Genomic DNA, 144,179 nt, shown 5'->3' with positions numbered 1-144,179 from the left:
GTAGGATTCAGCTGAAATAGATTACCTCTAGATCTAGTGCTAGTTCTAATTAGCTTACCATGTATCCAATAAGTTATGCTTCAATCCATTAACAAAATAAACATCATCAGTGTTAGTTTTACCATCAAGAGTAATAGATCCAATTCCTATTATATGACAGGCCACATTGTTACCAACTCTAAAGAATACCTCCATCTTGATTCTTGAACTTTACAAAATTATTCATATCACTAGTCATGTGATGTGAATAACCACTATCAATTATCCAATCAGATTTCTTTTTCACTTGGGAAATTAGAGCTCTTTCTTCCCTAATTTATCTATCAAGATCATCTTCCTTGGTAACCACAAATTCTAATTCATCATCACTTTCACTTTGAGATTTCTTATCAGATTCTTCATCTTCATTTGTATATAAACAATTTCTATCTCTATCTCTTCTAGGCTTAAAATTTCCCTTATACCTTTTCTCTCTTTTAGGATATTTAGATGCATAATGACCAAATTCATCACAAGTCCACCATTTAAAGATTTTCTTACCATCTTTTTAACTTCTCTCAAGAAGTGCTATTCCTTCCTAAATCTTCTTGTCTTCATTAGATCTTCTCCTAACAACAAAATATTCTCATGTGCTTGCACTCCTTATTAGATTAGGTCAAATTTTAAGGGCACTAAAATTTGTTTTCACTCTAGCTAGATCTCTAGACTATCATAGATCTACTTCTGCAGATTCTAATCTTCCAAGAAAAGTTTCCTTTGTGAAATCCTTAGTGTAGGGCATTACTAGTTGAATCATTAGAGCTACTTGTTTAAATGATGGTATAAAAATTTTCAAGATCTTTTGTAGTACTTCATCTTCTTCCTTGGTTCCACCATGAGAAAAAATTCCTACAACAATTTTTGATATTATACCAATATAACTTCTTATAGATTCATTTTCCATCATTTTAGCATCCTGAAATGCACATATCCAATTCTACAATCTCATTCTCTTTGCATGTGTATCACCTTAAAAAGTAGTTTCTAATGCTTTCCAAATTTAATAAGATGTTTCAAGTGACTTTACCTAATTGTATTCAATGTCTAGCAAAGCTGATAGTAGAGCTTCTCTTTCTCTCATGTTACACATGAATAAATCTCTCTCATCTTCACTGCATCCTTTAAGCTTTTCTTGCTCAACAATTTTCTTTTTACTCTTTGTCAAGATCCAATATCCTAGACCCATGCACAATAGATGATTCTTCATCTTCTCCTTCCAACTATCATAGTTGGCCCCATCAAATCTAGGACTATCCTTCCTGAAAAGATTCGCCATTAATCTCCGAAAGTTGTTAAGCTTATCCTTTAAGGACTTCATGCTTTGATACCAATTGTTTGAATATATAGTCTACTAATATAACTATGTGTGTGTGTGTCTGTGTGTGTGGGGGGGGGTGGGGGGGGTGGGGTGAATCATTTATCCAACTATTATCATGATTATCAACCTTAAACAAACTTAATGATATGAGAAATACAAACTAAAACGACAACAAGATACTCATACATAATAACACCATATATGTTAACTAGGGAAACTATTAATCAGAGGGAAAAACTTACTGGGGATGGTACCCAAAAGATTATGAACTAATATAAATCTTCCCTTTTAGAGGATGGACACTATTAGGAGACTATGAATACATTTAGTACATATGAGTCCATGTTAGGAGATTTTGAATACCTATTATGAGATTCCAACCCTGTTAGGAGTTGTGGAAGATAGCTAGACCCACTAACCAAATAGCTTCAAGGGCAAGAACAATAAACCCACTATCCAAATGATCTTTGAAAAATAATAGGATTGTACTATATTGATCCTTCTGCTTTCTCTATCCTATGAACTAGACTTCTACTCAATTTGATCTTGTAACTAGTTCACAAATCTTGCATCCAATAATCCCTTGGATCATTTACATGCATTCCTTGAGAGCTCTACTAATTTTTTCACTTTTTACTTCATATAATGATCAACATACATTATAAACAAGGAAAAAATCTTTCTTTTATACCATATCTTTATAGTAATTGCTTGAGTCGGCCTTGAGGCTTTCTAATGGGGAGCTTCCTTCACTTTAGAGATTTCTTGCTTTACCAAGGCTACTCCTAGCCTACTTAGGGTTACTATTCCAAACCCCAACCTAGAGGGCTCCTTCCCAATCCCCTTTTAGCAAGAAACTCTCCCAACAATTCAAGTTTCCATCCTTTGCCTTCAGTTCGCCAACAATTCACTTTTTGACCAAGTGTCCCAAAACTCCACCAAATGTACCTAAAGGGAAAAAATAATGTTTAGACTATCTTTACATGGTTCTTAACACATTTCATGACATTCTAAATATTTTTGGTAAGTCTACCATACCCACAACTCCAAATTGCCATATTTTCCCTTGTAGCCCTAAGAGCCCCTATTAGTCCTCCTAAAAATAAGGAACTAGCTATAACTCCAAAAAACCTTTAACAAGGCAACTTGGTGTTTTTAATAATTTTATTTGTAATGATCCAAGATTGAATATTTTTTAGGTCTTAGGTTCCCATGGTGTTTGTACTCTATAATTCTGATTTGCCCCTACTTTTAGGGTTTAATGGGCAATGACAACAAAAATCTTCACAAATGATCTAATTCTTACTACGGACCTTATCCCCTAGCCCAAGGAAACCTAAAACTCTACCTTATCACTACCCATTCAAGATTGGCATGTTCCAATTCACTATTCCATTTAGAACTCACTTACAAGCCTTGATTGCACCTTCCCAAGCCTTTCTTGCTTACCTAGGGCTCACTTGTAAAAGTAGCTTCTTGATTGCTACACACTCCAAAATCATTATTTATATAGTATACAGGGGAAATTTCTTAATTTTCAAAGGTTTTAGTGTTTTGACCATGGAAGTTCAAGCAATAACCATTCTAGTATTGGTTATTCAAAACTAGACAATGGGAACACAAAACTCAACTAATTTTCAAAACCTTATAAAATGAATGCTTGAGACCGAAAAAAGTAAGAAAAAAATCAATACATGGAAACAAGAAACAATTCTGTTAAAAATAGTAATCTTTTAAATTAGTTTTCATTTTTGAATCCTTCAAAAGTTTGTTTCCTGTTCACAATAACCTCCTCACACTGGTGTTGTCCATCCATATGTCAGACCAACCTTTGAAAATGAGTCTCAAAGTTTCTCCTAACCACCTATTCCCTAGGTTTAAACCATAACTACCCATGTTACCTCTTTTCCAAAACTCTACAAAAAGTTGCTATGCAATTTTGCAAAAACTACAAAGTTGTCAATGAGTAACTTTTTGACAACTTTTACAATTTTGCAAGTTGAGCCTTCAAAATTGACCAGTTTATTAAAAAACTTTATAAAATGAATCTAAAACACCTAAGGAACATTTTTGAACACATCTTCCCCCTTTTTAGGCCTCTTTCCATATTTTCCCCTATTGAGAAATTTCTAAGAAAATTTTGCCTATTAAGACCCAATTGACAATATTTGACTCACACTCTAAATCCTACCTATGCATGCCTCCTAAAATTATATTGGAACTTTATTTCTAGTCCTTATTTCCTCAATGGTTTATTAGACTGCACTTCTTGAAATCACTCTCAATAATCCAAGTTTCCTCATCTTTAGCTGTATCTAAACATTTCACTAGATGTTCCTTATAAACCTTGTTCCTTATACTCTTCTTTACCCTAGAATTCGATATCATCTCCACTTGTGGTTGTTTCTTTTTAGGTACCTTTAGGTATGAGATATCTTTTCTTAGCTCTTCCTGATACTCTACTTCATCTACCCTTGGACCTTTTTAAGGTATTAGGTCTTTGACATTAAAGATGGGAGAGATAGCCATGTCCTTGGGTAAGTCTACTTTGTAGGAATTAGGTCCATACTTCTCAAGTATCTTGCATGGCCCAATGCTCTTCATCTAAAACTTACTAGGGATGCCCTTCTATAACCCAACTTTATTTAGGTAGACCATATTGACATTCCAATCATGTTTGTTATTAGTGATATACACTTATTCATATCATAAGGTCATACTAAGAATATTGTATAGTTAATAGTATTAACCAAGCATTTCAGTTGTTACTAAGTTCTACAATTGCTACTAAGTCCTTTGGATAGATTTTAGTATGTCAAGTAGTTACTACTATGTTAATGAATAGTAGTATAAACTAAGCATCTCACTGTATGTTGAGTTTACTAGTGTAAACTAAGTTGTGCAGTGCTTACCAAGGTTACAGTTGATGTGATGCAAGTCTAGTGTTAACCAAGCTACTCAGTGTTAAACAAGTTACTCAATTTATACCAAGCTCAAAGTGATAGCATTTACTAAGCTATGCAATGTGAATCAAGTGATTCAATTTATATGTTGAGTTTCACAGTATTTTCCAAGTCACTAGTGCAGACTGAGTTCACAAATACCTAGAAGTGATCAGTATGGACCAAGCTTCTAAATCTACGAAGTGCATGATGATGTTGAGCATTGATAGTGGACGCCAAGTATCAGAATCTCACCAAATCAGTCTTCAAAACTTGAGTTTCTACACTTTGGCTAACTTTGTAATATTTGTGTAAACTTGTATTGTAGCTAACTTTATAATTTTGTGATTGGATTGGTATATATGTAATTTATTTTATCACATCCAAATTATCAAAGAAATGTAATGTAATCATCATAAAAGAGCAAAAGAGTGAATTATAAAGGCTACAATAGTATAGGGAACAACAAAGATTTATCTATCATAGCAAGGTGATCTATACACTTAGAGGAATCTCATTCAACAAACCAAGTTGCAAATCAAAGATCAGCTACTACTTCATCCTAATAGGTGGATCAATCAAATCCTTGAACAAGGTAGACCTAATAGTCTTATATAAATCTCTTTATCAAGTGCATACTTCATTGCATGTTTGTAAATCCTTTTACAAGATGGACCTAGCAGTCCTTATTGCTCCTATTAGGGTAGATCATCAAAAGCGATAATTGTAAGCCTTAATAGGCCAACTTTATACTACAATACTAAAGCTTGTGGGTATCATCCCCTCTCCAGTTTTACTTTCTATTTTGAAGGTTTCTTGGTCACCAAATTGTGTTTCATAAGTGTTATGTATGCTTTAATGTTTTCAGTTTCTCATGCATGCAATTAGATCAGAATATACATGAAGGATTAATTGCTAATTAAGAATAAAATTTGATAAGTTACTAATTCACCCCTCTCCTATCAATAACTTAGCCTATCATAATATTTACAACAATTGGTATCAGAGCTTTATGGTTCCCAAAGAAAAGTTTAATAGCTTGAGCAAAGATCAAAGGTAATGGAGGTATTCAAAATTGACAAGGCTATTGACAATGAGAAGCTAGATTTTAAATTGGCTATTGGAAAACTCAAGAAAGCAAATGAGAAACTCTCTCAATCCCTAAAAAGAAAAAAATATCTTGCAATCTAGATGAATGATCCACTCTACATTAAAGAAAGAATTGAAGACATCCATTCAAGAAATTTAGATGAAGTTGATGAAGCAATCAAAGAACTATTAGAAAAGAATAGTACTCTTCAAGAAGAAGTAAGAAAACTAATAAGAGAGCAAGAAATTTAGTTAGTAAGATTATCTAAAGTCATAGAAGAGAAAATCAAGATAAGAGAAGAGATAGAAGGAAAGAACAATGAAATTCAACACCTATCCCTTTAGCAAGTAGACTTCATTGATCAACTCACTAATGCAAATGAAGAAATCATGAATATAAGATCAAAGAATGAAAGATTATAGAATGATCTAAACATTGAAAGGCAAACCAATGAAAGGATGATGAAATCTAAAGTAGACATGAATTAGTTGAATGAGAAAAGTCATTACATATAAAAAGGAAAGTAAGAATTGGATATACAAAAGAATGTGAATCATTAAAGCAAGGAGCTCAAAAGAATAAACCTACTTGCAATCATTATGGTAAGATAGGTCATACATCAAATAAATGTTGGAGAAATGGGAAAGGAAAATTCAATGGAAAATGCTACAATTGTAATTAGCATGGTCATAGTGAAAATGAATACAAAGAAATGCCTAAATTTGAAAAAAAATTACACAAATGTAAGAAGCATGAACACAAGTAATTAGAATGCAAAACTAAGATGTTGAATCTCGCAGAATAGATTATAAAAGCTATATTTGTTTGGGACTACAACACTTGGTGTAGATGTCATTAATGTGGAAAATTTGGACACATTGGAATAAATTATGATAAACATCACTTAAGTAAAAGAGATACTACCAAAATATGTTTCATTTGTACATAACTTGGTAATCTTGCCAAGAACTATATGAATACTGGGAGAATTGAAGATGAAAAGAAGGAAAAAGTTGATAACATTAGAAAGTAGATGAGAGAACAATGGGTTCCAAAATCTAATAAGAATGTAAGTTTGAGCAATGATGAATAAGTCACTCAAGAATTGGGTGACTCCACCATTTCCCTTTGATTTCTCAAAGGAGAACTAGAACTAGGCTACTAAAGAAGACATGTAATATTAGTTCCAATTGATAGATCAAAAGATCCATATCAACATTCAAGATGTAAAGGGATCACCAAGTAAAAGATAGCAGTTACTACTGAGTTACTATTCTTACTAAGTGAGGTTGGGTTATAGACTCCACCAAGTAAGGTTGGGAGTAACTAAATTTTATGTGGTTATCAAATCATGGAAGAATCTATTGAGTATTCAATGCAAGTGAAGTGGATGAAAGTCTTTCAATTTGATCTAACATTCATGTAAGGCATTTATGGAAAAAGTTGATCAAAAGGGTGAAATCAAAGTCATTTCTCACCATGAATTTTTAGGAGCTATTTGTGCAAAGCAATCTTCAAGAGAATTCAAGTGATTTGAGAAAAATTTTAATTAAAGTTTTCATAATCTCTCAAACCCTACCAAGAAAAGATGACATCCTCCAACAACAAATAAAAAAGAGATTTAAACATGTTGGTTTGTGGTGTGGAATGGAAGGCACCAAATTTCAAGTTGACTCCTATAGTTGCAGAAACCCTAGATCTAAGTGAAGCAGAGTCTCAAATCCCTCCCAAGGTATTGTTAGTTAATGATATTTGTCCACATTTCAAATGTGCAATTCAAGAAATTGGTACACTAGAGATGGATGACTGTTTGAAGGAGTTATGTGTTGATTGTGTGTTGAAACCTAAGCATCAACACCTCGAGGCAAAATGCTTAACTCACATTCCTCACATGCCACAAGATTTCCAAGTGAAATGGATAAAATTTATCTTCAATCATGTGCATAATAGTAAGCTATGGTTGGAACAACTATTTTTGGTAACTAAGAATATAATCCAAAGGATCACTAGTCTCCCAATGTTAGAAAAAGCTAAAATGACTAAAACCCTAGGTCAGGTTGAACTAGAGAAGAAAACCCTAGCCAAGTGGGATGGAAGGGGAATGAAGATAAGTGGTGTCACTAACATGGAATTAAAGTTTGGTATTCATGTCATTACCTGAAAAATCTATAGTTTGAGTAGATTGAACAATGTATCTTGTGAAGTAGTTGATTTGACATATAAGGTAGTCAAGAATAATCTTTCTCTTGACCTTGCCAAGTTATTGTTAAACTAGTTCAACAAAAACATGGAGAGCATCAAGACTTCCAAAAATAATACATGTAAGTTTTTTTCACTCTTGACATGTTTATTTTTCTATGTTAAAAAATTCTTTCCATCAAAAGGTATTATTGTTTGGAGAAAAGATGTGCCAATCCTTTATCAAATTAATGAGTATATTGCTGAAATGGGAGAGAACTATGCAAGTATTGTGGACAGCTATTTTGATGCATTTAAGGATAAAATGAATAAAAAATTCTAGATTCAAAGTAAATTAGTTGAGGATTATAAAGATGATGTTTGTTTCATGGTAGATAGTGACAAGGTGTATATTCAGGTAGTTAGGCCAAGAATTGCATGGGTAAAACCTCTATGATATGGGGTGAATATTGATGAAACTAAAGACATAATTGAGGCATTAATAAATGAGCCAATTGATTCCAAGGCTTCTTACTTTGGCACTTGTGATGAGGCAAAGGCTAGAATTGAGCTAGAAATTAAGCTTCCATGGGCATTTAACAAGGGCAAGAAGAGGATTGCCAAACTGAAAACTAGTTTGACTCTTTTGTTATCTGAAGGAAAAGCTGAGGATGAAGAAGCAAATGATGAAGAAGTTAGAAGAAGAAGAGCCACTAAAGAAGAAGGGTAAGGTAATCATTACCAAGCCTACCAAGACATCCATTGCTGTGTTCACAAGGAGATCATCCCAGAAGAAAATAGATAAAAAAGGAGACATAATTTTCAAGAGGTCTCCACACACATTTGAGGAAAGAATGAAAGAATTGGAATCAAATTCTAGAATTAAAAATTTCAAGGCACTAAGCTGATATGAGACTAGGAATACTAATGAGCATAAGCAGATAGAAGATATATTGATATCCAAAATGGGTAAGTGAAAATACTCACCTAACCAACTTACTCATCAGATTCCTAATTCTTTAATGGACAAAATTAAACCAAGATGGGAGCATGTAATGAAAACTAAAATAGATATATATGAGCATACCTTAAGGAAACTCATGCCAAATTTGGATGACAAGGAGGTGAAAGAATATTTGAAGAAAAATGAAGAAACGTTAACTTTAAGATTCAATACTTGTCTTGTACTATTGAAAGATATAGAGCATGTTGTGAAGAATGCTACAAACACATGGAATAATGTTTATCTTCTTCACAAACCAAGTGATTTTGTCATCAGTGTAAGTGATAAGGATGATGATGATGATTAGGAAGAGAAAGATGAAGAAAAAGTAACTCATTTTGACAATGTAGATGATGAAGAGGAATAAGGGTAGGAAGCTATCGAGGAAGATACATAAGACGTTGAAGAGACCAACCCAATTAAGATTTTTACAGTAGTCATATCCTCACTTCCTCATTCTCAAAGAAAAAAATTGATAACACCAAGCGTAGAGATAGCCTTAGTAGGATTGATTATGACCAACATTGCAAGCACAAGCACTCAGTCAATCTTTGCACTAGTCCAACTCAATATTTCACTGATAATAGTGCCTAGCACTTCATCAACTAAGCTACAAGCTCTTCCCTCTACATCAACTCTATCTACATTAGGTATTCCTACTACTAGTATTTTAATGAGTGCAATATCCATTTTTTTAGTGATTCCTACCATTTCCACAATTGTTTCTATTCCTAATATTCAAGCAATAAGTGCAAGGATAGTAGAGACCAAGCTTCATATGAGCACAAGATTTTTTGGTAAAGGAAAATAAAAGTAGGAGGATATAGATATTGATGAGGAGATTATCATTCCAAAATGGGGCATCTCAAATCTAAATCTTGATTAGATGCAAAGTTTTGGTGAACTACTTCAAAAGAAAGCCAAGCAACAAAGGCTTAGAGAGGAAAGAAACAAGGAGTTCAAAGTCATTAAGGATGCTAAGAATATTTTAGCAGAGGCTCTAGGCATAGAGGCTAATACTTCTCAACCAATTTTGTATCGGTTGATAGAGGTAGTCTATAAATATAATGAAGATTTGGATGGATAGGACAAATTATTGCAGCAAGCTAAGAAAAAGTTTGATAATAAAGTTTTAGAACTTATTACTCAACAAATTTCCATTCATCAAGTAGAGCTACTACTATTTTAGGCTCTTTAGAGACTTCTTGTATTAATGTATCTTTACTTTTTGATAAGCTATGTGATACATCAATTTTCAAAAAAGAAATAAGAGATAAATTGTCTAAAATTAATGATGATATTAAGGAAATTGCACAACAATTTTATCTTTACCTAGCTGTAAGCTCTGCCCACTTCAATAAGATAAGATTTCTAACAGATATGCAGGTAGAATTGCTTAGAGAAGAGGAAAGGATTAGATCTATATTGCCAAATATTCAAAATATGATTCTCCCGAATATGGATGCACTATAGAAGCACATTGTATATTCAAAAGTGCTCATCCATTGCAATAATTTCTCCATTGTAGACCACCTGATTGAATTCTTAGTAGAAATGCAGGTTGCATTACACACATGCAAGTTCTTGCAAGAGAATTGGGACAAGACTTTGGTGCTTATTTTGAAGTTACATTTAGATTTCTTTTCACATTTTGGTATTACTATATAAATAAATATATAGCATAAATCTTTGGCATTGATGTCAAAAAGGGGGAGAAGCTATAAGAAGAAATAATGGGGGGAAAGATGTGAGAAGGTGCAAGGAGAAAGGGGGAGAAAATTGAATGAAAATTGTAGATTGCAAAAAAAATATATATTGTATGTATAGTATGTTATAAATCATGTATGGGGGAGAATTACCATGTACAAAAATATATCTCTTACAAAACCAGTTTTGAAAAATCTCAAAAATAGTATACTCTATCAAGTTGAAGACATAAGGTGATGGATAAAGATATTCTTGAATTCAGTTTTGACTGATAAGTATTTTTGTCACTAATGCAAAAGTGGGAGATTGTTGACATTCCATTCATTTTTTTTATTAGTGACATACACTTATTTAGATTGTAAGCTCATACCGAGCATATTATATAGTTAATAGTGTTAACCAAGCATTTTAGTTGTTACTGTATTCTACAATTGCTATCGAGTCCTTTGGATAGATTTCAATTTATGTTGAGTAGTTACTACTATGTTAATGATCAACAGTATAAATTGAGCATCTCAATTTATGCCAAGTTTACTAGTGCAAACTAAGTTGTGTAGTGCTTACTGAGTTCACAGTTGATTTGATACAAGTCTAGTTTTAACCAAGCTACTCAGTGTCAAACAAGTCACTCAATTTATAGTGAGCTCAAAGTGATAGCATTGACTGAGCTATGTAGTGTGAATCAAGTGATTTAGTTTATATATTGAGTTTCATAGTATTTGTCAAGTCACTAGTATAGAGAAAGTTCAAGAATAGTTGGAAATGATTAGTATGGACCAAAATTGTATGTCTACCAAGTTCATGATGATGCCAAGCATTGACAGTGGATGCTTAGTATTAGAACCTCACTAAGTCAATTTTCAAAACCTAAGTTTCTACACTTTGGCCAACTTTGTAATATTTAGGTAACCTTGTATTGTAGCCAACTTTGTAATTTTGTAATTAGATTGGTATATATGTAATGTATTGTATCACATCCAAATCATCAAAGAAATGTAATGTAATCATTAGAAAAGAGTAGAAGAGAAAATTAAAAAGGCTACAATAGTATAAGGAGTACCAAAGATTTAACTATCACAACAAGGTTATTTATACATTTAGAGGAATCTCATTCAGCAATCCAAGTTATAGATTAGAGATAACTACTGCTTCATCCTAACAAGTGGATCAGTCAAATCCTTTAACAAGGTAGACCTAATAGTCTTGTGTAAATCTATTTACCGAGTACATACTTCATTGTATGTTTGTAAATCCTTTTGCAAGGTGGACCTAGTAGTCCTTATTACTCCTAACAAGGAAAATCATCAGAAGTGATTATTGTAAGCCTCAATAGGCCAACTTTGTACTGTAGTACTAAAGCTTGTGGGTATCATCCCCACCCTAGTTTTACTTTCTATTTGGAAGGTTTCTGGGTCACCAAATTGTGTGTCATAAGTGTTATGTATGCTTTAATGTTTTTAGTTTCTCAGGCATACAATTAGATCAAAATATACATGAAGGATTAATTGCTAATCTAGGATAAAATTTGATAAGTTACTGATTCACCCCTCCCCTCTCAGTAACTTAGCTTGTCATAATATTTCCAATAGATGATCACCTAATCTCCCACTAGATGTTTTAATTCTCTTCTCCCCTCATCCTTCTTCTCTTTCAATTTCCAATTTGCCTCCATCAAGGTCTTCTTAACCTGATCATGCACTTCTTTCATGGACTGAACAAAGTCATCAAAATACCTAGTGATGTCGTCATGTTCTAGTAGGTCACTTAACTCCATTATGCCCCTTGGATGAATGATATACACAACTTAAAAATGGCTTAACTCTATTATTCTATTCTTACTATCACTATATGAAAATTCTGCCCAAGGGATGACTTGCTCCCAAATTTTCCCATACTCCTTGGTGAGACACCTTAAGAGGTTTCCTAGGACCCTATTGATGACCTTAGTCTACCCATATATTTGGGGATGGTAGGTAGAATTATGAGCTAGGTTTTTTCCCAACCTCTTCCATAAGGGCTTCCAAAAGTTCCCAATAAATTTGACATCTTTGTCAGCAACTATTCTCCTTGGTAAACCATGTATTCTAATCACCTCCTTGAAGAATAGATTTGCTATATTGCTTGCATCATGTATTTTCTTACATGGGATGAAATGGTTCATCTTGTTGAACCTATCTACTACCACAAAACACACTCTCTAACCCTATCATAGTCCTTGGTAAAATTCCCAAGGCCTATTAGGAATAGGTAGAGGTTTGTAGATTCATGCATTTGATGAAGTGTCATTTTCCTTCTAACATATTCCACATTGTTACACATACCTCCTTACATCACTTTGCATCTTGGTCTAGTAATAGAACCTTTCCACAAGGTCTAAGGTTTTGGTAAGGCCAAAATTCCCACTCGTGCTCCTATTGTGCTTCTCTTGTAGATCCCCTTGGGATGCACAACTATTGACCGTTGAACAATAATCCATTTTGCAAGGTATATTTAGAAAATTCACTATGGAAATGATTCTCAAAGTTTGTACATACCATATAGGCCTATGAAAAATTAGTTTCCTCCTCATATAGATCCTTGAATCCACCTAATCCTATGCTCTACAACTTAACCTCTTATACTGTTAGCAACCTCCTACTCAAAGCATTTTACACATTGTTGTTTGTGCCCTTCTTGCACTTAATGGTGAAAGTGTAGGACTACAAGAATTCCATTCATTTGATGTGCTTCAAACTTAGTTTCTCTTGTGATTTGATAAAGATTAATGCTTAGTTGTTTGTGAAAACAAAAAACTCCTTAGGTAATAGGTAATGCCTCCACACCTTGAGAACTTGGATAAGTGCATAGAGATTCAAGTCATATGTTGAGTACCTTTTCTTAGCTTCATTAAGTCTTTCACTAAAAAATGCTATAGGTCTACCCTCTTGGCTTAAAAATGCCCCAAATTTTAATGTTACTAGCATTATAGTCCACCACAAAGGGCTTCTCAAAACTAGGCAATATCAATATTGGTTGAGTTGCCACTTCCTTCTTTAACCTCTCAAAACTTGTATCTTCTACCTTGCTCCATGCGAACTTGGTCTTCATGCCTCCTTTGATGGTGTCATTCATGGGTGCACAAATTTCACTAAACCTCCTCACAAACTTCCTATATAACTATGCTAGGTCATGACAACTTTTTACATTAATAATAGATCTAGGAGTAGGCCAACTCAGGATTTCCTCCACCTTGTCCTTGTCCATTTTTAGGTTCCCTCAAAATACTACAAAACCCAAATACACTAGCTCCTCCTTCATGAAATCACTTTTCTCAAGGTTCACTATCAAATTATCTTCTTGAAGTTTCTTCAACACCATTTATAGGTGCTCCATATGCTCCTCCTTTGTCTTGTTGAAGATGAGAATGTCATATAGGTACACAAACAAAAACACTCCTATGTAGTCCTTCAAAACCTCATTCATGACTCTCATGAAGGTACTTGGTGCATTGGTAAGACCAAATGGAATTACCAATCGCTCATAGAGACCCTCAATAGTCTTAAATGTAGACTTCCATTCATCACCCTCTTTCATCCTAATCTAATAATAACCAATCTCAAGATCAATTTTGGAAAAGTACCTAGCCCCACCTAGATAGCCCATTAGATCCTCTATCATAGGAATAGGAAATCTATATCTAATTTTGATTCTATTAATTTCTCTAGAATTAGTGCACATTCTCCAGTTACCTTCCTTTTTAGATTCTAGGATAATTAATACTACACATCAACTGATGCTCTTCCTAATCAACCCCTGATCAAGAAAATCTTGGATTTGTCTTGCAATTTCCTTGTTGTTCTCTATAGTCATCTTGTATGCAACTTTTTTTGGCAATGATGCTGTTGTTATGAAGTCAATTTGATAATTCATGGCTCTCTTTGGAGGTAACACTGATACATTTGGTACCAAACTGCAACGACATTGCCATTGTAGTTTTTTCGTCACAACCTTGTTGTCATCGCAATTATGATGGTAGACTATCGCAATTGTGATGACAACAAGGTTGTGACGGAAAAATTGCAACGACACTGCCATTGCAATTTTTTACCAAATGTATTAGTGTAATGTTGGTGGTGCTCAATCATAAATTATATCTTTGAACTAATCCAATATAATTTATAACTCTATAGGTATAGGTGTTTGTAAAGAAGGCTTCTCTTTTTTGGGTTTCACCATAATGGCATACCCTACTCTTTCACCTTCCTTCAAGTCCTTGAGGAACTCTTTCCCATTCATCAACAATGTCTTGGTAGTAGCCTTCTCCACCTTATCTTCTTCCACTATGGACTGTATCCTATAGGTGACCCCATCCTTCTTGAAAGAATATTTTTTTTCCTTCCCATGATGTACTACCTCCATGTCATACTACCAAGGCCTTCCTAATAGAAGATGGAAAGAATCCATGGGAAACACATCACATAGAATCTTGTCTTGATACTTACCGATAGTGATGTCTACCATACTTGTTCATTCACTAGAACACTTTTACCCTTGTTCAACTAATTCATCTTATAAGGATACACATGGAGAACCTTTGTCAAACCAAGCTTTTGTATTGCTTCCTCTGACAAGATATTGTTAGTAGACCCTGATTCTATGATCACTTTTCATACTTACCTAATATCTTACAAGTACTTTTGAGTAGTGCTCTCCTCTATTTGGGTTCCTCCTATATTGGCTTCTTAACAAATACTCTCCTCAGCATGAGATTTTCACCCTTCTCTATGTTAGGGTCCACTTCTCCTACTTTGTAATTATCTTCCTCTTGGATAAAGGTGATCTTATTCTCTCTATAGGATGATGATGCCTTCTCTGGACATATATAGGTAGGGGTGCCCAACTTGCTACATTTGTAACACTTCATATTGCTGAAGTGTGAGCCTCTACTATTGTTCCCATATCTACCTCTACCACCATTTTTGGATCCTCTTCCTTTACTAAAGCCTCTCCTTTGGCTAGTCTCACTAGCCTGCTCATTCCATTTTGAATCTCTATACTTCCTTTGTTCATTGTTCCTCCAACTAGAATCTCCTCTTGATCCACCTCTAAAGTCTTTACCACTGCTTCTATTTTTGGAACTTGTGTCCCCCTTCTTCCTCAGCTTATCTTCCACTTTCTAGCCATTTGAAAACAACTTTGCAATGTGGTGAGACTAAAAAATCTCAACTCGTCCTAAATTTACCACTTAAGGCCATTTAAGGATGTTTCTACCTTGATTATCTTTGCCTCTTTCACCCTTGACCTTAGAGCCAATTTTGAAACTCCTCAGTATAGGTAGCCATATCAAGATCCTTTTGCTTGAGATACTACCTCTACTTATGAGATTTAATCTCATACTCTTCTAGAAAATAGGTCTCCTTTATCTTTGCTACCATATCCTTCCAATTGGCTATTGGTTTCTTCCCTTCACTCTATATTTCATCTTGCACAAACTTCTACCATGTCAATGATTGACCTTTCAATATGGATTTTGAAAATCTCATCTTTTGGGCCTATTTTGTCCCTTCACACTCAAAGTAACTTTCAATACTTTTAATCCATTCTAGGACCACCTTTTCATGCATCTTGCTATAAAATAGTGAGACATATTCTAGGCTCTTACCTCCAAAGGCCTTTAGCTCTTTGAGGAATGGTTCTTTTTCACCCAGTGGTGGATCTGGTTCAGGTATTTCATCCTCTAAACTCACCTTCACATTAACTTTGCTAAAGTTTTCATATTCCTTAGCTTGGGCTACATCTTCCATCTTCTTTAACTTATCTTTCATCTCCTCTATGGCTCATCAAGAAGCTTGTTCTTCTCTTCCATGAGCTTCTTTTTCTCATCTACCTCCTTTTTTAACTCTACATTGGTAACCATCTTTGAAGATCCACTTGACTCAATGGAATACATCATACCCCTATAAGCCACAATCTTATGAATTTGATATCACTTTGATGAGAAGCTTCTTTCACTTTAGAGATTTCTTGGTCTACAAAGGCTACTCCTAGCCTACTTAGGATTACTATTCCAAACCCCAACCTAGAGGATTCCTTGCCAATCCCTTTTCACCAAGAAACACTCCCAACAATTAAATTTTCCATTGTCTACCTTCAATTCACAAAAAATGTACTTTTTTACCAAGCATGCCAAAACTCCACCAAATGTACCTAAAGGTCCAAAATGAAGTTTAGACCATATTTCCATGGTTCTTACCATATTTCATGACATTCTGCATTATTTTGGTAAGTCTATGATACCCACAACTTCAAATTGCCTTGTTTTCCCTTGTAGCCCGAAGAGCCCCTATTAGCCCTCCTAAAAACAAGGAACTAACTATAACTCCAAAAAAACCTTAACAAGGCCACTTGATGTCTTCATCACTTTGATTCCTAATTTCCTAATCTTGATTTTTTTTAGGTCTTACACTCTCGTGGTGTCTGTACTGTTGATTCCAATTTGCCCCTATTTTTGGGGTTCTATGGGAAATGACAAGAAAAGTTTTCAAAAATGCTCTAATGCTTACTCCAAACCTTCTCCCCTAGCCAAGGACATGTAATACTCTACTTTACCATTTCCATTTAGAATTCACTTAGAAGCCTCCATTGCACCTTGCTAAGCCTTTCTTGCTTGCCTAGGGCTCACTTATAAAAATAGATTCTTGACTAGCACACACCCCAAAATAATTATTTACATAGTATACAAGGGATATTTCTTGATATCCAAAGTCCGTAGTGTTTTGAACATGGAAGTTCAAGCTATAGCCATTCTAGTACTAATTATTCAAAACTGGACGAAAGGAACACAAAACTCAACTAATTTTCAAAACCCTATAAAATGAATTATTGAAAAAGAAAAAGTATGCACATAATCTATATGTGGAAACAAGACACTATTCCATTAAAAATACTAATCTTTTCAATCAATTTTCCTTGCTCAATCAATAAAAAGTACATTTTTTGTTCACAAAAACCTGCACACATAGGTGTTGTTTGTACATATGTTAGACCAACCCCTAAAAATGAGATATAAGGTATTCTTATAGTTCTCATTACCAATTGGTCCCAAGGTTCAAACCATAACTTTCCATGTTACCTCTTTTCCAAAACTGTACAAAATGTTACTATGCAATTTTTCAAAATTTGCAAAGTTGTCAATGAGCAAGTTTTTGACAACTTTGCAAATTTTGCACATTGAGCCTTCAAACTTGACCAATTTGCTAAAAAACCTTATTAAATATACCTAAAATACCTAAGGACCAATTTTGAATACATCTTGCCCCTTTTTAGGATTCTTTCCATATTTTTCCTTATTGAGCAATTTTTAAGCAATTTTTTCCTATCAGGATAGACAAAATTTGACTCACACTCCAAATCCTACTTATCCGTACCTCCTAAACTTATCTTGGGACTTTATTTAGTAATTATTTCTTCAATGGTTTGTTAAACCATTTGCAAACCCAAAAATTATTTAGGGCCTCACCTTTACCCCTAGGTGCTCTTGCACCACTTCCCCAATTAATTATAATAATATAATTAATTACTTACAATTACAATAGCATTGTTAGCTCACAATATATAAAAAACTTCACACATTTAATACTAGGGCTTGCATGCTCATTAAATTCATCACCTAATTATCCTCTACCATTTTCTAACTATGCATCTTCTTATTGCATCTCAAATGTAAGATAGCGAATAAAAAATTAGGAACTGCTTTCCCAATACTCTATCACTGAAATGCTCTCTATAAATTAGATATAAGTTCTATACATCTTTGACTTAGACTCTACATACTCAACCATGTCATCAGGATAATATTCCTAAGATGTCCCTAATTGCACATCACTAGATAATCAAACCATTGTCCATAACATTAAAATCTTTGTCTGCTACTCAGCTAGTCTTTATAGAAACCATGCTATGTTTACATAAATGAAAAACATGGTCATGAATGAAAGATGTCAATACTCTCTAATTCTTAGGATACTCCCCTAAATCAATATCATCAACATTCATACTAATACCCCTTTGGTTCCAACCTATGACATTTGTGCAACCTAGTTCAAGTGACCCATTGACAAAATCTAATGAACACAAAGAATCACTGAAGTCTCCACCCACCTTATTATATTTTTAGTCACCTCCTTATCCAAGTTTTCCTATTCATTGTATATTCAAGACATAATCTACAAGAGCTTTGGAGTTTAGAGGTCCTCTCTCTGCTCTTTCAGGTGATATTGGATGAACATTCTAGTCAAATGATAATTGCTAATCTACTGGCAATGCATAAAGTAAAGTTCTATTAATAGATAAATGATGCTAGAAGGAGGTCCCATTTGAGCCTTTTTAAAATTCTCTTGTGTTTCATTATTGAGTTTTGGAATCAGTTGACCTTTTGTGGTGTAAAAAAACTTTCATAGGGAACTTTGAGTTTTTTGTGTCCATCCAATTTTAGTTTTGGGTCTGAGAACCTTGATTAGTTTCCACCTGAATGACAATTCAATGAGTATCATAGCCCCTAAAAAATGTGTCAACTTGGCTCTTTTTCTACAACTCACCTTCAATATTTGTAATCATCTTTTGTCCTTGTAGAGTTTGTAGAACTCAAACCCATAGTCTGAAATAAGAAAACAAGAAGAAGAACAAGAAGGGTAAGGCTTCCAATCCCCAATCTACTACCACTACTCAAAGTGTAACTACATCCCAATTACCACTAGGGACAATGGCTACTCCAAAAAAACTATCAATATATTGAGGGACAATTGTCACCTTTTGTAGCTTTCCCTATAACACATAATTTACCATTAGATCAAAAGAAAACTTGTCCAAATTACAAAAATTTGGGTCCTCAGATGGTGGAAGAACATGTCCAAGCATTTAAGGATGCTCTAGTCCAAAAGAATGTAGAACACCAAGATGTTTCTTGCCACATATTCCCAATGACCCTTGGCCCCAGCAAACTGAACTAGTACCTTAATCATCTTGCTAATTATATCAAAGAATGGATCAATAAGGAGAAAACCTCCCTCTTGATGTTTAGTTTAAGAGCGACCCTTATTTATGCCATCATTAGCTTATTAGAATCTGAAAAGAACAAAATGAACCTCTACCAATATTTACTAACTGATTACAAAACACTCTTAAATGGTGTTCATATGTTTTTTCTCCCAAACTAGAACTAGCCCTAAAGATGTATTTAGATATTACCCTTCAAGTTGTTTTAACCTTCACCATACATACTATACCCTAAGGAGACCAAGAAATGTTGTAAAGTTTACACCTTGGCCTTGGAAGTCTCTACCTAACTTATAGATTGTCCATTTGATGCTCTTCAAAATATGCCATGTCAAACTTAGTCTAGAGTAGCCCTTAAAATGGGTAGTTACAACATGATTCCTATTGTAGGATTACTAACCTATCCCACTTCTCATTATATTTATGTACCATAAGGCACTTCTACCCTAGCTCCTAGTATTCCTAGTGGACTCATAATATGGTATTGTAGGTACTTGGGACTTCATTCCTTGCTTTGGCCCCATAGCCCATATCATTATAGGAAGTCCCTTCTTGTTTATTGGTTAGCCTAAGTGGGAAAACCCCTATTCTCCCCATCACTTTGATGAGCATACAGGTGTAGTCTTCAAACTTGCATGATAAACTTGTGTATCTCATGGATGACATAGAATACTTTCAAAGAATCATCACCAGTATGGCTAATGATATGAGCTAGTTGCAGATACATAAGACTATGACAAAAAAATAGTTTTCTCCCTCAAAGAAGGGGAATATTTTTGTGACAAAAAGGTTCCTACAACTCTAGTCTCTATGGAAAAATAATGGCAATTACAACCAATGGCTAGGTGACCAGTGATGGGATAGTACTCCAAATAATAAGGGATTTCCCCCAAGTCAGCCAAACAACTAGGCAGTGCAAGACCTAGTTAGTTGCCCTCATTGAAGAATTTTATCCTTTGACTAACTAATGCTAGTTACATGATACTAGACACATTCAGAGGCCACTTGTAGCACTTGGAGAAATTGATCAATATTTTCCGCTTGGACCTATTTTTGTGGTCTAACCAGACATCTCCACATACTTTGATAGAACCTTCCAGCTCTACTTTGTTTGCAAAACTATCTCTTATGGGAAAGATGAGAAAGAAGATGAGAAGCTCATTCTTTGAGGATTCTTTGAAGACCCTATCCTTACCTATGATTCCAATGGTTTTACTAACTCATGACTTCCTTACAAAATAAGGAGCCAATTTAATAAGGCCTCCTTCACAACATCAATTATACCTCCATGCACCCTTACCCTCATGCTAATGTGAACCATCCTCCTCCAAAAGGACTAGCTCAACAACCCCGCAACTCTACAATGAGGGGCCCAAGCCCCTCTAAGGTAAAGTTTGAGATCAAATGGGTGATGAAGAGTACCAACACCACTATTTCCTTAATGGACATCTTATTGAGTTTTCTTGAGTAGTGGAAGACCCTCCTAAAACAACTCAACCTACGCAAAGCGTGATCGGTCATTACCAAAAATGTGACCTTCAATGACTTTAATGTGGCCATTTTTGGGTAAATATCAATGAACCTCCCTTCTTACTAAGTTTGAGGATCTACAATAAGAATATTCACAACTTCCTGGTGGACTCTAGAGATTTTAGTAATGTCATACCCCTTTCTAGATGTAAGAATCTTATATAGGTCCCCACCCCATTCAAAGGTGTTATCATGAAAATTGACAAGAGCACTGTGAATATGGTGGGATAGATAAAATACATTTAGATTTATCTTTTTCAAGAACCTCAAGTGTCCAGCATCAATGACATCTAAGTGTTGGAGATCCTCAAAACCTATGGGATGTTGCTAAGTTGTAATTGGTCAAAGGCCCTAAATGAGTATATATCTATAGATTTTTCCCACCTATGGATTCCTTGAGGAGGAAGAAAATCAAATAAAGGTCAATAGAAAACCATGAATGAGGCAAGCTCTCACTAACTATGTTTAGGCAAGCAGGGTTTCCTATGCCCAACTAGAGCCTAACTTGTATTGAGCTATGTAGATTTTAGCCCTTGACTTTGTTCTATGAGGAAGACTTTTTAATGAGGACCTTTTTATAGCACAAAATTCATGACTCTAGTGCTCAATTGAAACATGATGTCTCTCTTCAAGGGGACCATGCATCTATGACCACTCTCTTATCTAACTCATAGTAGAAGGTCCATTGTGAAGGACATTTTGAGTTGGAATGTGAGCCTTGTATAAATGTATGCATTGTTTTCCTTTTGGATGTTCTCTAGGAAGAATAATAAGAAGCAAATTCATACCTTAAACAACCCTCTAGAAATCATATATGAAGGATTAACCATTGAGGGACCATTGTTGGTGCTACCTCCAAAGGCAACTCCCACTCCTATGTCCCCCACCTTAGAGGATAGGTAAGAGTCCCCTCTACCATAAATATTTCCCTCTATCCAACCATATCAGCCTCTATCTGCTAAACCTAGTCTTTGGACCTTGAAATTTGATAGATCTTAGGCTAAGGATGGATTAAGTATGGGGGTAGAGTTTATTGACCCAAAATAAATTTCTTTCCTTGCCTCTTATTGGATACAATTAGAATACAAAAACAACATGGCCAAGTATGAATCTTTGGTCTTGGATCTTTTTTTTTTGCACTATAAAAAAGAGTCACATGTCTTTAGGCACTAGGGGACTTCAAGATTATTGTAAAATAGGTTTGGAGACAATACGCATACCATGAAAAATTACTAATGGATTACCACAATTGGGCATGGGACTTACTTGAATACTTTGATGCTATTGGTATTAAAGTCATCTTGTGAAAAATAAACTATGTCCCTAATGCCCTTGTTGTCTTTGCTAGCACTCTCAAGCCCATGGTTGGTCCTCATCTCCAACAATTTTCTATAGAAATGGTATCAATCCCATATGTCCTTCGTAATGTTAAGCATTTTTAGGTCTTTGAATATGATCAACATATTATAGATTTCTTTTCCAATAATAGCATATTTGAAGACCAAAATAGGGATGAAGAAACCTTCAACAACACTAGACAGGAAAATGATGCTAGAGATATCCCTAATCTCCCTAGTAGCACCATCCCAAAGGGGATGATAGTGCTTGAGTGCATCTTTTATTCAGATCCTTGGGTCAATGATAGACATTCTCCCTCCTCTAAGGGAGGAAATTATGAGAAGGTAAACCTTAGGACAAACTATAAGGAGTGGAACATATTAATTGGTTCCTCGTCTTTCCTAAAGGAGAATGGAAAGACTCTCATGATTCTTTGAGAATACATTGATGCCATTGCATTAAGCACAAAGATCTAAAAACATATGTCACATCTGTGATAACACACACTATACCACTCAAACCAAGTGCCAAGCCATTTAGGAAATAAAAATGACCTATGAACCACCTAATCAACTCCTTGATTTACTAAGAGGTTCATAAGCTACTATCCAAAATAAAATAAAAATCATATTTGACACACCACAAGAGTAGCTAATTTGGTTCCAACCCAAAAGAAAATTGGACAGATTAGATTATGCATGGATTTTGGGAACCTGAATAGAGCATCAATGAAATATAACTATTCCTAACCTTCACTAGATAAAGTCCTATAGATAATAAATGGAGAATAGATTATATCTTTCTTAGATGGATACTCCAATTACAATTAGATCATGGTTAATCACAAAGATCAACTAAAGACAACATTTACCACTAATCCTATAGATGCATGCCCTTTGGGCTAGTCAATGATGGGACCACATTCCAAAAGGTGATGAATACAACTTTTGACGGATTAGTAAAAAAATGCATAATCATCTACATGGATCATTTGACAATCTTTTCTTTGGATAGGAATGATCACCCTACCCACCTTGCTAAGATTTGTGAGAGGCATCTTCAATTCAGTATCTCCCTAAACCCTAAGAAAGGCATATTTAGGGTCACTAAAGGAAAGTTACTAGGACATATTATCTTTGAGAAGGGTATTAACATTGAACCTAGGAGAATGGAGGTTCTATTAAGTTTACAAATTCTTCAAAGCAAGAAAGAAATGAGACCTTTCATTAGGGAGATAAACCCCAACTCATATGCTAGAAACTGATATATATTAATGGCTACAAACTATTCCATCCAGTGGTCTGAGGCTATCCCTTGCAAAATAAATACAATGGATGTAGTAACCTAGTTTTTTGAGGAAAAAATTGCTACAAGATTTGGAATTCCTTTCACACTTGTATGTGATATTGACATGGTGTTCACCTCCACCCAACTTTTAAAGTGGGCCTATGATAGGAACATCACCTTGAAGTATTCATGGAATTACTATCTACCAAGTAACAAAGTAGCATAATCAACCAATAAGAACCTATTGAAGGCTACCAAACATCTGCTAGAGATAATTCCTTGGGATTGGCACAACCAACTCCTATCCACTCCTTGGGTAGATCACATTCAAAATAAAGACACCTTGGGAACTTCTTCACTCTACCTAGTTTATGTCCAAATCTTGTGTTTCTCATGAATCTATAGATTCTAGTCTTGCAATTCATGAGGGAATATTATGAGAAGGATAATATTGTGTAGATTTTCCTCCTTAAATTTATCCACTTTTAATAATAGAGGGACATAACCCATGAGCATTTTACCAAATGCCAAGTAGTTGTCAAAAGATGGTTTGACAAAAGATCCCAATTTAAGACATTTCAAATTTTAGATCTAGTCCTCCTATAAGATAAGGTCCATGAGATGAAAGGAAAGAAAATAATGACCTAAATACTCTAGCTTGGGCCTTATTATATCACAAATATCTATGGGGCTAATACCTATCCTCTCAGCACAATAACTAGAGAACCAATTTTATTACCCAAGAATGGATAGTTTCTCAAACACTACTTTGAGTAAGGAGATGGTATAAGGGTGTCCATTTCCCCCTTTTTTGCAACATATGTGAAGTTTCTTGTAAATACCTTTTAGGTGTGTCTTTGGGTACACCCTATAAATTCTTGTTTGTCCCTTTTTGGATGGGATGGTTTTGGGTCTTACTTTATTGGCCCTTGTAAATAGGTGGGTTGGGTCTTGGTTTCTTGGTTTCCATTTTTGGGTCTTTTGGGTCTTCTATTGTTTTTGGGGGACCATATTTTTTGTTCCTCCTAGTAGGCATGTATGCTTTTCATAATGATGCATTAATTGGTTAAACCTATCCATGGTATTCGAGTATTCCTTTACCCATCTGGTAGGATCTTTGTGTGATTTGTTGTTTCTAGTTGAAGGCTACAAGTATGAACTCATGATATGACCAACCTTCATCAAGCAAAGAATTTTTTTCCCTTGTCTACAACTAAAATGATCAACTAAGTTGGCAAGAAAATGAAAGAGAAGAATAATTATAGGAACAATGCAAATAGATTAGCCTTGCTCAACATTGATTAAATTTAAAGCTAAGTGATATCATGAGGAATGGGTATATGTTTCCTTCTCAAAATAAAAAATAATGTATGAGGATGGGATGGTGAAATAAGTACCCTTAAAATGAACAAATTAAAATTTTTATTTGGGGAAAGGAGTGCAACCTCCCATACATTTAAAACATTAAAGAAAAAGGAAGGAAGGAATGAGACCTTCGATTTCAAAACAATGCATGATATCTAATAAAAGTAAAACAAACAAATTCTTGGATTAGATTAGTTTCTCTATTTTCTTTAGAAATTGAAATGATATACCCCCTTTCAAATCACACACTTCACTACTAGACATCAATAACATTTAAGAGTTATGGTGAGTTAAGATATTTATGTTTGGAGTTCATGCTTTAAAAAACTTTCTTTGTAGCAATAAGGCACTAGTGACTCCAAAGGCTAAGTTATGGAGTTCTCAAATCCAAGGAATTTTCCTAGTTAATTCTATATTTTTTATTCCCTGTATACATGTCCCTACATTTTGTGAGAAAAAAGTTGGGTCCCCTCTATTCACTTTTGACTTACCTTTTTGGGGTAAGTTCCTTTGTCTAGTTTTAGTTTTTTTTCTTTTGGTTTTTGTAACCCTATCTGGCAAATGGGACCCTTGCATGTAGAGATAAGAAGTGAGGATTTCCATACTCAAGGCACAAGGTCCTTAGTCTTCATAAGAGCTATTTTTGAATCAGGGGAGAACCTTCTCTCATATGTCTTTGGTGACAACGGATAATTTCTATGGTCCTAAAGCTAGACATGTTGTAATGTTCATTAATGGAAGGTAAGTATAATTAATGCACCTTTTAGCTATCATGATCAAAATGCCATGTAATAAGCCTAAAGGGGTCAATTGTCTCTTTGATAATCACAATTGTGCTTTGCAAGAAAAGTTATCACTTGGGTCATCACCCTTATTGTAAGTGTTCATTTTACAAGTTGTTAAGAGTATTTTTCTTAGGGTTGGACTAGTTTTGGTTCACACATGGACAAGGACTTGTTTTGACATTGTGATACTCCCTTGCCATAGTACTCTAGGTTTGTTATTTTGTTTTGTGTTTGTTGCATTTGTTTTTGTTCGCAGGTGGTATCTTGTAGTTTTTTTGGGATCCATTTCCTTGTTTCTTTTTTCTCTTGTCTTTGGTGTTCCATTTTTTCCCACCAACTCAACATGGTTTTGGTGGTCACATGGATCTTCCTTCGATCAATTTTGTGTGTGTGTGTGTGTGTGTGTGTGTGTGTGTGTGTGTGTGTGTGTGTGTGTGTGTTTCATATTTTTGTCATTTGTCATTAAGCAGAGCTACTTCAACTCAACTATTTGTGTGTCAAGATGGCCTTGTGTTCCTTTAACAAGCTAGGTTAGGTAGTCTAGATTTTGGATTCTTCTAAAGGGTTCTTGAAATTCATAGTGCAAAATGAATCTTGTTAAAATAAGGCATGGTTGGTTTCTTATTTGTTGTTTGGTTAGGTGGTGTAAGATTCACTTCTTCTTTTTTGGGCATTTGCCCTAGTGAAAAGTGCTTTTCACCATCAAGATACTCTTTGGCACCTTTTTTTGATGCTAGTTTTTGGTGTGAGGTAGGATATCACTAGGAGAGCTTTGTTTTGACAACCAAGGAAGTTAAAGGTATGCCTCCATGTGGTCTTTAGCTCTAAAAGATGAAAAGTAAGGGTACATTTTCAGTATTACATATTTACATATGACATTAGCTATGGTAGGATGAGTGGTGTATTGTTTACAGTTACAACAATAGCTCCATGGCATTTTTGGTGGTGATGAGTGGTGGTTTTTCACTTTCTTTGTCAACCTAGATGCAACATCCTCCCTCAGGATGATTTCCTTATGTCTTTCACAACATGTTTGTTGTATTCTAAATTTAAATGACTATGACATTAAAGGTAGATAGGATTTATTGATCCCATGTGTCACATGAGTGCATGTAGAATAGCAGTCTTGTCAATTGCATAAGGACAACTCAACATCATAGGCCACATTCTTGAAAGTTTTGTCGAGCTGAAGCTTTTTTGAGTTTTCACTATAGAGAAAACAATGTAATTTTTGAGCTTGAAACTATCTATGATTGCACTCATGAAGTTTGAAGCTACAAGTTCTTTAGATTTAGAAATTCTTCACCCCTTTACTGGTGAGAGATAGTTTTCATGCTCTTAAGGAATGGCTTTTGGTTAACATTCTTTTGTCTTTTATCAATCATTATATTTGTTTAGAATTTCAAGTCTTGGATTTTTCCCCATGTGACACATCTATCCTTTGTAAGGATTGGAAGGCATGGAACCCTAAAATCTCAAAAATCTTAGATTTAATAGGAAAATCAGTTTTGAAAAGAGGATCATGGTAATAATGAATGTCTAGTTTTCATAGGTATTGAAGGGTATTGGCTTTGGAGGACTAAAAAATTATTTGGGTATCACTGGACAAAGACCGTTGTGAATTTTAGAAGATAAAGGTCAAAAGAAGGAATGCCCCACCAAGGAACCCAAAAAGAATTAACCTATGATGTCACTAAGTTTGCTAAACATTTTTTTATAGATTTAAACAATCAAGAGGTAACATAGTGGAAGAAATAAATCATATGCATACATAAGCAATACAATAACAATTACATCTCTCAATGGTTCCACAACACTTAATTACACACATAAGTTTCATTAAGATTGCATCTAATAAGTAAAAAAAGTCTATGTCATAGAATAACCATATGTACAGAATCACATAAAAGTATATACTAGTACATAAGATGCTAAGTGGCATAACTAGAATGCTTAATCATCCTCTACACAAGTTATAGGGTATGCAATGCTAAAATAATATACATCATGATAAGATACAAAATCCTATACGATCTTAAATAACCAAAGTACAAATTACCAAAATATGACCATAGAACACAATCACAAGATAAGAAGAATAGAACAACTGCACAAGGTACACCTAGCATGGGTATCTAACTATCAGATCTCAATGGTATAAGAAACACTACTACCCAACCTTGTTGAGCCTAAATGGCACACTCCCACCATGTTGAGGAGACAATTTCAAGTCCCAAATGGATAACAATCTAGAAGTTATAACAAAAATTTAGGTCAAGGAATCTTGCTAGGAATCTATCTCAAAATACCCAATACATAAGTAACATCAAATCCTAGAGGCAATAAAGACACATAAGAAACCTAATATGCATGTGAGAAATTTTCATCACATAAGTCAACTCTAAGGTTACCTTTGAAGTCTCTCTAAACTCCAACCCCCTAGTGATTGTATATGGCATAAGTATCCTTTCTTATAGACAAGGCATACTAGCAAGGCAAGGTCATGACCAAGAATCCTCTCTACTCCCATACTAGCTTGTACTAGCAATTGAGGCATGGATGAGTTAATATACTAAATCATGTTAATTTATTTTAGCCCTATTAATGAAAATATTATCATTTATTAATACAACTTACAATGGGTTAGCTAGGAAGCCTCTTAGATCTCCAACCTCCATGGCAAGCCACTTCCTAACATACACATAGATAACCTACCCTAAGCTCATAAAATTACATCTCATAAAATTGCAATAATCACATAAGTCTTATACAAGAAACTAGAAAGTACCAATAGATAACTAATCAACCTCAAAGGTTATATCAAAAAAATCACAACACATGAGCTTACATAACCAAACTAGTTCACACCACAGAAACACATGAATACATCACAATGGTTGGGGATGAAATGATCATAGCAATATAGTATCACATAGCAACATCATAAAACCAATCACTTCCCCAGCCTCTAGTAAACATTCCTATTTGGCCAAAATTACTAGTTTCCCCAAACCTAATCCAAGATAAACATAATGCAATGCAAGAAAAACATTCCTATTTGGCTAGAATACTAGTTGTCAACATAGGACATGAAGCTTCCCAGGAATGGTAGCCCTAGAAGAAACAAGTTAGAAAATGGAAGGGCACTTGCATGATTAGCACTTCACGTAAGCAAGTCTGAAACATTTATCTTCTAAGGTCAATGAGTCTTCCCCTTCCACTTTTGACCATTTAGGTGTTGTGATGTGGGAGAGTGCAAAATCAAGAAACCCCTACAAGAAATACTTTTTCATGTAGGGATCCTTTTGGCCAACTTCAATACTTGCTTAGTGGGAGTTTTACTTGCTTTTAGAGACACAACAAATCTACAAGATCAAAATCTAGGTCTAGGGATTCCTTTTCCTCGTAACTTGGTTAGGAAAGCTTACATTACATGGTAGTTGTAACTTAATGTTACATACTCAAAGGTTTTGGAACTTTAGTCCTTATGACACATGGATATATGTGCTTAGATTCCTTCTAAATATAGCCTTCCACTATCAATGTGGCTGACAAACTCATTAATGATGCAATAGATAGTTAATGTGGTAGATAAAAGAATTTCTTTTTTGTCAAACTATACATTTCTCTGTGTATGTACTTGATGCATTTAAGGTTATAAGAGAAGTGGATTTCTCTTATAAATCTATGGCCACTTCAAGGAGATAATTGAAAGAGATGTGATAGAAAAAGTGTCTAAAGATTTACATTTATGGATCAAATTTTCTTTGGTGAATATGTTCCCTCCTTAACCACTCCTTTCTATTGGAAATATAAGAGGATTAATTGAGATTGGAGGGGTGAATAAGTTACCACAAAAATAAATCCTAGATCCCTTAGATGTTAGTACAAAATAAACTCTGAAAACTAAACTTTGTTGATGCTCGACAAACACATAGAAAAATGTTGTAACTTGGTAAACACTAAAAATGCTCTGCAAATAATTAACATCAAAATATTAAGATATCATTTTTTATTATTATTACTTTAGGTTAGTGAAAAACACATAATATAAACAACATGAACACATTTGACACCAAGATTTCATGTGGAAACCCAATTTGGGAAAAACCACCTATTACAACTAGTTATTGATTTGTGCTCTTTTGAAGTGAGCCTTGTTAGGAGCCAACCCTGTTAAAGGTTACAAAACATATTATTAGGTGTGACCTTGTTAGAGGATTTAATCACCCTATTAGGAGTGGCCTTGTTAAAGGTCTTTGGATAATTCAATAGAAATGCCACCTTGTTAGAGGATTTACAAATAGCTATTAAGTCAACTCTGTTAAGAGATTTAGATCACTGCTACAATGGTTAGAGATTAACAATGAGATGACTTGATTCTTGATGCAATTGAATTGCTGATTTCTTCACAAGGATATTATCCTTATCCTTTTGATCCACTTCCTCTTAGCATCATTTTAAATCTTCAATTATCTTCCATGAATTCATCTTTATAATTCTCAACTTGACCTTATATTTATATCTTTCATATTGTCAAGTTGGCTAGAATATAACTTAGAATAATTAATTCTTATCAAAATTCCTTTTAAATTTGCTAAGGCAATTGATAAAATTCAAAGAAACTTCTTATGGTGTGGCTCAGAGGATAAAAGGAGAATGCCTTTAATTTCTTGGGACCAAGTTTGTAAACCTTACAATGAAGGGGGATTAGGAATTTGGAAAACCAGTAGTTTGAATAAAGCCCTTCTAGCCAAATAGGGGTGGAGAGTGTACCATGACAATAAAGAGTGGAGTTCCATTTGGAAACATAAGTATCTCTTCAATGATTACTCCCTTCCTGATTTCGTCGAATCTCCTGATGTTATTCACTCTTCCTGCATATGGGGAGTTGTTCAGGGGACCAAGAAAACTTTAAAAAAAGGATGTTCCTAGAAAGTGTGTAATGGACTTAAAGTGAAATTTTGGGAAGATATCTGGCTTATGGATCACCCTTTGACTGAAGACTTTAATGATAAGGCCTTAATTGATTGATGCAAGCAAAGATTTGGCCTTTTTTTTTTTCATTACTGGTAGAATGATTCATGGGTGAATTTAACTGATGTAAGTCATGGCTTTAGTAATACCCAATTATCCCTTAATGTTGTTTCTCTTTACCCTTATATGGAGGATGAGATTATCTGGCATGCTGACCCTAGTGGGAAATTTAAATTCTCTTCAATCTTTTCTCCTAAGGATAAGAATAACCAACCCCTCTGGTCTCAAGCTTGGATAAAGGGACTCATTCCCAAAATTAACATTTTCTTTTGGACTCTTCTCCAAAACAAAATTTTGACTCTTGATAACTTGCAAAAAAGAGGTATAAATTTGGTTAATAGGTGTTCTTTATGCAGAAAGGGACTTGAAGATAGAGATCATATGTTTTTGAGTTGCTCTTATACCCAGGAAGTCTGGACTGAGATTTTGAATTTTTGGGGCATGACATGGGTACTTCAAAACAATGTGGATCTTGCTTTCAAGAGTTGGAGATGCCCTCAAAGGATCCTAATGCCCAATTTCTTTGGAAACTTACCCTCCCCCACCTTTGGTGGGGCATATGGAAAGAAATAAATAATAGGATATTTAGAAATAAAGATCTTCTATGATGGGTGCTTGGTCAGAATATCATCAAAGCCTTCAAGGAGAATTTTATGTCCCAGAGGGAGCCTTCTTAGACCTTCCAACTTGATCACCCTTTAAGATCTCAAGGATCTAAGTTGAAAATTGATAATCCCAGATCATTTATAAAATGGTTAGTTCCTCCTAGTGGATGGATCATAAGAAATTTTGATGGAGCAGCTAAGGGTAACTCGGGAAGAGTAGGATGTGGAGGTCTTCTTAGAGATCATATGGGAAATGTTATTGATGTTGTTTTTGTCCCTATTGGTCACTCAAATAGTCATATTGCTAAAGCTACTGCTGCCCTTTATACCAATATTTTAGCTGTTGATCTGGGATACTCCAAATTATGGTTGGAAGGGGATTCTCTGAACATTATAAATATTTTTAATAATAAAAACTCTATCTCTTGGCCTATAGAGGCAGAGGTTATGAAAATCAAAACCTTATTTCAAAATTTGGAAAAGGTGGTCATTTCCCATACTTATAGAGAAGCCAATGGGGTTGCTGATTTGATAGCTAATCACGCAATTCAAATGGGGCAAAAGATGAGGTGGCTCGATGACTTAAAAAAACATGTGGATCTTAATGCAATTATTAATTATGATGTTATTCATTCCAGAGTGGGAAAGATTTTCTTGGATTAGAAATTTAATGATTTGCGGGAGTGGTTTTACAACTATTAGATTTCCATTCCCAAGGAGGTACATTCATGTGAAGGCTATGTGCTCTCTGCATGTATCCTCAAAAAGGTATCCTCGATGTCATGTTACAAATAACTATCTCACTTCTACCTCTCTGCTATCGATATCTGGGTGTCTCTAGTTTTTTGTTTGCTCTGCAATATGGGAGGTGAACTGAGGAAGCAGGAACCCAAAAAATGTGATGATTGGAAGGCTAGGTAGGATGTTTGGAAGATTATCCAAAAAGGGAAGGTGGTAAGCTACTTGGAGTGGTTGCATGGATTCAAACCCCATGTCACCACTACCTTCTTCAAAAATTGGGTGGACGACAAAGTTACCTTACATGGAGTGTCATTGAAGCTTACGGAGGATTTCATTGCCGAGGTCACTGGCCTCCCCATGAAAGGTATCAAGTTTTCGAAGCAGACCAGCATTTCCAATGTGGCCTACAAAAAATTCTCGAAGACAAAATAAGAGGAATTTCTATTGGAAAATAATGGTGACTTCTATGATGTGCAACAGATAAAAGGTATATGGCGTGATGTGCCTCGTTGTATTCACGAGTACTTCATCCTTGATGGAAGAAATAAAAGGGTGCACAAATTCCACTTTGTCTTCCTTAACCATTTTAGGTACAAGGATAGAATTTCCTTCCCTTTTTATTTGTAGTTTTCTTTGCTCCAAAGTTTGAATGCCCATAAAAAGAATCAGTCTCGACCTATATTACATGAAGGTCTAATTTTACTTATTGAGGGTTTTTGTAAAAATAAGTCCGTTGCTTTTTCTCCATCCACTGGTAAACATAAGAGTCCTAATCTCGTAAAATGTAAAATGGATGAGTGGTAAAGAGAAAATTAAGGCTAAAACTAAAACCGTCTGGCTCTTGAAGACAAATTGAGGAAGAGGATATAGAGGTGGAGAGCACTGAAGGTTCAGATAATGATGCCCCTGAGGAAGAGGAGGGGATGAATGCCAAGGGGTTTAGCTCTAACCTGGATGGTTACCCAAATTTGAAAGACAAAAATGAGGATGGGAGAGAGTAGGATACTACTAAGGTGAATTTGAAATAGAGCAAGTCAGATAATGAGGACACTCATATTATATTTGGGGGAGGTGATAAAGAGAAAGAAAATTTAAATGATGATCTAGCCATCTTGAGTGAGGAGGAAAACATGGGGAAAGCTTCCACTCCTATTAAGGAGACTAAGGGACATGATAAGGAGGGCCAAAGCCACCATATTCAAGCTATGTTTGGTGAGGAGGAGCCATTGGATGGAGGGATTCATATTGATAAAGTTGGCCCCTCACCATACACCACTACTGCTAACGAGGGTCACTACTACATTTAACCTCAATTTTCAACCAAAATTTTTGACCATCAACTAAATAAGTTTAGGTTAGTCAGAATGTTAAGGCAAAAATTTATAATTTTTACATGTTAGCCCCATGTTGGTCAAAATTTTGACCAACATGGAAGCGGGGGTTGAAATTTTGAAATTTTTTTTTAAAAAAAACCAAAAACATTTCTCAGTTCATCTTTCACGCGTGGGTTCATTTGGGTTTTTGTTTAATGTCAAATACAATCACAACCTCCCATGATCTTTTTATTTTGGAAAAGGATGAATAGAAAGATGAAGACATGCAGGAGTGTTTCACGCCTAAGTCATGCCGGCTCCTCTTGCAACTCCATATGCATCGGCTTTTTTAGTAATCTTCACTTTCAGGTCAAATAATCATGAGAAGCAACATCAATAATTTTTTTTGCAAAGGGTAGGGTTGTTGTTTAATGTCAAATACAATCACAAGCTCACATGATCCTTTTATTTTGGAAAAGGACGAATAGAAAGATGAAGACATGCAGGAGTGTTTCACGCCTAAGTCACGCCGACTCCTCCTGCAACTCCATATGCATCGGCTTTTTTAGTAATCTTCACTTTCAAGTCAAATAATCATGAGAAGCAGCACCAATAAAGACTTATCATAAGCAAGTCTTTTCTTTTCCTATTATTCAACGTCAGATAGCCTTGCTCATCAGCACAAACATTCTTTTGGTGAAGATGAGGTAATTATAATTTATATTCAAGCCTTGCAAATTTTAGATGCTTCAACCGATTTGACAAGTTTTTGAAAGATCTGTGTGTGTATTTTTATAGATTAGTTTTTTGAAGCAAACAATTTACAAACTTAAATCTCAATTGGTGTAGCTAGTCAAATCTCAAGCTTAAATTTGTTCATCTGATCAATAATGAATGACATGGATACATTTAAGTATGGCAACTTAATTAGAGTGCTCACAAGTTGTAACCAACTTGATAGAATGTTCGGAACATATGTTGCAATAAGTAGTCTACCTTTACCAAAAGATCTATATCTACTTGTCATACCTAAATGGGAAAACTGGCATTTTAGATGCTACTTGATTATGTTTTGAAGCATATCCCTCATATAATGTAGGTTTGAGGCTTTATCACATGTCACATAAGGATTCATCTTTTGGGAAAAAGATAATTGCTATAAGAATGCATCATGATTTAAAATCACTTAATTGGAGAGCCCCTCAAAGACATTGCAACCATATACCAATGCATACAAACTATTCTCTCATAGAAGGATTTAAGGACCAGATAACCTATAAAAATGCATTAAGACAACAATTTTATGCCACGGTTCTCTTTATTCATGCTTGAAACCTACTTAAAAGGTTATCTATGCACAATTTTTTAGTATGCATGCTTGGTTCTTGTTTGTTACACTAACGTAATTAAGATCACATCTAGATAAATTAAGAACCATTCCAAAAGCATCTTGATTTACACGCTCTTCAAGTTTAGACCTATTGATAAAAGTTTGTATGATAATGTTGCCCAGGCCTTTGCCATTCTGATGCAGAGGTGTATTTTAATTCTAATAGGTATACTAGATATCTTAAGTTCTTGATTCTTCCATCATTTTTGTAAGATAAAAATATATTTGAGCCATTCCAAAGGCCTTATTCATTGCATGTTCTTCAAGTTTGTGCCTATTGGCAAAGGCTTGCATGATGATGTTGCCCAGGACTTTGCCTCCAAGATGCAGAAGTGTCTTTTAATTCTGACAGATATAACAGGTACTAAAAGTGCATTGTCTGTATTGTAGAATGGAAGGACCAACTTATTCCAGATTGAATTGATACTTATCTTATCCATAGCTATCCTTTACCCATAGGCATTCCTAGACATGGGTCACTCCTATCCTTGAAGAAATTTTTAGTGTACTAGCACTTATTTCCAACATTGAACCATTTTGTTACATTCACTTAAAAATCCAAGAAGCATCACATATCCATTTGGACATGGCTCTTAATTATTAACTATGGTGCTAAGTAGTATCTTAGTCAAGTTCCATGGAGTGATTGAACACAAAGGCATAATGTGGCTGAATGACAAAGCTGGGAAGTGCCTATCTACTGCCATATTATTCTATTACAAGATGTGTATAGCATTTAGACCAATATTTGTAATCCATTTCAAGAAAATTTTATGCAATTGAATAAAAAATTAAAAAATACTCCAATTTAAAACCAAAATTTGCCAATCAATTCATTTTTTTGCACTTGAGTTGATTTATTTGTTATCCAGCTTACTTGAGTTATATTCTTGTGTAATGTATAGGCTGAATAGTTATGGAACATATGAAGCTACGTGGAATTGCAATATATTTTGACATTCCACTAGAAACAAATTATTGTGCATTCCACAGGGGAATGAGGATCATTTTCTTTTCTCCTATTAGTTAATACTTTTTTTTGTGCACATCTCCCATATCAGTTGTTAATGTAGTATCTATGTTCTATAAGTTTGTAGAAATGGCCTCTAATGGAGTGTACTTATGGGATTGAATTTGGTTCTATTGCATGTGAATGAGATATGTAATATATGTGTTGAGAATGATGAATTTGGTTTTAAAGCAATCCACTCATCTCTTGATGTCTGAGAATCTTTTACTCACAAGTTTTGTATGCTATTTAAAGACAGTAATTTTGCTAAGTTGTAAGAAGAAATCTGAGTAGCAATGTTAATTTTTAATTTTTTTGTACTATATATAGATGAGTCCACAATGATATCAAGGTCATCAAATTAAGAGACTAGATCAGCTGATATATCTCACAAAAAAATCCAAAATATGTTAGTACATATTACATCATGATCAATACATAAATAAAATCTCTGACTTTCTATAACAGCAAATCAACAAAATAAAATATCACTAACTATTTGAAACTATCCATCAAAGCTTAGTTACTACCTTCATTGTAATCTTCCCAACTCCAATGTCCATGAGGATGGGAAACAATTGACAACTTCTCATATCAAAATACCTTTTTCTATTGAAGAAGATCTTGTTTCCATGTTTCTTCTTATATCCTTCTTAGATTTTTCCTCTGTTTCCTTTAACTTTTCATTGGATTGGTTCTAGCATTCCATTGTTTGATTATGGAAGGTGGGATTCATTTTTTTTTTGTATGATCATGTACGGCCATATCTCATCTCCTACTTGTGTGACCCTTACAATCCCGTCTCCAAGCAACTTCAGGAACTTAACGTGATTTCCATTGTCATAGTTACCTATGAAGCAACATTGTTTGAAGACCTTGGACCCAATAGGGTAAAAAACTACCTATATGTAAGGAGATCACTAAAAGACAAGTCTTTTTAAGTTTATAGTGTTTTTAACCCTTAGAAACAGCAAGAGCAATGTTGTTTCTCATCAGCACTTTACAAGGTTCACTGCCACAGACAGTAGGATGATAAATTCTTTTGATGAACTTGAATAAGAGAGAGACACCGCCTGTTCCAGCCTTCCAATTTTTTTCTCCACATTATTATTAACCCATAGCCACATATTCTTTTAGTTTTGGTTAACTGCAAAAGAAATTTCAAAGCATATCATCTATTTATGAGGCCTGCCCATTAAAAATCACACTTTTTGCACTAGCTTGAGGGGACCTTCTTGTCAACCTAACATATTAGATTATTTCTTAGATATTCTAGCACCAGAGGATATAGTTGTAGTTACTTCATATGTAGTTGTATTATTTAGTTAATTGTTTAAGCACTTTTGTTGTTAGATATCAGTTGTTTATAATGTTGCATCAGGTGAGAAATTTGTCATCATTATTGTGTTCTATCTTAATTAATTTTTTTAATTTATAAATTGTAGCAAAATAAACTATTCAATTTTTGGGGAATAGTAGCAGCAATATTATGATGGATCTACATAAAATGGTGCTATAGAAGGTCACCTTAGAATTACAAACCTTAGGCACTAAAAGAAATACCTTTGAGCAACAATCAAGTGTTGTAAGAGTCACCCAAACCATAAATCTATTAAGCTCAATTCCAATACCTATGTGGAATTGCTCATGACTAGTTCAAGGAGTTTCATCCACTAAGCAGCTATAGAAATTAGGGGGTTTCCATATTCCAACCCATAGTAATAGACAAATAGTGCCTCCAATCTATTCAAGTAAAATAATAGGTACCTGAGTAGAAACTAAGTTGGTAGCTGATAAAAAGGCAAATGAAGCCCAACCAAAGGACTGTACAGATCATACATATAGATATTCTTTAATAATCGACACATATCTAAGCATGGTATCAACACAAAATATTGTTCTACTACAACTTATTAGCCCCTGCCTTAGGTAATGTTTTCAGTTATCTATTTTGGCATTCTTATTGAAATTTATTCTTTGCTAAAATATGATAGTTGAAGCTTAATGTTTCTAAATTAATAAAATTGCAAAAAGACAAAAGAAAAAATCATTATGAACTATATATCTTAAGTTTCTAGTGGAAAAATAGTTTTGGAGACTGTATATTCATTATGAACTGTATATCATAAATGTATATATGATAAACTTTTTTGGAGACTAGTGGCAAAATAGTTGACACTACAATATTTAAATGAGCTTAAAGGTGCCTTTGGAATGAGATGGGAGATTTTGGTGGGTAGATGACATTCTGTATGGTAGTTCATGTACAACCACATTTTGCATGTATGCCCAACATCACAGTTGCAGAGGTTTTTTAGATCTACTTTCTGTTCATTGTGAATAGATTGAAGCAAGAGCCGCAGAGAGATTTGCTTTAGTTTATCTGAAAAAAGAATTTTTCTTTTGCCCATATCCTCTCATTGCATGTTCATTCCATTTTAAATAATAAAATTAGTTCTGGTTTTGTCTATTCTCTCATTGGCATTGTTTAACTACATACACAAGTTGTGCCAAATTTTGATGTAAATCACTTGCCATCTTTAATTGACTTTAAAAATAAAAAAAATGTAAACAGACTAATCATTTTAGGATGTATTTAATTCTTTTATTTCATTTGAAATCAACTATGTTGTTATCTGCTAGATTAAGGCCCCAATTTTCCCCCAATTTGACCCCAATTTTTGACCAAAATTTTGACCATCTATTAAAATGTTTTAGATTGGTCAAAATATGCAAGGAAAAATATCTTTTTAAAAAAATCCATGCCCGTGTTGGTCGAATTTTCGACCAACATAGGCTTCATATGTTAAATTTTTTAAAAAAGTGTGAAAAACTCATTGTTGCTAAGGACAAAAATGGAGGAAGGGTTTCACAGGCTGGAGGAGGCAAAGGTGAAGGATTTTGAGAAAGGGGCATCTATGTATAGGGGGTGCATGGAGACGGGTGTGGCAGCGGCGGTGTTAATGAAATCCTTGCAATCAATGTTGTCGTCTGCTAATGAGGAGGCCAAGTTAGGGCTAAAGATGAGAGTGACAGCATTGGTTAATGAGGATGGGGTTTTTTGATAATGCAGGATCTATTAATTGCTAGTTTCAACATCACTAGTGCAACAATAGAATGGGCAATGGTAAAACTCATTCATAATCTAGATAAAATGGAAAAAGTCCAAGGGGAGTTAGAGGAGGTTGTAGGTCATAGTAGAAGAGTGGAGGAATCTGATATTGATCATCTACCTTACCTTCATGCAATGGTGAAAGAAGTGCTTTGACTGTATCCTCTTGCTCCTCTTTTGATCCCTCATAAAGCATCAAGATCTTGTGAAATAGGGGGTTTACGATTGCGAGGGATCCTATTGTGTTGGAAGGAGCCTTCCATATTTATGCGAGAGAGGTTTTTGGAGGGAGAGGGAGCTACTGTGGACTTTAAGGGACAAGCTTTTGAGCTTATACCATTTGGAGTAGGGAGAAGAATATGCCTAGGGCTTCCTTTGGCTGATAAGATGCTTCATTTAATTTTGGCTTCGCTGGTTCACTCCTTCGACTGGAGTCTTCCTAATGGAATGAACACAAAGGAACTAGACATGGACTATATATTTAGAGTGGTATTGTGGAAGAGTCAGAATTTGGAAGCAATCCCACTACACCTGCAACATCACTTGTATTAATTCTTCAATATTAAGGTAATTTCTTCAATACATTGGATCACAAAGTCTAATATGATAATGCCGTTTAGAATGGAGGTGTCATAATAGATATAGTAAGTTGACTGACTTTCCCTACAATAATTTTATTAGTGTCTAAGACTCTAAAGTATCAAGAAAAGTGACATCTGTGTACACAACATAGTGAACGAGGGCTACCATTTCTTTCTCGGGTGTCACACCTCTGTATCAAGAGAGACATACCCATACAACGTAGACCCTTCCTGCACTCTACATGGCACTACTTCTATGCATATCAATGAATTTGAATGCAATATTATAAATAATTTCTGCATGCAACTTCTTACCATTATATACTTATTTTTGTTTAAATTAATATGATCATAAATGAGTTTGAAATTTTTATTAGAAAGACTTTGAGATTTTTATATGGTTTTTGTAATGTAATATGGGTCTTATTCAATGTTATACCACTTCTCTGAGTGTGTTTCATATTGTTTCAAGGAAATTCAAGGAAATTTGGATTTATTTGTAGCTACGGGTTCTTGTGCTTTGTCTTGATAATAAAACATGTAATTGGCACCGGATGGACATTCTAGATTATCTACTTTGAAACGTGAATTTGTTGACATATGGGGTGAAAACCTCTAATGTATCCTTGCCATGCACTGATAATAAATGGCATATTGTTATCCTGATGTCCAAGCCCACAAGTTATGTGGAGTAACAATGGTTGAATATCGAAGTCTCTGAGAGAACCTTGGAGACATTACGACTCATTTATTGGATCTTTATTACTAACTCCTACTTAAGATCCATGTGGAAGGGTTTGGGTTTATCACTAGTCCATAAATATTGTCATGCATAAATGTTAAAATGCCAGTATCATTACTATTAACGAAATATATTTCCATCGAGTTTATAAAACTCTGTATAGAGTCATTTACCAAAAGCTCTCTATTAATAGGCTCTGAAAATACTCTATTAATAGACTTTAAAAATACTACATTTTCAATAATAAGCATTTATAACTGATATAGTACAAGGCTAAAAAATCCATTTATTTAGATTCTTTTTTTTTTTAACGTTGCTAACTCTTCAAAGCCCTTTATTCATCTAGCTCAATTGCAAATGTTCTGCTCTGGAACACAAACATTTATGTGCTTTAATTCAATGGAGAGTGTTGTATGGGAGCGTTTCTAAATTTATTCAGGTCAATTGCAAATCAACAGTTCTGTGTCGATCTCTAGCTACAGCATCTACAGGAATGATGGCTTTGATTTCATTCATGTCATCTCTCATGACAATAAGTTGGAGTAGTATTGCACTTAGTGACCTTCTGGAAAGGCTTAATGCTTCACCTTATGAGCATCATCTAAATGTAATGAGTACTACGTGTTCCATTCATTCTTATGAAAAATGAGTTCTTGTGAACCACTATTAAAATAACTTGTGTCAATGCATTTCACTAGAAAACCACATAGTTGAATCCTTGAGGTAAAATCACAATTTGACTTGCTGTAGAAAATATTTCATACTTATCAATCTCAAGAATTGATATGTAAAATATATTTCTCACATCAAATCAAATTCAAGATTCAACTATGTAGTTTTTGGAGAAAAAACATTGCCCAAAATTTTATAAATAAGATTACAATAAAAAACCTGTCATAGTAGTACAAATTTTGAATCTTAAAACTTACAGCGCCATGACAAAATAGTATTTTGGTGCAAGGTTAAGGGTTTGGAATCCAAAGACTTATAGTAGCTTCTATGGGTACAGTAATATCCACCTTGTGCTGGTAATAAAGATCAATGTAGTCTATATCAAGCCTCTTGAGGCTTGCTTCACAGGCAGCCCTGACATATGCAGGATCTCCCTTCACACCAAATTCTCCATTACTCCAAGTCAATCCAAACTTAGTTACAATATGCACCTTCTCTCTGATACCTTTCAGAGCCTATTTAGGAAGGAACAATAAAAGCATTATGCACAGTGTTAGAACAATCAAGCTTAGAGAATTAATAGATTAAGAAATGGAAACAGTACGAGCTGGAAACAAGATATGCATCTTTTGATCAATCAATGGTTTTAACAAATGCATCTTTTGAGTAATATTGATCACTTTTCAGTGATGGGTTATATAGTTTTTAGCTATGTAAGGATTTGGTACAGTTGATGCTTCCGCAGCTCATAATTATGTTATAATGTTGAGTTACTTTTCAGAAGAGTCTTCTAGTGCAGGCTAGAAAAGAAACGTTAGAACTTAAGTATAAACACACAAGAGAGCTTGTTAGGTTTGTTTACATGAATGATCCAATGTTTTCCAAGATGACACAAAATAAAATAGCATGTATGGTAGAACCATTTTTTAAATTGTAAAGTGAAGCTTCTTGACACCTAACATATAGAAACTATTATCCAAATTTGCTCATCTACATCACCACTTATCAGTTACAATAGTAATCTTAAACTATATCATAGCAGTAAGTGGGAGCCAGGCATGCTCAGATCAACATGTATGGTAGTCACAATCAAACATGGATTTCAATAATTTTTAAGGAAATGAAGGCATTTCATTTTATTCATGCTGCCTATCCAAGAACCTTGAATGGCACAAAGAAATCTTACTCCTTTTGTCATATGTTCTATCTTGGCTATATTTAAAAGATGTGTCTGTATAATCTTTTGTCTAACATGAGAAGTCATACAAAATATTTGGAAATACCTTCATCTCTGAGTTACAAGGCATAGAATCATGCTAAATTGCTTTAATCCACCTTAGGTTCAGATTTCTTGATTATGCTTTGCAAATATTGATACACTATTATCCTCTTTTGTAAATCCAATTTGACATTATTTGATTGGTAGTTGCTCTGTATTATGCATTAATGGTAGTCCATGTTCGGAGAATGTAATCCCATTTTTTTTATATGAATAGAGTTTGCATAAGAGATGTTGGTATGGTTTTTATAAACCAGGTTAACAGCTCTGTCTTCTATGTTCTTTCTTATAAATGGACATTTGGATATGGTGATAGTAATGAAGGGTCTATATTGGTCAATATGATTGTGTTGGAATAGACAAGCAAAGGAAGTAATCAAAACAATTAAGAAACACATTGCCAATAAGAATCCTAAGATCCAAATTCTTTCTCTGACGGTTAGTATTGAATAATATTATAAATTTCTATATACATTTTGATTTATTTTAAGTTATCATTACTGAGATATTTGGTTGAATTCTGAGTGCAAAAAATTTACTATAGTAAGAATTCATTTATGATTGACTTTGATGGATAACTTTGATTTAATATTTGCCTGGTTATTTTTGCAGCTATTAGAGACACTTACAAAAAATTGTGGTGATACTATTCACTTGCAAGTTGCCGAGAGAGATGTGCTACATGAAATGGTCAAGATAGTAAAGAAAAAGGTCTATAAAAAAAGCTTTTGTGTAACTTGCACATGTTTTTCTGGGTTTTAGCTTAAACAATTTTCGGTTTGTGCTCTTAGTGTATATTTTCAGCAGTCCTTTATGTGGGTTTTATTTGTATTTTATTTTGTAGCCTGATTTAAATGTTAGAGAAAAGATCTTGGTCCTGCTAGATACATGGCAGGAAGCTTTTGGGGGGTCAAATGGAAGATATCCACAATATTATTCTGCATACCACGAGTTACAGGTAAGGAAAAAAATAAAATGAATCTTAAGGATGTTCAACAAATCTCATGTTTTTCAAGGGCAGGTTGAATATATTTGACTGACTATGCCAAATGGCAAGGTAAAACATTGACCTTGAGATTGACCCTCATTTTTGTTACCTAGATTTGCTTTCTAGCTCGCATACTTTAAATGCCATTTGGAAGTAGTGTATATTGTTAAACTATTCCAGGATGCAGTGCAGCAGTGATGTTGGCATAATGACATTAGTTAGTAATTAATTTCATGCTGCATGTTCTTAGTTTGAAGTTGTATTTGTCATTTTAGAGCCCAGTGGCTCTAGGGCCTTGAGTATGGTAACCTGAGAGAGTGCATGAATTGTTTGTTATTGCATGAATTGTTTGTTATTGCATATTAAAATGTGATTGCCTACCTCAGTTTGCTACATTTGTAGATGCTTTAAGGCTTTCCAGAAAACAACAATAATTGTGTTACGGTTGCTCAAGTATCTTCTGTAGTCACTCCTCAAAGATCTATTTTAAGTTTTTATCTTAACCAATGGAAGGCATCAACTCCTTATGGAAATTGCCTTTTAGGTGCCTACCAAAAATGGCATGATTCTTCAGAATGATGGGGCTCCTGCACAAGCAACATAATGATCTCTTTATGGGATATATTGGATTTTGCCCAAAAATAACAAGTCCCACAACACAAGTTATTTATAAATAGTATTCTACATATAAAATACGTAATTGCAATTCAATTTAGAGAAAATTGTATCAAGGATTTATGATCATTATACAAATGATATTGAAAATAGAACACCCTAAATTCACTTGTATCCATTTCACCGCATACCTCTAATAGCTTACCATATTAGGAATTTGGTGGAAAAACTTGATAGGATGCTAGGAGAGTTGAGACTATCCTCCTCAATTAAACTCAAGGGCACATAATGAGTGTCCAAGTCATATGGCCCCTTGGGCCATGAGAATGGCAAGACATCTATCATCTTGTAGTTGTTGTAGATGGCATGGTTACTCTCGTTGATGTTATTTCTTTGTTGATAAATATATCTATTGCATTTTCCTTGGTTTTTTAAATGGGAAGTAATCTAAGGGTAGAACACTTTGTTATGTTTCCAAGTAAGTGTTTTTATAAATATAAAATGATAGCATTATTTAGACTTGCACAATACACCAAATTTTTCTTTGCTTCAAGCGACTTGGAGGGGTGACTTGGTGAGCTAACTCGACGAGCCGACATGGCGAGTGGACTTGGTGAGCGAACTTACAGAGTTAAGCCATCTCACAAATTTCAAAAGAAAATGTTGACAATTAATCCAACAATAAGATGTTGCTCTAACTAAGTGCAAAGAAAAGAAGGTTATTCACGATATTCAAAGAATGAGTTTGATGAGAAAAACAAGTGCAAATATACGAATCTGAAGAACATAGAGTAAATCATACAGGCCTCTAGAAATTCAAGAAATAATATAGCTCACAATTAATATTTAATATCTTCTATACATGCTAGGCTGGAATGCTTTTTCCTTTATGGAATTGTTTTTGGGCTTCTACATGCTTTTTGGTCTATGAAACCTTGCTTTGTCAAGCCTGCCCAGGATGTACGATGTTTTACCTCAATTGGAAGAGATATTTCTTGGTAGTGGGCCAAAAAGACAAGGATAATAAAATGTGTATCATCTAATATCTCACTGAGAAACTGACTTCAACAGATTGCTGGTATTCTGATTAAGAAGAAGCTAAACAAGGAAACATTAAACTGACAGAAGAAGCAATCCTTGAACTCCGCAAATGTTTTGAAGATTAAACCATGTATATTCAGTGTGATGAGAATCAGATATGATATTATTGGTGTCAACACATATTTCTTATAGGAAATGGTTCTTCTATCAAAACTAATGGTCTTACTATTAGACAAAGGCCATCAAGGAGATGGGTTGCAGAGATAGAAGACAACATTCAAAAGATCAGTTTGTTGGGCACCTTTGACACTACAAAGGATGAAGCAGCCTACCTTTTGAGGGGCAAAGAGACTACCAAGATGCTCCTCCTCAGGTTCAAGGATAACTTAGTTCAAGATATATATCTTGTAAATCTCTGCCTATGTACATGCCATGTATCTTAGTTCAAGATAACTACCTTGTAAATGTTTTAGTTAATTTGATAAATTTCTTAATGGACTAGGTACCTTGACTATGGTCTATGCAACTTCATTAATATTATAATATATCTTAGCCGAAGTGATAAACAGAAACTGTGGAGATGATATGCAAAACCTTAGTTTGAATGTGAGATGGACAAACAGATTCCCCTTTAGTCTGCCCTATGGAACTATTGTCAATTATCAACCATACAAATCTTTTTATCTCTTAGTTGCTACCTTTTAGAAGGAATTCAACTTAGGTAATGAAGGTCACTGAGTTTGAATGTGAGATGAGACACATACTCATGTACTATTAGGAATATCCATTCATATGGAGCTCAAATGACTTTTCAACAATGTGCCAATTTATTTCTCATAGTTGCTTTACAATAAAATTGTAGTAGCTCTACGCTTTACAGTCTACATTCTTAAAACAAACTTATGTAATGTGGTAAAAAACATTTGTGCTGGTTTTCTATTAATTATTTAATGAAAATGCTAGGAATGGTTTTTTCCTTCTGTAAGGTTGATTGATCATGATGCGTCTTAATTTATCTAACAAGACACAAATTAAATACTGAGGCAAAGCTAATGTTCAGTTTATTCATGTTCTTTGTAATTAGGATACAATGGCGAGGTGACTAGTTGGTCCAGAGGAGGAGTTGAGGTTGATGTCTCAGGAAGTATGTGGTTATGTGGAAGCTGTTCTGAATAGTCTTGCTGCAAATGTACCCAAAGTAAGAACCTTAGAACATCCTTGCATTAAAGCACTACAGAAATAGGCATTCTTCTGTATGGTTCTCATGAGTATTAACTTTTCCTTTAATGATTGATAGGTTGTGGTGCTCTGCCAAGTTGAGAAAGCCAAAGAGGAAATGCTAACTCAACTTTATAGCTCTGTCAGGTGAAGGTTAATTACATGTGGCTAATATGGCCATGGTACTAGTTATATTTGTTTTTTATTTTCCTCATACATTATTTTTCAATTCTACTTCAAACAGCTCTCAGAGTATAGCAAAAATTGAAGAACTTCTCCAAGAAGATCAGAATGCAAAAAGGAAACGTGAGAGATTCAAAAAATAGGCATCTTTATTGTCAAGACTTACTCATCAATTAAGTATCCATGATGTTCGAGCAACAAGTGATAATTTTTCTTCAAATGGAGGTACTTGATATATTAGTTTTTGTTAAGTGAAATGTTTGTTTTCATAGTAATTGAATAATATATTTAATTTCTTATAATGTTTATATCTATATACAGCTTCATATAAAGGGAGAATTGTTACAGTAGATCTGTAACCTCCATTATATTTAGAAGCTTCATATCTACTTAATGTTCTTTATAATAGTATTTTATTGTGAAGATATATGCTGTTCATTTTTGTTGTCAAACATAATTGCACTTGTATTTTAATATATGTTTTTAATGAATATTCAATCACAATAACTCAAAACCAAAAAGATAAGAAAAATTATAGCAGATATTGAGAGGGATCATCACATTTGAGGAACCATCCATGGAGAGAAAAATATATTGAGATTATTTTGTTTGTTAGTGATGTCATTTTTCTCTACTCCTAGCTACATTCTGCAACTAAAAATTGTTGAAGCAAAGGAATATTCTGTAGAGATATGATCTAAGAAAACCAACATATACTTTCTAAGCCTACAATAGTATCATTGGCTCAAAATTTTTAAATAACCATTTCTTTGCAAGGGCTGGCACAAGCTATATGCCTAATGTGCATCAAATTGTTTGAATAGAGTTTGTCTCAAAGATAATACCTCAAACATTTACTTGCACCTTTTGAAAGACTTCTCTGACACTTAGCATAAAGAATAGGAGTCCCCATCTAGACAGAACTTTTTAGGTAGATAATTAGACCAAATTCTTGTCTCTTAGCCCAAACATTCCTAGAATCATGAAGACCTCATAGGAGGTTCAATTAATTGCACCAATCCACAGAGGGTAGTCAAGCATACATGTAATCAGGAGTAACTTGAAAGAGTTTCTTACCACCAACCCATTTAATATTCTTCTACAAGACAAAATTGCAATGTATTCTTGTATAACAATATTTGATTAGTTAACACAATTGCATACATGCCTAGATAAGTCCCCAACCTTATTTTTGCAAAGAGTTTGAGTTTGTTGGAAAGTTTGTGATTTGTTGGGTACTTGAGCAAGTATTCTCACAATTTGATGGTCCAATTGATATGGGTTCCCCTATTACGATTTCATGGTCAAGCCTTCATAAGAAATATCAAAATGAGTTTTGTCTCTTTCTTATCAAATTTTATATTTGATATCAGTGTTCCTTCCTACAGAATTACCACTTGTGTTGGGGATGTTGCTACGTTGCTTGCTATATGGCACATGCCATACATATTGATAGCAAACTTTTTGAAATCTAGTTTACTTTTCATGGGGTACTCAGATATGTTATTTTGCATATTCTACCTAATATTTCAGTTCTTCTCAATTTGTATACTGGCTATTTTCCTGCCCATGAATCTTGTCTCAGGGCAATTAAGCTTTTAGAGTATATGGTGACTAGATGCATTTGGAATCTTGACAAATTGATTCATGACCACTACCATTTGATACCTATCTTGTTGGTGTTTTTTTTGTGAAAGAAATATATAGTGCTGTAATAGTCATTATTTTTACTCCAAAATCAAGTTATGGATATCATATTAGGTTTTGTTGGAGGAAGGCTTGGGGTTGGACTTAGTTAACTACCTTGCCATAATTATTGGTCCTTTTTAAATTTAATTTGAACATCACTGCTTATGGCCATTGATGTTACCTTGATGTGGGAAACAATGAAAATCAAAGCTATGTCTATGTTTAAGGAGTCAAAATTGAGAATGTAAAAAGTTTGTGAAGGGAAAAATGTATAGTTATTGAGGGCAAAGTCAGGTTCTCATCAAATAATATAATTCCCCCAATTTTGATTTGTAAAGGATCTTGATAGCATTTCCTGAAGTCTCAGAAAAGAAAATTGTTAGTTGGGGAAAATCTATTCAATCATCCATCTTATCTTTCTGGACCAAGTCTCTCAGTAATAAATTGTAGTGCCATTTAAAGATTTACAAGTTTATCATAGAGGATTCAAAGTAGTTTCAATTAAATATGCAATTTTTCTTTAGTGTTGATTGAATCCAATAAATTATAATTTTATGTTCTTGTTGCATATGGTGTAGAGCTTTTTGACATCTTATATTGGGTGTAGAAGACAATGGTCCCACTGCAAAATATGCTAAATGTATAAGTTTTGACTCAAACCCTCCTCGCAGTTGAATCCTGATAAATTAACATAATTTGATACACTGGAAACAATACTCATATGTGAATTAAAGTTACAATATCCATAAAGATAGAGGTTTCACACATCACATATCCTTTTGTTATTCATTGATTACACGATCAATAAAGTTAACTAAAATCTCTACATTTCATGTTATATCCATTTGCAACATGTGCCTCATGGCTATGTTTTTGTGATGGGCGATAACCAGAACAAAAACTGTGACTCTCATGTTTGGTAAGTAGAGTGGAAGCTTAATTTTCTAATAGACTATGTGCCACCTATATTTGTATATCTGACTTTTAAATGGACTAACTCTGATTTGTCTTATTTTAAAATAGGGGATCTCTTCCTGTCAAGAACATTCTAGGAAGATATGTAATGTGTTATTTGTGACTATCACAATTGGGATCCGACATATATAGACATCATTAGAAATTTAGAGGCACGAGATTTGCCAGGATGTTACTTGACAATAGCTTTTATGACAACATGAATTTCTTTTTGTGGAGAAAATCCTAGTAGTAGTCATGCATCATATGCAACCTTCAAATATTGGCAGGGACCCTGGTGGACAGAAAACTAGTGGTTGTGAGTATGTGTCATTGGAGTATCAATTCCTGACTAGGGTAAAGCTTCTTAGGAAAATGCTGTCTATAGTAAAATGGGAAACTGCAGACTCTGCAGACTCACTTCTCAGTCACATTATTTGGTGGTTGTAATTTCCTTATGTTTCTGATTATGAGATACTACTTGAATTCTTCACAATTCAATGAATATAGAAATAGTTTCCTGTATTAAAGTAATATTTGACTGATTCTTAATTCCAAATGCATATATAGTATGGTTCAGATCAAAATAATTATGATTGCATAACAATCAAGATGATATATATTTTCTATTTCTGATATACAGGAAATTACATGCAATGACTGAGGAAATTCTCAGTACCTTGTACTGTTCGTTGTGTCTGATATACAAGTAAGAATTTGCAAATATGCAGGTCGTCTCTGATATAACTTTATATTTATGCTCTAAATAATGTGATAAGTTGTCTGATATGACAATATAAATATACTCAAAGATGATGTCGTTTCTGATGGTAGACTTTATATGCCTGCACTGAATGGGTGCCAAAGGCAATATGCTCTCTTACAGAGTGATCATTGTGAGATACAAAATATAATAAGTTCTTCCAATCATCCTAAGTTGAATGATAGAACTACCTTTTTACAGCTTTCATTAGAAATGATTAGTCATGTCATAAATGACGTGAGTTATCTCTCTTTTCAGTCGCACCCTTTCATAATAATCTATAATCACTTCTCTTATGATCCAAATTGGTTTGTTCACAATAAGCACTGGGTGGGGGTGACTTGGTGAGCTGACCTAGGGGGTGGACTTGGTGAGTGAACATAAAGCATCCAGTTGGTGAGCATACTTGAATTATCGGCTTGGTGAGCTGACTAGGGGAGTCGGCCTGGCAAGCTGACATGGCGAGTCGACTTAAAGTGGCAATTTGGTGGGGCAAGTGGGGGTGACTTAGTGAGCTGACCTGGAGAGTTGGCCTAGGGGGCAGACTTGGTGAGTGAACTTAGAGAGTCGACTTGGTGAGCATACTTCAATTGTCAGCTTGGCGAGTTGACTTGGGGAGCCGGCTTGGCGATCTAACATGGTGAGTGGGCTTAAAGTGGCAACTTGGTGGGGCAAGTTGGTGAGCCGACTTAGTGAGGCCACTTAGAGACGTGACATAGCGAGCTGACTTGGTGAGCAAGCTCGATGAGCGGACCTAAAGACTGACCTTGATGAGGCACTTTGGTGGGGTGACTTGATGACCGAACTCAAAGAGTCAACTTGGCGAGCATACTTGAACAATCGACTTGGTGGGGCAAGTTGGCGAGCTGACTTAGTGAGTCCACTTGGTGAGGCAAGAGGTGAGTCAACTTGGTGCGGTGACTTGGCAAGCTGACTTGGTGAGTAGACTTAAAGACTGACCTTGATGAGGTGCTTTGGTGGGGTGACTTGATGAGTGAACTTAAAGAGTCAACTTTGTGAGCGTACTCGAACAATCGACTTGGTGACATGACTTGGTGGGCTAGCTTGGCAAGCTGACCTAGCATGCGTACTTGAACAGTAGACTTGGTGAGCTAACTAAAAGAGTCAACTCATTGAGGTGACTGGGTGGGAGTGACTTGGCGAGCTGACCTGGAGAGTTGACCTAGGGGATGGGCTTGGTGAGAAAACTTAGAGTCGACTTGGTGAGTGCACTTGAATTGTCGGCTTGGCGAGCAGACTTGAGGACTTGGTGGGACATGTGGGCAAGCCGACTTGGTGAGGTGACTTGGTGACATGAATTGGTGGGCTAGCTTGGTGAGACAACCTTAAAGAGTCAACTTTGTGAGTGTACTCAAACAATTGACTTGGTGACATGACTTGGTGGGCTTGGCGAGCTGACCTGGCATGTGTATTTGAACAGTAGACTTGGTGAGCTGACTTAAAGAGTCAACTCGTTGAGGTGAATCGATGGGGGTGACTTGGTGGGCTGACCTAGAGAGTTGACCTAGGGGGCAGACTTGGTGAGCGAACTTAAAGAGTTGACTTGGTGAGCATACTTGAATTGTCAGCTTGGCGAGCTGGCTATGGGAGTCAACCTGGCAAGCTGATATGGCGAGTCGACTTAAAGTGGAAACTTGGTGGTGCAAGTTGGTGAGCTAACTTATCGAGGCCACTTGGTGAGGTGACTTTGTGAAGCAACTTGGTGAGCTGACCTACTAAGTGTACTTAAAGATTGACCTTGATGAGGCGCTTTGGTTGGGTGACTTGATGAGAAAACTTAAAGTGTCAACTTGGCGTGCCGACCAAGTGATTTTACATGGTAAGCAAGCTTAGAGAAGCAACTCTATGGGGCAACTTCATAAGCACACTAAGTGAGCCCACTTGTTGGGGCAAGGTGGTAAAACCACTAGGTGAGTCAACTTCATGAGTTGACTTAATGAGTCAACTTGTTGAGGTGACTGGGTGGGGGTGACTTGGTGAGCTGACATAGAGAGTTGGCCTAGGGGGCAGACTTGGCGAGCAAACTTAGAGAGTCAATTTGGTGAGCATACTTCAATTGTCAGCTTGGTGAGCTGACTTGGGGAGTCAGCCTGGCGATCTAACATGGTGAGTGGGCTTAAAGTGGCAACTTGGTAGGGCAAGTTGGCGAGCCGACTTAGCGAGGCCACTTAGAGATGTGACATGGCGAGCTGACTTGGTGAGCAAGCTCGATGAGCGGACCTAAAGACTGACCTTGATGAGGCACTTTGGTGGGGTGATTTGATGATCGAACTCAAAGAGTCAACTTGGCGAGCATACTTGTACTAGTGCATTTGGGTTAATTTTTTGACCTTCATTGATCAAATTTTTGACCAAATTTGACCAACCCATTGGTCAAAAATTTTTTGGTCAAAATTTTGACCAACTCACTAGTACATGATTTGTCTCAATCATATAACTAATTATATATTTTTCATATTAGTTACTGTTAGTGTTTTTCAGGCATTCTATAAAATAGTTCACATGCCTTACGTATGATATGACATTTTGCATGCATCCTGCACTCTCTCTCATCTAGCTAATGATGGATTACGTAGAGTGATCTGAAACCATGATGCTAAAAAACACACAATCAAATCCAAAATGAACTTGCACTACAAATGGATTGTGGAAATCTGATATTGGTAAAATTACATGCATGTCTACCAGGACAATCACAACTTAAACATATATTTGTCCTGGTAGACATGCATGCAAAATTAACAATATCAGATTTCCACAATCCATTTGTAATGCAAGTTTGTTTTGGATTTGATTGTGTGTTTTTTAGCATCATGGTTTTAGATCACTCTCTGTAATCCATCATCAACCGGATGAGAGTGCAAGATGCATGCAAAATGTCATATCATATGCAAGGCATGTGACTGTTTTACAGAATGCCTAAAATAAAATTTACACCTACCTGTTGGTAGAAATTTCTACCTTCATTGGTCAAAATTTTTGACCTTCATTGGTCAAAATTTCTACCTTCATTGGTCAAAATTTTTGACCTTCATTGGTCGAAATTTCTACCTTCATTGGTCAAAATTTTTGACCTTCATTGGTCGAAATTTCTACCTTTATTGGTCAAAATTTTGGACTTTCATTGGTAAAAATTTCTACCTTTATTGGTCAAAATTTTTTTCCTTCATTGGTCAAAATTTCTACCTTTATTGGTCAAAATTTTCTACCTTCATTGGTCAAAATTTTGACCAATTCCTGACAGAACTTGCACCATGGCTATGGAGGTTTTTCGACCAACGTATTGGTCGAAATTTTGACCAACCAGAAGGTTGGTCGAAATTTTGACCAACCAGAAGGTTGGTCAAAATTTTGACCGAAAAAATTCCGACCGATGGGTTGGTCGAATTTGGTCAAAATTTGGTCAAAAATTGGGTCAAAATTTCGACCAATAATGGTCAAAAAATGGTCTCAAATGTACTAGTGGGTGACTCCCTGGTGAGGGAAACCAAACTCTCCTCCCTTCACTTTGCTAAACAAAAAGCTGACTCTTTCCTTCAAGTCAATTCCTGGTTATATAATGAAATTATGGGGCTGAAGAAGAAAGCGGATACCTTGCAAAAAAACTAGGAGGCTGACTAGGCTATTATTCAACACATGGAGGTGCAAATGGGAGATATCCCAAAAAAACTAAAGGATTATGAGAAAAATCTTAGAGCTCTCATCAGGGAAAGTGGAACAAAAATGGAGCAAGTGACCTCAAGCATCTGTGCATCTGCGATGACATTAGGCAAAAGAGTTAATGAAGGAACCATATCTTCAGAGGGCCCAAGCAAGAGGACAAGACAGAGTTTGAGGAAGAAAGATTTGATTGCTCCTACTTCCTTGGTTGCTAACTCCATCCAAGACATGGCTAAGATTGGTAAGGAGGCTGTGAAGATGATAACAAAACTACAATAGTTTCATGGGTCTTTTTTTCAGGTCGGGTTCCTCTTCTGGTCCTGTTTGCTGGCTGGCACTTCTAGTTCCTGTGTTTGGTCCTTTTTTCTAGCTTTTAGTTTTTATCTTGTACTATAGGTTCCAGGTCCTTGTAAAACCTAGGTACTTTATATGAACTTTTTTAGTGGTTTCAGGTCCTTGTAAAACCTAATTTTGGTTCTACTTTGTAGTAGGTTTATGGGCTCTTTCTTGTTGGATGGCTTGTTTTTTCCTTTTTGAGGATGTGAAAGGGTTTTGGGGTCCCTTCAAAACCTATTTTTACCATAATCTAAAACTTAGAATAATTAATTTATTCATCTCCTTAGTCAAATAGAACCAACAGACAATTCAATTGAACTCAATATGCCAAAACAAGAAAATCCTTTCTTAGCTAGCCCTGCTAGGTAGAAATGAACTCAGAAATGATTTTCCTATGTTAACCAAGTGAACTTAGTTAACACTACATATTCACAAAGTTCTTTTGGTAATCGAGTGAGCTTGGTTAACTAGTTCCATCCAACATTTCCTTCATTAACTAAGTGAGCTCAATTAGCACTTAACTTCCACAAATTTTCCTTTGGTGCCCAAGTGAACTCGGTAGATACTGTCTTCTAAACTAGGAAAACTTTAGAATGGTCAGTAGATATAGAAAATTTTCTTCAATGCCTAAGTGAGCTCAGCATACACTAACTGGTAATGATATGAAATTTTTTGTAACATCAAAGTAAATACATAATTAATCAATTGTTCCAATAATCTCCCTCTTTAGCATTGATGACAACACAATATGTCATAATGCAATGAAATTTTTAGATTAAGGAACTATCCTTAGATTCATTCTGATTCTCATCCATGAGAACTCCCTCGATTAGTGTGAAGTCTTTTTTCCTTTAGTTTCTTCCTTTGTTAGAAAAATTTTGTCTGCTACAATTTTTTCTGATAGCAAACTCTACCTTATATATCAAACCATGTTCACTCTCCTTTTGTGCATCTCTTCAAAAAAATTCTATGAGATATGACATCAAACTTCTCCCTGTTTGACATGTCATGTCAAAGACAATAATCAGTGAATACAATATACCTCAGGTACTAATTCATTTGCAATATGCCTTTGTCAATACTACACCAACTGATTGATCTTCAACGTGCTCTAGTTGATGCATCAGTAAATTTTATTTAGTGAGCTTTAGATAGGGGAATGACCCCTAGCATACCTCTTAGATATATAAATGCATCCTTAGGTAATGGCTATGTCTATAATTTGTTCTTTAGTATTTACATATTCCAATATGACCTCTTTTTCTTGTACCAATTCTCTCAAAAAGTGATATTTTATAGAAATGTGTTTTGTTTGGTATGCATCATTAGATTCTTTGATATATTAACTGCACTGGTGTTATCATAGTATGTAACTATTGGATCCTTGATCTCTATCTTCATGCTTGCCAACAATTGTTTGAACCAAATAATATTAGAATAATTGATTGCTACTGCCACATATTCTACGTTTACTATGGACTAAAAGATACAATTTTCTTTCTTTCTTGTCCAAGACAATAGTCTTTTTCCAAGAAAGAATGCTCCACCACTAGTGTTTTTTCTATCATCAATACTTCTTGCCCAATCAACATCTGTGAATACTTTTAAATCTAAATTGCCTCCTTTTTGTACAATAAACCATAGTCTTTAGTACCTTTTAGATATCTCATGATTCTTTTGATTTCCATCATGTGATTTTCTTTGGGATTTGCTAAGAATCTTGTGACCATACCAACTGCTAATGCAATATCAAGCCTTGTATGCACTACATATTGCAATTTTCCAATCATTGATTTGTATGTGGTTTGATTAACCTCTTTGGAATCATCATTTTTGAAAATCTTATGTATAGTAGGCATAGGGGTTCCAACTAGTCTTGAGTCTTCCATTCTAAATTTATGATGCAGTACAAGGTAGGAGTATCCCCAAAGGAGATATCCTAGCCCCCAACTATATAACCACATAGAAAAAATACAACAATAGAAAGAAGTAACAATGCAAGATCTGATACCAAATTACAATAATGTATTCATAGATATAACTAATTACATGCAATGTGTCAAGCTATAATGCCTTCCCACTTATTACCAAATACAAACAAAAATTACAAAATTAGTTCTACAAAATCCCTCAAGATCCAGTCCAAAATAGTAGCTAGTCCAGATACACAACTAGATAAGAACACTAAGAAGAATCTACACTTGTACCCTCAAGTCCACCAAGAGATCCTCTAGTTCTTAAGCTATAGCTCTAGCTCTTTAAATTTTCATCTATCCTTGGTTCTATCCCCACTGAATCACAATCTTGCTCTAAACTACCTCACATTTGACACTTTGTCCATAGACTTAGGAAAAACTTGCTTTTTTGTTGCTCCCTAGACTAAACTTAATGAATCAAACCATCCTCCATGACTAAAAGACTCCAAAAAATCCCTAATTATACTAATCTAAGCCACAAGTCAACCTAGAATTCTAAAAACTAAAGTTAAATACTTGAAGAGCCACAAGTCGGCCTTCAACAATAATTAAATGTCTACAAATTGATATTTGAGAAAAATCACAATATCTCCTAGCTCTGATAGAATTAAAACTACTGCTTCAAAATAAAGGTAGAAATTTAGGTCCTCTATAACCCTTGAATTTTGAAAATATTGATTCACCAAGGATGAGTGTGCATCCATCCCAAAAGTCAAGCATACAAAACTATCACACAAAACTACCAAAAAATTATACTCTAGGAGAATTTCCATATCTTTAGACTTGTAAGGAATTATAACTTACTCCTTTAACCATAGATATTACACTAGGCGCTCATTGGTCCTTGAAAATATCATCTTTTTATTCATTGCACAAGATTAGTTACACATCTCCCAATAGGCACCCAAAAACTAGAAAACACAGTTCCAGTAGCAAGGGTAAAAATAGGTCAAACTTCAACTCAATCCATCCAATCTCTATAAAATCATGAGGAAAGGTTCTCCAATGTGTCTCCAACACATCCATAACCATGAAAAGCTTAACTCCACCAAAATCTTAGCTCAATGCTCTTGCATCAATTTCTTCAGTATCTCATTGATATATTTAGATTGAGTAATTTAGATACCATCTTTCTTCTACTAGATTTGCAATCCAACAAAGAATTTTATCTCTCCAAACATAAAAATTTCAAATTCTTTACTCATTTCTTCTAAAAATTTCTTTCATGAGTCATTATTTCCTATTAATAAAGTGTCATCCATGAATATTTCTACCAACACAATCTTCTTGTCTTGTCCTACTTTGATATACAAACTACTGTTATCATTTGTTCTTTGAAAACCAATCTATTTCAAGTAGTTATGAAGTCTTTCATACCAAGGTCTAGGAGCTTGCTTAAGACCATATAATTCTTTGTGTAATTTTCAATAGGATCTAAAAAACCTTCAGGTTGTTCTATGTAGACTTCCTCATCAAATATTCCATTCAAGAATGCAGATTTTACATCCATTTGATAAACTCTAAATCCTCTATGTGTTGCATATGCTATTAAAGTTCTAATACCTTCTAATCTTGCAACAAGAGAAAATTTTTCACCATAATCAATACCTTCTTCTTGAGAATAACCTTTACATACTAACCTTGCTTTGTTTCTAGAAACTTTTCCATCTTTATTTAGCTTGTTTTTGAATACCCACTTTGTGCCAATTACATTTTTATCCTTGGGTCTAAGAATAAGAGTCCAAGTTTTTTTCTTCTCTATCTATTATATTTCTTCATTCATTACTTCAATCCACTTTCATTATCCAAAGCATCTTTAACATTTCTAGGTTTAAATTCAGCAAGTTAACATGTACCTTTCAATTTGTTTCTTGTCATTCTTCCATCTAATTTGCCTCCAATGATCTAGTCAGGTGCATGATACCTTCTAACATATCTTGCTAATATAGGTTCTTTGGATTTGGAGTTTTTTTAACTAATCTCATCATGAACTATTTTATTAATCTTAGGTCCCACTATTTGTGTCTCAGGTCCATCAGACTTGGTTTGCTTTGGTAATAGCTTAGTAGCTTCTAACTACAACTCAGGTCCTTCAAATTGTGACATTGGGGACTTAAGAGGTGAAGCCTCCTTTCTTCCAAATAGATTTGGTAGTGTATTAGGTTTGTAGTAAAAAAAATCTTTTGTAATCCTCAAGCTCTTTCTTGCTCTCTTCTTCACTCTTTTTATGCAAACTCATCAATTATCAGATGTGCACTTTCTATTATTTTAATGAGTAGACAAATTCAAACTATTATATGCTTTACTTCTACAATATTATCTTAGGAATATGCCTTCACCACCTTGACATTAAATTTACCTTTCCTAGATTCTTTCAAGATATAACATTTGCTACCAAATACTTTCAAGTGACTTACATTAGGTTTGCAACCATACCATAGTTCATAAGGAGTTCTATTTGAATCTTTCTTCAACTACACTCTATTTAAGGCGTGTAGTGTAGTTCTAATTGCTTCCTTCCAATATTTGATTGCAACATTCTTTTATATCATCAATGTTCTTACACAATCCATGATGGATCTATTCCTTCTTTTAGCTATGCCATTTTGTTGAGGTGTACCGAGGGTTGATACTGGTCTTTTAATTCCATTTCCAATGCAGAGTTTATTGAATTTATTTGAGATAAACTCACTACCTCTATCTAATCTTAAATATTTAAGCTTCTTTCTAATTTCCTTTTCTTCTCTTGCTAGATACCACTAAATTTTTTTAGTCATCATTCTAGAATAGTCATCAACAAAAAGAATGAAAAACTTATCTCCACTATAACTCTCTATTCCAATAGGTCCACATAAGTCTATATGCACAAGCTCTAAGACTTCTTTAGAATGATAGTTCTTGCTTTTGAAACTAGTCTTTCCCATTTTAGCAATTTGACATTTTTTGCATAGACCCATTTCAAGTTTCCTTAAGCTAGGAATACCCCTTAATCTTTTATTTTTGCTTATTTTAACTTGATTATCAAAGTTCACATGACATGATCTTTTGTGTCATAACTAGATTTCTTCTATTTGAGAAATAATGTTGGAATTCACAAGTGGGAAGGATACTTCTGAGAAGTGTCCGAGGGGGGGTGGTGAATCAGAAGTACCAAACTTTATCCTCTAAAACTATTTAGCTAAAATCAATTTCATGCATCTAATACATCTAATTAACATGAAAGTAAAGACATGCATGAAAATAGATAAAAAAATATTTGATCACTCCAAAACCCTCCAAAATGAGAAGGTAAAACTGGGGTGGGGATGATACCCACAACTTATCACCGTAGCAATATGTAACTAGTTAAGGTTACAAAATTTGACCATCATCAATGGTCTGCCTTGTCAAAGGCCTACCCTGTTAAAGGCTCTACACCCTGTTAAAAGTGACCTATCTAAAAGATTTACAAAAATTCACTTGGAATACCACCTTGTTAAAGGATTTAACACCTTGTTAAAGGTTCTACAAAATGGCTATTAAACCAACCTATCATCATAGGATTTTCATTCTCCTAATACAATGGCTAGAAAGTATAGTAGAATGTGTTGACTTGTTGACTTACAATCTTCAATTGCTAATTCTAGATCCTTGTTCTATCCAATCTAATCTGATCCTTCTTGATATGATATAACTCTGTTCATAGTGCTGATACTCTATTCTGATCAACTTGATTCTGCAGTGCTATTGTTCCTCTAAGTCTTCACACCCCTTTCACTTCCTTCAAAACTTTGCTAGCATTCTCTCATGCATTGAATACAACCCACATGACACTAAATTGTGGGGTTTCAAGCTCCTTATAAAGGTTTCAAGACTTAGGGTTAGGTATGAATCTATGATCAAGATTCATCCATCTTTCCTACTCAATTCTTTGCATTTTCTGATTGGTTGCATGCTAATTCCATAAGGTGTAAACCATTTTTTAGCCAAATGAATATGAATCTTGAAGGATCTAAAAGATAAGATCAAACTATTATATTCTAAGTTTGGGAGGGCATAAACACTTATGTTGATTCTATGTTACTCAACACTTACTAATTACTGATGCTCAGTACATACAAGAATTCTATCTTGCTTGGCTCCTCTATTATACTTAGCACATATACTAGCTTAGCATCAATTTTCACTTAGTAATTGAAACTTGCTTGATACCTAAATAACTTGACATCTATTGAATTTCTAGCTCGGCACATACTATAGCTCAACATCTATATTATACTTGGCATCAACATAGAAATTTCTTAGGTGTGTTGACATTTAATTGTCAAAACCAATCTAAGACCAAAAATCTCCCCCTTTGACATGAGTGTCAAAAAATCTTAACTAAACATTATGAATCTAATCTCTATGAGTATTATATACATCTTGTTCGACATATGTACAAAACTTCAAAAAATTGTTCATAATTTTGTAGAAGACTATATACCTCAAAACTTCTAACTCCCCTTGAGTTGATGTGTTGTTTCTGTATTCAAAACTCCTTATGTTGTATTTGACTAATGTTTTTTCCATGCTTTGCCTTATCATTTTTCTCTTCTCTATTTCTACTCCCCCTTTCACACATCTTCCCTTGTAGTTTTTGTATCCTTTTGGCTTTATGTCCTTATCTCCTTAAAACTCAAAATTTTATTATCTCCCCCAATTTATTATATCTCCCCCTTTTGGGTATCTCCCCCTATTGGGTATCTCCTTTATTATTGACCCCTTATTTTGATACTTATGTCAAAGGGTTTTATGAATTAATTGAATACTTAGCCAAAAATGATTTTTTTACCTCCATTAAGATCTTTAGAGAAACATCCCAATTGTCTAATGCAATTTCTAGTGCTTTAAGCTATATGGTTGTCTCCATTGCAAGATGTACTAGGCCTTCTAATGTAGAAAGATTGGGATCTTTCTTTAAGACATTCTCTACATAGGCCATTTCTTTGTGCAAAACTTCTATGTGAGGGGTTATAGAAAATTGAATCTGTATTAGCTTGGCCTTGGTGTTTGTCTCATCTACTATGAGTACAACTAATTCCTTTTGTGTGTGAAGCATTGTAGAAAAATGCTTCTCACTTTGATTTGGATCCTTAGGTAGCTACATGCTAGATACTTTAAAATTCCTTTCCAAGCTCAATATCCTCTAGCTAGTCTCTTGTGTGAAGTATGAGGAATCACACAGTTTGGAGTACAATGAGAATATATTATTAGGTATTGCTTTTACCTTCTCTATCTTCTTTTCCATCTCTACTTGAGAAAGTGCTATCTCACCAGATATTTTCTTATTTACCTTCATCTAGAATTTCTTTTCAAACCATTCATTTAATTTGGTATTTGTGTCTAGGTCTTCATTCTATACCTGGTCCACTATGTTGGATAATTGCTACATTATGGGCTTTGTCTCATTAGGTACTTGTAAGTTGAATGCATCTAGAAAGATGTCCTTAATTTCTATCAATGCTTGCCTTTGCTTATACTCATTCCTAAGAATCTATTGTTTATTCTTCTTTTTCAGTGCCTCTTGTACTTCATTAATTTGATCAATATTTATACTTTTATAGTCATATCTTAGAATGATTATCTCCTCATCAAGTGCAGGGTCTCCATAGTGAAGTACCCTTGCTACCTTGGTAGAGCTTGAACCTGGTGCTAATATTTGTAGTGGTACCATGTCAGTGCTCAGCTGATATGTCATTCCAGTGGGAGTCCCTATAGTAGGAAAATTTATCAATGTTTGAATTGCCTCTTGTTCCTTTTCCTTAGGGCTCTCTTTGTTCTCTTCAACTCTACCTTGATCAATGATTATAATTTAAGGGAGTGCACCTTGACTTTGTGTTGTAGGAACATAGATATCCTTCTATCCTATTCACTCCTTTCCTTGCTCCTTGATAGTTGAAGTCATTGTGACTATGGTGTCAACCCTAGCTGATGCATCTTGTGTTGCTTGCTCTTGTGGTTGTCTGATTCTAGTTGTTGGAGTATATGAAGGTGGTTCTTGTGGATTCATGTTCTCCTTTGTTATCTCAGCTATAGATTTTTGAAGTTCCTCTACACTCACCAAGACTGGATTCGTACATAGTTGTGATTGTAGAGTAGTCTAGTGGAGGATCTTTTCTAAGATCCTGTATAGTCAGTGGGTTGATGTTCTGACTAGAGGTGTTAGGAACATCCTTCACAATTACTATCTCTACAGGTGTGGTGTTACATGTGGAGGACTAGGTGGTGGCAATTGTGTGTCTTGCACAATCTATTCATGTTGTTGCTCCTCAGCAATTACCATATCACCCTTTTGTGTTTATTTTCTTTGTCTTTTTCTCTTTCTTCCTCGTTATCATTTTCCTCTTCTTCATCATAATTGTTCCTTCCCTCAAAGGGATCTTCCTATCCTTCCTTTACAATTGTGAGCCCATAGATTACTTTCCACATTAAAGTGGACTTCTTCACAACATCTTCAATTTTATTTTGCAAAATACTGAATGCTCTATATTTGCATGAAAATTTGCTCCCATGTTTCTTATTGACCTTGTTTATTTGGCCTTTCATAAGTATAGGAATCACATAAGCCAATGATGACTCTCTTATTTCCTTTTCCATGTTTAGGCAATAATGCCATTTATTCTCTACAATGGAATATAACTCCTTAGGCATAGTATTATCTAGTTCAAGTGGAGTATTCTTGAACTTTTCTACCATGGTGTATGTTGATTCTTCTACTATGTTTTGATCCTCTCTTGTCAACTTATTGAAATCAATGCCTTTTAAATCCTGAGAAGTTTGCATTGTTCCTAATGTTGTCACAAATATTTTCCAAATCAGATTTGGTGGTGTGACTTAGCACTCTAAACTAGTTGTTATCATCAGACTCTGTCCTCTCCTCATCTAATTTTGGAGGTGCCACATACTTCCTTCTTTTCTTTTACTCCACTAGTCCTTCCAATTATGTGGTTTTCTTCTTTTCTTGTTCCTTGGCCACCTTTGTTGTAGACCTTATATTTTCCCTAGTGGTAGGTTTTGTTGGGATAGGTTTAGCTTTCTTCTTGCCTTTAGGCTATGTAGCGGGTTGCTTTTATACTTTCCTCTTCTTGGTCTTTTCCTTAGGTGCTTCATCTTCTTCCTCAACACCTTCTTGTTCTTCAACATCTTCACCCATGCCTTGGATTAATGCTAGTGGCTCCTGGCCCTATTTCTCTTGATCTTTTTCTTCTTCCTCTACTTCTATTGTGCCTTCTCTAAATTTGGCCTTGAGCTTCCTTACTAGTTTATCCTTTTTCTTCAATGTTGAGGCTATTTTTAGTTCCATATCCACTTTGGACCTAAAAACATCATATGTAACAAAGTGTTGGGCACTTTTATCTACTTCTTCTACAAGCAATGTTGTAATTGTTGCAGATGTCTCATCAATATTTATCTCATAACCTAGGGGTCTAAGCCATCTTACCCTTGGTATGAATACTTGGATGTAGGTCTAATCAATATCAACAAGAAAAAAAAAAAAAATTTATATGTTTTTCCACAAGTGAGACTGAAATCCTAAGTTTTTGTTTCATTGATTTCTTGAAATATTCAAAATAGTTGGTCATGGTTGTCTCACAATTAGCTCCCATTTGTTCTATGTATTCATTCACTTGGGCTACTATAGACTTGTTAGTCTTCTGGCTTATCTTTTCATAAGAGGGGAATTCATTCTATACATAGAAGAATATACATATCAAAACTGCTCCAAATTTGCATTGAGCTCCCTTTGTTCCTCTTATAGCTCCCAAATTATCATTGATCTATTGTAATTGTAGTTTAGCTAGATCATAAGTATTATCCTTTTTAACAAATTTTTAGCCAACATATACTGAAATACAAGGAACACTGTTGAGTCTGCTAGATAGGTAGAATTTATGGGATATGACTCTAATAGCAAAATCAACAAGAGGATCTGTAATGGTATCAATGGTCATGCCTCTCTTGTTCCACTTAGCTCTAGTATTCTTCTCAATAGCTTCTTTGGAGCCACTTCCTAGAGTTTTAGGTTTTTATAGGGTTGGATACCCTATTACCTTATGAATAATACCATCATGTATCCTACTCAACATAATTCTAATCCATTCAGTCTTAAATAGGATAGGAAACTCTAGGGCACATGTTATGCCCTTCTTCTCAATGATTCAGAATTCTTCTTTGAAGACTCCATTTTTGCACAATTTATCATATGCTTCCCTAATTTCCATGTCTCCTATAACACCAATCTTATAGTTATAGCATCTTCTAACATCCTAAATCATTACAACCTTAGGAGGAATTATGAACAAGGCTCTGGCAGGGTCATTTTTATATGCAACTTCAGGCATAGGTCAAAATTTGGGTTGTTTAACTTCATTTGACAATAACTAAACTTCAAACAACTCTTTATCCTAAGGTTTTATAGAGTTGGAGGCCATTTCTTCAAACTAGGGTTTAAACACAAAGAAATTTCAAAACTGCATAGCTCAGCACAAGTATAAATACCTTGAATCATTGAAACTATGTTGAATCTTTGTAAAAATCTGCTCAAATGTTTCAAACTCTGCCTAGAAATCATTCTGCACTCTTCTCGTCTTTTGCTCTTTGCTCATGATGGTGAAAAATGATTCAAAATGTGATCATATACCCTTGTTTTATAGCATTTAATGCTTAGTTTATTTACAATTGTCCACTCAGCTCCTTAAGCAATTATGCTTTACTCAACTTCCATTGTCTTTCCAATACTCGACATACACTTGAGTTTCCCTTTCTCAGCTTAAATACAAATTTCCTTTTACTCGACATCCACTACTAACTTAGTTGCAACTAACCACTCAGTTTCTACTGACTTTAGTAGACAACTCAACATGTACCAAGATTTTACTTGGCATCTAAAGGCAATTTTCTTTACTCAACAAAACTTGTGAAAATTAAAAATTTTAACTGTACATATTTATTCATGCTGATCTATCCCTTTTCAATACTTGCTTGTCTTGGAACTAATGTATGATAAAGCATTTGTATATCAATCCCACACACCTTCTTTTGGTTAGTTGGATGAGGTGTGACCACTTGACCTTTTAGGTGACGTGATCCCTCCATTGGATGTGCTACTTCCATCTTTCTTCTTCCATGTTTTATTCATCTCTCCTCTAATGTGTTCAACATCTACCTTCCCTTTTCCTTTGTTGAACTTTGAGTTGGGTGCCTTTGACCTTGTTGGGTATTTTTTTTTGATGTGACCAGTCCTCAAACAACTAAAGCATGTAGTTTGGCTCAACCATTTTCTATAGCTTCCACTGAAATGTGTTCTTATGCAATTTTCAGGAATGTGTCCATAATCTTGATAATAGTGATAGCTTTGCCTACTGTTGTAGTCCCAATTATAGTGATGTCCATGACTTTTGGTCTTTGTTGGTTGATTTGGTCTCTACATAGGCTTTGATCTACATTCAAAGGCTCTATGTCCATACTTTTTGCAATTGTAGCAGTGACCTTCAAATCTTGGTGTTCTGATGGTTCTAGTCCTACAATCATGTGTATGATGTCCTTACTTGTTGCACTTGTGATAGTGACACCTGCTTTTGGGGTTTTTCATGTTGATTGGAATTCTTGCTCCTACACACATTAGAGGTGTCTCTTTTTACCACAAAAATGACAAGTGGGTTTAATATTCTTACCTTTGTCACTTTTTGCTTCTGTAGTCTTGGATGACTCTCCTTTTTAGTGCTAGTGTATCCTAGTCCTAAAGTGTCATTACTGGATCTTGGTGATTTTACAAGTTGTTCAAAATACTTGATGACTTCATTAGGTTTGTTGAAGCCTTTTTCAATTTTCTTTCTCTTCTCAAGTCATTTTGTAGTTGTTCATTTTGCATCTTCAGTGTGGAGATCTCAATGTCCTTGACATTCAACTCATGATGTGCATTCATCATCTAGCTTAGGATGTCTAGCTACATGTTGGAAATTCTTGCAAGCTCAATTGACTTTTCCTCCAATCTGTTAGCAAGGTTTCTCTTATCATCTTCTATCATAGCCTTATCGTCAATAGCTCTCTTCTTTTGTTTAGTCACATCACAAAGCATCATGGCTAGAGATTCTTGTTTAACCTTAAGAGTTTTGATCTCTTCTACTTGAGCTCTATTCTTCTCCATCAAGTTTTCTATTGCTACATCAAATTCCTTAGAATCTCCATTTACAAAAACTTTTGAGGTGTCAATCTCCTTGTACTATGTATTAGTTTCAGCTATGACAATCTCTCTTCTTCTCTGTAGGGATTTCCTAAATTCTTCCCTAGATTCTTCTAGAGAATGTAGAATGAGATGTATCTCAATCTCCTAGTTCTTTATGATCTTCCCAAGTTTGTAAAATTCCATTTCTAGATCTTTTTTTCCAAGTTGTAATGCTTTTCTTGTGAGAACCCAAGCTCTAATATTAATTGTTAGAATTCACAAGTGGGAAGTTGGGGGGGAGAATCAAAAGTACCAAAATTTATCCTCTAAAACTATTTAGCTAAAATCAATTACATGCATCTAATACATCTAATTAAGATGAAAGTAAAAACATGCATGAAAATAGATAACACAAGATTTGATCACCTAGAAACCCTCCAAAAGGTAAAACTAGGGTGGGGATGACATGCACAACTTATCACTGCAGTAATGTGTAACTAGTTAAATTTACAAAATTTGACCATCATCAATGTTCTTCCTTGTTAAAGGCTCCACACCTTGTTAAAAGTGATCTATTTAAAGGATTTACAAACATTCACTTTGAATGTCACCCTATTAAAGGATTTAACACCTTTTTAAAGCTTCTATAGAATGGTTGTTAAACCAACCTATCATCATAGGATTTTCATTCTCCTAATATAATGGCTAGAAAGTATAGTAGAATGTGTTGACCTGATGACTTACAATCTTCAATTGCTGATTCCAGATCCTTGTTCTATCCAATCTAATTTGATCCTTTTTAATCTAATATAACTCTGTTCATAGTGCTGATACTCTATTTGGATCAACTTGATTTTGCAATGTTGTTCTTCCTCTAAGTCTTCACACCCCTTTCACTTCCTTCAAAACTTCATTAGCATTATCTCATGCATTCAATACAATCCACACAACACTAAATTATGGGTTTTTGACCTCCTTATAAAGGTTTCGAGACTTAGGATTAGGTATGAATCTATGATTGAGATTCATCCATCTTTCGCATTCAACTCTTTGCATTTTTTTGATTGGTTGCATGCTCTCTCCATTTTTCTAATTGGTTGCATGTTGATTACATAGGGAATATAATAGATTCGATCTTATCTTTTAGATCCTTTGAGATTCATCTTGAGTCAGCTCAAAAATAGTTTACATCTGAGTTTTTGAGGGCACAAACACTTATCTTGATTCTGTGTTACTTGGCACTTACTAATTGCTGATGCTTAGCACATGGAGGAATTATGTCTTTCTTAGCTCCTACAGTAACTCTATCTTGCTTGGCACCTATATTGTACTTGACACATATATTGGCTTGACATCAATTGTCACTCAACACTTGAAACTTTCTTGGCACTTGAATAACTTGACACCTATTGAATTTTTGGCTCAGGACATATTGTAGCTTTGTATCTATATTATGCTTGGCATGAACTTAGAAATTTCTTAAGTGTGTTGACACAAAATTTTCAAAACCAATCAGAGAACAACAAATAAAACATCAACTTTCACTAAGTTCTATATAGAATAGGTTACCTTTTCTTTGTTTACCAGATCAAACCAAATTTTCTTTTCCATCCAGTAGTTTCACCTTCCTATTCATAAATTCTACCTTAAATCCAATGTTATTCAACTATGCCACACTCAGTAGATTATGTTTTAATCCTTCAACCCAATAAGCATTGTCACATCTACGTTCATTGGTCAATGAGATACATCCTTTTCCTTTTATGCAACAAGGCTCATTGTTTCCAACTCTCACACTATCACAATCATAATGTTCCATATGCTCAAACTTTATTTTGTCTCTAGTCATATGATGTGAATAGCCACGATCAATAATCCATGTGTCATTTTTGATAATATGGGAGATAAGTGTCATCTTTATCTCCTTCATCATCGAATTTATCTTTTACAACAATATACACCATTTCATCTTCATTGTTACTAGAATCTTTAGTCATGATACAAGATTTCTTACCTTTGTACTTGTAGTTCTTGTAGTTTTTGAATTCCTTTTTTCCTTTGCACTTATTACTTTTATTTTCATCCTTTTTTTCTCTATTTGGGCACCTTGGAGCATTGTGACCAACTTCTTCACAAGAAAATCATATTAGACGAATCTTACCTTTGTACTTTCCTCTACATTTGGAATATTTCCTTGCATGTAGGGCTTCAACAACTTCAAGGTCGCTGTCTAAACTTTCTTCTTTTTCATCACTTTTAGATGATTGGCCTTTGATTTCTTACTCCTTTTCTTGAGTGAGAGTTTGGCTTCAAATGTAGTATCAATACCTTTGTAACTAGGGACATAGTTATCATAGTTATCCAACTCAAAAATTGTCAATCTTCCAACTAGAACACCCAAAGTTATTTTGTTATTTGCATCACATATCATATCTTAAATAGCAAACACTCTAATTTCATTGATAGGAAGAAGGGTTTTGAGTACCTTTCTTACAACTATTTTCTCTTTAATGTCTCTTCCAAATGCTTTGATTGCACTCACACTTGCTTTGATTCTTTCAACATATTTTGCAATGGTTTCATCTTCTCTCATCTTCATCTGATCAACTTGTCCTCTAAGACTCTCAGCTTTAGCTCTTCTTACATTATCATCTCATCCATAGATATCTTTTAGTTTGATCCACATATCATAAGTTGTAGTACAACTTTTTACTTCATCAAATTTAGCATAATTAAGAGAATATGTAATGTTAATCACCATGATGTTACGATTTTTCTTTTCAAATATATCTTCAATTGATAATGTTCTAGTGGGATTTTTGTATTTAGTATCAAGATACTTACAACTTGAATCATTGATAGTTTCTAAGATGTAACCTCATAAGTCCTTTCCATGCTACAAAGTTGTCTCGATTCAATTTGGGAATCTCTTTTCTGTAAGACATCTTTATCTTTAGCTTAGGTCCTTGAAACCTTCTTTGCAAGCACCAAAAGCTCTAATACCAATTGTTGAAAATATAAGAGGAGTAACTAAGAGGGGAGGGGTGAATAAATTACCACAAAAATAAATCTCAGATCCCTTAGATGTCAGTACTAAATAAACTCTTAAAATTAAACTCTATTGATGCTTAGCAAACACATAGATAAATCTTGTAACTCAATAAATAGTTAAAATGTTTGGCAAATACTTAACATGAAAATAGTAAGATATTATCTATGATTACTATTACTTTAACTTAGGTTCAAAAATATAAGAGAAAAAGCATGAACATATTTGACACCAAGATTTAACATGGAAACTCAATCTGGGAAAAAGCACCAATTGCAACTATTTACTAATTTTCACTCTTTTGAAGTGATCCCCATTAAGAGCCAACCCTATTAAAGGTTACAAAATACAATGTTAGGTCTGACCTTGTTAGAGCATTTAATCATGCTGTTAGAAGTGGCCTTGTTAGAGGTTTTTGGACAATTCAATAGAAATGCCACCTTGTTAGAGGATTTACATATAGCTATCAAGCCAACTCTGTTAAGAGATTTAGATCACTACTACAATGGTTAGAGAATAATAATGAGATGACCTAATTCTTGATGCAACTAAACTACTAATTACAGGTCTCAATTCTAGCTTGTATACTTGATCCTTCTTGATTGAATGTATCTTTTCAGCTTCACAAGGATATTTTACTTATCCTTTTGTTTTACTTCCTCTTAGCATCATTAAATCTTCAATTATATTCCATGCATTTATCTTTCCAATTCTCAACTTCAACTTACATTTATATCTTTCATATTGTCAAGTCAACTAGAATATAACTTAGAATAATTAATATTCATCTCCTTAGTCAGCTAGAACCAATAGACAATTCAATTGAACTCAACATGCCAAAACAAGAGAATCCTTGGTTAGCTGACCTTAATCAATAGACACTAACTTAGACATGACTTTCCTGTGTTAACCAAGTAAACTTAGTTAACACTACATATTCACAATGTTCCTTTGGTAACTGAGTGAGCTCAATTAACATTGGTTTCATCCAACATTTCCTTCATTAACTAAGTGAGCTCAGTAAACACTTAACTTTCACAAACTTTCCTTTAGCACCTAAGTGAACTTGATAGATATTGTCTTCTAAACTAGGAAAACTCTAGAATGGTCAATAGACACTAGAAAAATTTCTTCAATACCCAAGGGAGCTTGGCATACATTGACTAGTAATGATATGAAATTTTGTTTAACATCAAATATAATACACAATTAATCAATTATTCCAACACTTTCTACCCTTCTTTCATGGCTTTGAAAGTGTTATTTCCTCTTCCATAGTAGTTTATGTGTGAAGATGGTAGTAGATTTTGTAAATATCAAAAATAAAGGCAGTAGGTGAATTAGGTAGGATAAGAAGTATTAGAAATTTTTTCAGCACTCCCCTTGGGATTTGTGACAAGGGATTAACTACCTCCTATGTATTATAAGTTGAGTGGTTATATCGAGCATTAATAGATTGGTCTTTTGGTGCAATGACAACCCCACTCTATCAAGTGGTATCAGAGCTTGGTCATAAGTTTGAATCCTCAAACCCTCAGATAATGTTGAGGGGGAGATTGTTGGAAAAAAAAATTATTGCTCCCCTTGGGATTCATGACAAGGGCTTAACTGCCTCCTTTGTACTATAAGTTGTGGTTGTATAGGGCATTGATAGATCGATCTTTTGGTGCAATAGAAACCCCACTCTAACAAGAAGTTACTTCCTACCTAATGTTGTAGATAGTGGCCTATAAATAAGAAGATTCTTGATTGTTCTAGGGTTGGTAAAATTTTTGATTTTATCTTCCATTTTATTGTAACCCTATTTTTATGAATGAAAGTGGTACCAACTTTTCTATTGCAATTTGTTTTCCTTGAAGTAGTGTTCAATCTAGTGCTTGTTGGTATTTTTAAGTTGTTAATAGAGTAGAAGAATCTTGGAGTGCTTCCTATGGGATTCATTTATCTTAAAAAAAGTGCTATCTTTATATATTTTTATTGATATCTTCCTTGGCTTGGATAAGTCTAAATGATCTTGTTTACTTTGATACTATTTCATTTCCAACACTTAGCAATGTTAGATTGATTGATCCAAGCATGTATTGTTGATAATAATGGTGAAAAAATACACTATAGGTAGATTAAATATCTAACTCTATAGGCTCTTTACTTTCTTTTATTTTTTTTCTATAACCCCCTTTGGTTCTATCCTATGACATTCACCCAACCTAGTTCAAGTGACCCATTGCCAAAATTGAATAAATAAAAAAATTCGTTGAAGTCTATGCTTTCCTTATTATAAATCCACTCACCTTATCCAAAATCTCCTATTCCTTGCATGATCAAGACCTTTTCTATAGGATTTTGAGAGTTGAGAGTTCCTCTCTCTTCTCTATTAGGCAACATTGGTTGAACATTCTAGTCCAGTGACAATTGTTATTCTGTCGGCAGTGCATGAAACAAAGTTCTATTAACAAAATGGTTAAAACATGTTTATATACACTAAAACTAATGGCTAAAACTAACTTTTGAATAGGTATAACCATTGGTAACCAAGTTTATTTATACTGATCAACTTTTACAAAATGTTGCTTGACAACATTTTAGCAACTTGTGCAATTTTGCCTCCCATACCCAAACCATGATCAAGATTCATGTCAAGGTCATTTATAAGGCCATTATTGGAAAAATTAGCTCAAAACCAAAATTACATCATATTCTACCTTTCTATCATGGTCCCATTGTTCTAATGAAACCTAAGCTTGTCTAAAAGATATAATGACTTGGTAATGACTATGAGTAGCTCTATTTTTGGTTTTAATAGGTCCTAAAATTTGATGGTGCTTTTGGTGTTAATCTTAGTGAGAATATTTCTAGGAAATTCTCTAATGTTTGTATATTAGGCATTGTCTTGAATGCACAAAGTTGCAGAAGATCAATGGAGAAAGAAATAAATTCTAAAAATTGTGGCAAAATTTAAACAAAAACCAAAGGGTGTAATATCCCTCCATACTTATTTTGGTTTTGGGTGCATGATCTTTTTTGTCATTCTTGAATGTGTTAGTATTCCTTAGATAATTTAATTAAATCAATTATATTAGCTATTATTAAATTTATTATTATTAATAATTGGCTTAATATATTTCCATGAAAGTTTAAAATATAATATAGATTATGTAGTAATGTTTATAATTGATTCAACTATGATTGATATTATCATAATACAATCCAATCATTACCAAAATTCCATGCTTTATGTCAATGTATGAAATTCCTAACTTGGTGACAATGGTATGTTATTATTTGATGGTTATGAGTTGCATATTTTTTATTTTATAACTATTTTATGCTTGTACATCTGAATTAATTAATTTACCATTGAATTAATTTTTGAGGGTAACAAAATCTTATTTTAGGAAGCTTTTTTCCTCATAGGGGGCAATAGATTGGTAGAGATGAGGGGCATACAAAGAATTACATGGTTATGTTGGCCTAGATGATATAGCTTATTGTGTGATTACTAGTGATGTTATTAATGTCACACTACATATTTGATTGTATGATAATTAGTTATTGTATTGTCATCAATTTCAATTATTGATCAAGTGTTCCTAGTATGTTGCAAGCATAACTATGATGAATAGAGTTTTGTGGTGAAGATCAATGTATGTAATGGTCAAGAGACAACTATTTCTAAAGAGAAGAGTAAGATGATTAGTGAATTCATAGTGCAACTACTAGAACAATTAGTGACAAGGTATAGGTGATTTGATTGGTTTGTCAAATCCATGTTGAATAGAGTTGAGTGATCACATGATGAGGTAAAGAAGTTAGTAAATTTATTGTGATTATTATAGTAAATCATTATCATTAAAGGTAAATCAGTTCTAGGAAGGAAAGATGACAAGTGAAGCAGTGGTAGGTTTGATGGAGAGGTTAAAAAAGAATGAGTTCTTGAGTAAGAGTTAGTTAGATGATGATTGGTGACCAGTAACAAGACTACAATGACTTTGGATGATTCATTAGTGATCCAAAGACATGGATAAACATATGGAGGTGATAATCTAGCATCATATTGGTCAAGAATAATATTTGGAGAAGATTCCCCCTGAAGCAAGTGGTTGGTCAAAATATGTTTGACCTTTGGAATAAATTTCTATGAACCTGTTGGTATGATCATGTAGGAGCATTGTAGAACATGAGAGATTCTCTTATGATAGTTGGATCTAAGAGGGATATTTAAATTTTATATTAGTAACACATTTAGGGTTTGATTAAGTAGTGGAGTTGGAAAAATAGTATGTACAAGTGAAGGATGAACAATTTGTGTTGTTGATTGTAGTCAACCAAGTATGATGAATAAGTGCAAGTTGTAATTCAGCCAAGGAGTTGACTATGTTGTGAATTGATTTTTACCTCTAGTGGATATTATTAGGCAAAGGTGGTGTTATTACATAGATCATTCTTTCTATTATTCACTAACAGTTTAAATAATCAAAACCCCTTAGTTAGGTGGATCCTTATAAATTGTTTTTTGTAAATTCCTTAGTATGTGGACACTTTACCTATTGTTTAAATTCCTTTAACAAGGCTACCCCTAATAGGGTAAAGCTCCTAATATGGATAGAGGTAAATCCACTATTTGGGTGGCATCTAAGAGTTTCTTTGTGACTCCTAGCAAGGTTAAGCTCATAATGAGGTATATTTTTATAAGAGTATACAATTTGTGGTTACTAATCCTAACTATAGTATTGATCCAAGTTGGGTTTTTTTATACCAAAATCCATGTGTCAAATGTGTAGATTTTTTTGTGTGATGGATGCTTGTATTTTATTTTATAAGGTTATTTATAAACCAAAGTTTTGGAAGGTGATTATGATTCACCCCACCTCCTCTCACTAATTTGATCCCTTTGGTCTAAAAACTTGACATAAATATCCAAGATGATAAGGAAGGAATGTTCTAAGTTTACAAGAGAAAACAACCTAGTGTGGCATAGCATATAAAGCTCTATGTTAGAGATATGCGTAAGAAATATTGGAATCATTTAGTTACAAGATATGTTCTTCTTGCATGAAATCTCAATGTAAATCAACTAAAGTCTTAAAAAGAGAATATTTTTACTATGGAAGTCATAGCTAGCACCGTACTTGATACAAAATACATCAATGTCCAAGAGCTAGAGACTTCTCATGACATGTGGAAGAAACTAGAGAGATTCTATGGAGGAGACTCCCATGTGTAGAAGGCTAAGGTAAATAGCCTATAAGGGAATTTTGATGAAATAAGGATGATGGAGAATGAGACTATTGAACAATATAGCAAAAGGATTAAAGGTGTTGTTTCCTCTATGAGAGGTGCAACTAAACGTACTCTTGAGGAAGAGGACATGGTAAGTAAAATACTTAGAAATTTATTGCCTCAGTATGCATTAGAGTCTCAATTATTGAAGAAGTTATACCTACAGGCATCGATGTAATTACTTTGGATGCACAGATAAGTAAGTCGACTACTTTTGAATTGAGTAAGTTTGATAACATTATGCCTAAGATAGTAGTTGATTTCAAGGCATCTGTGTCTTTTGCCCCTATAAGAAAAGAAAAGGATATCTCAAGTATTTCTTCTACTTACTATTCTGATTTTTATGAATCTATTTTTACAAAAGAAAAATAATATGCTAAATTGGAAGTGTTTCTTGGTAGGAGGCTACCTAGTGAAAGTGGAAAATACAAAGGTATACTACTATTTAAGTGCTTCTAATGAAACAATATTGGCCACCTTTTAGATGTCTTGAAATAGAAAAGAAGGGGAAGGACATAAAATCCAAGAACAAAAACAAGAAGACATGTTATCTTATAGAAGGAGTTATCCATGAGGAATATAATGAAAGAGAAGAAGAAGAAGAAATTTTGTTTATTGAAGTAAAACAAGAATATCACAGATTTGTCTACATGTAACCAATTGAACAAAATTCTAGAAAAAAACTAATGGAATAATATATAAATGCACATGAATTAGTCCAAGTGGTTGAAGAAGCTCCCAAAGAAGACCTGTATTACCAAGGTGTGTCAAGCTAAATCAAGTTCATTGGTGATAAGAGTGTGTTATGCTAATAAGAAGAAAGGATAGATAAGCATTTTCTATCTAAATTTGAACCCCCCAATGAATGACACATTAAAAGAAGAACACTGAATGAAATCCATGAAAGAGAAACTAGAACAAATTGAGAAGAACCAAACTTAGAAAATAGTACCTAGAATAATGGAAATGAATTCTATTGGTACCAAGAGGGTTTTTTTTTTTTTTTAAGGATGAAACAAGTGAGGTGGTAAAAAATAATGCATAAATAGTTTGCAAGGCATATGCACATCAAGAAGTCCCAGCCTATAGAGAATCATTTTCACCTGTAGATAGACTTGAAGGAGTAATGATACTTATTAAATTTACTTATTACAAAGGATTTAAAGTTTATCAAATAGATGCCAAGTGAGCATTTCTAAATGATATCTTAGAAGATTAAGTTTACATAGAACTCTACAAGGTTTGCTACTTTAGAAGGAAAGAATATGGTGTAGAAACTACAAAAGTGTTGTATGGACTAAAACATGCCCAAGATCATGGTAAAAGATGAATTCATACTTAATCAATATTGGGTTCACCAAAATGAGTGATAGAAACAATGTGTGGGTGAATGCAAAATGTTGGGTTGCAATTTTGTGGAAGTCAATTTTGTAGAATGAGACCTCTTCACAAATGGTTATCCAATTTTTTAAAATGGGCACCCATATTCAGCTCAGGTACCCAATCCTAAATTTAAAAAATGGGCACCTATTTTTGAAAAATTGCATACCCATTTTTTATTTTCAAAAAATGGGTACCATTTTTTCAAAAAATAAAAAAATTTGAATTTTTTAGAAACAGGTACCTATTTTTTAAAAGTGAAAAAAGGGTACCCATTTTTTTAAAATTGAGTACCCATTTTTTAATTTTAAAGAATGGGTACCCATTTCTAAAATTTTAAATTTTTTAATATTTGGGGGGATTTTAAATGCCACTTTTAATTTTTCAAAATAGGTACTTGTTTTTTGAATTTCAAATAATAGGTGCCCATTTCTTACAGTTTTGTTTTCTGCCTTGGATTTTGGTTTGGGATAGGCTTGGTGAGACCAAGCCTATGCCTTGACCTCTCAAAATTTTGCTAAGGCATTGAACTAACAAATTTATTCCTTGCCCTAATTTTTAGAGTGTCTTTCCAATCAAATTTTTCTACGAAACAAACACCCATTAGAGCTTTCACTGTCCTAAGTTTAGAAATATAAATTTTATGGTGTTATGATTTTATTTACTATTTTTGTATTATTTTTTAATCAAAGGTGATACCTAAATGTAAAATAGAAACATTCACTAAAACTTTAATAACTTTTTATTTTATGATTTTTCTTAAATTAATTTATATTTCATCAATCTACATTCAATTCTTTTGAAGTTAGAATTTTTTTTGAAAAAAGTGAAATTTTGATCAAATTATGGTGTCTATACATGAGAGGTTTTAAAATTTAGCTTTATAGCCAATTAAAATTAATAAAATGAAATTACTAAAGAAAAAATTAACAAGAAATGTTATCATCAATCTTTGGTGTGTTAGGCAGCTTCATTTAAAAGGATTTACAAAAAGTCATTTATTTGTGTCAAATTAAGGTGTCCATACATGAGTGTGGTATGGTCCTAAAATAGGCATTTTGAAAAAGTGGTTATTAAAGATCCATACCAAAAAAAAATCTATCATATGGATACACAAATAAATTACATATTCATAAAGTAGATTCCAAACACTACAATTTTTATTTCTGAAGTTATTTTATATTCAATCTCTAAATACACCAAATTTTGACATCACTAACAATAAATTTCAAAAACAAGAAAAACACTTCCACTTTTTGTCAAAAAGTGAGACCCAACTACTTCAACTTACCCATGTACTTGAAGATAAATTGTGATTACAAGATGTTGATTGCAAAAATATTTTTTGATGATATCATAGTTGTAGGAAATGATGTAATGAGTATTGCATTCTCAAAAGAAATGAAGTAAGAGTTTGAAGTATCTATGATTGGTAAAATCACATTATTCATAGGTTTGCAAATATATCACCTTAAAGATGGCATCTACATAAGTCAAGCCAAGTATGTGAAAGTGATATTAAAAACATTTGGACTTGAAGAGTCAAAACCTATTAGTAATCTTATGATAATAGGTTGTCCACTATCCATGGAAGATTATTCTAAAGTAGTGGATGGAAAACTATAAAAATCTATGATCTATAAGCTATAGTATGTGGTACCAAGAAAACAAAATATAACACAAGTAGTTGGGTTAGTAGCTAGAGTTTCCTCTAATCCAAAGAAATCTCAATTAATTGTAGTGAAAAGAATATTCAAATAACTCAAGGGTATTAAAGAGTATGGATTTTGGTATGTACATAAAGGTTATTTAATTGGAAAGTTGTCTAGTATGATAACATGGATTTCATTTATAGAATTACTCTTATATGTTAATGTTGCATGAATTAAAGTTACAAGTTTGGTTTTAGTTAATGAAGAAATTCTCAAGTCTGAAAAAGGATAATTGTTAATAAAGGTACGATGTTAGTCAAGAAACTTCACTAGAAGAAGATATATGAACATAATTTTAGAATATGGTATAATAGAGATCATAGATGATATATTTATGTTTTCTAATATAAGTACATCAATTGGAGTGATCTTTGGTTGGAAAGCATAAAGTTAGTTTGTCATCGCAGAGTAAGAGAATATGGTAAATAATGGATAAAGTGGCTAAGGAATTGATTTTTCTTGACAATTCAAGAACTTGGTAATGTAGGGACAAAATCCTAGATGCCACCCCTCACTTAATAGGTTGGGATATTTTTTTAAAAATATGTTTAAAGTAAATGAAAATGATATATAACAAGATATTTTTAATATGAAAAGTATGAAAATATTATAATTATGTTATGTAAATTTTGTGTATGATGGTATATGTATGTATGGATATTTATATGAGATCATATTTTATAAGAAAATGATAAGATATGAGGAACACACAAGTAATAATCATATATTGAAGATATTGTGAGAAAGGGATGGGTTATTTTTGCATCAAAAGATTGGTCTATCAATTCTTGATACAACCAATAGTATTATAGAACCATATGAGGTGGTTAAGCCATGTAAAAAATACAAAAAATGATGATGGAACATTGACAAAAATCTCCCTCTTCATGTTACATGTTGTGGCCTATAGCATTCAAACCTATGACCAAGCTCTGATACCAATTGTTAGAAAGTGAAGTCTACCAAGATAACTAAGAGGGAGGGAGGGGGGAGGGCTAAATCAGGTATATGGTTTAAAAAATTTCAATATATTTATTAGTTTTGAAACATGTAAATAGTACATAAAACACCCATAGAAAGATAAACATGCACAATAACACCAGATATGTTAACTAGGGAAACCCTTGATCAAAGAGAAAAACCTAGTTGGAATGATGCCCACAAGATGATGTGCTAATATAAAATTTCCTTGTGATAGGATAAACCCTATTAAGATTCAATGAGATATAATTAGTACATAAGAGTCCTTGTTAAGAGACTTTGAATCCCTATTAGGAGATTCTAACCCTATTAGGAGTTGTACTAACCCTATTAGGAGTTAAAAGGAGGAAAACTGAACCCATTGTCCAAATAGCCTCAAAAATAGTCTTCATAAGATAGTCTTCTAGATAAGCATATCTAAGATCTCTAAAATAAATAAATAACAAATTGTTTGCCAATATAGTTCTTTTAAAGCTCACAGTACATCAATCCACATCAACCTTTTCTTTGACTTAGCTAAATTGGCATTCAAGGTTGCACACACAATAATTATCCACAATAGATCTCACTTACAAGTTCATATAACATAAATGATCTCACTGATGATTACAACCAAGGAAATAACTTTTCCTTTATACCAAGTCCTTAAAAAAATATTGAGTGGACCTTGATGTTTTCCCAATTTACAATAATAATAATATAGGAAATCTTTAAGATATTACATTACACATTACATTATAATTAACTTTTTCCACTGATTTTTTATAGTATTCAACTCACAAGAAATAATACTCTAAATAGTCTTCTATGTGTTAGCTCAAACTACATATCTAATTTTTCTATCTTGATCATAGCATCTTCAATATGTCTTGGACCTTCCTCCAAGCCCACTTAACTAGATTACATCTTTTTAAAAAGATATAATCATTTTACCAGTAACCACTTTCCATAAACTCCCTCTAAAAGTAATTTCTAGAAAACATCTCATAACTTAGTCATAACTACATATCTCATTTTATGAACATAGACATAACATCATGACAAGCACCACATAACCCATTGACTGGTGACCATACCAAACAACTCTTCCTTTGTAACTTTGAAATTCTTTAGAAAATAAGGTCTATGTTGACATTAACAACAAACTATGTCATGAATGCAATACATAAGCTTAGAATCATGTCTCTTGCATTTCTATGATAATACCATCAACATTCATGCTAAGAATCTCTCTATTGGGCATTGATGGTACAATATATAAAAAAAAAAACTATGTACCATGAATACCAAATATATTTGTTTCTCATCTACCTTTACTCCCCCATTCATGCTACCCATGAATGTAAACAAATATCTCTATCTCAAATTGGTTGTAAATCATTTTTCATGTTCAAATCACAACCATACAATAACTAGTATGCACAAGGAAGGTTTTTATCTCCCCGATATATAATATTATCTTCCCATTGACATCAATATATATTACTCTTCTTCATAAGGAATATATCAAGATAATGTTTTTCATGTACACTTCTCTCCATAAATAACTTCTCTCTTCCAAAGGATTGTTTTTCATGTGTTGCTCTCTCTCCCTCATTGATATCAATGACAAAGGTATCATTATGTGAATTGTGTAAGTTCAATCATTTCCAAAACAATCTATTCAATCTAAAGTGTCTAAAGACACTATAAAATACCAATACCAAGAGTCCTCAATCTCTCATCTCAAACACAGATACTCTCCCATAGAAGAAACATAAATAATATGATCTAGGTAAAGAAATAGTTCTCTTCTACCAACCAAACTGATGAAATCTCTACATCAACTACTATAAAGTTGATTTGGGCATAACTCCAAGCATACCTCTCAAGTACTCAAATTTTTTCATAGACAAAAGTTTTGTAAATATGTTTTCCATCTACTCCTTTGTGCTAACATATTCTAATTTGATTTCTTTTTTTGTAACTTTCTCTCTTAAAATATGATGCTTAATGGATATATATTTTGTCTTTGAATGTAACATTGGATTCTTTGACATACTCATTATACTTGTATTCTTACAATGTATGATAAAATTCTCATAGTAAACTCAATTCCCATGTCTTTCAACATATACTTCATCCAAATAATTTGATTACAATTATTTTCTAGTTCTATATACTCTTCTTCTATTGTACTATATGAAGTACAATCCCATTTCTTCCTCCCAAGAAGAATGCTCCACCACTAGTTCTTTGTTCGTCATCCACTCTTGCACAATCAGGATCAATGTATCCATATAATGTAAAATCATGTGGTTTTTCATACCATAAACCCTAATTAGGTGTTCCTTTCAAGCATCTAAAAACTATTTTTACTATTGCAAGGTGTGTCTTTTTAAGATTTACCTAAAATCTTGGCACAAACCCAACTGCATTAGTTATATCAAGCATAGTATGTGTTAATTAATGTAATCCACCAATCATAGATATATATTCCTTTTGTTGAACACTAGGGGATTATTCATTTCTAGATAACTTACAACAAGTTATCATAGGCATTCCAATAGGTTAACAAATTTCTAATCCAAATCTCTTCAATAGATATCTAAGATACTTAGCTTGTGATATGAAAATTCCTTATTTATTTTGAATAATTTACAATCTAGGGTAAACTTTAAGTGACCCCCTCCAAAAAATGATATAAAAATATTCGAGAATCTTACATTATTTTGAAAAATAAAAATAGTTTCTATTATTTAATTAGAAAATATTACATTATTTTAAATATTTTTTGAACTAAATTTCATAAAAAATATAATAATTTTAAATATTTTTAATAACAAAATTATTAGCTAATTGGTGAATATTAGCCATAAAAATACCCAATTGCAATCCCAAGAAGTATTTCATCTCTCCAATCATAATCATCTAAAATTCCTTCTTTATATATTATGAAAATGTCTTATTAGTTCATCATTACCTACAAAAATAATGTCATCCACAAATACTACAACAATTAGCAAACAATTATTATTTTTCCTTGGGTATAAATTACTATCAACATTACCATTTACAAATCCTAAATCTACAATGCCTTGTTTCTAGGTGCTTGTTTTAGTCCATATAATGCCTTTTTCAATTTACAAACTATATCCTTTTCATCTATCAACAGACCACCATCAAGTTGTTCAATATATACCTCTTTAAGTTCTCCATTCAAAAAATCTGATTTGACATACATTTGATCAAATTTAAAGTCCTTGTTAGTTGCATATGCCAAAAACATTCTCACTACTAATCTAGAAATAGGTGCAAAATTTCTTCAAAATTAATTCCTTCTCGTTGTGAATACCCTTTACAAACAAGTCTTGCTTTGTTCCTCACAACTTCACCTCATTCATTCATCTTGTTTCTAAATACCCATTTAGTTCTAGTAATATTCTTATCTTTAGGTCTAGGAACCAATTCCCAGGTCTTGTTCTTTTTAATCTTTTCTAATAATTATTTCATTCCTTTAATCCAATAATCATCTTTATAAGATTCATCATCATTCTTAGGCTCAACTTGAGAAATCAAACAAAATTATTCACTAACCTTATTTCTTATTATAACTCCTTTGTTCACACTTCTAATGATTTCATCAATAGGATAATTTTTTTCTATATTTATGTTAGGTGTCACTTGTTCAACACTAATTTCTATTCTAGGATTAGGTTTAGGTTCTTCTCTCTGAAATTCTCCTTTCAAATTAGTTTGTACATCAATTTTAGTTTCACTAAATAATTCATGCTCAACATTCTGAATGTTAGTCCTTGGATTTTTCTCTTCATTAGAATTGTAATCAAGTATCCTTTCTTGAATCATAAACTTGTCATCAACTCTCACATTTGAAATTTCTATGATAGTCTATATTCTCTAATTAAAACATCTATATAATTTTATTTAATGAATAACCAAAAAAATTCTTTCCTCACTTCTAGAATCAAGCTTTCTAATATTACCATCTTTCTTAGTATATCATTTGCTTCCAAAGATTCTAAGGTATTTCACAAAAGGTATATGTAAAAACCAAAGTTCACAGGGTGTCTTACTAGGACCTAATGGTTTTAATTTTCACTAAGATTAAACTTTTTGATTTTTTGTGAAAATTAGGAAGAAAATATATTTTCATGCTTAGGGTTTCTTAAAATGTTGTCTTTTTTCAAGAAAAACCCTAAATTGTTTATAACACATTATGGTTTGCAAGGTCATTCATGAATTGGTATAATAATAATAAATAGGGATATAATAAAATTTTGGTTATAGGTATAAATTTCCATATCCCTAAGTTCTTTGTTTTATTTCATATGTTATAAGATTATGGTCCTAAGTGTTTTAAATTGTGAAGTCACGAAAGCCTTTTGATCCCTAGATCTCTCCATTATTTTGTCTAACTATTTTGAGGGTGATGATCTTGCAAAGAAGTTAGTTACAAGGTTCATGCGACATCACAGGAAACATTGCTAGCATCTAAGTTAAGGTTGCAAAGTGGAGAGAATCTTAAAATTGTGGGGTTACAGGTTGTTAGTTTGTGGTGATTGATTAGGGAAGTACTATACATACTTCATAATTCTTTGGGGTTCAGGTCATGGCCAATATTGTGGCCAACATATGGGTGACATATGGCTAACATTTTGTAAACCTAAAGAAGCATAAATACTTGTGTAAAAGGGCTTATGGTTAGCTATCCTTTTTTGTTGTGTGATGTGAAAATTGCTTCTTGCAGTGGTATTGAGCTATAAGGAACTACAAATTATAATCAGGTTGTAATTGCTACATTGTAATAATATTGGACTTGTTTTTTGGTGGACATAGCTTAGGGTTTGGGTGAACCATGTTATATCTTGGTGTCTTATGTTATCTTCTATGTGATTTATTATTTCTAGGTATTATTTATCTTTGCATGTAATTTTTATTTCTATTTGAGATTAATCCTAACAAGTGGTATTAGATCGAGGTTATTTTTCAGTTATCCTTTGTAGGAAAGTCTTATATTTAAGTGGGAGTTTCATGGTTGAGTGGGAGCAATGGTAGATGATGGTAAGCTGAAGGTTGACAAGTTTAATGGGTAGAACTTTTAGTTATGGAAGATGCGAATGGAAGACTATCTTTATCTAAAGGATTTACGGAAGTTATTTCAAGGAAAAACCAAGAATCAAGGAACTATGACATGAGGACTAGAATATTTTAGATAGAAAGACACTTGGAAGCATTCGATTATGCTTGGCACCATCAGTGACATTTAACATTACAAAAGCAAAGATGATGGAAGAGTTGATGAAAATCCTAATGACACTATATGTAAAGCCCTCGACTTCAAATAAGGCATTTCTCATGAAGCATTTATTTATTATGAAAATAGAAAAAGGTGGATCTATAGTCAATCATTTAAATGAGTTTAATACTATTACTAGTTAGTTATCTTCTATGGATATTAACTTTTATGACAAAATTAGAGCTCTCTTGATTTTGTGTTCTTTTCTTAAAAGTTGGAATGACTATGAGTAATTCTATCTCTGGATCTAATACCCTCTAATATGATGATGTGATCAGTGTTATTTTGAATGAGAAAACTAGAATGACTAAGAGAGGAAATAATTATGAAAATCATGGGAAATCAAGAGGAAAGTCAAAGGGGAAGAGGTCTCAATCAAGAGGATCAAATGACTATTGGTACTATGGGAAACCAAGGCATAAGAAGAAATATTGTTGGGCTTGAAAGAAAAATGAAGAAAATAAACCAAAAGGGAACAATGAGGCAAATGTGGTAAGTAACAAATCCAAAAAGGATGCTTTTCTTCTATCTTTAGAAAGTATTGATTATTCATGTGTTTCATTTCATGCTACACCTCATAGAGGTTATTTCATTGATTATGTCCAAGGGGATTTTGGGCTTGTTTATTTCGGGGATAATGAACCCTATTAGATTGTTGGAAAGGGAAAAATTAAGATTAAGTTGTAGAATGAGAATCATTGTGTTGGCATTATGTTGTATTTTTCATTAGTGACAACATTTATTCAATTTTGTATGGTTACCAAGCTCATCACTCAGTCTATAGTTTATACCAAGCATTCAATGGTTACCTAGTAAGTTCATTAGTTAAGTAATTCACATTGAGCATTCCTAAAGCTACCAAGTGAATATGTAGTCTAGCAGTGTTTACTAAATAGACAGTGGTCATCGAGATTTATAGTGTCTATTGAGTCATTAGTTTGTGTGATATGAAGCTAGAATCTACTGAGTAATGAATGTATAGTGTTTACTGAGTAAATGCAAGGTAAATGAAGGATTCAGTATCCGCTAAGTGACACCATATCTACCAAGTCTTCAATGGTTACTGAGTTTGAAGCTATGTTGTGTGATTAGTATGGATTGAGCTTCTACTTATACCAAGTGCATGATGATGCTAAGTAATGCAATGGACACCAAGTATCAAAAGTTCACCAAGTCAACTTTTAGAACCCGAGTTTCTACTATTTGGCCAACTCAATAATATTTTGTTTACTTGTGCTTTAGCCAACCTTGTAATTGTAAATATTGGAATGATATATATAATGTATTGTATCATTTGTAATATGTAAGAGTAATGGATAAATATATCAAGGAATGGATATGTAATGTTTTGAGAAGAGTGAATGTGAATCAGCAGTAGAGCAAAGTATTCAACAAGGTCTACAAGGAGCAGTAAAGTTTTATTAGTCATAAGAGGTGATCTTTACTTCAAGGATCTATTTAATAATCAAGTTTTAAGTTAGATCTACTATTTCTTCTTGACAGGTGAATCAATTTTCTAAATTCATTAATATGGTAGACTCAATAGTCTTTGTTTAAATCTCTTAACAGAGTACATACTTCGTTGTATGTTTGTAAAACCTCTAACAAGGTGGATGTAGCAATCTAAACTTCTCTTAATAGGACAGATCATCATAAATGGTCAATGTAAGCCCTAATAGGCCAACTTTATACTATAGTAGTGAAGTTTTGCAGGTATCATCCCCACCCTAGTTTTACTTTCTATTTGGAAGGTTTCTAGGTCACCAAAATACTGTGTTCATGTGTTATGAATGTTTATCTTTTCTCATGCATGCAGTAGATTATATGAATGAATGGTGAATGATTTATATTGTTAAGTGCTAAATTGATTTAAAGTTTTTGAGGTTAGTGATTTACCCCTCCCCTCTCAATAACCTAGCTACTCTTGATTATTTCCAACCATTGGCATTAGAGCTTTGTTGTTCTTAGGATAAAGTTTAACAACTTGTGCAAAGATCAAGGGCAATGGAGATATTCAGACTTGATAAAGCTATTGATAATGAAAAGCTAAATCTAGAGATGGCCATAGCTCAAGTCAAGGAAGAAAAAGAGCATCTTTCCCAATCCCTAAAAAGAAGGAAGGAACTTGCAAAACAAATGAATGACCATCAGTATGTTGAAGAAAAGATTGAAGACTTTTTGCCCTCAAGCAGTACAGATGAAGCAAATGAGGTACTCAAAGAACTCCTAGAAAAGAATGGATCCCTACAAGAAGACGTAAGGAAATTGAAAACAGAATAGGAAATTTAGTCAATTAGAATGTGTGAAATCTTGGAACAAAGGAATAAGGAAAGTGAAGACTTGGAGACAAGAAATAATGAAACTCAAAGTCAATCCCTTCAGTAAGAAAGCCTTATCAATTAGCTCTCCAATGCAAATGAGGAAATCATAAATTTGAGATCTGAAAATGAAAGTTTAAGGAATGATTTAATCACTAAAAGACAAATCAATGAAAAATTGAAAGCTGATCTAATTTCTAAAAAGCAACTCAATGAAAGGATAATGAAATCTCAAGTAGACATGGATCAATTGAATTAGAAAAGTGAGCATAATCTTTATAGGCAAAAAGGTAAAGCACAACTTGGATATAAAGAAGAAGGTGCACAAAGGAATCAAATACCTACTTGCAATCACTGTGGTAATTTAGGTCATACATCAAAAAAATGTTGGAGCAATGGAAAGGCAAAATTTGATGGAAAATGCTACAATTATAGTAAACATGGTCATAAAGCTAATGAATGCAAGGAGAAAACAAAATTTGAAGGTAAATGTCACAAATGCAAGAAACAAGGTCACAAGGCATCTGAATGCAAATCCAAATCATTCAATCTAGCTAAAAAAATTGTCAAAGTAATATTTGATTAGGACTCTAATACTCAGTTTAGATGTAATTATTGTGGAGAATATGGACACATTGGCATAGACCATACAAGGCATCACTTGAGAAAGAGGCATACAATAGTAAGATGTTATACATGCACTAAACTTGGTCATATAGCTAAAAACTGCATGAATATAGGAAGAGTTGAAGATGAAAAGAAAGCCAAAGCTAAGAACATCAAGAAGTAGATGAGACAATAGTGGATTCCCAAATCTACTGAGAAAATAGTTCAAATGACGGCCATGTCACTCAAGAAGTAGGTGACTTCACCACTTCCAATTAGATTAATGAAGGAGGAACTAGAACTATATCTTCAAGTTATATCTCAAACAGTTCCAAATGAAAGAAAGAAAAATATCCAAATTAGTATTTCAGATACAAAGGGATCACATGAAATTAGGTCATATTGAGAAAGGTTAGTCATAGACTCAATTGAGCTAGGTCAGGAGTAATAAAAGTTTTGTTCAATCACCTAGTCACAAGCTTCTACTGAGCTAGTGAGTGGATGATAGTCTTCCATGCACTATGTCATTATGGTACCTATCATTAATGGAGAATTTTTTATGAAAAGGGCAGAATTTGACTTCATTTTTCACCATGACTTTAGAATACATAGAGCAGAGCATTTCCAGGTGCATACAAGAGATTTCAAAAAAAAATTCTAGCAAAGAATTTGTTTGAAAAATTTCTCTCATTTATCGAGTTGTCATGGCATCTAGAAGTAGTAGTAGTAGCAAAGTAAAAAGGAGGATCGGAGATGGTTGTAAAGGGTGTGGAGTGGAAAGCACCAAACTTATAGTTAGTACCAATAGTTATGGAGTCACTGGACCCTAATGGAGCTCAATCTCAAATTCCTCCAAAGGTACTTCTAATTAATGACATTTGCACTCATTTTAAGTGTTCTATTCAAGAGATTAGAACACTAGAGATGGATAGTTCCTTAGGAGAAATACGTGTTGATGGTTCATTGAAACTTGAGCATAAGAATCTAGAGACCAAAGGGTTAACCCATATCCCTCATATGCTAAGGAGTTTCCAGATTAAATTGATTAGGTATATTCTTAGTCATGTGCATAATGGACAATTGTAGTTAGAACAACCTGTATTGATCACAAAGAAAATGATTCACAAGATTATGAGTCTCCTATGCTGAACAAAGCTAAAACTACCAAAACCCTATCCAAGTGGGATAGTAGAGGTTTAAAGATTAGCACTATTTCTAATGTGGAATTAAGGTTTGGCATTCATGTAATTGCTCACAAGATTTATAGCTCTAGTCAGTGAGGCAGTTGATTTGGCATATAAAGTTGTGAAGAAAAATATGGAATTTGATCTATCAGAGTTATTGTTGAAGCAGTTAAAGAAAAACATGGACAGTATCAAGGCATCTAAGAATATCCCCTACAAATTTGGTCCATTGTTAAGATGTATTTTCTTTTATGTTCAAAAGTTTTTCACATCAAAAGGTTTAGTAGTATGGAGAAAAAATTATTCCAATTCTGTATCAGATTAATGATTTCATTACTGAAATGGGTATAAATTTTGATAGCATTATGGATAACTACTTTGAAGATTTCAGGGAGAAGATGAACAATAGGTTCAAGATTCCTCCTAAGCTTGTTGAGGATTATAAAGATAATGTATATTTTATGATTGACTATGATAGAGTGTATATTTAGGCATTTAGACCTAGAATTGCATGGGTGAAATCTCTTCCTTATGAGGTTAAAATTGATAAGGAAGAGATCCTAAGCAACCAAATTTTGGAAGATACGATTAGGCAAAAGCTAGAACTGAGCTTAAAATCAAGCTACCCCAGGCAATAAGCAAAGGCAAGAGGAAGATAGCCAAGATGAAAACTGCAAGTGGCCCTCTTATGCTTACCAAGGGAAAAGGAGACGATGAAGAGGAGGAAGAAGAAGAAGAAGAAGAAGAATCTAAGGAGGTAGAGCTAGCAAAGAAAAAGGGTAGCGTAATCATTACCGAGTCACCCAAGGCCTCCACAATTGTATTTACAAGAAGATCAAAGAAGAAAGGTGGGACTAAAGTTGTGCTCAACAAGCCCCCACTTACCTTCTAGGAAAGGTTAAAATAGATGGAAGGAGCAGGCATCACAAACTTCAAAGCCTTAAAGTTTGAGACAAGAATAGATGCTAAGAAGATGCAAATTGAGGAGTTAGTGCTCAATAAAATGGGAAAATGGAAATATTCCCCAGATGAGATTGCTCCACAGATTTCAAATGAATTGTTGGCAAGATTGTAGCCAAGGTGAGAATCAGTTGTACAAACTGCTAAAGACATATATGAATAATCACTAAAGCAATTTCTATCGAGTTTCACAGATGCAAAAGTCAAGGAAGCAATGAAAAAGAATGAAGATAAAATGATGATAATATCCCATACATGTTTGATTTTAATCAAAGATATTGAGCATGTGGTTAGAGATGCAACAAACATGTGGAAGAACATCTATCATCTACACAAGCCTAGTGAAGACCTAATGGAAATCAAGGAGGATGACGATGATAGTGATGATGATGAAGAAGATAACACACCTTGTGTTACCATTGATGTTGAGGAATGTCGAGAATTGATGAAGGATGATGATGAAGAGAAAGAGGAAGAAGCTAATGACGAAGATAAGGAAGGAGATGAAGAAAGTGATCCAGTAAGAATTGCAGCACAAGTCATAGCCTCCCTTCCTCATTCTCCACCTAAGACTACTACATCATCAAAGTTGGAGTCAGCTTCAGTAAGTATGATTGCAACTACCTTGGATATATCATCCACACAATCACTATTTGCTTCCTCACAGCTCTAGGTATCTGCAATAGAAGTTTCTACCACTTCATCTACCAAGTTGTAGCACTCTTAATCAGCTCTCGAGTAATCTACTTCAGTAGTGTATTCAGCAACTAGTTCTACAATTGTGCCAATTTCATCAACAACATGTATAGTAAGTTTACCATTATGTTCTATAGTTTTGTCTACTACAGCTTTGATAGAATCAACTTTTTTTCCAGCCAGTTCTTCTATTGTAAGTACTCCAATTTGTGCTCCACCTATTATTACTTCATTTTTGGATAGTACATCAGTTTTGGATATAGGTAGCACTTCTTTCAATTTTCCTTCAATTGGACCCATTCACGTTTTTACTGCAAGTCCAACTATTTCTACAATTGTTTCCATTTCTAAGTCTAAGGAAGTAAGCTCAGAAGAAAAACCAAGGACTCCTCTAAAACTTCTACTTACTGGTAAGGAAATTGATGAAGACATTGATTTGGACAAGGAAATTATCATTCCCAAGTTGGATCTGGATACTGCTACAACTAATGAAATGATACTAGTTAGTCAGCTTTTGGAACAAAAGGCAAGGCAAAAGCAGCTAAGAGCTGAAAGAGATTGAGAGTTTACAATAATTGAAAATGCTAAGAATATAATAATAGAGGCTATAGGTGTTGATGTGGATTCTTCTCAACACATTTTGCTACAATTTGAAGAAACTATAAATAAGTTCAATGAAGATACTTCTAGTTAAGAGAAGTTAATAGAGAAGGTAGAGAAAAAGTTTGATAATAAGGTTCTTGAGCACATTGCCATTAACCAGGTAGAACTATCTACAATTTTGAGAAATCTTGAACATTATTTTTCCAATGTAACATCACTTTTTACTAAGTTATGTGATGTTATCAAGTTTACTAAGGAAATAAAGGAAAAACTCAATAAGATTGATGTAGATATGAAGGCTAGTGCTCAAAGGCTATAGCTTGACCCCAGTTCAAGCTCATCATATCACATCAAGGTGAGATTTTTGTCAGATATACATGTAGAATTGCTAAGAGAGAAAGCTAGGATCGGGTCCACATTGATAGATATCCAAAATATCATCCTTCTAGTTATGGACTCAATGCAGAAACATGTTGCATATTCAAAAACATTGGTTCAGTATAACAATTTTTCCATAACAGATCATATGATTAAACTTTCAATAGAAGTTCAAGTGGCACTCTCTACCTGAAAAATTTTGCCAGACAATTAAGATAAGACATTGGCTCTTATTCTCAAGGTAAACTCCACATTTCTCTCACATTTTGATGTCTCTATTTGAATCTATTGCATATCTCTTTGGCATTATTGTCAAAAAGGGGGAGTAAGAGATGATAAGAGACTTGTGGAGATATTAAGGGAGAAAATAGATTCATATATGTACAGAGAAAGACTATGTATATATTATGCCATATGTATGGGGGAGATATGTGAGATATGTATATACAGTAGCTTTACAAAGATCAATTTTGAAAAATCAAAAATCAGTATGTCAATGTACATAAGTCTTGGCTCATAAGTGTTTTTGTCACTAATGCCAAAGGGGGAGATTGTTGGCATTATGTTGTATTTGTCATTAGTGACAACACTTATTTAATTTTGTATGGTTACCAAGCTCATCACTTAGTCTATAGTTTATCTTAAGTGTTCAGTGGTTACCTAGTAAGTTCATTAGTTAAGCAATTCACACCAAACATTCTTGAAGCTACCAAGTGAATATGCAATTCAACAGTGTTTATCAAGCTTACAGTGTTTTTTGAATAGATAGTGGTCACCAAGCTTAATAGTGTCTATTGAGTCACCATTTTGTGTGATATGAAGCTAGTGTCTACTAAGTAATGGATGTATAGTGTTTATCAAGTAAATGCAGGGTAAATGAAGGATTCAGTATCTATCGAGTCTTCAATGGTTACCAAGTTCGAAGCTATGTTGTGTGATCAGTATGGACTGAGCTTCTACTTCTATTGAGTGCATGATAATGTTGAGTAATGTAGTGGATGCCAAGTATCAGAAGTTGACCAAGTCATCTTTCAGAACCTGAGTTTCTACTATTTGGTCGACTCAGTAATATTTTGTTTACTTGTGCTTTAGCCAACCTTGTAATTGTAAATATTGGAATGGTATATATGTAATGTATTGTATCATTTTTAATATGTAAGAGTAATGGATAAATATATCAAGGAATGGATATGTAATGTTTTGAGAAGATTGAATTCGCATTAGCAGTAGAGAAGAGTATTCAACAAGGTCTACAAGGAGTAGTAAAGTTTTATCAGTTACAAGAGGTGATCTATACTTCAAGGATCTATTCAACAATCAAGTTGTAAGTTAGATCTACTATTTCATCTTGATAGGTGAATCAATTTTCTAAATCCTTTAACATGGTAGAATTAATAGTCTTTGTTTAAATCTCTTAATAGAGTACATACTTCGTTGTATGTTTGTCAAACCTCTAACAAGGTGGATCTAGCAATCCAAATTGCTCTTAATAGGGAAAATCATCAAAAGTGGTCAATGTAAGCACTAATAGACCAACTTTATACTATAGTAGTGAAGTTTTGTGGGTATCATTCCCGCCCCAGTTTTACTTTCAATTTGGAAGGTTTCTTGGTCACCAAAATACTATGTTCATGTGTTATGAATGTTTATCTTTTCTTATGCATGCAGTAGATTAGATGAATGAATGGTGAATGATTTATATTGTTAAGTACTAAATTGATTTAAAGTTTTTGAGGTTACTAATTCACCCCTGCCCTCTCAGTAACCTAACTAGTCTTGATTATTTCCAACACATTGGTTACTATATGAGGTAAGAAATGTTCCAAGGCTAAGTAGGAATTAAATTTCAGCAAGGCAACTTGGTGATGAGGGTTGTATAGTTACTTCTAATAATAAAAATTGGAAGGTTTCAAAAGGTTCCCTTGTAGTAGGTGTGAAAGTAGGCACCTTATATTTTTTTAAAGGTCACACTATTCCATCTACTTTGATTATTTCAAGGAAAAATGAATGTTTAGGAATAGTTGTTTCCATTGAGCAAGGAGAACAATTAGCTAATGTAAATTCTACTACAACATTGTGGCACAATAGACTTGGGCATATGAGTGAGAAAGACATGAAATTGTTTCATTTAAAGAAAGTTTTACCAAGTCTAAAATGTGTTAATATGGATTTCTATGAAAGTTGTGTCTATGGAAAACAAAATAGAGTTAGTTTTGTGAAGACTAGGAAGGAAAATAAAAGTGAGAAATTAGAGCTTGTGCATACAAATATATGGGGACTAGTTTAGGTATCTTCCCTTGGTGGCTCTAATTATTATGTTACATTTATTGATGATACAACTAGAGAAGTATGGATTTATTTCATTAGACAAAAATTTGATGTATTTCAAACTTTTAAGAAATGGAAATGCTTGGTTGAAAATGAGACTGGTAAGAAATTTGTAAGCCCCCTTCCCTAGTATGTTATTATAAATCTTAATAACATGAATATGGTTAGATCTAGGAGGAATAAAGGAGATAATATGTTATGTTCTGTCTCTTTTGAATTATATATTATTAACATACACCTTGTGATAGAATGATGGTAAGAAGGTCCTAGAATCTAATATTGACTTGATTTATAATGAACCTAAAATCTTATTGAGACTGATGTATTTCATAGTCATTGTTGTGCTAAGTATCATGTTCAACTTACATTAGGTTGATAAGCTAAGACCCTATAGAACAAAGACTTGGGGTGCCATAACTTAGAAAAATGATGTCGATAGGTTTTGGATATTTGATGGTCTATTAGGATAATTAAATCATACAGCTAGTATGGAAAGATGAATCAACACCCACTCTTGTGAATAATATTAATAGACATAAGATGAAAATTGTTATCAAATTTGGATAAAGGCCTACATGAAAGAACTTGATATGATGTAATGTGATGATTCAATTAGGTGGATATCTTGGTATTTACAAGGAAATATTTTATGAACCAATAAAATATAATCAATTCATTCTATGATTGGATTCTAAAACTATGTGACATGACTATGCAAACATCCTATCTACCTAACATAATTGATACACTTTATAATTATCTCATAATGATAATGAGATATTCATAGAAACCAAATGATATTTAACTAAATCAAAGGATGTTAGTTGAGATGTTTTCATTCTGATGATTTTGACCTAAAATATGCATTTAGAACTAATTTTCATGTTGACTAATTTAATAGTATAGATTCAAAATTCCATCATTATGATATGAAATGAATTTTGATTAGATATCAATGTTGAAATGCAAATTTTGACATCTTAATTTTTTGAATGACTTTTATATAAAAATGATTAGAAAAAGAAAGGATAGTTATGAAAATCTAAATATGTTGGTTTTTGAAATTTTTTAATTGCAATGCATCTATACACACATATTTTTATATGATTTTCATTGGACTACTAATGCTCGAGTTTAATGTGCAAGCAATTGAACCATGGAATTTAATCAAGGAAACAAGGTCCAAACTTATATGAACACAGTTTAGCCAAGAAAAATCTTGGAAGATTCAAAAGCCTCGTTATGATGCATATTATTTTGTAAATGTAAGCTTGCATGTGTGTGGTGAATTTAAATTAATGAATAAGTAGGGACATGTCATTGTGATGTGTAATGTGTTTAAATGTGTCACTTGAAACTTGTAGTTGTTTATGTGTTGATGACATGTCACCTAGGGTTTTGGTCATGGTTATACTTAACCTTAAACTAATTACCTTTTATGTGATTAAGTAAATCCAATTGAAGAAAGGATAGGATGAGTCACCATCAAGGAAAATTCTAATTCAAACATGAGAAGGATTTTAGCCGATCAATAGGTGGTCCCAAAGTGCCATTTTTGTGAAAATAAGCTACACATTTATTAGCATAACATGTTAGGGGCCTAAATTTGACCATTTTATTGCTTAGATAGCCTAGGGGATCCCTTAACCAATGCATTCTTCCACCAATTCGAAAATTGAGTTGTCCTATCAATTCGACCCCATCTTTGCTCATAGTTAAAGTAAAAAAGTTGGTAGTGACAAAGTTGAAAGAGATAGTGGCTTGGTTTTTTTTCCAATAGTAGATAGTGGGAAAGCCCTTTTAGGGAGATTTGGACAAAATAGTAAGGTGTTCACCCACTCTCTAAGTTTAGAGACAGTTAGGGTTTTGGGGGGAGGCTAAGGGAGCTCTTCATCAACTAACATTGCCTTTAGCTTGGACCAAGGTTGGTGCTCAAATCATGACCATTTTGTTTTAGCATTTCATAATGAATCTACAAGTATGGAATGTTATTATGAGATCATGTATTGTTATTGTAATCTTGCATTGTGTTTCATGGATTTTCTTGGCTTTCTTCCTTGAGCTCCTTGTTTTGTTTGCATGTCAAATTTGTTAATGGGTGTGAAGGCTTCACTCACCCTTGGGAGGGTAGAGCAGCCTTGGGTGAAGAAGTTAGTTTGGCTCAACATTGTAGTTGAGAAAATTTACCTCATGATGAGGAGTTGTTCTTCTTTCATGGAGTATGGGCTCCTTTGAAGCCATATGCCTTTTGATGTTTTGGAGGTATAAGTGTATATGTAAGAAGGAGGAGATTTTATGATAACCTTGATAGGAAAAAATGCAATTGCAACTTGATTTTTGTGATATGGATATGACATTCTCTTCTTTGAAGAGTCCACCTTCACCCAATGTAATTATGATTCCAATGGTGAATCAATGTGCAAGCCATGGAAGGGATTGTTATGTTTTGTATTGTGTGTTTTCATGCATTAGCAAATTTTGTGTGTGTATTTCATTTTGGCTTTGATTCTCCTACTCGATGGGTGATGAGCCTCCATGGTTCTTAGTTTTGTGTTCTTTTGTAGGTTTGTGAGGATGGGATCTATAAAGGAGTTAGTGTTTCCTCCTTGACATTGTCAAAGAATCAAGAGTTATGTCATTGTCTAGGCACTTGATGGAATCAATCCTTCCCCATGTTTTGTATATTCTTTGTAAGAGTTGAACCCTCTACCTATGTTCCTTGTGTAATGCATTTGAAATGGAGAAACCTTCACCTTATTCATTTTTTTTATTACATGGGTACATGGTGGAGGTGAAGGGATTGTGAAAGAACCCTATGAAATTTTATTGTTGTTTCATTAATATGTCTCGCATGCATTAAGATTGAAAACTAGATTAGTATTGTAGGTATAGAGAAATGTTGTAAGGAATATTTCCAATGAGTAAATCTAATGCACTAAATGTTTATATAAAGAGTTTAAGAGTAGGATTGAATTATATCTATTGACTTAATGAAATATTGGAGGAACATTGTATGCATTCAAGTTGATCTAGTAAGTGTTGTTATGATGTAGTTTTTTCTTTTTTAAATAAAAATGAATTATATTCATAGTCTTATTGTAGTATTGAAGAAATGATCTAGTTGAGTCCAAAATTTATCATGTTCAAAGTTTCACAAGTCTTGAATTTATTATTTGCAAGTGAATAGAAAGTTATGATTGTTATGATTGTTAAAGTTAAATTTTCAATAAAATTATAGACTTCAATGGAACCTCCTATTGACACATTAATAGGAGTATTAACATTAACATCTCATTGTCAACACTTAAGAAAGAAGTCATTTCTCAAGTTTACATGAATAAATAAATCTGGAAGTGTATATTTGTTCTCAAGATTTTGCATGGAGAAATGAGAAAAAAGAATTAGTCCCTTCCCTATTATAGTCCATTTTAATATTCACAAGGAATATCCTCAAGAAATCTTCCCAAAAAAAGTCAAAAAGAAAATAATATTCTTTGAATAATAACCTAAACAAGTAAAACATGACTAGGACACATAAAGGTAAGGACATGGATAGAAGATCAATAGAAAGACCATTAATATCCCATGACTATACCTAAGTCACTATCATAGAATATATTATAATATAAGTCTTTTGTTGCTCCTATCCATGCAAAAAGACCCAATCAATAAAATATGTATGAAAAGGTGTCTATATGTTGAAAGTTATTTCCTAGTAGAGGATCGACCACTCTATCATAAGGGGGAAAGGATCTATTAAAGGTGGCATTCAAAAAAAAAATTTATGTGTCAAACTAGGAAGGGACACCCTTAAGTCATTGGTTCCTTCCACTCTCCATGATTCTTAATGCACTGCACCATACCACTCACAAGTCATGAGGCAACCAATAAAATAGGAGAGAGAAGCCTTGGTTAGCAATCAAGCCTTGTGTTTGGATAAAGGTGCTCATATTAAGCACTTAGGATAAAGGGAGGCCTAGTTGGCATTAGGTAGAGATAGGCGTGTAGGATATGGTGAAGGAGGGCCACATGAACCTAGGAAGGGAGAAGACATTGGGTATGGGGGCATGTGATTGAAATAGGATGCAAGGAGCTAGAAATGGGTAGTGTTAGACATGTCAAGTAGATTTTATTGTTAGTAATAGTAAAGAGAAAATAGGTAAGGATTTAGTGTTAGGAGATATATGTAAAAATGGGTTAGTAATAGGTGATTAAATATGTTGGTAAAGAGTAGTTATAGTAAGGTATTGTTTAGTGGTTTAGAGAATTTATTATAAATTTATAATTAATTCTTTTATTACTATTTTTAGTTAAATTAGCTTAATTATGTTAAGATTTATTATATATATGTAGGATGTATCATATTTTATAATTATTTTACTTCAAAATCTACAATTAGTGAACTCAGTATATTATAGCAATGTATAATATGGTATGTATGTGCATAGAGGTTTATAAGCTATTGAGGATTTATTCTATTTTAGTTATTTATTTATTTATTTTTATCATTCTTTATGGAAATTTGAATTATGTGTTCCATATTCAAATCTTAAAGTTATCAGAAAAAGAAGGAAACCCATGATGATACCAATCCAAATGGATTCAACATTGTTCCTATTATTAATCAAGTACCTATAAGGTATTGTCACTATGTCTTAAAATTCATCCTTAGGATATTAGTTTGGAATACAAGATTTCATGATAGTAGGTTATCTACTATCTCACATATATAGTTTAAATTAGTGTAGAATATTGCAAGGAACTCGAATCACATTAGAAAGTGCTTCCACAATCTAATGAGCTGAATACACCATCGCCATTATCAAATTTGGATGCAATTGCTATATCAATTCAACTTAGGCCTATTGAGTCCTCATAAGTGGTACTTTGATCCTGTCCAAAGTTATGTAGGCCCTTGTGGTAACTTTATTACCAAAATGGGATCTGACCAAGTTTGTGATGTTGAGCATGCTAGTGCTAGAATTACTTTGCCAAGTAAGGCATGTGGAATCATGTATTCATTTTAACCTAACCAATAAGGCATCACCTTCAAATTGGAAAATTCTTTTAGGGCTCAAGTTAGAACAAAAATACTAAATTGGTACAACCATGTGTAAATATATTTATTAACCTTTTTATCCATAAACCTTAACTGCAACTGACTTGTGAGAGACAACCTATTTAAATAAATAAATAAATAAATTTTAAAAATAAAAAATAAAAAAAATCGTGTCTGTGTTTTGCCCTGGGAATTTTGGGCATGACAAAATTAAAGTGTCTTAGATCTGATAATGGTGGTGAGTATGTAGTCATAAATTTGAATAGTATTGCTCCATTAATGGTATTCACAAACAAAACCCTATTCCAAGGACTCCAGAAGAAAACGGAGTGGCTACACACATGAATAGGACTATAATGGAGCGTACAAGGAGCATGAGGTTGCATGTAGGGTTTCCCTTTAAAATGTGGGTAGAGGCTATCAATACTACTATATATTTGATTAACAAAAGTCCCTCTACTCCTTTGGATTGTGGTATTCTAGAGGAGGCATGGACTAGAAAGAAGGTGAGTTATTCTTTTCTCAAGCCCTTGAGTTGTGAAGCATTTTCTCATATAGATTTTGAAAATATAACCAAGTTAGAAGCTAAATCAAAGAAAAGTGTATTTGTTGGATATGGCATTGATGAATTTGGGTATAAGCTTTGGGATTTTTGAAATTGCAAAATTGTAAGAAGTAGGGATGTCATATTCAATGAGAAAGTGTTGTACAAAGATATGTTGCAGCAACATGAGAAGAAAGAAGATGATTATGTAGTTCCTCATGATTTGCAACAATTAAACCAACAAATCCCACACATAATAGTGAATGTTAGATGGTCAACAAGGCTAAGTAGACCTCCACAAATATTTTCTCCCTCTTCATATTATATTTTACTTACTAATGCTAGTGAACTAGAATGTTATGATCAAGCTATGTAGGTGGATACTAAGATTTAGTAGGAGTCTATAATGGTAGATGAAATGGACTCCCTGCTGAAAAATAAGAATTAGGATTTATGCAAGTTTCCTACAATTAAACAAGCTTTATATAATAAATGGATTTACAAGTCAAAAGAAGAGGATGGAGGTAAGAAAAGATTTAAAGCCAAGGTAGTGGTAAAAGGATTTGCACAAAGAAAGGGAATGATTTTGATGAGATATTCTCTCATGTTGTAAAAATGACTTCTATCTATACTATTTTAAGTATTGTGGCTACTGAAGGTTTATAGTTGGAGCAACTTGATGTTAAAACAACCTTTCTTCATGGTGATTTGGATGAAGAGATATATATGGCAAAATTATAAGGATTTAAGGTCAAGCGTAAGGAGAACTTTGTGTGTAGATTGAAGAAAAGTTCTTATGGTTTGAAGCAAGCACCTTAGAAATGGTATCTAGAATTTGATAGTTTTATGCATGAGCATGGATATAGTAGGTGTTTCTTAGATCATTATGTTTACTTTAAGAGGTTGGTGATGACAACTACATTATTTTATGTTTATATGTTGATGATATACTTGTAGCTGGGTCTAACATGGATCACATAAAGAAATTGAAACACCCAGTTAGCACATGCATTTTCTATGAAGGATTTGGGGGTAGAAAACCAAATCCTTGGTATGAAGATTTGCAAAGATAAGAAGAAAAGGAAATTTACATTAGCTTAGGCTGATTATATTGCAAAGGTGTTGCAATGTTTCTCTATGGAGAATGCTAAAGCTATCAACACACCTTTACTTGGTCATTTGAAGTTGACTAAGGAGATGTGTCCCAAGACATAGGAAGAGTAGGATAAGATATCCAAGGTAATTTATGCTTCAGTTGTAGGAAGATTTATGTATGCTATGGTATGTACAAGGCTAGATATTGCACATGTAGTGGGAGTCATTACTAGGTATATGAGTCATCTAGGGCTTGAACATTGGAATCCAGTCAAATGGATTCTCAGATATTTGAGAGAAACATCTAGTAAGTGACAAGGGAGAAGTTGAATTCCTCTTTAGCTTTGGTTGGTCTTCTAGACTAAATAGAATGAAAGAATAATTGAGTTCAAGGTGGTTTGATCTAGTGGGAGCCTCATGGAGTAGTAGTATGGCTACAAGATTAGTCTCCAAGTGGGAGATTGTTGTTTAGTGTGGAGCTTGATTAGTCCCTAAGTGGAAGATTGTTAGTTTTTGGTGACTAATCAGGGAAGTACTAAACATGCTTCATACTTCTTTGAGCCATAGCCAATGTTGTGGCTGTCATTATGGCTAACATTATGGCTGATGTATGGCTAACATATGGTTGGCATGTTGTAACCCCAAAGTAGCATAAATAACTTCTATAAAAGAGGTTAGGGTTAGGTTTTTTTTTTTTGTGTGATGCAACAATTTCTTCTTGTGGCAGTATTTAGTTGTAAGGGATTACATATTGTAATCAAGTTGTAATCACTAGATTGTAATAATATTCAACTTGTTGTTTAGTGGACATAGTCCAGGGTTTGGGTGAACTACATTAAATCTTGGTGTCTTGTTTTCTCTTCTGTGTGTTTTATTATCTCCTAGTATTGTTTATATTTGCATGTAATTGTCATTCCTATCTAAGGTTAATCCTAACACTTGTGATTTTTATAGTGACTTTTAAGTTGCAAAGCTATGAAATGTAACCATGGTAGTCAAGATTTAAATTATTGCTACATCTCTTGTAGTCAAAGATAAAGTAAGTTTTGAGTGGAGAAGTGGAGGTAATTGGTGATTGGAAACATCACACAATTCAATCACAAGTTAGGGTTTATGGATGCAAAACTGTGAAAAGGTGGTAGTTAGCTTTAAACCAATATTCACATCATCACATGAGTTAAGAATGATATACTATTAACTATTGTGAAGTGGTGAAAGAGTTAAGATAAGATTTTCACACCATCACCAATTTAAAATATGTTAAGTCATAAACCATAGAGACTTAGTGATAGGTGTAAAAGAGAGGCTTTTCTACATCACAAGGATAAAATGTGAGCAAAGATAATAGGTTTTGATGAGGAGATAAGCATTTTTTGCCCCTTCATGGGTGTTAATATGTAATAAGATTTTAAATAGAGATGTTGGGATAATGGGTAAAGTAACTATTCATGATATGAATCATTGCGTCATTGTAGTTAGTAAGACAATTAGCTGAATAGTTGCAAAGCTACAAAATGGTTGTGATAATCAAAATCACTACTTAGCAGGTCCCTTGCAAGTAATTTGAGTTTAGGTTGTGATGGAGCGATAATGTTTGTTCTGACAGTTAACACCACATCTCCATGGTGTTGAATGATAAACCATTAGCTATTGTAATATTGTGAAGAAGGTTAAGTAGTGTGTCTCACTACTTCATGGGTCTATATGATGAACAAGAAAACACCATGGTGAAGTAGAGATAAAATTATAATGTGACATTATGGGATGAAGTTGGTGGTTTGAAAATTAAGTGGCAAAGACGAAAAATTGTTACACTAACTATTTTTGCTACTTTCAGTTTTAAAGACAAAAAAAAAGACTAAATGCATGTCCAAGATGGAAATAGATGATGTGCTAGAGGTAAAAACAATGTAAATTTTGTATATAGGACAAATTTTGAGGTACTAAAAATATTTCATGCATGTCATTTTAATGCCATTAATGCCACACTCTAATTCACATAAAAGAGACAAAAGGAAAAGAGATCCAAAATTTTATTACCAATTGTAGAGTGTTTGAAATTATAGAGAAAAGTTGAAGTTGTAGAGAAAATCCTAGCAGACAAAGCTTAGTAGTATTGTGATAAGTTGAAATAATGGTGTGGAAGGAGGGAAAGTTAACAGCATAAAATCAAATTGAAGAAGCTCTATCAAGAAGGAAAAAGCCCTAGCCCTTTTGCTAAGGTACCAAATAGAAATGTGAACAAATTATTTTGGTACTTTTATAAGAATAGATTGGAAAAGGTCCCTATATCTAACCCTTAGAATAGGAATTTAGGAAAATTGATTGTGCCTAAGGTCTTTGTTGATGTTGGTTTGCTGAAGGCACTAATTAAAGCATACAATTCTATCAGTAATGCATTCCATAAGAAGGATAGAAGTATACTCTGTGTGCTAGATAATGAGACTTTTATTGAAGCTTTCAACTTAGGGGGACCTATGCCATATCTAATTACTTATAAAATTTCAATGATAATTTCAACAACCATAAGAATTTCTACACTGGTAGGACCATGTTGAGACATATTCCAAAATCAAGAAAGGAACAGGGTGATATACCAAAGAAACTGAGAGATTTTGTGCCTCTAGGGAATTTCCAAAGATATCTTCAAAATATAGTCTTTGGTTTGAACAAGGTCTTAGGTTGAGATGGGACTATGGATGCTACTTGTAGACTCTACATCATGGCATTGAATATTTAGGATGTACATGCCAACATTGGGTATGTTTTGTTTACTTATGTAGTCAATCCCATTCATGATGAGATTGTTGTAGTCTAGGAGGGAAAACTAGAGAATTTCAAATTTCATCATTATTCTCTAGTGATGCATTCAATCCTGTACAATAATATGGGATACATTGATCCAAGTTTCATTGAGGGCATAGAAGAATTGGGAGAAAACCTACTTATATAGGGTATGGCAAAGATTCTACCCTTATTCAAATACTATTTCATTTTATAATGATTTTGTCTACCCTATTTTAAATATGTTGGGGGCTATAGTAGAAAGGGTTCCTAGAAATGTTATGAAGTTGATTAAACCCTCCAAATTCTTTGTTGAGGAAAACAATTAGGGCATGATTGGGGAAGCTTTTTTCTATTTGAAAGTTACACAGTTATTAGGGTTTATGGCTGCCCTCAACCACCGCATGTCCTCCCTAAATTTGTTCCAAAAAGGTTAGGGATTTTTGAATTCTTCTGGTAGCTGATATCAACAAATAGGGAGTATTTGGGCCAAAATGTCAAAAAAGGGACATTCTTGTGCAAATGTTTTGTCCTCTTGTGTTTGCAGTTTGTACCTTGTTATATTTTGATTTGAGAGATATTTATACTCATGTTATTTTTATATTTGAGATGAACTGAGGGTTAGATGTTATAATTTGATTTCCAATATCATAGATGTTAGATTAATATGATTTCTAGTTGATCATATTTGAATGATGATGCCATTTGAGATGACAGTATGTTTTGCGGTGATATCAAGCTATTTGGTATTTGGACATATCTCTGATTATGTTGTATGTCGGATGTAATTTTAAGGTTAGTTACTTCATTCTCAATTTGTTATGCTTTATGCAAATGCAAGTGATGTAAATGGATTATTTTAGTATAATTGAATAAATGGTTTTAAATTAGGCTATTTAATGCATTTGTTACTTCAGATATATTATTATATGCAATTACACTTGATCATGTGTTTTAGTGTGCAAGATTTATATCCCTAGTAGTGGCACATGCAGTTAGTGATTCAATTGTTCATATTTTACCAATGTCATTCATGTATGTTTAACACATCTTATTTTATTTTTTAAATTAAATCTTCCAGTGATTTAATAAATCCAAACTCATTTGCATTATTTGATTAGACCTATGAATGTGTATATGCATTTAGAGGTTCACATTATAATGACAATTGTTAAGGAATTCTATAATTTTAGTTTAAGGATTTTTAGGCTTTACTTTAATTGATTTTAATTTCTGGCAACTTTTCCATAGATGAATTTTCCAATTACTTGAAATAGCCTATTTTCATTTGAGTTGATTCAAGGTTTAACTATTTTTCTTGGTTATTTACCCTAATTGATTATTCACTCGAAAAGTGAATAAGTATCCAAAGAGGAAATTAATTCCTCACTTTTTCACTTTTGGAAATTAGAAATTTGGGAGCTTTTTCCAAAATCCTCTTTTGGAGGATTGTGTTTCTATTCATTGTGAGAGCTATGGGCATGGGATCTTCATGAGATTGATCTTGTTGGATCCAAATTAGGGAGACCTTGGTTTGCCGCAACTTTCAATAGCTTCCATGGGATATCTAATTTATTTGGCTAATTCTCATTTTAGCCCTTTTGGTTGTTAGGTAGGGCTCCATCATTTGTATGTTTTAGCTTTTTTTCTTCTTCCATTACTGGTAGTTGTATGTTAGGATGATGTTAACTAGTGTTCCCTCCATTTCTAATTGCTAGTTTGGCCTAGTTGGTTGGGCATGAACATTTTCTTTTTTTTTTAGGATGAGGGTTTGGGGTTTCACACCATTATGCTAGCCATTTTTGCATATGGTGTCCAAACCTGAATTTTATTTGATTTTTGTGGCTTTTGTGCCCAAAGACTAGATGGGTTTTAATTTTGAATTTTTTTAGTTTTGGAGTTTTACCTTGATTTTCATGTTGCCTAGTTTTCTCAAGTTTTCTTAGCATGATGTTGGTTATGGAATTGGATTATCCATAGGATATCAGTAAGGACATTTTTGCACTTTTATGTTGCATTGGAATGCATGCTACATCCATACTCCCAAACTTTTATTTAGTAAAGCATGATTTTTCTTGTGTTCTCATCTAGCCCTTGTGTTATGATCTTTGTAATGGTGGTGTGTAACACATGAGCATGTGTGTGTGTTCATTTTTTGTGTGAATTATGAGGCACAAATGCCTAGTCGTATTTTGGTGGAGTTATATTCATTGGGTTAGGTTGGGAATATGCATGCCTATGGATATTCATCATGTGATGAGCATGGGTATGTAGGGTAGGTAGTGGAGGGGCTTATCTCATAACCTCGATCATTATGTCCTGGGTTGGAGTGAAGAAGTTTCTAAGTAATTTATAACTAAAGAAATAAATTGGGTTATAAAATGTGATGTCTTATGGTTTGATTCTGAGAACACTCGATGATGGCATCCAAGGGAGTACCTTGAGAGTGTTTCTATAGTAATGGCCTCCAAGGGAGTACCTTGAGAGGGTTTTTGCACTAGATTTATCTTGTGATTCCCAATCATATTACTCTCCATTATAGCCCCTACATAGTGACCCATATAGTGTTTGACTAGGACCTAATCTACTTGCATTGTCTCATGATCTTGGTTGTAGTCCTCTTTTACTATTTGGCATTATTTTTAACCATGGACATTTTCTTTATGTGTGTTTCTAGTTGGATTAGTATCTCCATTAGCATGGAAAGAGTGGACCTATGGGTTTCACATGGTTGGGAAGTAGGGCTACCTATACCACTCCTGGGGACTAGTGTACAAAGATGGTCTATTTTCTAGTTGCGACCGATGCTTGATGTTCACTTGGTATATTCGAGATTCTAGAGTATGCTTCCTTGTCATTTATACTTTCATTGGAATGCTTGGATATCATGTTTAGATGATGTTAGTTTACTTGATGCATTCCTTAATTATGATCTTTAGCATATGATTAGATGATGTGATTTATTTAGTTCAAGTATCTATTGGTTGATTGGTTTATCATTTTAGAGTTCCTTATTATTATGATGTTATTAAATTTTAGTAATGACTTGAGTTGGTAGTTTAGGATGTTATGCATAGGGGATGGCTAGGACCTTCAAGGTCTCATGATGCTATTATGGCTAGGAGGAATCATGCAAGAGTTTAATTGTTTTGTTCATTGTGATGTTACTTTTAGTACCTTTCCCTTACTACTATGGTTTAGTTGGTTTTATGCTTTTCCATCTTGTTTTTATTGTGTTTGAGTATCCAAGCCTTGATTTGTAGAGCTACTACTCTCTAGTGTGGAGGTATTATTGTTCCTACTTATTCATCTTTCATTTTCCCAGTTGTTGTTTTACTTCCTCACCACAAAGAAGTATTTTCTCGCTCAAGAATGTGATCTTTCACACCAAAAGGCATTTTCTTGCAAGAAGTGTAGATGAAGCTCATGAGATTGCACTCTCTTACAAGAGAGTTTTCACTTCCTCCTGCACAAGTGGGCATTCTCTTGCATGAACCTTATTATCAAAGAAAAGAGAATTGTTGTTGGTTCCAAAGCATTTCCTTACACAAGTGAACAATTTCTCATATGAGGTGGTGTAGTTTCTCACACAAAGGTGTAATTCCTTGTGTAAGACTATGGTTTTCTCTCCTTAGGTAGAAAACAAGGGGCACCTATGCTATTTTTTGGGGAACATATTTTGGTGTTTTAAGTGCCCTTTAGGATTGCTTATATTTCCAGGCTTTGACAAATCAAAGATCTTATGTTCTATTGTCATCTTAGATTCTCGTCTTTCAATTTGAGCATGTTAGTTTGGTAGTGACACTTTGAGATTCTTTGGTGGTTGCAATAGTTGGTTAAGTCTTTTGTTGTGATCTTTATGATCTTTTTATGTTGATTTTCATGTGTCTTCATACTCATTTTAAAAAAAAAATCTTGGCTTTTATTGATCCTTGTTCCAACAATCTCTAGGCAAGGAATTATATGTTCTAAGTGTGGAGATTTTGAAATTAGTAAAATTGCAATTGAAGAAATTGATACATTCTTAAAGATTCTAAATTGTCTACGGCCCTTGTACAAACATATGATCCTTTTGATGTTGTTAGGAATTCTTTAAAATGAATGTGGGGATATAATTTTGCATTAAGCAAGAGATTATGGGATGAGGATGTGATTGCATATTACTTGGATGATAATATGTGTAGAGACCGAACAATAAAATGGAGAGACATATTGGGTTTTGAAGAAGAAATGAAGAGAATTAACCCATCTTTAAGGGTTTCTATCATGAAGAATTTTTTGATGAGATTATAGCCCAATTTTTAGAAAAGATAAAAAATAGAGTCAATTTTGAATCTCCTAGACCTAATATTGTATTGGAAGTAAGTGATGATGAAGAACAACATGAAAGCTCAACTTGGGCTCAACAAAGCAGAAAGAAACAAAAAATGGTTGAGATTCCTCAAAAGGAAAGAGAGAAAAGCTAAAAAATTATGCCAAGGAGTATCTAATACTTTAATGATGCAAGAAAAAGATTCTTGATGGCATAGGCAACTAAAAATGAGCAGAAAGAAAATAATTTAGAGTCAAAGAATAAACTAATAGATGATAGGATCAAAGAGGCTAGAGAATTTATGAAGGATGAAAACTTTATAAAAATATAATATTTTAAAAACATCTAGTTCAAAATAAAACAAAATGAATTATCATTGCAATTAAAACCAAGTGACTCAAATAAAAAGGTAACATAGATGGTCAAAAGGCTATAGGAGTATGATCTCAAGAGTGAGAAGTTAACTATTGATGAGGCAAGATAACTAATACAAAGAAGTGGTATGGTTATCTTTCCTAGATTGGAAATTAGTTCTTCATTCTTGTTGGACCAAATGAGGAGACAAGAAAAAAATGTTTCTTTTGAAGATATGAATCAATAGGGAGAATTGAGAGGGTCTGGTTACAACATTGATGCTCAGACAATGGCAACATGGAAATTGGCTCTAGAAAATAAAAAGACAACCCTCATGGAAATAAAGGATTCCCCTAGTGGGAATGTAATCTTTTGGAATCTTTATTCCACATCAAAAAGTCAAATTTATGGGTTGATGACTTCAACATCATTGCTAGGAAAGAATAGAATTGATGTGCTGGAGGAATAATTATATGTAACCTATGAGAGATATGTGGATACAAGGAGACATTATGAAGAGGAAATGAAAAAGACATATGCCTTGGAGCAAAGGAATCTGCTATTGAAAAATGAAATAGGAACATTAAAAAATACTACTAGGCCTGCTACTAAAGTTGAATAAAGGGTACGAAAAAGAGAATTATTCACCAGATATAGGGGATGTGATAGGCTAGTCTATAGCCACTAATGAGGAAGAATTAGAATCAAGAAAATAAATAGAAATTAGAAATATAAATAATTTTTTGATTCATAAGATGAAATCTTTTCAAAAAATCTTCACAAAATGTACATAGTAGCTATATTGTCTTGTAGGGAGCTAAATATCAGTGTTTTAGAGGAAATTTCATTATTATCTCCCTTGTTCACAACATGGGCCCCATACACACAATTTTTTGAAAATCTTGTACCTATATTGACACAGAAGAAAGAGTTACCCAATGGGGTAATTATCTCTATAAGAAAATTTATTTGCAAAGTTAAGGAGTTATATGGTTTCTTTTTAGGGAAATTACAATTGATCCAAAATAAAATGAAAGAAATTACCATAAGGACTCCTAATTTTGTGCCCAATATTGCTGATGAAAGTGGAAATGTATGAGACTAGTAGGAATGGTCATCTTTCTTTGATGACATATTGAAACCTATTAGATTTATTGCATACTATAACAATGAAGTAGATGTTATGGTAATGTATGATATGATTGATGTTTTGCATAAGTTAGAGTCTAAAATGGGAAAGGTAACTGTAGAGGTCAAGGCCATCACATATGAAAAATGGTATAAGTTCCTTGAGGAATTGAACATGATTAGAGATGCCACTTGGCCAAATGTTGAAACTAATATTACCATGTAGGAGGTCATAAATGGCATAAAGGCCTTATAATCTAGAGATAGTGATTAAGTAGTTGAAATCATAACTACAAGGCAGAAGGGAGAAAATAGAGAAAAGGCAATGATTATGATAGGTTGTTAAGGTGTAAACATCATCATCTTGGAGACACCTAAAGAAAATTTGACACCTACCAGTTTTTGAACTACTTCCTAAAGTTAGTAAATGATAAAATCCCTAAGTGTGCCTGTCTTGGCCCTACAAATCCTAAAGTGTAGAAAGTATTTGTGCCTTGTTAATTTGGTCTAAATTTGAGTAGGTTTTTGCTAAATATTAAAAATAGCTAACCCCTAGGCATCTACTTTAATTCTGTATCTGGGTGCTCATTTTAGACTGTTCAAGTTCCACAATGCACACACCATTCCCTAGTAGGAATGGGACCCCCTACTATGTTCTTTTGGATCTAAGGTTCCTAATCCAAGACCTAGGAAGATTAATGGGGTCTTACCTAGTCCTTAAAATCGTGTCCTGCATCCCTGTTAAGGAGTCAAATTTTTGAAAGGACATGTCTTTTGAAAAAGTCATAAAATTGAAAAGTAAAAAGTAAAAAATCAGATTTTTTTTTGAAAAAAATTTGCACTTGACATGGTATGCAAGTGCACGATATGGAAGCATAGTGTACCACCTTTGGTGATGTGCTGATGCATAGTTGTGCATCAGTACAACTATGCACTGGCACAACACCAGAGGTGGGTGGGGCCATATAAACCCACCCATTCCTTTTTTTCTCTCATTACATGTTCATTGTATTTGGCACATTGTAAAACTTTGAGATTCATTTCATCGATAGCCCCTTTGATTACAAGGTCCGCAGTTCTTCCTTCTACCAAATTCCTCGCTTCACATTTATGCACCTTGCTAGGTGCAAATTTCTCGCCCCTCAAACTTGCTACCATCTCTCTCACCTACACAAAGGAAGATTAAAAAAGGTGAGGTGTGCTTTTGCGCACCCTTCCTTCTCAAAACCACATAACTGAAGACTTCAAACACAAAATCCATGAGGGTGCATGGTTGTGCACCTGATCTGGTGCATTCCTGTGCACCCCAAGTGCATTTTGAACATAAGAAAATGAATCAATGTATGGTGAAACCTCAATTTGGTGCACTCCCATGCACCCCTTAATGCAAAAACCCTTGTACACATTAAAAATGAGGTGCGTAGTCATGCACCCAATCTGGTGTGCTACTGCACACCCCCAACACATGAAAATCAAAACCTAAAAGGGTGTGTAGTTATGCACCTATCTAGGTGTGCTACTATGCAACCCCTCTAAGAAGAATGTTCTTAAAAAAAAAGTGTGGTGCATGCTTGTGCACCTAATCTAGTGTGTAGATGCACACCTTATTTTTAAAAAAATTTCTTTTTAAAGGAGAATTGGATTTTTTTTCATACTTTTAATTTTTAGGTTTTCTTGATTTTGTGTTAACGGACATTTTTGTTGGTCATACAGATATAATGGCATCCTCATCTGATGAGAAAATGGCACCAAATCTTGTAGTGTTCAAGTTCCAAGGCATGTCATCGAAGTCTAGATTCCAAGATGATTATGTAGAGATTAAAGATACCAATTTGGGACACACCAACTTGGGGGGATTTCTAAGAATCTACAACAAACCCATAGAGAGACTAGCCTTGGTATCTACTTTGGTTTGATCAGGATTGATGAGTGTAGCTTCACACCCAACATCAGTATAGTCATCTGAGCTCATCATGACATTGGCACAACACTTTGTTCCCAAGGAAAGGGTGGTTAAGAGTGTAATTGGAGAAGCTATTCTTGACCTCTGACCTAATAACATTGAGAGGGTCTTCCATCTCCTTAGGGTAGATCAATTCATTAAACTCTTTTATGAGGTATATAAAAGGTGGTATAGGGAACACATAAAGGAAGTGACAAATATCATCCAATCTTCCTATCTCATTGAGAAGACTCCACTAGGGAGGATAATAGGAAAGGTGGACTTGACAAGGGAGAACATGAAGGGGGATATTGGCTACTCTATTATTCTTCTGAGTAGGGTCATGGTTCTACCAGTAGCTAGACACCTGAATGTTTTCATGGTGAATTTTATTGAGACTATCAAGATGGAAAAGATGCCACTTGACTCGGCCACCACATTAAATGAGAATTTGTGTGAACAATTGGGGGTGGTCAAGGACATGAAGAAGTTCTATATGACTTCATACATGGTATATCTACTAGCAGTAAGGGAAATAAATTATTTGGGACTTTACAAGAGGGATAGCATACAAGATCCCAATGCCTAGCTTTACATCGTCTACCCTCAACTGGTGAGGAAGAAGCTCTCAAGACATAGCAAAGAATATAGGATCATGAATGATGCATTCATCTTTGCTATCATCTGATTTATTGACGGAAATTATGTGAAAACATTATCTAATGATGCAATAGCATAGATAACATCTCTCAAAGCCCACTACATCCAGTTCAAAACATTCATGTATCTATGGGTAGATGGTGCCACTGTCAACTGCAAAAAGCTCCCTAGATTGGCCTTGTTGGAAATTGCAAGACAAATTGAGTCTATGTATGACAAGGTAAGGAAGCAACAAAGACCATGTTGGACATGGCCCCTAGTCATAGGACCATACTAGGTTAAGAAAAAGTAGGATATTCCATTTTTGAAATGGGAGTGGGAACATTATCCCCTCGAGGAGTACAACTCTCCTAGGTCATATTTTGATAACATTGGCAAAGTTGAGAGTTTGGCTGGCAGAGAATTCCACCATGAATAGGCCATTGAGGACCACTAGATGAATGCAACAAATGACTATGATTTCCATATTAGGGACTATTGTAAGATGACTTTGTATTTAGCGGAGAAATATCTTAAAGTAAGCATTCATGAGGAGATACTACAACAAGATTCTAGGGAACTACTGGACCACCTATTCAACTCAAAGAAAATTAGAGAGAGACCTATAATGAATATCGAGGTTGACATGGAGGAGGGCAATGACATAAATCATTAGGTGAGGCATGTCATCAGGATGAAAAAGGATTGGATCAAGAAACCCTTTCAACTTGATCCAATACTTGATACTATGATATTTCATGTGCAAGTCCACCCAAAGAAAGGTAGAGGAAAGAAAGTTACAATTCCTACCTTTGTAGCTTAGTCTCCCATCAAGCTAGAAATAGTATACCAACTTGAATGCCCAAATGGATACTACCACCCTTAGGAGAGGAAAGGAAAGGGAAAAAGAAAGAGGAGTTCTCCTCAATGGGCCAAAACATAAGAGGGTGAAGTGCAAGCACCTCCTCAATAGTAGGAAATAGATGTGCAAGGGTCATAGGATATTATAGCTTCTCAAGACTGACTTCACCCTCAATTGCCTCTCTTTGTGCCCAGCTAGTCTAAAGAGGGTGAAATTCAACAAGTCTCTATCCCTCCTCCACAATTAGGACAAGCATCCCCTTCTACCTCCATAAAACATTAAAGGATTAAGATCCACATGAAGAAGAGGCAAAGGGTGACTAAAAGAATGGTTCCTTTCCCATCTATCCCCAAAACTATTCCTAAGGGAGAAGAAGAGGAAGAAGAGGAACATGTGCCTTTATAGGGAAGAACCCAACTAGCTAGAGCCACAAGACAACAAAGGAGAATAATTTCTATAGTAACACCACCATCTATAGTCTCTTTAGAAGATGAGGTACAACAATGGGTGGATGAGTAGAGTGAAGAGCATGATGATATATTAAAAATGTCAAATTTTGGTTTTATGCCCATGGGAACAAAATTGGTTGGGGCTAAGATCAAGGATACCCCTACAGGTGAACCCCAACAAGAAGACTAGACGCAGATGCCACCAGAGTCATAGGGTCTCGATCTTATTCCCCCATCTCCACCATAAATCACGATGGTAGATAAAGGCTCAGTTACTCCTCTGCCCCCAAGTTTAGAAGAAGAACAAGTTTAGATGGAACCTTCACAAGAGGAGGAGCCATAACAAATGGTGACCAATGAAGTGTCAAAGGAGGGACAAATGGTAGAATATTCTCAACCAGCCTCCCAAGACACTGAGGTGCAGACTACAAGGTCTACAAAGAAAAAAGCTATAGAAGAAGAGTCGTCACAAAGGGAATAAACTTAGAGGAGGAGTGATAAGGGAAAGGAGGTAGCTAGACATACTCCTTCATCCTTGAGAGGCAGATCCCTAGCTAAATGGCTTCCAAGGTGGCTAAGAAAGGAAATGATGAGCAACATGAAACCATAATTCTATGTTGATGAGGAGGATATTTTTGAGTTGGCTGAGACCCTAAATAAACCTTAGTTTCCATCACATTAAGTTATACCATTGGAATTTGTCAACAATACTTGGGATTAGGATTTTTTTGCTCAAGTGGTCATCCCTCTTGATGATTCAGATATAGAAAGCCTTAGTCTACAAGATTATCAAATCAAAGACGTCATGCTTGGCAAGCCTGCATGGGATACAGCCAAGTTAATGGTAACCATGGGGATCAAATAAGTTTTTAGGAACATGGAATAGGAAGAGGTCAAACTTTGAACACTTCTAAGGAAAAAAAAAATCCTAAGAGGATATCTAGCCAAAGTTGTTGGTCCTCTAGACTCTGAGCACCCTGAGTAGACTTTAAACACTATACTTAGAGAAGGGGGAGGTGTGCATTTTGACCCTTTTTTGAAAGCTTATCAATAGTAGTAGGAAAGTTTTGAAGAGAAGGGTATTTGATCATCCAAGGGAACCTAGAGTTACTACATGCTACATAGGAGAATGTGAATAAAATGGTGGTGATTTTGAAGTATGATTTCAGCATATTGGATGAAGTAAGGAACTAGAGTAACGTCTTACAAGTTTTGCAAGAAATAAAAGGGCAAAGTTACAAGATTTTGGTAGATATTTAGATAGTGGAAGAGTTGGATTTGATTGATTATTTGATAGAGAAGATTGTAGATAGTAATAAAGTAATGGAAATATTACATGCGGAGATCCATCAGCTCAAGGACCAAGCCCAAGAGTGCATTTTAGAAGTAGAGAGGCATTATAGTGATGCATGCGTAGAGATTTTTGAAGATAAGAAACAGGAGTTGTTTACAGTAGAGGTAGTAGTGGAGAATTTCAAGAAGATTTTTGAGGAGAAGAAGCCCTATTAGAGTTGGATACCAAACTTGAGGATTTTGCTGAGACTCAAATTGAGGTAGACAACTATAGACAGAAGGTCAAAGATAAACATGAGGCTCTAGATTTATTGGATGTGACAAAGATGACTAAGATTATAGAGAAATTCAAAGGCAAACATCTAGACATAGCTTTGGGATAAAGGGAACAAAACCCAAAAGCTAGAATTTCAATTTTGACACTTAGTAAAATTTTAAGATTTTGGGCCATTTTGAGGTGCATAGGTCCACAAGTCTATAGGTTTGTAGGTCCACTTTTCTAGAGGTGCATTGATAGTTAATTGCCAATTCCAAAAATGGAGCTTTTTGTGCATTGGTAACACATTCTGATGATAGTTTAACTTTGACAAATGCTCACTGAAAGATTAGCTTCCAATTTTGGCACTTCCAGACACTTCCACTTCAACTGAAGGCTTTCTCATTTTTTCTTCTCTCATAAATTCTTTTTTTTTTACATGTAAAGTCTCATGCATCCAATTAATAAATAAAAATGGATGGAGTCCTGCTTAGCACCAGTTAGATTGTTAGTTTGTATATAATTAGTTTTTTTTTTTTTTAATTAAAAGAATTTTATTGCATGAAGATATCTCTCACTCTCAACAAAAATTGAGGAGACAATTTCTTATAAATACTCCATTGTAATATGTAGAGGGGGCTGCCATTATTTTTCAATTATGCTTTTGGTGCTCACATTTGGAGTATAGTGATTCTTGCCTGAATGTGTCATATTTTTGTGAATTTATGTTCATGGAATTGTGATTGAGACAAATGTTTATTTCTTTTTTTCTAGTTGTGTGATTCATTAGTTATGATGTTTGCTATAGTATTGATGAATTCTACTAACATAACTAGCTTGAGAAAAAATTATTGAATTGTGCCTACATAGCTTTTTGTCTCGCATGAGTGCACTGTCTTTGGCCTTGTGATTTGATGAAGATTGAAGCACCATATGATCACTAAGTTTCTCACTGAAAATTACATCAGTGGAATCAAGGAAGCCCTACTCCTCCTTTCATTAGTTACCTACCAATTTCTTTGAAAGATTAACTCATAGATGTGTCATTTTCCATAGCTTATGTCCATTAGGATTTCAATTTCATGTTATTTTTTTTAAAGTTTTGTTATTTTCTTTACTAAACCCCTTGTTAGAATAGGACTTCATTCTAGTTGTATTGTTAGATTGCATTCATAAAAAACATAAAAATACAAAAACATAGTTCTTTTGCATTTTTTATTTTGAAGCAGTGTGCAAATTCTTTGTCTTATCTAAAATCAAAATGAACCAACAAAGATCTCCTTGTGAACAATCATATTTATCTTCAACTAAATGGATTCTAGTAGGTCACATGATCAACCCAAAACCTTGGAGTTGATTCACAAAATCAATTTTTCAAGAGAGGAGTTTGCAAGAATTCCTACCATTTAGCATTGTGCATAATGACAACTCAAAAGAAGTTGCACTAGAAGGAGGGCCACACTTTTGATCCTTGAAAAAAGTGAAAATTTTGGCCAAAGTTTCAAAATTCTACACTTCTGCAAAAATCTATGCTTCCCACAAGTTTAGAAATTTTTTTGAGTTTTCAAGAAATTTAGATGCATAGGTGTGCAGCTCTATAGGTTTGTAGGTCCGTAGATCTATAGGTGCATAGGTGTGCAAAATTTTGTGGTGCACCTAATTTGTGAGAAAGTGTACTTCTATAGAGGTGTGTTTTTTCTAGAATTGGTGCAAACTAGAGGGTTTTGATCTAGAGTCCCCATTTCAGCGAGCATTAAGATCTTCACCAAGGGCACACAAGTTTCTTGAGCTTTCCCACTTCTACAAAGCATGTAGTGATAAAGGAGTACCCCAAATTCAACCACTTTCATTCAAACTTTCATAATCTTCTTCAACTCCACCTCCACTCCAACCACTTGGTGGACCATCACATAATCCAATAGTTCCACCTCAATAACCACCCTTAGGTCTGCCAAATCCTCCAATGGCCTTTTTCACAAACACTATAGCCTCACTAATAAACTTGAGTGGTGCACTCCATGATCTCCCTAAGAATCCCAAAAAGTTTTGCCCAAGGTTCATTTATAGAGAAGAACAAACTGTTGAAGACCACATTAAAGTATTCAAAGAAATTTGCAACAGAAAGCAGATTGTCAATGAGGATGTGGTCCTTCATTTATTCCCCTACTCTTTGGGGGAAGTTGCTTACAACTGGTATGTCAATTTTCCACCTAGGTGTATTGGAGACTAGGACACCTTTGAAAAATTGTTCCTAGAACAATTTAAAACTTTTGCAACCCAGCAGTGATACATCAACAATTCATATGGATTAAAAGGGATCTAGCTGAGATAGTCTTATGCTTCAATCATCATGTTCACATGGCGTGTCACAAGTTGGAAACACCATACACTATACTAGTTGAAGTAGCTATTCAGATTTATCTAAATGAAATGGACCCTCTTACTACTATCTTTTTGAGAAGGCTTCCTACAACAGATATTGATACATTGGAAAAGGTCTTCATAGAGGCCATAACCTTTACTAAGAAAGCCAATCCTAATGGAGGAGGATTGATGCTTCCATCCCAAGTGATCACAGAAATGCCAACATACCTAGTCAAAGCATCACTGGTGCCTAGTCAATTCATACCTATGAACCTAGTTCCACTATAGTAGGCACCTACTCCATAGAACCCTATACTAACATATCTAGGGTATAAGCCTCCAAAGACTGCTTTCTTTGAAAAGTAGGCTATAGTTCTTGTAGAAATAGACAATAGTTTCATTTCAGAATTTGATCAAATGAAAAAGACTATGTCACAAATGAACAATGAATTAACTCATCTTAGGTTATCACAAGGATAGAACAACAACAATTATGTCCAAAATTATAATAGAAACTTTAATAGAAACAATAACAATATAGGAAACAATAATGGAGGGAACAACTTCAATTCTTCTAATCAAAATAATGGCTTCCAAAGATAGAATTGACAGTGGAACACCCATCTGAGTAACGGAAGTATTCCTATAGATAATAACAATAACAACATTCAATATGCAGATATCAATTAGTAGGATGACAACCATAAATCATCAAACAATGAAGGTTCATACTATAATGTAAATCAAGAGATGAATCAAGGTTCTCAAGTAAATGATAGTACACCCCTTATGCAATTTAATGCTATTCTATTACAATCCTATGATCCCTTGCAAAAGCCATAAATAGAACAGTTAGTTGATGAGGAGTTCTCATTTCCATTCAGCCAAGAACCTAACCTTCAACATGAAGAGATGTCTTCCTTTCATAATGACAATCAGAATAGGTACAACTTGAGAAGTAGAAAAGAACCTCTGACAAATGGAATTCCTCTAGGGCTATAACCAACTCCTCTTAATCCAAGGGTGAGTAACAATCCAACACTAGTTAAACCACCATCTGGAGGACAAAAGAATCAAAACCAAGTGAATGTACCAACAATATTGAAGAATCCTACCTAGTCTACCAAAAAATATAGTGTAATGGAAGAATTGAAATGAAAAAAAGCCACTATGTCTATATTTGACATGTTGCAAAATTGTCCACAATAATAAGAGGCACTTATGAAGACCTTGGACCATACAAAGACTTCCCAAAATGCAAATAATACCCCTCAAAAGATAGTGTCATAGCAAGTTAATGATGCAGAGGCATTGCCTGCTATATTTGAAGACAAGGTAGAGGTGCCCCCAATTTTGCTTAGTATCATAATATATGGGAAGAATCTTTATAATTTCCTTATTGATTCAAGATTTTTGTGCAATATCATGCCATTATCCATAATACAAAGGTTAGGGGTGACCCCTCAACCTATCAACTGGATAGTGATATAGTTGGACAAAACAGAGGTGGAAGTCATAAGTGTACTAAAGGATGTGGAAATATAGTTGACAGTCAACCCCCAAATTCAAGACATCATTGATATACATGTGGTTGATATCCCAAAAACATACAGATTACTCCTCAATAGAGAATGGACAAAGTGTCTAAGGGAATGGTTTTCCATAGATTTCACTCAGCTTTGATTACCATGGAAAGTTCTAAACAATCAAATCAAAATAGATTTGGAACCAAAGTTAAAAATGATGATCACAGATTATAATGCCCCTAATGAGGTAGCCTTCTTACAAATAGATTTAGGCTCCTACAAGGTGGTTATTTTTGATACAATGTCAACCAAAAAAACAAATGATCAAGATATCGAATCTGTGATTTCAGCCCTAAAGGATGAGGTCATAACACAATTCATAGACCATATGATGGCTAATTTACAATATCTAGCAGAAGAAGTTGATCCCAATATTCTCCTCCTCCTACAATTTTGTCAATTGAATAAAGTTAGCCATTTGGAGTTCAAATGTTCATCATGTCAAGAAGCAATTGCTAAGGTATTGACACAAATGGTTGAAGTAAAGAAAGTCAATGACCCACAAAATGAATCTATAGAAAATCAAAACACATCTAATACTATTGAAGATGTTGAAGGGGAAACTAAAGATCTAAATGCATCATATAGTGATACCTCTTCAGACGATGGAGGTTTGTCTTCTATTCCACCCAAAATGATCAAAGTAAAAAGAAGAAGATGGTACATAAAAGGCTAGGGATGGACTTTGGTGGTCATTCATCCTCTTCCTAAAGTGGAAGGAATTAAAGAACTAATAGGGAAAATTCAACACAAACAAGAAAAATACACACCTCCTTTATCATGAATTCACAATGGAGAATCATTAAGTCCACCTCCTAGAAAATTACAATGGGTTCCTAAGAAACAATCCTTTAAAGTTCAAATAAAAGATAAATTGAGGACAAACAAGAACAAGGTTAGAAAACCTAAGGAAAGATCGATTTGGATGCTTCACTTTGACAGCTCCAAATGCAAATCAAGAGCTAGTGCAGGTATTGACCTAATTGGTCCAAAAGGTAAGTCTTTCTACATAACATATTGATTAAAATTTATATGTACCAACAATGTTGTAGAATACGAAGCATTGATTTGAGGACTTCTCTTTGCACTTGAGAAAGGAGTTACAACTTTGATCAGGAGATTCTCAATTAGTTATCCAACAAGTGAAATCACTATATTCTTGTAACAATAAGAAATTGCTTGCCTATAGGAAAAGGTTATGGGATCTATTGGATGTTTTTGAAGCCTTGAACATAAAGTCTATTCCAAGAAGGAAAAACATGGTAGCAGACACCCTTACTATTTCAACAAGTGCATTGCAGCTAGTTGAACGAACGAAGTTGAAATGATTTTTAGTTGAATTGGTTGCTACTCCATCTATTCCTAACAGTATCATGAACTTCCAAGTTTTTAAGGATAATCAACATATTCTAGAATTTATTATGTGTAGTGGCCACTTTAAGGGACAAGAAATAGATGACACCCCATATGACATACCTGAGGATATCACAACCCAACATGAAGATGGAATCTTGAACTCGAAAACCAATACTATTCCAAAGGGAATGGTTAAATTAGAACATATTTTGATCATGATGAATCAACACTTAACAAAAGAATCACTAAAGAAAAGGGGACTGACAAATGTGATTCATACAATTTAGGAATAGAAGGTGATCCCAAGATGGTAAGGATTGGGAAAGCGTGTAGTTTATAGGTGTATTCATGAATTGTGGCCTATACTAATACACACACTTCAACATGGTCCTTATTTGTAGATTCATCCTAGAATGAACATGAGATTGTTCACCCAAGAATAATCCAGCAAGGTGACCTGTTGCCTTCTATCTAAAGGGATTTTGCTTATTATATATCCTCAGATTCAAGATGTAAGAAACCAAACCCTCTAAGAATGAAGGATTTAAAGAAATGCAATTAATCAATGTGATATGTAATTGCTCTATATGAAAGATGTTATTAATCTAAGAACATGCAAATCAAACTAGATTAACCATATGCATTTTAAGAACTAGATGAGATTAAGCTAAAAGTATGAATGTATGAAAATGTGTGGAAAAAATGAGTATGAAATTCAATAGGAATTCAATAGCAACAAGATTCAACCCCTAAATGAAGAAATGAGGGTCTCTTAAATAGATTTTCCTGAAATACTCCAATGGTTGAGATCAATTTCAATCAACGGTCAGGATTGAAGATGAGGTTCAGTTAAGGTGGAAGATTCCCAAATTAGAGGGACTTAACTGGCTCAGATCTGAGTGTAAGAGCCAGTCAACTCAGATAAACTTTAGTGTGAGAGTAAGTGATCTGGGTCACTTCTAATTTGATCAGCAGTGAGCTAGGAATTTCCATTTTTGAAGTGAAGAGAAAATTAGGAGAGATATTTAATTTAATACAATGAGATATGCTCTCATAAATATATTTTCTATTTAATTAAACAATTTTATTTAATTAATTAGAGACACTTTTCTATTTAATCAAATAAATTTATTTAACTAATCAAGAATAACTTCTTATTTAATTAAATAACTTTGCTTAATTAATTAGAAGTAGCTTCTCCATTTAATTAATCAATTTTGTTTAATTAGTTAGAAATACCTTCCCCATTTAATTAAATAGTTCCTTTCAATTAATTGAGATAGGCATGTTTATTAAATTAAATAAATTTAATTCCTTAGTACATTAGCCTTAGGTGACATTTTAATTTAATTAAAGTATAAATACTTAATAATTAAATTAAATCTTAATCAATAGGTTTAATTTGACTAGTATGAGTCAATACTATAGGAATTAAATAAAGAGTATGATTAATGCAAATTAGGGTTTCAAGCATTTGACAATTAAGTCAAGTAGCGAGTAGTAGAATAAGAATTGTCTATTAGAATAGGTCTTAGGATTGGTCAGAATAGACCAGAATTGGTATCATGGCAAATGAGCCAATTTTGGGGTATTACAATAGGAAAGGGAAGACATGATCAAATTACTCATAGAATATAAGCATGTCATCACCTGGAGCTATGAAGATTTGAAAACATATGATCCTCAGATCATTACACATGATATCCCACTCAAACTTGATGCTAAACCTTTTTGACAAAGGCAAAGACCTATCAATCCCATCCTCAAGCCTCTAATAATGAAGGAAGTCAAGAAATTGTTGGATGTGAAAATTATTTTCCTTATGCGTCACTCTACATGGGTGGCTGATTTAGTTCCCATTCTAAAGAAGATCAAAGAGATTTAGCTTTTTGTAGATTTTTGCAATTTGAACTTGGCATCTCAAAAGGACAATTACCCATATCCCTCGCTAGATGAAGTCTTGCAAATTGTGAACAGTTCAAAAATGATGTCTTTCTTGGATGGATATTTTGGTTACAATCAGGTAATGGTAGAAGAGGAAAATAGACTAAAGACCACCTTTACGACCAAATGGGGAACCTTCGCTTACAAAAAGATGCCATTTGGATTAATTAATGTGGGGGCTACATTTCAGCAAGCCATGGATGAAGCATTTAAGGGATTGATTAATAAATGTATAGTTATCTATATGGATGACTTGACTGTCTTTTCAAAGGATCAAACTACTCACATTGCTGACCTAAGATAGGTGTTCAATAGGTGTCATATCTCTCAATCCCAAGAAGTGTTCATTTGGGGTCACTAAAGGAAAGCTCCTAGGTCATTTCATTTCTAAAGCTAGCATCTCCATAGATCTTGATAGAGTTGAAGCCATTTTGAAATTATCACCCCCAAATAGTTAGAAGGAACTCAACTCCTTCTTTGGAAAGATAAATTTAGTTCAAAAATTCATAAGTTGATTTGCAGATATTGTGCATCCTCTCAATAATTTTCTTAAGAAGGGAGTTAAAATGGAATGGGTTCCAAAGGCAAAGAAATCATTCAAGGATATCAAGTAGCCATTTCCACTGTCCTAGTATTGGTAAGCCTCAATTACAACCTTCCCTTTAAGATATATTCCTTTTCTTCAGAGCATTCATGCAAAGGGGTCTTGACACAAAAGAAGGAGAAGGAAGATGAAAGACCTATTGCTTTTACAAGTTTCCCATTGAGAAATGCTGAGTTGAATTATTCTAACCTTGACAAATAGTCTTTTGCCCTAGTTAAAGCAATGAATAAGTTCTGCCATTACATATTAAGGAGTAAGGTGTAGGCTATCATACCTAACCTAGTGGAAAGACATTGTTGATGTAAAATGAACTTGGCGAAAGGCGAGGTAAATGGATGGCAATACTTCAAGAGTTTGACCTAGAGATCCAACCTATGAAATTAGTCAAAGGTCAAGGATTGTCAAGGACGATAGCTAATAACTAGATTGGTGATGAAAAGAAATTTGATTTTGAGAAAGAAATAGATACCAAAGATTAGAATAAAATGATAGTATCTCAAGTTGACATTTGCCAAGGTTTGGTAATGGATGTATGGTATCAAGATATTGTGTACTACCTCCTACAAAATCGATGCCCCAATTGGATGAATAGTTTGCAATGTAGAGGACTTAAAATGAAGTGTGAGTCTTATATGTTGCAAGACAACAAGTTATGCAAAGGGAACTATGAAGGGATCTACTTAAAGTGCTTAAGACATGAAGAAGTGAGAGAAATCCTAGAACAATTTCACGATAAGTATGGTATAGGGTATGGTTTGGTAGAAGTGACAACTCATATGATTTCAAGGTCGAGTTATTTTTGGCGTATATTATTCAAACACACTTTTGAACATGTGTGCTTTTTTCATGTCTACCAAACTAGTACTAATAGGGAAAGACACTCAGTGATGCCCCTACAACCCATATATGAGGTACACCCTTTTGCAAAGTGGGGGTTGGATTTCATCTATCCAGTTAACCCACCATCATCAACCAGACACACCTACATTCTTACACCCACAAATTATTGTATGAGATGGGCAGAAGCAAAAACTTATAGAAATTTCACTACTAAGGTGGTGATGGACTTCTTGGAGGAACACATTGTTACTATATTCAGAATACCATTTGCTCTAGTGTGCAATAATGGATCTACTTTCACATCAATATTTTTGACTCAATGGACATTTGAAAATAAGGTTATTATCAAGTTCTCTTCAAATTATTACCCATAAGGAAATGGGGTAGCGAAATCTACAAACAAGAACTTGATTACAGTCATAAGACAATTGTTGAAGGAGAACTCTAGAGACTACCATATGCAATTGAAATATGCCCTATGGACAGATCGAATGAGGGTCAAAAATGCTTTGGAGACTTCTCCATACTTTCTTGTTTATGGACAAGAGCTAGTATTCCTGCTCAACCTTAGAATTCCTATTTTGAAGTTCATGAGTGGATACACTGAAGATGTTGACAAAGTACAAATTAGATTGATGCATCTTTTAGAGATGAATGAAAAATAGATAGCTACATTGGAGCACATGGCTAACCATCAAGTTGTCATGAAGAGGTGGTTTAACAAGAGAGCCATGATAAATTTTTTTAGGATTTTTGACCTTGTTCTACTTTGGGATAAAGAGAATTGTTGAAAATAAGGTTATTATCAAGTTCTCTTCAAATCATTACCCATAAGAAAATAGGGTAGCAGAATCTACAAACAAGAATTTGATTACAGTCATAAGATGATTGTTGAAGTAGAACCCTAGAGACTAGTATACGCAATTGAAATATGCCTTATGGATAGATCAAGTGAGGGTCAAAAATGCTTTCGAGACTTCTCTGTACTTGCTTGTTTATGGACAAGATCTAGTATTCCTACTCAACCTTAGAATTCCTATTTTGAAGTTCATGATTGGATACACCAAAAATGTTGACAATGTACAAATTAGATTGATGAATCTTATAGAGATGGATGAAAAATAGATAGCTGAATTGGAGCACATGGCTTAACATCAAGCTATCATGAAGAGGTGGTTCAACGAGAGAGCCACAATAAAATCTTTCAAGATTTTTGACCTTGTTCTACTTTGGAATAAAGCAAAGGAAAAGCTAGGTAACCATACCAAGTTTTAACACTTGTGGACTGGTTCTTGTTAGATCATGGAAATCCTCATAAAAAACACTTTTAGGCACAGTTCCTTAAAAGGGGAATTTCTTCCGTTACCAGTAAATGGGCAATTTTTGAAACATTATTTTGAGGCCTAAAAGAACCAAAAAGAACAAAAACAAAAAAAATAGTTAGATTTTATTTCTATAGTTAGTTAGGTTTTATTTTTTGCAAGTGTGTTTATTTTATGCAAGCGTGTTTATTTTCTACAAGTGTGTTTGTTTTCAGTTGTATGTTTTCTTTTAGTCATGTCTTTGTTTCCAAAGTTGTGTCAATCCTAGAGGGTAAGGTGCACTTGAGATTTTATCTCAAGATATTTTACTAACTACTCTTTGGTTCCAATTTTAGGAAGAGGTATTTCTTTGTCAAAACATTTGGACAATTGTGTGTCTCACACCAACTGAGCAACTGATATTGCTTGTTGAAATAAGGAGACTTTTAGTCTTAAAATTCAGGGTGCTAAACCAATGAGTTCTCAACACTTTGTGAACTTAACAATCGATTGTCTTAGGTTTTGTTGAATTAAGGTTGAAGGTGGCAAGGGATGGTCTAAACCCCAATTAGTTCAAATAAGAGGGGTCTTCTTGAAGGGTTGCTAAGATCATTGTTTGGTGTGAGAGTTTCTAAAAGTTCTAAAAGAGGAATGCAAGGGATGTTCACCAAAGATCAAATCCAAGAAATGACACCAATGTCCTAGCTACACAATCTAAGCATAGTTAGGATACAAAATAAAGAAAAAAAAAAAGAAAAAAAAAAGAAAAGAAAAGAATGGTGTTAACACTGAAGGATTCTAAAAGATTTGAAATGGCAAAAAGATACATCTCAAAAATGAAGTATCTTATACCAAAACATTGCTTCATTGAGTAGTGACTCTGTAAACTACTTGAAGCAATTATTCAAAATTTGCCAAAAAAATTAAAAGAAAGTGACACCCTACTAAGAGCCCTCAAACTGATTCTCTCATCTGGTCAAGCAAGCAATCGATAAATAACCTTCATAAAGATTCTTAATGAATGAGCTAGGAGAGGTGGAAGATTACTTCTGAATTGTTAAAAAACTTAAATTAGACTGCATCCTAAGATGTCGAAGGGAATGAATACATGAATCACACACTAAACTCAAAGGTTTCTGGATCTTGAAGTTTGACTACAAAGTCACTCAAAATATGATCGAGGCTTTCAGAGTTTGGTTGGTGTTTGACACACATGTAAAGGATGTTTGTTGATGAAGAAATGCCTTCATCATTTCTTCCTTTTTTGGGGGCTCTTTGTTGTGGTTCCACAATGCACACCCCATTCCCTAGTAGGAACGGGGACCACCTACTATATTCTTTTGGATCTGAGATTCCTAATCTAGGACCCAAGAAGATTAATAGGGTTTTACCTACTCCCCAAAATCGTGTCACACATCCTTGTTAATGAGTTGAATTTTATAAAGTACATGTCTTTTGAAAAAGTCATGAAATTGAAAAGTAAAAAGTAAAAAATTGGAATTTTTTTTTTTATAAAGTGCACCTAACATGGTGTGCAAGTATGTAGTATGGAAGCATAGCACACCACCTTTGGTGATGCACCAATTTGTAGCTACACATTTGCATAGCTACACACAAATGCAACACCAAAGATGGGTGGGACTATATAAACCCCCCCAGTCCTTTTTTTCTCATTATATGCTCATTGTCTTCGACACATTTCAAACCTCTGAGATTCATTTCATTTGTAGCCCCTTAGATTATGAGGTCTGCAGCTCTTCATTCCACTGAATTCTATGCTTTGCATTTACACACCTTGCTAGGTGCACATTTCTCACCCCTCGCACTTAATACCATCTCTCTCACCTACACAAAGGTGAGGTGTGCTTTTATGCACCCTCCCTTCTCAAAACCACATAACTAAAGACTTTGAACACAAAATCCATAAGGGTGTATGGTTGCACACCTAATTTGGTGTGGTCTCAAGCACCCCAACTACATTTTGAATACAAGAAAATAAACCAATGCATGGTGTGCACCTAATTTGGTGTACTCTCATGCACCCCTTAATGCAAAAGCCCTTGTACACACTGAAAATGAGGTGTGTAGTTGCACACCCCCAATAAATAAAAGACCAAACCCTAAAAGGGTACATAGTAATGCAACTATCTAGGTGTGCTACTACACACCCCCTCTAAGAAGAATGTTTTAAAACAAAAAATAATTCATGTGGTGTGCACTTGTATAGCTAATCTGGTGTGCAAGTGTGCACCTTATTTTTTTTTTAAATTCTTTTTAAAGGAGAATTAGATGTTTTTTGTACTTTTAATTTTTTGGTTTTCTTTATTCCGTGTTAACAAATTTTTTTTTGTCATGTAGATATAATGGCATCCTCATCCAATGAGAAAATGACATCGAAGCCTATGGTGTTCAAGTTCTAAGGCATGCCATCAAAGTCCAGATTCCAAGATGATTATGCAGAGATTAAAGATACTAATTTGGGACACACCAACTTGGGGGAATTTCTAAGAATCTATAGAAAACACTCAAAGAGATTAGCCTTGGTATCTACTTTAATGTGATCATGGTTGGTGATCATAGCTTCATGCCCAACATTAGTAGAATCATTTGAGCTCATCATGACACTAGTACAACACTTTCTTCTCAAGGAAAGGGCGATTAAGAGTGTAATTAGAGAATTTTTTCTTGACCTCTGACTTGACAACATTGAGAGGGTCTTCCATTTCCTTAGCATAGATCAATTTTTGAAACTCTCTTATGAGGTGACTAAAAGATGGTATAGGGAACACATAAAGGAGGAAACAAATATTATCCAATCCTCCTATCTCATTGAGAAGACTCCTCTAAGGAGGATAATAAAAAAGGTGGACATGACAAGAGGGTACATGAAGGAGGATATTGGCTACTCTATTATTCTTTTGAGTAGGGTCATGGGTCTATTGACAGTTGGACACTTGAATGTTTTCATGGTGAATTTTATTTAGACTATCAAGATGGAAAAGATGCCACTTGACTAGGCCACCACATTAAGTGAGAACTTGTGTGAACAATTGGGGGTGGTCAAGGATAGGAAGAAGTTATATATGACTTCATACATGGTATATCTACTAGTGGAAAGCACAAAAAATTATCTAGGACTATATGAGAGGGGCAACATGTAGGATCCCAATGCCTAGCCTTACATCATCTACCTTCAACTGGTGAGGAAGAAGCTCTTGGTACATAGCAAAGAATACAAGATTGTGAATGATGTGTTCATCTTTGCTATCATCTAATTTATTGAGGGAGATTATGTGAAAAGATTATTTGATGATGCAATAGCACAAATAACATCTCTTGAGACCTACTACATCTAGTTCAAAATATTCACATATCTACGGGTAGTTGGTACCACTATCTACCCTAAAAATCTCCCCAAAATATCCTTGTGATAGATTGTTTTTTTTAGAAATTGCAAGAAAATTTGAGTCTAAGTATGATAGGATAAGGAAGTAATAAAGACCATGTTAAACTTGGCCCTTGGTCATAAGACCATACCAAGTTAAGTGGAATCAAGATATTCCATCTTTCGAATGGGAGTGGGAACATTATCCCCTTGAGGAGTACAACTCTCTTAGGCCATATTTTGATAACATTGGCAAAGTTGAGAGTCTAGCTGGCAAAGAATTCCACCATGAAGAGGTCATTCAGGACCACTAGATTAATGTAAAAAATGACTACAATGTCTATATTAGGGACTATTGTAGGATGACTTTGTATTTGGTGGAGAAGGCTATTAAAATAAGCATTCCTAAGGAGATATTGTAGCAAGATTCTAGGGAGTTGTTGGATGCCCTGTTCAACTCAGACAAAATTGGAGAGAGACTGATAATGAATGCCAATGTTGATAGGGAGGAGGGTGATGACATAAATAATTAGGCAAAGCATGTCATTAGGATGACAATGGATTGGATCAAGAAACCCTTTCAACTTGATCTGATACTTGATACCATGATATTTTATGTGCAAACCTGCCCAGAGAAAGGTAGAGAAAAGAAAGTTATAATTCCTACCTTTGTGGTGCAGTCTCCCATTAGGCCAAGAATAGTATACCAACTTGACCACCTAGTTGGATACTACCACCTTCCACAGAGGAAAGGAAAGGGAAAAAGAAAGAGGAGTTCTCCTCAATAGGCCATAATAGAAGAGGGTGAAATACAAGCACCTCCTCAGCAACAAGAAATAGATGTGCAAGGGTCACAAGATATTGTAGCTTCTCAAGAACAACCTAACCCACAATTGCCTCCCTTTATACCCAGCCAATTTGAAGAGGGTAAAATTCAACAAGTCTCTATCCCTCCTCCACAAGTAGGACTAGCATCCCCTTTTTCCTCCATGAAACATAAAAGGATTAAGATCCACATGAAGAAGAGGCAAAGGTGACTAAAAGAATGGTTCCTTGCCCATCTGTCGCCGAAACTATTCCTAAGGGAGAAGAAGAGGAAGATGAAGAGGAACATGTGCCTTTACAGGGAAGAACTTAGCTAGCTAGAGCCACAAAATAGCAAAGGAGAAGAAGTTCCATAGTAACACCACCATCCACCCAAGAGGAACCCTTGGAAGTCTCTTCTTCATAAGATGAGGTACAACAATGGGTGGATAAGAAAAGTGAAGAGGGCAATGACATATTCAAAATGTTAGATTTTGATTTTATGCCCATGGGAATAGAATTGGTTGGGGATAAGATCAAGGATACCCCTATAGGTGAACCCCAAATGGAAGATTGGATGTAGATGTCACTAGAGTCAAAGGGTCCTGATCTTATTCCCCCATCTCCACCAAAAGTCACGGTGGTAGATAAAGGCTCAGTTACTCCTCCACTCCCAAGTTCAAAAGAAGAATAGGTTTAGAAGGAACCTTCACAAGAGGAGGATCCATAGAAAATGGTGACTAATGAAGTGTTGAATGAGGGAAAAATGGTAGAATATTCTCAACCAGCCTCCCAAGACACTAAGGTGCAGACTATAGGGTCTACAGAGATAGAGGCTACAAAAGAATAACCCTTGCAAAGGGAAATAATTTTGAGGAGTGATAAGGGAAAGGAAGTAGCCAAAAATACTCCTTTTTCCTTGAGAGGTAGGTCTTCTACTAAACAAGTTCCAAGGTGGATAAGAAAGGAAATAACGAGGAACATGAAACCATAGTTCTATGCTAATGAGGAGGATATTTTTGAGTTGGATAAGATCCTAAATAAACCTAAGTCTCCATCACATGAAGTGAGACTATTGGAATTTGTCAACAATACCTAAGATTAGGATTTGTTTGCTCAAGTGGTCATCCCTCTTGATGATACAAATATAGAAAGCCTCAATCCACAATATTATCAAATCAAAGAGGTCATACTTGGGAAGCCCACACAGGATATAGCTAGATTGATGGTAACCATGGGGATTGAAGAAGTTTTCAGGAAGATGGAATAGGAAGAAGTCAAACTTCAAATACTTAATAGGAAAAATGAAATCCTAAGAGGATATCTAGCTGAAGTTGTTGGTCCTCTAGACCCCAAGCACCCTGAGGAGAGTTTAAACACTATATGTCATATTTTTGTGAATTTATGTTTATGGAATTGTGATTGAGCCAAAAGTTTATTGCTTTTTTCTAGTTGTGCAATTAATTAGTTCTGGTGTTTGCTATGGTATTGATGAATTCTGTTGATGTAACTAGCTTGAGAAGAAATCACCAAATTGTGCCGACATAACTTTTTGTCTTGCATGAGCACACTTTCCATGGCCTTGTGATTTGATGAAGAGTGAAAAATCATACAATTACTAAGTTTCTCACTGATAATTGCATTAGTGATATCAAGGAAGTGTTGCTCCTCCTTTCATTAGTTACCTACTGATTTCTTTGAATGCTTAACTTGCATATGTGTTATTTTCCATAGCTTATGTCCATTAGGATTTCAATTTCATGTTATTTTCTTTAAAGTTTTGTTATTTTCTTTGCTAACCCCCTTTTTATAATAAGATTTCATTCTAGTTGCATTGTTAGATTGCATTCATAAAAAACACACAAATACAAAAATCTAGTTCTTTTGCGTGTTTTATTTTGAAGCAGTGTGCAGATTCCATCTTATCTGAAATCAAAATGAACCAGCAGAGGCCTCCTTGTGAACAATCACATTTATCTTCAACTAAATGGATTCTAGTAGGTTGCAATATCAACCTAGAACCTTGGAGTTGATTCACAAAATTAGTTGTTCAAGAGAGGAGTTCGCAAGAGTTCCTATTATTTAGCATCATGCATAATGATAGCTCAACATAGACCTATAATTTTAAAACACCAACAAGACCTTTTCTAATCTATACTCTACACATAGTGTATACTTCTATTTTCATTACTTCTCTTCAAAATACATGTGCCACATTATTCTCAAACATCATTCCTCTAACTGCTTCTGTCATTGATTTGTTCCTTCTTTCTACCACCCCATTCTCCTATGGTGTCTTAGGTGCTGAAAGATGTCTCTTTATACCATTATCCCCATACTAATTATTAAAATCATTTGAAATAAATTCTCCTCCTTTATCATATCTTAAGCATTTGATCTTCAAATTGTATGTATAAAAATGGGATACAAACACTTCAACATGGTCATTGCATGTCTAATTCAGCTGAGAATAAACATGAGATTGTTAATCTTGGAAGGTCTAAACAAGGAGACTTGTTTCCTTCTATCTTCTTAGGATTTGAATGTTTTCTCTCAGATTCAATAACTTAGTGACCATTGACTGATTCTAGAATGAAGGATTTTAACATTATGAAAATGGATGCAATACTAGTCTAGATGTTTTTGGGATTTTCTATGCAAATAGATAATATTTGAGCTATATGAAATGTTGATTTAACCTAAGAACAAGTAAACAAAGAGATCTAACAAAAATGCATGCATGTTTAAGCTATTTTTTGAGATTTTATATGCAAGAGAAAGAGATTAAACTAGATAAAATTACAATTTAAGCTATGAAAGAAAAGAAGAGCTAATCTAGAATTGATGTAACATTGACTTACAAATCATAGTACTAAGAAAAATGCAATAAAGTCATGCATTCACAAATGGTGAGTTATTAATCTGACAGAGTTTCTTTACTCAAAAAGTGCATCCTCATGAGCAGTGAAAGATCTCTAGTTTAAATGGAAAATGGGTCAAAGGTCCAAGGAGTGTAGTGGAGGGAACTTGACTAATATTAGAAGATTCCATTGGAGTGGGAATATGACATGTCTTCCCTCTTGCAACTTGTCTCATATTTAGTTATTTCATTTGAAACTTGTCTCCCATTTGAATATTTTAATTCAAATGATTTAATAAATCCCTTTGTCATGTATTATGGAAAAAAAGGGTAATTAATTTAATTAAAATGCTAGGAACTATAGATCAAATTAATTAATTTAGTGGGTTTAATAGCCAAGGCATTGATAATTAGGAATTTTTTAAAGATTTATGATTATTATAAATTGATGATTTTCCATAATTGATATTCAATTCAAGTAGAGTTAATTAGAATTGAAATTCCTAGTGCATTAGGGCTTTGTTGATCATTGATTTATTTAGTGATTAGGAGAAAATTGGTTTAGGAGATTTTTTTGGGTATTATATTTTTCCCTCTTTGAATTGATGTGCAAGCACTGCATTGATTCAAAGAATAGTATGATTCTAAAGCATAGAATGAGAATTGAGATCAATTCAAAGCTTAATAACAAAAAGACTAATAGATAAGGTAGAATTTATTCCAAGCTTGGTTTGACAAAATTCAACCCTTGAGAGCTCAATTGATATGGATAGAGAAACTAAATGCCCATCCATTGAGAAGTGTTTAGGATTATCTCCAGACCAAAGCTTAATCCTTAAGAGTCTAGATAGAACACAAAGATACCTATCCATTGAAAATAGTTTAGGATTCTCTCTAGACTACTAGATTTGGACCCAAATTGTGATGATAGGCTATCATGATTGAGATGTCCTACCATCACTAAAGCAATAGAATGAAAAATTGCTTCCCGTCAAACATGTGTTGCACTTTTGCATCATAGATTGCAATAGAAAGCTTTTCCATCACAAGTACAACCCAAAAATATGTTACAATTTGGTAGAAGCCAAGGCCAATAGGTCACCATCACATTATTAATTGAAATAGGAAATTATCACAATTTATTTCACAACTGTGACCATATGCGACAACAACTTTGTGGGTACAATGGCTTTCTGTCATGTTTATCCATCACAATGGACATGTGAGGGAAATGCTCTTATTCTAATGGAATTCCATTAAACATGCCATTACAATTGTGATGGATTATTGATATATTAAAAAAAATGTTTTTTCTTCATTGTTAGAAATACATTTTACTATGTTGATCACACATGTATGCTATTTAGCATAGGTCATACAATTTCCTCTTTGGCCCCTCTCACAAAAATTATGTTTGACATTCTTCTAGGTTTTTTGATTGATAATTTTTCTACTCAAGTGTTTCATAGATAGTGTTCCATTTCCATTTCCTTTTTATATTACTATATATAAGAAGCCAAATATCATGATTATTTCTCCATGCACGCTAAAAAAGTAATCATGATGTTCAAATTCTTATCTATAGTAATATAAAAAGCTAATGGAAATGCAACACTTTCTGTGAAAAACTTGAGCAAAATTAGTATCAATTAGACAACTCCAAATAATGTCAAACACAATCTCCATGAGAGGGGCCAAAGAGGAAAATGCATAACCTGTGCTAAACAATGTACGTGTGTGATCAACATAGTAAAATGTATTTCTACCAAAGAAGAACAAAATTTTTTTAACATGTCCTAAATAATGTATACTAACATATTGCAAGTATGATCTTAAAATTAATTATGTTTAATAGCTCACAACATTATGTAGAAGATCGTGTGATTGAAGAACTTTTTTTGATGGTTGTAGTTGCTTATGTCATGGTTCAAGGTTCTTTTGTTATTGTTGATGGTGTTACTAGAGCTTCTTTTGTTGGTCCTTGTGATATCGTGTCCACTCTACCTATTGGATTTTCAATGGGGTATGTGTGTCTTTCTTGCTTGTCTCTTGCTTGGAGGTTCCTCTTTCTCATGTTGTTTTGGTCACAACTTTTTTTGATGTGGTTGTCCCTATGGTTGCTAAGATTTTAACTCTATAGGCATGTATATTCCATCTCTGAATTAGTATGTTGTGACAAGGCTCATTGACTAAAACACAAATCAAACTAATATTCTCTACAAAGGTTAATTCAAATTGGATCACAAAAATTAATTAGAATGCAGTACTCTTATTTCAGTAATTAACCAATGGAGAAAGTGGTATCAATTGTTGCCATTGCAACTTTGTTTGAAATCCTCCCCTTCTTGTCCACCATGTAAACACAGGATGTATTATAGCCAAAAATGGAATATATCTTAGAGTGTTTGTAAGGAAGGATACTTGATCTAGTACATAAGAAGGCATGTCTTCTCATGCTAACAAGAATTTTAGGCCCTTCTATTCTAACTATTTAGTGCTATGAAAAACATGAAAAAACTCCAGTCTCAAAAAAATAGATAATTGATGATAGAAAGAGGAAGTCCAAGAGTTGTTAGGTGTATAAGTTAGGGATCTTATGAGAAACTTAGATGATAATGATTTATGATAGCTCCCAACATATATTATTTTCATGCCTTTTGAAGTAAACTATAGTTGTTGCAAGTTCTTCCCTAATGTTTCCAATTTGTCATGAGTATAGTCATGATTTATTGAATTGATCATGAAGACGAGGGGAGTTTGTGGTTGGAGTGACAATGAATGGAAGGGGAATTGATGAAAATAAAGTAGAAAGACTTCCTTATCAATATATCTAATCATCCGAATAGATCTAATCTTTCCAAACAACTAAGATCATCAAAATGTCTGGAAGTTTTCTTAAACTATCACAATTTGAAAGATATAGATATTCTAATGCTACAAGGCAATGGAAATAATTGCACAACTCCTCTAGTTTACTGATAATTTTAAGGTTTCTAGTAAGCCAATTTTTCCAAAACCTAGAGGTGGCCTTAACAACCTCTTTCAATTTCTCACTTCTAATGTTTTTAGTCCTACTAGGTAGTGAAAGTCATTACACAGTTCTTCTAAGCCCTTACACCTTGCTAAGTCTAAATGAAGATGCCCAATTTTAGCAATCCCCTAGATTCTACATCTGATGAATTTGAGCATGTTTAAATTTGAAAGGTTTTGCAATGGCAATTATGAAGGTTATTTCACAACTCATCACTACTAAAGAGAAGAGTGGGAATCTATTAGAAAAGATAAAGTGTAGATTTATGAAGGCTCTAATGGATAGATTTATGACTATATAGAGGACTATGCTTTCTCTATGGACATGTTTATGAGTATATAAAGGACTATGGAAGGATTATAAATTATGAAATTATAAATGTTACCTTCTTTCTCAATTAAGCATTGCATTTCATATGGACTTTAGGATCCTCTACTTCCTATAATATTATTCAACATAAATAAATGAGTTGGCTATAGCATCCTTTTGCACTATCTAGAACTAAGAGATTTATGCAGTTAGTTGTCATGTAATCATAGGTTAATGTTGAGCTTCACTTGGTTTAAAGAATAATTTAATATTATCTACTAATCAAGGCCAACCAAGAAACATCTACATTCCCTATTAACATCTAAAATTCATTCATTCTATTAATAAAGTGTAACATTCATCAATTATCACATGATAACATTCATTAATACATTAGTTTCATTAGAACATTCAAATTAACATTGAAACATAAGATTCATTACAACATTCAATAAAACATAAGTAACATCTATACATAAACATCAATCATTATCAAATAAGTTACATAAGTTCATGTTGTCACAAAATTTTGCACCCTTGTCCAATGTTTTTACCTAAGGACAACCTTGTGAAACATAGAAACAACCTCCAAGCTATGGGACTTGAACTACAAGGTTGAGTCTCTGGAGAACACTGGCTTCCTTTGCTATTAAGGTACACCTAACTATACTTGGAAAGGAAAAGGGAGAAGGAATGTGTGAAAGAAAATCTACCTATTCTAACCTAAGGGGGTGATACACCAAAATAGAGTGTTTGATCTTATCTCTACAAATAAATGCACTGTTAACTAGTTATAACCTCAAAGGATATAGATTCAAACTTTTCTTAATTCAACAACCACATGTAAATTAGAAAACAAAATAATGCTATAGGAAGAGACTTCACTTAATATCATTCAAATGCCAAAGTAGATATAATCATGCAAATGTAGAATATAAACAAGAAACATCAACCAGAGGAAAATGATTCTTGTATAGTGTATTAATGGCTAAAGGAGAATCAGAAGAGGATTGCAATGCCTCAAAGGCACAAGAAATTATAGTAGCAAATGAAATGGCACAATATTTCCACCGTGTCCTAGCATGTCCACATTGTGGTTCTAACTAGTCTTCTTTTGCAGCTCAACAAGGAAAATGGGGCCCACAATCCACATGGTAAGTTGTCACATAGAACCAAGTGTAATCACCTAAAAATGGTCATCTAGACTATTAGTCTCTTTCTTAGCATTTTGGCTAAATTAATTTAATCATCTATCTAGACCAAATTGCTAATAATCAATTTATTTGATTATAACCTATAGTTTGACTATGCTATCCTAAGTTCATTATTTGATTAAAAGAACATGTCCCCTTTTAATTAAATAAAAGACCCCATTCTTCTAACCCGCTTAAAGTGCACACATAAAGTCCTTTTTTTATTTTACAATTAAAAGAAAAGGCTTTGTGACTTTTGTCTTATATGACAAGTCAACTTATATTCTATTGGTTGACTTGTGTGTGCACATGGATCACTCCTATTTTCGAATTCCACCATTGATCATCTACCATCTTCATCTTAATCTCTACCGTCCGTACATCTTTAAAAGGGAGAGAGCTTTCCCCCTCAATCCATCCTCATTTTTTAATATTGTCATGCTGTAGGTTTTCTAACAGGTTTCTTGGAAGCTTTGTGGAGAACTTCTCATTTCTTGTCTCATTCTCTCATTCCATCATATTAGCATAAGATCATATGCCATTCTTAGCATAGTTGCATGTTAGTTTAGCTTTCATTCTTGTAAATAATCTCACATAGCTTAATATTTGGTTTTGTAATACTCTCATACATGCTTAGAATAGCTGCACTTTTCATATTTATTCTAGTTTAATCTTTAGTTGCATTGCATTCTTGAGAAACTCCTTGGGACATTTGCATTCTTGCATCTTGTCTTTGGAACCTCCCATTGTATGATTTACTAGCAAGAAGAGTATCTCTGAAGCTCATCTGAGAGCCCTTGAACTTGAAATACACTCTCTTGCACTCCGTGAATAGGGAGCTCTAAGTCGGCATCCAAGCATTCCAACTCATGGAATCGTTTGGATAGAATGGTTTAGAGTGAGACACATTTCGAGTGTACATTTTTGGCGCCCACTGTGGGGCATGAATCAAGTTTCTAGCTCCATTTGCTTTTATTTTTCATCTTTGATTTTTTATAGAAATATATTGGATCTAATCAAGTGCTTTTGTAGAATTATCACTTGGATTTTAAAGCCAACTCATAAGTAGATTGGTTTGAATGCCAAAAATCTAGTTGGTTTAAAGATTTGATCATATCTTTTAAACCGCTTGGATTTTGGTTTTGAAATTTTTATTAAAAGTTTCTTATGTGTTCAAAATGTCCTAGTCTGATTTTTAGAGCATTTTGAACTGATTTGCAGAAGTTATGATATTTTCTTTTATTTTCATAAAAAGTCGTTTCTGGTCGTATATCAGCATATTTTTTAGAAAAACTTATATTTCTAGAAATATTTTTTAATTCTAATGGGGGTTATTTTTTTGTGTTTTGAATTTTGTGGTCTTATTAAGGATCAAAAACTCGATTTGAGAAATTTGGCCTGTTTTGACAAAATCAATCTCTAGAGCGCAAATAAAGAGATTTTTTTAAATTTCTTGCATTTTTGGAAAGCTCTCTGATTTTTAATAGGGGTCTTTTCTTTTTATTTTTATTTTTGGATAGAAAATCATAGCAAAAAAGTCCAATCTTGTTGACTAGGTCAAAACCAAAGAGTAAAAATGAGAGCATTTGTGATTAACTTGCACTTTCTTTGCATGTACTTGGTTGGAAGATAAATTGGATTTTTGAGGCAACTCACCACTTTTTATTGCAGATTTTTATGTTATTTCACAATAACTTTTGGTGCTAACAAGTTGTGATTACAGGTTTCCATCCTTATGAAAAAAAAATTGAAACATTGCATAAAAAGAACGCATGTCAAAGCTTCAAATGCGCAAGGGCTACTAACATTGTTTGCAGGGCTGCCCAAAGCATCAAAATTTCTTACTTTTTTGTTTTCATGTGTGGCATTGACTAATTGTTCATTTTTTATAGGCACATAAAACTTGTGATTGGAGTCTTTTGGTAATAGGAGAGTATGCTCTTCACCCTTGTGGTGAATCAGAAATCTTGACTTGCCATTTGGTTTCAAAAGCAAGGGGTAACTGAATCTTTTTGGCATGTTTGAGAGAAAATGATTGGAATAGGAGAGTATACTCTTCACCCTTGTGGTGAACCAAAAATCTTGACTTCCAAAAGTTGATCCTCTTTGTGTAGTTTAGAATCCTTTAGAGGGCTTGCTCTCGGACAACTTGAGAGGAACGACCCAAGTGGGGACAAGTAGATTACCCAGCTCTTCCAACCCACTATAAACTCAAGGCTATCAAGGACACAAAACTTTGGTAGACATAGTGTTTGTCTTCACCTAGTGTGATCACTTATGGGATTTCGACCATAGGGAGATCACTAGGCAAGAATGCTTAAGGTACTCTTGTGGTTGCGAGATCGGTTACTCATCACAAGGTGAGGTGTCCTGTAATTGGGAGCAAGAGGAACACTATGAATGGAAGCTCTATCTAAACACCCTAAGTTAGTAACTACCTTTTTTAGCCACTCAACTTCTTGGTGCAAGGGTCGATCCTAGTGGACTACCCGGATCACCCCAAGATTTTACACTCACCATATGTGTTCCCTTGGTTGTGCTTATGGCACTTCCATGACAAAGCCAATACCTCTTATGGGCAACCACTTGGTGTGAGGCAAAGGAGCATCAATTGTGGGCCAAGTTGTTGAGTAATGAACCATGACTTCTAGGTAGATATTGCTTGATTTGTTCTCAAATGTGCTAGACTTGTGGAAATCTTTAGAACATACACATGATGATAGTTATACGACTTTCTTTTAAGACCTCACATATGCTTGTATCATGCAAGTTTGCTTTGTCTTTTTCTTGATTGTTTGAAGACTACTCCATGTGTCACTATCTTGCTTGGAAAGAAATTGCTTTTGAACATCAAACTTGCTATGCTATCAATTATTGTCAAACTTTGTCAACCAAGTCAAAGCATCATGTCTTAACATTTTTCTTGTGTTTCTTGCTAAGGGGAGTCTCATCATTTGACTTTGATTTGCTATGTCTCTTGTTTTTAAACATGCTTAAAGTGGCTCTTTGGTCTTAGCACTCTTGGTCTTTTTATCTTCATGGTCTATGTCCACTTGCTAGTTGTCCCTTTTGCTGAAATGGTTGCCTTGATTTCTTGACTACACTCTTGGGTTGGAGAGTTGTTCACTTGTCACCCCGCTTGCTCTATCTGTTTGGCTATTTGGGCATCTTGCCTAGCTATTGACTTGAGTCATTCATGTCGTAAGTTTCTTGGACATATTGTTTGACAAGTCACTTTAATCTCTCTCTATTGTCTTGGCAAGTGAACACTCTACCTCCTATAGTTTCAACATCAAGTTATATCTAGATTATTTTATGCTTGGCTTTGCATCTAAAACTATGGGATCTAAACCTTGTGCTACCAAACTTCAACCAAATCTAGATGATCATGATATCCTCCATGTCACTAAAGAGTTTCAAGATCTATATGCACAATACAAATAACTAGAAGAGATAAATGATCTTTCTTACTTTCATTTCTCTAAGCGCATGACAAAAATGAAGTCTAAACTTGAGAGAAGGTTAGAGGAGAAGATTTTATCATTACATGAATCTTCCTTAAGGTCTTTACATGCATGTAAGTCACCTTCTTTGAGGTCATCCTCTTCTTCTAGGTCTACATGCTCTACTTCAAGACATCAAATATCTTCATCTTCTAGATCTAAAGACCTCTTTAGAGAACAAGCAAGTGATACCTCCTTTGAGCCTATGCTAAAATTTCATGATGGACCTATCTTTGACCAAGACAATGATGAAGACATGGATGCATACCATTCACTTGAGAAATAACAAAAGGACTCTAGACATACTTCTAATAGAACTTTTTCTCCCTTGGAAGATTCTTATGATGACACTTTGCAAAAACTTTGTAGCAATAAGATCATCATGTTACCTAAGTCTAGCTCATATGGAAACCCACTCTTGGATATCTATTGTGCTTATCATCAACATAATGAGCATAGTACTTCAGATTGCATTGAGCTGAAACATAAAATCCAAGATCTCATTGATGATGAGATTGTTGATCTTGATACCTCTAATGATTCATGCGATGAGGATACTTTTCTTGAGAAAGATCATATTAATGAACCTATGTCTAGTGATGGTTTCCTTGATACCTCCACTTCTTCCAACACTCATGCATCTCCCAACACTTCAAAGCTTTCCAACATGCCTCCATCAAATAAAGAACTTAATGCTTTCCACATTGACTATGTGTATCCTCAAGGGCTATCTCTAAAAGAAACTCAAGCTAACCTTCACTTGGCTGCAAACCTTTTCCATGCTACTAATCCTAAACATCCTCAACCTTCATGCACTACTATGCCTAATCCAAGCACTACTCCATTCACTCTTAATTCTCCCTTGTCCTTAGAAGTGGCTCCATGTCAAGAGGAATCTCAAAAAAAAAAATCTATAAATGTCAATAAAGATCAAGATCAAGCACCCTTTCATCTCTTTCAATATTTTTCCCCTCCATATCATATATCTTTTCCACCTCCTAAGTATGATGAAGATACCACTTCCATTATCTCCCTTGAGCTTACTGAAAATTATGAAAAAAGTTCTCTTCATATGCTATCCAAAGGTACTTGTCAAGATCAAAGCATCCCTTCATGTTCTATTTCTCCACATCCACTTCAAAATTGTGCTCAAGCTTCAAGTGCTTCTATTAAAAATGTTGTTCCTATCAAAGGTACTCATGAGTCTATTGATGGCTTTGACCATGTTGCTCACTCTAAAGATATTGATATCCCTTCCCACTATCCCTTTGCATCTTCTAAATCTATCCTTGGTCCTTATCCATATAAGCTAAAGCATTCAAACCTTCCATCCATATTGGGGCCTTATGTTCTTCCATCTCCTACATTAACTCCTAGCTCATTCCCTAGCTCTCCTATCATACCTCAAGATCAACAAAGATGCTCATCCTTGATGAATTATCACCCATCTATCCACCTAAACCAGTCATATCAGCCTTATTCATCCACAAATCTCAAGTCCTTTGGAAGTGAGAATAAACATAAGAATCCATTGAAAAAGAAAGATCACTATGTCCCATCTAATCGACATGTGAATGCTAAGAAGGAGAATGCACAAAAGAGACCACAAAGGTCCACTATTAAGAGAGCTAAATCAAAACAAATGTGGGTTCCTAAATCCATCATTGAAGAAATGCAATCTCAAGCATCCAAAGAAAAAGAAAAATCTAAAGCTATATGGATTCCCAAGTCTCTTTTGAAAGGCTTGAATATTGAAAACAAATCAAAGTTGTCATTCAAGCTTCCAAAGGCTTCCATTCCATCTTCTTCCAAAAATCTTCCTAAAAATATTCTAAAGCCTTCCACTCCACTTTTTTCCAAATCTCTTCTACCACCTCATGCATCTAAACCTCAAGTTACTTCATCCATGATTCCTCCATCATTCCAATACCCTTCAAGGTGTGTGTCAATGTTGATCTTGTCCAATATTTCAACTACCCTCATGAAATCCTCTAAAGCTTACACTGACTTTCTATACATGAACTATTATCCTCCATATACTCTTCCTACTACCATTTCTCTTTCATCACCCTATCAACATCTTTGAGCATACTTTTCTATGGTCTTGGCTTATCATGACTTATCTTTCCTATAGGAGCACTACCTACATTCAAATAGCTGGAACTCTTTCTAAAAATTCAAAAAAAAAAAAAATAGAAAAAGAATTTTTTTTTTTTAAAAACATGAGAAAATTTTGAAAATGTGCCTTGGTGAAAACCACTTCTTGTGGCACCTTGGTAGCAAAAGTAAAGAGAAATAAATTTATCTTATGGTGAAAACTACTTCTTGTGGCACCTTGGATAAGTACCATGATGAAAGCCTGGCAAACAGGCATCATGTGTAATTCTTCCATCATCCATCTATCCCCTCTTCTCTCTTTGATCTTGACAATGTTGAGCTATCTTTGCATATTGGCTATCTTATCCATGAGATTTTCTATCATGCTCTCCCATTCACTCATAGCCTCCATCTTGAGCTTTATTTTTATTGCTCTATCCCATTGCTATACTATCTAGTTGACCCCTTGATCTTGATCATAATAAATGAAACATGGTTCTCATAGGTCTCTTGACATGTCTACTCTTTTGGACTACATGCTTCATGCTATCTCACTTGTTGGCTTCACTGCTTATCCTACATCCTATCTTTCTCATTACTTCCATTGCTTATCCAAAACATGCTTCATATGACTATTTCACCTCTTTCCCTAGCTTGGGTACTCTTAAGGAGTCAGTCCTTGAGGATCACTTTCACTTGCTTCATACTCTTTTTTCATCCATCTTTGCTTATCCACTGGCTCGTTGCTCCATCATATCAGAAAATGTCCTGAAAAAATGATCTTCTTAGTGAAAACCTAGCAATAGGCGCTTTGATGTATCACCAAAAAAAATAAAAAATACAAAAATACAAAAAAATTGAAAAAAGTCCTGAGAAAACCTATCAAGTGGTGAAAACCTGAAAACAGGTGCTACTTGAAACCCTTGCACCTATGTCTATCAGTCTCAATCACCTATTTTGCTACACATTTCCTAGTTTGGAATTATTTCTTGTCCTCGTCTTGGGGGCACAACTGCTTAGCCTGTTGAGGTATTCTTGTGCATTAGGGTTTCTTTGACAACTCACAAAATAGTGTTTCTCAACACTACCCCCACCCACTTTGACATCAAGTGTTTTTCAACAGTTTATAGATAGTTTACCTATAGTCTCTGATGTCGCAATATTTCTCACTATTAGAATCCAATCTTGAAAAAATGGCCAAGTGACTTACACACATGCACTTTAACATTTAAATGACTGAGCTATGCTAATATTTATCTACTTTGTGTGTTGTCTATGATGATTTCTTTGCCATGTGTTCCCTCCCTAATAGTCTTTCGAGGATGTCATTGACTAGAAGACTGGGGGCATGGGGCATGTTTTCTTGATTTCTGCTTGTGGGTATACTTTTTTTGTCTATACTGTTGTAAGCATTTAAGCTTGACCTATTCAACATTTTGACTTACAAATGTATCATCCTTGACCATTTCACAAGACCGCACTCAGGGTTTATCCTGGCGCTTATGCCTTGATACAAGTGTAATCTTGCTAAATTAAACTTAGGAATTCTAATCGCGTAGTTATCTTGACTTACATGTCTCTGATGCTTAGATTGGATTTCCACATACCTATCTGATATTGATCATATTCATATCCTCATAGTTATACTAGTGATGGTTGTATGATCTCATGATGTCCCTAATAAATAATCAATGATGAAATTAAGAGTCTAAATGTTATGCGCTTCTTGCTGGTAAACCACTTTTCATATTAGCTTGCATTTTAGGTTCATTTTCTAGCTTAGTCTTGCATTCTTGCATATGGGGAGAGCTCTCTCTTCATCTTTTTGTGGACATATCAGCTAACTCCTTTCATATATTTCTTTACTTTCTTCTTGTTCATGTCTTTTCACCTTCTTAATCTTTCACTTCATCTCTTTTCTATCTTATCATCACATTATATAAAGTTTTGACCTCTTAAATAAATTCAACATCCTAGATTCATTTTCGAGATCGAAATCCAAATTCGAGTTAATCCTGATGGTCAAAATTGTCTTTTAAAATTCTACTTTCTTCTTAGCAGTTAGCTGACCTTTTGAGGTCTAATCTCTGAATCATCATTAGGGCATCTTCATTTCTTCATGTCTTCATCATTTCCATACTTCATATCTACTTCAATTCACCGTTTCATGTCTAAAATCACCTTTCTACTCATTTTGACCTAATTTTTATGCTATATCCTTCAAGGTCAACTCTAGTCAAACTAGGGTATTTTATCAGTTTCTTACAGTCATTCTTGGGTTCTAATCATCTATCTATCATCTTGAACATTTCTATATTCTAATTTTCTCATATCTAGCTTGTTTCTATGTCCCCTTACCTCATTTTGATTTTGATCCCAAGGGGGCAAAAATACTCTATCACTACTTAGGAGCATTTGTTTGATCTTCTCACTTGCTATCACTCTATCCACTTTTCTAGGTGTTAACATTCTTCTTGAATTCTAACATTGTTCTCTTCCCAGTGTTCAGTACTACCACTATCAAGCTGTACATTTATGACTTGCTATCTTTTTCTACATTTTGTTCTTCAAAATTAGATATCTATATCTAATTTTTTGCGTACTTGACTTCTATTTTCTTTGACATAATGCGCTCCCAAATCGATCACACATTAGTCAAAGAGGGGCAAAATGTAATCACCTAAAAATGGTCATCTAGACTATTAGCCTCCTTCTCAGCATTTTGGCTAAATTAATTTAATCATTTATCTAGACCAAATTGCTAATAATCAATTTATTTGATTATAACCTATAGTTTGACTATGCTATCCTAAGTTCATTATTTGATTAAAAGAACATGTCCCCTTTTAATTAAATAAAAGACCCCATTCTTCTAACCCACTTAAAGTGCACACATAAAGTCCTTTTTTTATTTTACAATTAAAAGAAAAGGCTTTGTGACTTTTATCTTATATGACAAGTCAACTTATATTCTATTGGTTGACTTGTGTGTGCACATGGATCACTCCTATTTTCGAATTCCACCGTTGATCATCCACCATCTTCATCTTAATCTCTACCGTCCGTACATCTTTAAAAGGGAGAGAGATTTCCCCCTCAATCCATCCTCATTTTTGAATATTGTCATGCTGCAGGTTTTCTAACAGGTTTCTTGGGAGCTTTGTGGAGAACTTCTCATTTCTTGTCTCATTCTCTCATTCCATCATATTAGCATAAGATCATATGGCATTCTTAGCATAGTTGCATGTTAGTTTAGCTTTCATTCTTGCAAATAATCTCACATAGCTTAATATTTGGTTGTGTAATACTCTCATACATGCTTAGAATAGCTGCACTTTTCATATTTATTCTAGTTTAATCTTTAGTTGCATTGCATTCTTGAGAAACTCCTTGGGACATTTGCATTCTTGCATCTTGTCTTTGGAACCTCCCATTGTATGATTTACTAGCAAGAAGAGTATCTCTAAAGCTCATCTGAGAGCCCTTGAACTTGAAATACACTCTCTTGCACTCCATGGATAGCGAGCTCTAAGCCGGCATCCAAGCATTCCAACTCATGGAATCGTTTGGATAGAATGGTTTAGAGTGGGACACTTTCGAGTGTACACCAAGAACATGTGGCCCATAACTTTGACATGTCAAGGGATCATCCAATGAAAATCCCACTATACACTAGCTCAATTTAACTCATCACCCTATCACCCTATGACCTACACAACATGACATTGACATGTCAGAATAGTTGGAAAGATGACCCACTAAAGAAACTTGGACCCGGACAAACACAT

This window comes from Cupressus sempervirens, chromosome 5, assembly GCF_028749045.1.
Source record: "Cupressus sempervirens isolate cs-2001-9-10 chromosome 5, ASM2874904v1, whole genome shotgun sequence".
Classification (NCBI taxonomy): Eukaryota; Viridiplantae; Streptophyta; class Pinopsida; order Cupressales; family Cupressaceae; genus Cupressus; species Cupressus sempervirens.
This window is presented reverse-complemented; position numbering follows the sequence as displayed.